The 106,696-nt window shown below is 36.1% G+C and overlaps 5 protein-coding genes and 1 long non-coding RNA gene across 7 annotated transcripts; 3 read left to right on the forward strand and 3 right to left on the reverse strand.

The window, feature by feature from the left end:
* The first annotated feature begins 4,196 nt into the window (after positions 1-4,196).
* LOC126824448 (uncharacterized) lies at positions 4,197-6,636 on the forward strand. 2 transcript variants are annotated; one of them, XM_050553680.2, is made up of 2 exons: positions 4,197-4,283; positions 5,406-6,634. In XM_050553680.2, exon 2 carries the CDS (start codon positions 5,412-5,414, stop codon positions 6,120-6,122), a length of 711 nt encoding a protein of 236 aa, XP_050409637.1. In that variant the 5' UTR covers positions 4,197-4,283; positions 5,406-5,411; the 3' UTR covers positions 6,123-6,634. The 2 variants fall into 2 exon arrangements, with proteins under 2 accessions (XP_050409637.1, XP_050409638.1); XM_050553681.2 differs by lacking the exon at positions 4,197-4,283 and adding an exon at positions 4,749-4,845 and having other exon boundaries at positions 5,406-6,636.
* A 5,410-nt stretch (positions 6,637-12,046) lies between these two features.
* On the forward strand, positions 12,047-30,981 carry LOC126824450 (uncharacterized). The gene is made up of 8 exons (XR_007681539.2): positions 12,047-12,206; positions 22,325-22,439; positions 23,403-23,536; positions 23,952-24,018; positions 24,290-24,408; positions 26,320-26,410; positions 27,500-27,609; positions 28,340-30,981. It is a non-coding gene; the product is annotated as an uncharacterized LOC126824450 (long non-coding RNA).
* A 3,248-nt stretch (positions 30,982-34,229) lies between these two features.
* LOC126824446 (procathepsin L) lies at positions 34,230-105,727 on the reverse strand. Its single transcript, XM_050553678.2, has 8 exons — positions 105,580-105,727; positions 38,849-38,982; positions 38,271-38,376; positions 37,338-37,487; positions 36,781-36,904; positions 36,417-36,517; positions 35,572-35,843; positions 34,230-34,364 (listed from the first exon to the last, which is right to left on the reverse strand). Exons 2-8 carry the CDS (start codon positions 38,980-38,982, stop codon positions 34,265-34,267), a joined length of 987 nt encoding a protein of 328 aa, XP_050409635.1. The 5' UTR covers positions 105,580-105,727; the 3' UTR covers positions 34,230-34,264.
* On the forward strand, positions 45,032-49,812 carry LOC126824445 (procathepsin L). The gene is made up of 7 exons (XM_050553677.1): positions 45,032-45,165; positions 45,590-45,695; positions 46,606-46,755; positions 47,198-47,321; positions 47,577-47,677; positions 48,735-49,006; positions 49,657-49,812. Exons 1-7 carry the CDS (start codon positions 45,032-45,034, stop codon positions 49,754-49,756), a joined length of 987 nt encoding a protein of 328 aa, XP_050409634.1. The 3' UTR covers positions 49,757-49,812.
* Positions 50,756-52,873, reverse strand: LOC126824444 (beta-1,3-galactosyltransferase 5). Its single transcript, XM_050553676.2, has 2 exons — positions 52,790-52,873; positions 50,756-52,249 (listed from the first exon to the last, which is right to left on the reverse strand). Exon 2 carries the CDS (start codon positions 52,236-52,238, stop codon positions 51,198-51,200), a length of 1,041 nt encoding a protein of 346 aa, XP_050409633.1. The 5' UTR covers positions 52,239-52,249; positions 52,790-52,873; the 3' UTR covers positions 50,756-51,197.
* LOC126824443 (beta-1,3-galactosyltransferase 5) lies at positions 69,907-101,037 on the reverse strand. Its single transcript, XM_050553673.2, has 2 exons — positions 100,869-101,037; positions 69,907-73,286 (listed from the first exon to the last, which is right to left on the reverse strand). Exons 1-2 carry the CDS (start codon positions 100,947-100,949, stop codon positions 72,198-72,200), a joined length of 1,170 nt encoding a protein of 389 aa, XP_050409630.1. The 5' UTR covers positions 100,950-101,037; the 3' UTR covers positions 69,907-72,197.
* Positions 105,728-106,696: the final 969 nt, after the last annotated feature.

Consider the following 106,696-nt stretch of genomic DNA (forward strand, 5'->3'; position numbering starts at 1 on the left):
TTCCAGAAGATCTTTATCATTTGATCAAGAGAGCTGTGGTCATCAGAAAACATTTAGAAAAATGCCGAAAGGTGAACTATTTAATTTATTAAACCTGGATTGATCACCTCAAGTTTTTGTGAATAAGGATTCAGGGGAAGATGGCATTGCTTAAATCTGTTTGATCTTTTAATGGCTTCAAACCCAAATGTGCTGTTAGTTCCGTTCATTATAAGTCATGCACAAAGCAGGTTGTGTTTAATCTTTCTAGAACAACTGATAATGCTTCTCATTTTAGGTAAATGGCTGGCAAATTGTATCAATCTTTGCTTCCAATAGTTGAGCCATTCAAAGTGTGATTTCTTGGAGAATCTGTTTTATATCTAGTTACATTGACCCATATGATTACACTGGGAGGTGATGTAGGACAGATTAGGTGTAAATCCAACATATGAGTGGGGGGTGGTGATTGTCCTAGATATTCTACTTAATTGCCACTGGGCACTTCAAAATATTTAAAAAGAAAATTATTAATTCAATTTTGCAGGACAAGAATGCTAAATTCAGGATGATCTTGATTGAAAGCAGAATTCACCGTCTGTCACGTTATTACAAATCCAAAAGAGTTTTACCACCAAATTGGAAATAGTAAGTTATTAATCTTGACTTTTAATATACACAATGACCTCTCTTGTAGGATTGTGCAAGTTTTGTGGTTCGTTAAGTTTTGACACGACTCACAAGCCAGACTCCACAAGGTTCGATGATGCCTGGCCTCGAGTTCACAAAGCATTCTCAGACTTAAGTTAAAAATTCACTCAACTTTCAATCACTGTTTATGAGAAATATCTTTGATTCAGAAATACAAAAATTTGCTCATAGTTTCTTAATGATGTATTTGATACATTAAACAAGAGTTATTAAGGGCTATATTTTAGTTAAAATAACCAAACAATTTTGGGTAAATTCGTAAGTCTGAGAATACTTTGTAAACTTGGGGCCTGGTTTGGCCTTGTCAGTGGTTAAGCTATTGTTTGCAAGGAAAAGCTTTTAGTCGTTCCTATCTGACAAAAAAGACGAGTTTAAGCATCTACTGTTGGCAGCATGTGAAAAATTCCCTGACTGATGGAATTCAGGGTAAGAGTAGGCAGGCTGTAGTGTTACTGTTTGAACGAAATAGCCCTTCCTAGCACAGTGCATAGCATATAACTGTTTTCGATAACTCCGTTGCTATATATTTGAGTGAATATATATACCATATATAATTGATGGTAAAATTTAATTAAACAATTCTTTTTCTTTTTCAGTGAATCTGCCACAGCTTCAGCCTTGGTTGCATAAATTTAAAAAATGTACCGGTAATAAATAAGCAAAAAAATTATTACGACAACTGTTTTTGTCTTCTGTTATTCACAATATTGAGAGGGTGATAGGGGTCATAAAATACTGGAGTGGGTGGGAAATTTAATTTTGCCATGAGCTAAATTTCACTCATCTTAAAGGGAATAAAGCTTGGTGCTTGTCAGTATGGTTCTATCTGAATATAGGTCCGGTGTACACATTAGCGTGCACGTAAAAGATCCTTTGCAGTTGGAATTCGATATCAGGGTAGGTTGTTGCACCACTGTCCGTGAAAAATTTCCCTCATAACTCACTGTATGGCGTATGCCCATCTTTATTAGCCAAGTCGGAACAGAATATTAGGACTTTAAATCCCATTTAATTTCTATCTGCAGATGTGATGCCCGTTTTCATTAGCCCAGGCAGTACAGAACAGTAGGACTTGAAAACCCCCATTTCATTTCACTATCTACACATTTATATACATTATTTTTTTAAAAAATCCTTCCGATGCCCATGAACTGATAATATAATTTGAGATCTTAATCCTTATGAAGTGGTTAGTTCCTTAGTTGCCAGCAGTTAAGGACAAGGATCTTCATTTTGACGGGTATGAAAAACTATTCAAGATCACTTGGCACTAGTAGAGTAGATAAAATTCTGTCTCCCCCTACCGAGACTGTCCATGTTTAAATTAAGACAGTGTATGAACGTTTGCTTTGGAATACCAATTAGAGTGGACAAACTGTTACTTTCCAGCAACACACATCCCTCTCTATTTGCGGATTCCACATTTATCCAAAGAAATAAAAGATTACCGTAAGTAAGTACTAAATTATATCCCTTTCCATTTCACTCACTGGGAATTTATTGTAAGACTTGTTAACAAGTAGCATGTAAAGGGTTTGTTCGATTGTTGCTCCAGTAATTCCGCTTTTATGTAATTGAACGAGAATTGTGATTTGTGGTGCATATCTGGACCTGAATATTAGTGCCTCAAGTACTTTAACTGCTGTGTATTTCGTTGCCTGACAACCTATCGCTTTCTAAGCGATCATTAGAAAATGAAATATATTCCGATTTCAGCTAAATAGATCTACATTACTGTTTGCCCTTATTACCTGCCACCAGTTGAAATTAATTATTGAGATTTAAGAAATTAGATCCGCCTGAACTAAAATAAAGAGCTGCATATGGTTGCTTATACATGTATATACGTCAGTATTATATTACTGTATATTGACTTACATCTATGAACACTATTTACATATATATTATATATCGGATTATATGCATGGGCGTCACACATGGGGGGTCCGACCCCTCCAATTGTATAATTTAAGATTCTATCTATATAAAACCTGTACATATCCCAATATGATTTATAGACAGCAAGGCCACACAGTGTTTGTTTATATTTTTTATGGGTTTTAAAAAATGGGTAAGGGTTAGGGTTGCGGACCCCCCCCCCCCCCCAATATATATTTCACGGCTACGCCTCTGATTATATGTAGTGGATCTCAACCAGTTTCAGCAAATATGGTTATAATATCGAAAGAAGAACTTTTATGCACCTAACCCTCGGCGCCATAATTCCCTGAGATAGGTAGATGGGGGGGGGGGGAATAAAGCCTAAAACCCGTTTTCCATGTAAGCTTTTCCTTGCGCGTTTTCGCTGGGTGAATGGAAACGGCCATTACATTTGCATTAGACCGACTTCTTTGTTGGTGAAAACGTGTACATGGAAGTCGAGAACATAATGTTTAAAGGAGCTAAGTCTCCAACTCAATATTTTCCGTACTATTCGAAATTAAAAATACGAATTAGAATTCAATATTGATCAATTTCAATCAATATTGATGTTGTTAACTTGCCGTGAAACTATAGGACCTAATACCCAATATTTAAGACAATTAACATTTTATAATCAGTACACGAGTCATGTACCCTATAGAGCAGGGATGGCCAAACGTGGCGCATTGGATGAGTTGAAGAGAAGCATTGCATCCCCGTGATAATTATAATGTATGGTAAAGCAGTAAGCCCACTCATTATTTTTTAGCGATTTTATTATTTAGTGCTCAGCCTTTTTACGGATTGTTATCTTCTTTCAAATTAGGATAGACTTTGGGTCATTGAAGTAGATGAGGTTACAAAAGTTGTATGGCGCATCTAAATTTTTGTGTGAACAAATTGGCGCATGATATGTAAAAGGTTCGCCATCCCTAGCCTAGAGCAAAGCCGTTTATATTTTCGATTGAAGTGGGGCGAAATCATTTGTACTAAATGGATTATATCTCTGGATATAAGTGCACTTTCAGATTAACATTTGGCTTGATAAGAATCGAAAGGAACCTGCTTTTGTAGAAAGTCAGCGATATAATGTAGAAGTCTTGGTTGAAAAATGGTATGAAAGTCCGGCACAATAGCCGACAGCCCACATCCCAAAAAATAAATATATTACCGTTTTTAAATTGGCATAGAACATGTTAGAGAACAATATCGAACCCATAAGAGTAGATGCTGGCCATGCGGTAAAATTCGCACCTCATAAGAAAATATAACAACCTATTAACAGCAGCTATTTTATGTAAAAAAAATATATATATTTCAGTGAAACTGCCCTTTTCTGTCTCTCTTCGCAAACTTTAACATAATTTTGGGGGACGGGGGTGTAAATAAGCACCATTTTTTTCATTCGGATGTGTGTTATGAAAAAGGATTCAACCATTTTAATATGTTGTATTGAATAGTTGTTCGAGGCACCGTATAAAATATTTTTTAACAGAAATTGAGCGGACGTTCTTTAAGCTATAGATTTTTGATATTTCGCAAAACTTGTTGTGAATTAATGCACCCGGATAAATGCACTTAGGGGCCATCATTATAGCGCACATCTAAGAGCATCGCCCAGAGACGACTGTTAAAAACCGAATTGCTGCCTGTGAAAAGGTTCCAACTAGGTAACCAGGCATTGGCATCCGTATATTGTTATTTTTAAAAATAGGCTTGTTTGTAAATATATTTATTTGATACCTAAAAATCGTATAGTTTGTTGAGTCATGCACCAGTTGTATAATGTAGTTAGCTTTTGCAGTCGAAATAACGTGACCTATTTTTTTCCAAATCTCGAGCTTAGGCGGTGTCATACTGTTTGTTAACCCATAATAAAATATACCGGCTATATATTGAACTTTTTAAGTGTTGAAATGTCTAAACGTTTGGAATGCAGAAACGGTAATGCGTAAAATCTTAATGCATTTAATATAATATAAAAATTGTACTAAGGGGGCAATTTTGCCCGAACAGCGGCGCTGCGGCCTACTCTTATTTCGAATTTCACTTTCAAGAATTATTTTATGTGCACGCCAACGCGTTGTCTTCAGTCCGGCGATAAGTGGTATAGGGGTGGGGGGGGATGCTCTTGATCAGGATTCGTTTATTTTCTAGCAATATAGTTTTCGGTGGTTATGATTTTTTACTGGGATGAATGGCGTCATTCTTTGGATGTGATTAAATCTTACGGTAAACAAATGTGTATTGAAGAATATTGACCTCCCATTACTGAATTTAAATTGGCTCTTGAAAAGAAGCAAAAGTATAATAAGAACCCTGAATGAATTCTGTCATACATGGGATATAATCAATGAATACAAGGACAGATAACTCGTCCCATACGTATTAAAGTGGTCAGTACATTTTATCATATCAACCCCGGTTCAGCAAACAGTTGTTTCCTTGTTAACAGCAGGACGTTAAACCCAAGTTCATTTCATTTCTTGCATTCTACCACAGAAAAGTCCCTCCCCCACCCGTATATCATTGGCCGAAAGTCCCCCTACAGTTTTAATATTGGAGTGGAGGTTTGAAATTTTAATGTCCAAGTCTAACGCATATTTCACTTTATTATCAGTTATATAAAATTAATATAAGATAGATTATTTCTGAATCCATTGTATTCTCTTCCAGAACAAAATGAGAAGTGAAATTTTAATGCCTAAGTCTAACCGTTCTTAACTTTATTATGAGTTATATCAAACTGATCTAAAAGAAATTTTTTCTGATTTCAATACATTCTCTTCCAGAACAAAATGAGCGCCAATGGTGCTCTTCAGCTGTATAGTTCCTGGTTTTGCCCATTCGCACAGCGTGCCTGGATTGCTCTGCTGGAAAAGGCGGTAAACTTTCAATATGTGGAGATAGATCCTTACAATAAATCTGCCGAATTCCTGGCCAAGAATCCACGGGGGCTGGTTCCCGTTATCATTAATAATAGCCAATGTGTTTACGAATCCCAGATTTGTATAGAGTATGCAGATGAAGAATGGAAGGGACAGGGTAACCCGTTAATGCCGCCTGACCCTTACAATCGCGCAGTCGCCCGCATCTGGGCAGATTTCATCACCAAGAGAATTGTACCACCCTTCTACCAACTGCTAATGCGCCAAACCAATGACGAACAAGAAGAAGCCCAGAAAACTTTACTGGACAACTTGGAGACTTTAAGTAAAGAGATCACAGGACCTTATTTCATGGGTTCTGCGTTTGGTATGGTGGATGTTATGTTAGTGCCGTTCACGTTAAGATTCGCGATGATGAAGCATTACCGCAACTTCGAACTACCCAAAGGTCCAGCCTTCTCCAACCTCAAAAAATGGATGGAGGTTGTTCATAACCGAGAAAGTGTTAAGTCAACGATGGCGGACCATGATCGGTTAATAACTAAGTACCAGAGATATGCGGATGATTCAGCCAAATCTGAAGTTGCTGATGCCATAAGAAAGGGTAAAACTCTTCCTTAGTTTAACCGGAACCAATGCATTAAGCCACGGCTCTTGAGGTATATATAATAAGCTGTCTTGGAACGATTAAATTTAATGTAAACTGGTCAAGGAATTGTCCTTGTATAGCAAGGTAATACAGAACAAACCAATTTGCTAAGTGATGATTAAATATTTCTGTGTAAAAAATAAAAGAATGATTTAATGTGTGAAAAATAAAAGAATGATTTAATGTGTGAAAAATAAAAGAATGATTTAATGTGTGAAAAATAAAAGAATAATTTATTTATGAAAAATAAAATAATGACCATATATTTTCAAAGAAAGGGATAATTTAATAATTGAAAGAATATTGTCATGAAATGTGAAAATAATGATTGATCAATTGGCATGTAAACAGTGAATGAATATTAGCAATGTAAACAGTAAAAGAAATATTAGTTTGGAGCAGCTTGAGTCAAACAAACAAAAGACAATAAAATCCTATCTGAAAAATAGGTCATTTAGTTCATATAAGAAATTATTTCGCAATTTAACCCCGGGAAAAATAAAAGATTTTTTAGTTAATATAAGAAATTATTTCACAATTTAACCCCAGGAAATCCACCAAAACAAATTCTAGTTATAGTTGGCCAAGAATCTGGAAATTTCACATGTCTTCATACAATCACGTGACTTGTGGTGATTGGCTAATGATTTCTAGATTCGGGAGGGGGGGGGGTGGCTTCGGCAAAGCGGACTCACTGGGCGAATATAATTCGGCCGAATACATCAAACATGTTTGATTCGGGCGAATCATTCGGCTGAATATATAGAAATTCGACCGAATGACACTGGACACACTCTAGGCGAAATTCGGCGCCGATGGATTCGGCCGCATCATTCGGCTAGTGTGTCCATCGCTTTAGACCAATCGGTCGCTGAACCGACGTGCCGAAAAGTACGAGAATACCTTTAATGTCTATTTTTCACGTCTTAATCCACGCCAAAATCTACTCAAATTGACCATTTAACATTTAATTACGGAAACAAAATCAAACCATCAACTTATAGATAATCTCCCGGCTTGGAGACCCATCACTTGAAGGTGGCGTTGGCTTGTTTATATCCTCTGAAGTGAATGCTGCGTGTCGTTAAGCTTTCAATTCATCACTTCTGTGTACATACTGAAAGAAACTGAACCATTTTTGATTGATATTCCTTTTGGATGTTTAATATTTAGATATTGTACTTGGTGGTGAGGAAATGAAATGGGGTTTAACTCCAACTGTTCTGCTACGAATTGGGCTAATGGAGACGGGCATACGCCGTACAGTGGCCTACTCTTATTTCGAATTCCAACTTTCAAGGGATATTTTACGTGCACGCCAATGTGCACACGGGACCTCGGTTTTTCGTCCCATCCGAACGACTAGACTGCTGTCCTTGCCAGGCCCCCCGTCCTGCATCACTGACATGGGGGAACTTTCTCGGCCAATGCAGGGATCAAACACCCGACATCCAGGCTAGTGAGCCAGCCAGTCAAATGACGTTCAGTGACTTTAAAGCTGAATTTCAACATGAATACAAAACTTCACAAAGAATCCCAGGGTCAAGTTGAATCACGTTTTATTGAAATGTGACAACAATGCTCCCGTCAAAAGGCAACACCTAGTAACTCACGTTTTTCTTATTTTGAGAAAACAAAGGAAATCGTAATGAATGAATATTAAACCCCAGCATATCCATTGATTTGGTAGGCAAACGAAGGAAGTTGCTATGTTGTATCATGGGTGTAACTGCTTACAAAACCAAAAGATTGGAATATCTAGTACAACAACAGGAAGCACATACCCTAGTAACTACAAATTTGGCCTTAAGTTAATTTTCATTAAAAAAAAAAAGTGAGTTACTAGTTTTGGCTTTTGACGGGAGAATGGGGTTTAATGTCCACTCGACACAAACCAGGTCATTTTGGGACTAACATATGTGTCAATTTTATTTCTATAATTGGGTGTTTAGCAGTAGGAGGAAATCAGAGGACCAGGAGAAAACCCGAAAGTGTGGAAAGGCGACCCTACACCTTGTCATGTACAAGCGGGGAACCGGAACCACGCCAATTCGGCCAGCCAACCCGCTATGTGTTATTGACAGAGTAGACATACCCCGATTAATGCATAATTATATAGAAAATTGATTGATCATGTCTAATTATTTTAGTAAATTATATATTTCACTATTTATAGAAATATAGTTAAAGCATAGCCTTGTTGTCATGGAGTTCACTATTTACAGAAACATGGGAAACTATGGATTGTTATGACCAACATAAGTTAATAGGTGGCAATTAGAGTTGGATCTCTTTACCGCATTCAATTCAAAATTCAGTTTCCTGCCAGCTGTCTTATTTGCCCAATGATATTGCATCCTCTAAAATATTATATTCAGTAACATTCCATCATCTATCCAGTGGCAATCTATCATCTATAGGAGAGTTGGATGGCCGAATGGTTAGCACGTGCGCGCTGCGCTGTATCATACGGTCTGTCATTGAGTCAACTGGTGGGGTTTCGATTCCCCGGTTGTACGTGACAAGGAGTAGGGTCGCCTGTCCAAGCTCGTGGGTTTTCCCCGGGTCCTCCGGTTTCCTCCCACTGCTAAAGACCCCTACGCGCAAGCTAATTATTGAAATAAAATTGAACCATGTGTTAGTCCCGAAATGACCTTGTTTGTGTCGAGTAGACGTTAAACCCCATTTCTCTTTTTCTCTCTGTATCATCTATAATCCACTAAGTAACATTACATTCGTCTATCTAGTAACATTCATTCCCTTTGTTACAACCTGTCCGTTAAACGTTTATGTCCGGTAGCATTTTCCGCTCTAAATATCTATTCAATAACATTCCATCGTGGATATTGTGATCAGTAATATCCCAATCTCTGTGCTATGTCAAGTAACATTTTATTAACTTAAGTAACATCACCTTCTTTAACCTGTCCAGTATTATTCCATGCATCCTCGATTTTTTACAATAGGGGTTGATATTACAATTGGGGTTACACGGTATGACCCCTATTGTAATTATAATGTCTCTTAACCCCTATTGTAATACTAACACCTATTGTAATAATTATAATATTTTATATGAATATAAGAGTACTGGTGTGCGTTTATATGAAACAACACTACCGAAAACATGATTAAAAGCCGTTAACGAGTTTGAAGAAACTGTTAAAATGGAATGTCAACCCCTATTGCAATCATTGATATCTAAATGTACGTGAATATAATACTGTTATCTTATCGTGGCTTATAGATTTTAATTCACCAGAGCTGACAAGAGTGAACTGACAGAATCCGAGTCTAATCCTACCCGCGTCATTGGGTATCTACAATTCAGAAAATCACCTGTTTTCTTTAAATTCACAATAAAGTAACAGTAGTAATGTTGTATTTTTTGTTCTATTAATTTATACCAAAAGGTGAATACTCTGGAATATTTGCCGCCATAATTGGATTGTTGAAAATAACTTTGAATGCAATAATCAGACCCACTATCATCACCAACCTGTAAAAAGACACTACGCAAGACACCTTTGGTGTATTTCTGGGGAATTTATGCCGAAAAACAGCACTTTGGGGCAAAATTATGAGTGGAAACTTTCAGGGGGGCACGTACAAGGGGGTTAGAGGTGTCAGATCCCAAAAAGATTTTCCACATATGAATAATACCTCATATTTTGAATAGTTCTTCCTGTACAAGTTTCGATTTACCCCAACCCCGCGCAAATACTGTATTGTTAGTAACGTACCTTTCTTTTGGGGGTTATTACAGATGTTCAGTTTGGTTCCACTAGACACTCTTGAAAAGAAATGGGTTTCAACATCCTACTGTTCTGCTCCGACAAGGCTAATGACGACGGGCATACAGTGTACTATAAGGGTAATTATGCCCGGACAACAGGGTTATGCTCAGGGTTCTTTTACGTGATAGCCAATATGTACAATGTGTACACGAAATCTCGGTTTTTCATCCCATTCAAACTACTACTAATACGTTGTCTCTTGTCAGGCCCTCTTTCCAGCACCATTGACAAGGCGGGGGGGGGGGGGTCACGCCGGAAAACTTTCGATGAACTTTCTCGGCCAATACCGGGATCGAACACGGAATACTCCGAGCCAACATTGAACTTCAATATGAATACTAATGTGGACGTCAATAAGGTCTCCATTTTGATTTTTCTATGCTCATATATTGTTCTATAAGATTGATAATATACTCACTACATCCGCTATCATATAAGTAAATAAGGTTTAACACACACTTAAAGTAGCTAAGTCTCTAACTCAATATCATCCAAAATATTCGACATTGAAAACGCGAATTATTTGTCAATTCAAATCAACATTGGTCTTGTGATCTCACAGGGAAAAGATGGGCTTCTGATATCCAATATTCAAGACAAAATATACATTTTACAATTGGTAGACGAATCGTGTACCATAATGCGTTTCAGCGCCATTTGGAACAAGGAACTATTTTGGGCACTGAAAAACATAAATGAATAGTTTATGTGCTAAAAAAAATTGTTTTTGACATCTAGGCTTGGCGTCTGATGGTCACGGTTTTTGTTTTTTCAATTGTTTGCTTGCTTGAAATTTCCTGTCAAAATCGTGTACATCTGATTATTATATTTTATATCAGTAAAATCAAAATGTAGTGCACGTATGTCATATTACGTTGTTGTGTTAAATCCCAGTTTCAGTAACCTCCAGTTACCCCAGATATATATGCCAAAATGCGTTCAAAATGACGTCAGAGATCATGTATCTTTCAATAATTTCCAGCCCCGAGGGGAGAGACTCACCTCCTCTTGCCGAGTTGCTTGTCCCAGGATCCGGGTGCCTTGTCGCGGGCCCTGGGCGGGACATGACAAGCAGACGGTCAACGCCAAAATATACCACGTTCATTTCCAAGAAATCTCTTTAGACCACAAACCTTAGTTTCTACTACACTTGTCAGCAGTCTAATCTACAAACTGCGTCTAGACGGTAAGCATTGGGAAATTGGGTTTAAAGTCCATTCAACACAAACTAGGTCGTTTCGGGACTAACATAATGGTACAATTTTATTTCAATAATACGCATGCGCACATGGGTTTTTGTAGTGGGCGGAAACCGGAGATAGACATGCCACCCCTTGTCAATTGTGGGGTCGAATCCACGCTACTAAATTCAGCTTCAGCGTATGCCAGCGTACGTATTGGATAATTATTTCATACGTCGGAATAAGTTGTCCTAAAACGTTATAGTGTGACAGGCCCATTAGCACTTGATTCGATACATACCTTATGATCTAAAGCACATGCTTTAGACCCCCACCTCACCCCACCCCCTGGTGTCTAGACAGTATTTTATAGATTAGTTTTATAATACTAAACGTTGTTGTAGTTCGTTAATAATCAAACACAGCTTCAAAATTATTATAAAGAACCCACCGCCCACGCCCCTGTGTGAGAAATGCAGATAGAAATACCTTCACAGATAGATTTAACACATTTTGACAGGGGACAAAATATGAGAAATATTTGGCATCTTATTAACATTATCATTTGATCATGATTGTCATATTTTGAATTTAAATGTGAAAATAAAATATGACACACCGCCCAAGTGACATATCGCTTATAGCCACATCGAATTTTATGATCGACTACACCCATGCATACAATATGTATGTATTCATTAGTCAGCGTTTATCGATGTAGTCTAATTCAATTTTATAATTTAGTTAATCATGCGAATTTAGGTATGCGTTATGCAGAAAAATAGGATGTAAAACCACATTCCATTTGGTATATTACGGAAATAGAAACCTATTCTCAACAACATCCCTTTAAATATTAACACGTCATGAAAATAATCAGGCTATAATATTGTTCGCGATAAACACGTTGAGTTAGAAAAATCGATGATAACACCACCAATACCTCTGTTAAAACGCAGATGTGACTATATTCCTTCAGTGACTAACGGAAACTTTCAGGTGTTGCATACAATATATTAACGAAGTATTTATAGAATTGTCGTCAAAATGAGATTTGTAATAAGTTGTACCATTGCTGGTAAGTAGAAATTGAAAAGCATCGATTATCCATATTTTTAAATGTTAAAATTAGTGGTTTTGTATAGCATTTCAACATTTCATTTGTTTTTGTACATAAGTAAGTAGTCACGTTATGTTTTCTTTCACAAAGCATTTTCAGACGTTACTCAACTGTCAATCACTATTTATGAGAAATATCTTTGATCGAGAAACACGAAACTTTGCACCCAGTTTCTTATTGATGTATTTGATACATTAAAACAACAAAAGTTTTATAATTTTCCTTAAAATAAGGCGAACAATTTTGAGTAGATTCTTAATTTAAATCTAAGAATGTTTTGTAAACTCGGGGCCGGGTGATCAACGTAATCATTATTTGACGAACAACGAATGGGCCGATGGAAAGTGCCGATAGCAATATTCGATCAAATTATAATAACGCTAACATCTTACAAATACTTTATTATTAGCTGTGTACATGTTGAAATATTTTTAAATTTAGTGATGCATGAGAATCAAATTTTATGGATTGAGAATTCTTTGATAAAAGAATCATAGATAACAGATATTTTATTATTAAATGTATTGCAAATTGAGATGGGTATTGATAAATTAATTGATAAATTAACATATAGTTTACTAGACAAATAAATGAGAGAAATGAAATGAAATGAAATGAAATGGGGTTTAACGTCCTACTGTTTTGCTCCTAACTGGGCTAATGAAGACGGGCATACGCCATACAGTGTGCTATGAGGGAAATTTTGCCCGGACAGCGGCACTACGGCCTACTCTTATATCGAATTCCAACTGTCAAGGGATCTTTTACGTGCACGCCATTGTGTACACGGGACCTCGGTTTTTCGTCTCATCCGAATGACTAGACAGCTGTCCTTGTCAGGCCCTCCGTCCTGCATCACTGACAAGGGGGAATCACGCCGGAAAATCGGGATGAACTTTCTCGGCCAATGCAGGGATCGAACACCCGACCTCCAGACTAGCGAGCCAGCGCCTTACCCACTTAGCCACCGTGATCCCCAATAAATGAGAGAGAGAGGGAAATGGGGTTTAACGTCCACTCGACACAAACTAGGTCATTTCCGGACTAACATATGGTTTAATTTTATTTCAACAATTCGCTTGCACATAGGGGTCTTTAGCAGTGGGAGGAAACCGGAGGACCCGGAGAAAACCCACGAGGTTGGACAGGCGACCCTACTCCTTGTCACGTACAACCGGGGATGACAAATAAATGGAGGCAATAAACTTATGATAGTTTACTATACAAATGGAGATAATCAATCTGGTTAAAATATTTCGTTCGGTTTTTTTTATACTTTCGATGGCTGATTGAAACACAGGCCCCAAGTTTACAAATCATTCTTAGACTAAAGTTAAGAATTTTCTCAAAATTGTTCGCCTTATTTTAACTAAAATATAGCCCTTTATAAAACTTTTGTCTTTTTAATTTATCAAATACAAGAATAAGAACCGTATGTGCAAAGTTGTGTTTTTCTGGGACAAAGATATTTCTTATAAACAGTGATTGAAAGTTGAGTAAATTCTTAAATTAAGTCTGAGAATGCTTTGTGAACTCGGAGCCAGATTTATATTTCGTTTCGTTTTTTGTTGTTTTTTTTATAATTTCGATGGCCGGTTGTAGAGGGGGGTTGCATACAAGCGGCTTTCGAACCAATGGCGTCAGACATCTGATTAACCAATCAGCGATGATGTTTCTCGTGAAAAACCCACATTTCCGTGCACAGCATTCCAAGAACTCGTCGTAACAGACCGTTTATTTGGCTAATACATCATATCGACGAGAATGTGGGTTACATAACAGCTCTTCCGGATTCCTTGAGTAGTAAAAACAAGGAAAACGAAATTTTGAACTAATATACTTATAATAGTTTACTACACAAATAAATAGAGATAATATACACTTATTTATATTGTATGTATCCGGTGAGGGGTGAATGAGACGGATAAGGGCTTGTCATTGATTGAAATGGCAAAGTTTCGATACTTATTTATATTGTATGTATCCGGTGAGGGGTGAATGAGACGGATAAGGGCTTGTCATTGATTGAAATGGCAAGGTTTCGATACCATACACCTGGTGGACTTTCTTCGGTTCCTCCGGTTTCCCCCAACTGGTAAAGAACCCTACGCACCAGCAAATTATTTAGACCAATAAAATGATACACCCCCCTCTCTCTCTCTCCCTCTCTCCCTCTCCCCCTCTCTTGCTCTCTCTCTCACCCACTCCCTCTCTCTCTCTCTCTCTCTCCCTCTCTCCCTCTCCCCCCTCTCTTGCTCTCTCTCTCACCCACTCCCTCTCTCTCTCTCTCTGCATTGTTAACTTTAATTTAGAGAATAATTATATTATTGATTTTTTCTTTGGTTATAATAATTATAATTAACACTGTATGTGTCTATTACATTCATAGCGACATAGACAGTTTTATCATATTTCGCTACATTAATTTGTATTAATATGAAAATATTAAAACGCTGAAAGAGCGTGATTATAGAAAATTAATATAAATAATATTAATATGAAATCCAATTTTAAAGAAACCACCTTATCGGTAACTTACATTACAATGCGAGTGTGTTAAACTAAATCTTTCTTTTAACTGGGTTCATAAAAGAGGCGAGGGGAAGGGAGGGGGCTATGACTGTGAATAGCTTTATTAACGTCTGTTTTCACCGGTGGGATAGTGCAGGCGAGGTTGGGGAGATGATAGGTGTTGACCCAGTAGTCGGGGATCAATTAAGTCTCAAAACTAGCTTAGCTCGTGCGCGCTGTATCATAAGGCCTGTCATTGAGTCAACTGGCGTGGTTTCGAATCCCCGGTTGTACGTGACAAGGAGTAGGGTCGCCTGTCCAACCTCGTGGGTTTTCTCCGGGTCCTCCCACTGCTAAAGACCCCTACACGCAAGCGAATTATTGAAATAAAATTAAACCGTGTGTTAGTCCCGAAATGACCTAGTTTGTGTCGAGTGGACGTTAAAGCACATCTCTCTCTCTCTCTCTCTCTGTCTCTCTCTCTCTCTCTCTTATTATCGTAACAACGGTACTAGGTATCGATTGTTCATTTTATCGTTAAACTTTTAAAACTCACAGGTGTTCAAATCCATTTAAATCTCAGTCATCCGACGATCTACAGGGTTGATTATAGGCTTGTCTAGATAATAATTTATATAACATTTGAAGCCCAAAGAAAGATCAGCAATAAACAGATTAATAACTTGCCTAATTCATCTTTAAATCATATATGAATAAACAGTGATGTCTCTTTAAGTTGAACATCTGTGTAACATTAGGAAAAGGTCGATATTTATGAGTAGGCTATTATTCGTATGGTACAGTTGGCGACAGATTTTTTTACTACATCAAGTGTATGAATCAGCCTATGATAGTCTATCACATATCGAACTTCTATATATTGTGCAGTATTAACTGGCTTAATGCGTCATATTGCGTAATATAGCATGACAAATAACATTTTATCATTATTTTGAAAAGTTGTTTAACGTTTGACTAGGCTAATACGGTGTGCGATGAGGGAAATATACCCGGATGGCGATACTATAGCCTACCCTAGTCTTATTTCTAATTCTGTCAAGGGTTCTTTTACGTGAACGGCAACGTGTACACGGCTTTTTAGTTCCACCGAACGCCTATACGTTATCCCTTGGTAGGACCCCGTCCTACACCACTGACAAGGGGGAACCACGCTGACGAACTTTCCCAGTAATATGTTGCGCACCAATAGGTCATCATTTTCTGTTTGAAGGCCATTTCAATACAGTATATATTTACTGTTAATAATGCAAATTCCTTTGATAGAACGTGTCATTATTTTTTTTATTATTAATATTATTATTATTATTTTTTTTTTTTTTTTTTTTTTTGCTCTGCTCCGATACAATAGAACCAAATGAATATTATCAGACCCCGCTCACATCAATAATGTTTTTAAATCAATATGCTAATTTGTTATAATATATATAGTCACATTGACAATAAATACAGAATATGTAGGTGTAACATATGTCTATCGGTAGTTAACATCTCCCCAAAAGTTAGCAAATGTTTTATAACAAAATGTTACCTATATGCCTAGATAAAACAGTTACTGACAACTGTTGTTTATATATAGATACACTCTGTAAGAGCTTAATCTGCCTATTGCAGGTGTTTATTGGCGCGGTTTCGATTCCCCGGTTGCACGTGCCAAGGAGTAGGGTCGCCTGTCCAGCCTCGTGGGTTTTCTCCGGGTCCTCCGGTTTCCTCCCACTGCTAAAGACCCCTACGGGCAAGCGAATTATTGAAATTCTCTTAGACATTTATTAACATGACACGTCCATATTCAAGTCTCTAGACTATCGGATGGGAGATATTTTAATGGATTAGAACGCCCATGAGTTAAAAATTGATAATCAAGACTTAGTCTTGTTTGGCCAGTACCGTTGCTACGATAATAAACTTCGCGCAGAATAAGATAATTTGAATGACATTTTCGATATATTCATTTTTCATCATCTTTTTTTGAACTATTATAACAATCTCTAATCCCAAAAATGATCAGAGCTTCGCTTAGTCTCCGATAGTTTGGTCTTAATCTTCTATGGGTGACACCTTAGCAATCCCCATTTTCATGTGGACGTATATTGTTGTCGCCCCTGTCCGTCCGTCCATCCATCCACAATTTGTTTGTGGATACTCTACAGGTCACAATTCCTATCAGATTTTGACAAAACTTGACAAAAATTTATCTTCAAAAGATCTCAGTTCCTTTCGATATTGGCATGTATCGGATCGAAACTTCATCGATTATGATCCCAGATTGAACGAACAATCACGTTTTTAGCTTGTGGACAGTCTAGAGGTCACAATTTTTATCCGATTTAGATGAAACTTGAAGTATATGTTAATAACCCAAATATCTCGGTTCCTTGCGATATTTGCCCTTGTCGAACCACAACTTCATGGATTATGGCCCCTGATTGTACGAAAATTGCGTTTTTAGCTTGTGGTTACTCTATAGATCACAATTTTTATCCTATTTAAAAAAATCGTTATAACGCAACCCCGTTACACCATAATGATGATTGAGTTCGAATTTCGTGAAAATCGAATCGAAACTGCCGGACAAAATGGCCGCTCCTTGTATGCAAATAGTGTTAAAGTATGTAATACCAAGCTCGTGGACCCTCTAGAAATCACAATTGTTATCCGATTTTGATTAAACTTAAAATATATGTTTATATCCCGAAGATCTCGGTTCCTGTAGATATTCGCGCATATCGGGCCGTAACTTCATGTATTATTGCTCCTGGTTGTACGAAAAATTACGTTTTTAGATTGAGGTCACAATTTTTATCTGATTTTACAAAACGTTTAAATATGTCACCGTTACACCCTAATGGCGGTTGAGTTCGAATTTCGTGAAAATCGGACCGAAACTGTCTGACAAAATGGCTGCCCCTTGTACGCAAATAGTGTAAAAGTATGTAATGCCAAGGTTGTGGGCCCTCTTAGAGGTCTCAATTGTTATCCGATTTTGATGAAACTTAAAATACATGTTTATATCCCACATATCTTGGTTCCTTTCGATATTCACGCATAACTTCCTGGATTATGGTCCGTTTTGGCTTGTGGGCCCTCTAGATTTCAAAAAACAAATCTCAATATTTAATAATAAAAATAATATTTTGTTCCATGTAAACAGACACCACAATCCGCGGGTCCAGGTTCACATTATAGGCTAGCAGCCAAAGCTCCAAAAGGGACTTAAATGGCAAGATACCCCTATCCGAGGTAGAACAAAATTTAAAACTGGTTCTTGGGTAAATTTTCAACATAGCCCAATACATGTATATTTATTTACACTTTTACCAATGGGCAGTTTTTTTTTTGTAAGATAATAGATTTGGGGGTAGGGATAGCCTTTTGGTTCTTGTTCTTTGATGCCGAAAAAACTTGAAAATAATTTACTACCATTTAAATGTGGAATAGGTGACCAATGCATATTTTTGGTCAGAACTTCTAAATTTGCATATATGACGTAATTGTGATGTAATAGAAACATCATTGATTTTATTTTGTCATAATTCTGGCCAAATCCGTGTGGGTCAAATCCGCCACATCGCCGACATTTATCTTCTCTGCAGCAGCCATAATGATTGTAATGTCACGTGATTATGTCGAATTTGGAATTTGGAATTTCACATTTCGAATTTAGTAATTTGGAACGGGTGTTTATCCGGCCCAGGCATCAGATAGGTAAACTAGCACTAATTAGTTGTGCAACATTACAATTTATTTAAATTCTAATTTGTTTAATTTATGGGGCGGTCAATTTGCTATTTTATTGGTAAGACATGAATTTGGAATTTTGAATTTCGCATTTGGAATTTGGAATTTGGATGAGCCTTCTGGGCTTTCGTACCAAATAGATTTTAAACAGTATCATTTGATATAATGTCCTTGCAGCACCCGGCGTAACTCTTACAGTGTCTGAAAACCGTTAAATAAAGCCTCAACGAGCGCGGTCTGGCACGTTAAGGACTTGTTCTTCTCGGAGTACAGGCTCGGTCGTGGGAAAGGGCTCGTCCCCGTCGGCTTATCTCCGCAATTGAATTCACTTGGATTAAGGTCTCCTTAAGAACAGTATACAAGGAAATTATTAACAATCCTTTATGAGATGTTAATCTTATTTGAGTAACCGTCATATAGATGTTTAAAAGTTTGTTGACAAGTAATCACTGAAACAGGAAGGAAGGAGGTCATTAATGTGTGTGTATTTATCATACGTGATAGGACACACGGACACAGCAGCACTTATTGAACAGCTTTCATACGGAAAAGGTCCGTATAACATTGCCGTCTTTTTAACGTCTTTTTTGCTACTTTAAGACCCTGAAATGTTGTGCTATAGCGTTTTTATGAATCTATTATTTTATGTGATTTTAACCATGATAAAGTCTGTAATCATTATTTTTGATGAGTTTTTTTCGGAATTTTCATAGTTTTCCTGTCTGTCTGCATGCCGGTTGATCTACGCACTAAATTTAGGGAGGTGGGACCTTGCAAATCTGTAAATGATGTGATTCTATGGTAAAAGGGTATAAACTTTCTGAAATGATACATTAGTGAAGCCAAATAGTCCAAGATTTTTAGTAAGATTAGACATTCATTTTTTTTAATAGCTCAGCGACTGTCGAGCGAGTTTACTCTCTCCAGTAATTTGTAGCTAGGTCTGGGTACTTGACTAGTACTGATGGTGATCTTGGTAGATAACTGCCATCATGCTGTAATAGAATTATGCTCAGCTACTCCTACGTACGCCGCGCGAAAAACTGCCAAAATACGTGATACGGACGGGAAAAATCCCCCTTGCCAAAAGTCTCTATCTTACATAACCCATATTTCATTTTAAGGCACGAATCAACGTGTAATTATATATAATGTCCATTTAGTTTGAATCGATAAGTGTTGAAGTTACCGTTCACAAGCAGAGTATGCTCTCCTCGGCTGTAGTCACGAGAGGCTAAGCTATTAACATATTTTTGTAAATTTTGTCCGTTTTCCAATTCGGCAGACTGGTAAACATAGACTGACGATTTCTCCCAGAATTATTTAAATTTCATGGACAAGATTAAATCTTTGTTTACTGGTTATTTCCCTTCATCGCAAGGATGTTGATACAGTTGGTGGTACAGTAGTAAACCGACATATCATCGCTTCTAATTATAAAACGAGAATGGTTATGCACAGCGTCAACTGCATGCATCAAAATCCTTGTGTACGCTTCCTCGTGCTTTCTGAAACGATAGGCGGTTCTTGGCGTTCAAGCGGGTTTTGAATCTCTCCAAATCATGATACATATTATTAATTCCCTCTGGTTTTGCTCAATTCGTTTTAGAGATGGCCAGTCCATTGTGTTGATAAAGAAAGACAGCCATGGAATGTATATTTATGACCCGGCATACTAACATTTCTCTGAAATATCATACAAGGAAGCTTCAAATATGCAAATCAGGACTAATTAGTTTATTTTTGTTGTAAATTGCAAACGAATAAAGAACTCATATCACAGTGGAATGCAGAATTGTTATTGTAATCTTGGTGTTGTTGCCTGTAGAATTGTAATTCACATGACTTTGTAGTAATATACCTTTATGAATAGGCTTGTTTGGGGATGTTACAAATACTTATATGTAGGGCCTATATTTGGTAGGCCAAATTATTACTGAACAATTAGTAGTCCCAAAATGTTTTCCTTCGTTCATTGTATTGCGATTTAACGCCCATGTAGCGGGGAAGGTGTAGCTATTAAGAAAATAATAATAATAGCATTTCTATAGGGCTAGCGGAATGAACTATAATTTTCTTGTTAAAGGTAAGTAGAGAATTAAAAAAAAACATGGCAATGTGCGGACATTTCTCTTAATATCTCATGACAGTACAATCACAGTCTCATATGGCACCTCTTTGTCTCCGACAGAAAATCGGTTGTGTTACTACTCTCTACAGCCAAGTAAGAATAATCTGCGCACAATACAGGTTTGTAGTTCTTAGAAAATGAAATGAAATGAAATGGGGTTTAACGTCCTACTGTTCTGCTCCTATACTGGGCTAATGAAGACGGGCATACGCCATACAGTGTGCTATGAGGGAAATTTTGCCCGGGCAGCGGCACTATCGCCTGCTCTTATATCGAATTCCAACTGCCAAGGGATCTTTTACGTGCATTCCAATGTATACACGGGACCTCGGTTTTTCGTCTCATCCGAAGGACTAGACAGCTGTCCTTGTCAGGCCCTCCGTCCTGCATCACTGACAAGGGGGAACCACGCCGGAAAATCGGGATGAACTTTCTCGGCCAATGCAGGGATCGAACACCCGACCTCCAGGCTAGCGAGCCAGCGCCTTACCCACTTAGCCACGTGGTCCCCCTTAGTTCTTAGAAGTTGAACTTTCCGCCATTTGCAAATTACGACAGACTGATCGCTAATTACAAGCCTGTTTGTTGTCAGGTGACGTCCGCCGCCATCTTAACGTTTTCGCGAAATCTAAATGATGATTCTGTTTATAATTCGATCGAATAGGCCTACAAGCCGGGAGATTAGCAAGCTTTGTTTTTTTTTTCATTTTCTAAATGAAATGTTCAATAATCAATTTTTAGTACACATTACTGTGGATTAGGCAATGAGAAATTTGATATTTTCCGAAAAATGCAAATCAAGCACGTTACTTGAAAAAAGAAATAACCTTGTAATTATTAAATGTTCTACTCTGTAGAGCATATTACGGAATAAATTCAACTCTGCTTTGAATCACAGATGAAATATATATACAACACACGTGAAATAGAAAGTATGCCTATGCCCCCCCCACCCCCGCTGTGTTTGTGCAACCATATAATATAACAAGCAGTATAGTATACTACAAAGCCCTGTGGAATTGTGACGTCAAAATTAAAAAATCATCCGTCAATCGAGACGCAATTGTCCAATGAACAACCATGACAAGTTGTATGTCAATCGTACATGAATTGACGGAGCCTTAGGCTTTTTTCGAAAAGCGCCAACCCCAAGAACAAGACCAGTAACGCTAAGAGGCTAATTCCTGGTCCAAAAATGATATAGTGTGTGCTATTTGCGATTTTTCTTATTCAATCACTGAGTGTACTGGAGAAAAACACAAAATATAGCTTATCTTATACTTCCTTATCGTTAAATAGTTAGATTTTACGCATACAGTCAAAATCTATGATTTTTTACAGTTGCCATGGAAACCATGAGAAATAACTTTTCTGTCCCATTTTGAAAATCGCACAAGAACTGATAACATAATGTCGATAAAATTACCTTTCAAACCATACCAAATAACCGTTGTTCTACTATAGGTTCTACTATAGGTATGGGTATCGGACAAATATGGACTTAATCCGCTAGCCTATTAGGGCCTATAATAACTGGGGGATGTCCAAGTCCTACAACAGCGCCCGCAACTAAATTTGATCAAAATTTGGAAAAGCAGTACGTTTAGTAGGTTACAGTGAGACTAGTTCATCTTTTATTTACAAATATATATTCTGATATATTAATCTTTTATTTTAGTTCTTGCTCTAGTGGCAACTATCCAAGCTTGTGACGACACAAAGTTGGAAGCATGCAAGACAGCGTTTGATGATAGTATAACCGCTGCAGGTGACAACGCAACCCTGAAATGCAGGTAGGTGTTAACAAACGAATAATTTTCAACGCATATTATCATAATTTGTATTAGAATAAATTAATGCTTGTATCACAAATAATGAATTATATGAACCAATAATAAAATCACCGGACAATTTTTCTTTGTGATAATGCGCTTTACATTTTCGACGCGACATTTTGTATGTACACTTGAGGCCATGACGTTATGTAAAAAAAATATTGAGCAGCCATTGGATTTTGAAAAATCATATAGAATTATGTGGTACCGTTCTACTTTTATGTCGTATTTACGGTAATAACGGGTTATATCAGGTTATACGTTATATTTCCCAGTAGTTCACTCAAATACAAAAACCTAAAATTAATGTTTTTGTTGGGTACTATAGAACAAAATGGGCGAAGGAAGACTGTTCCATTATTTAAATGCCTCTTCTGCCTCTCATGTGTCCTAGGATTAGTTCACCAATCCTCCACTGTATTCCAGAACAAGTTGAACTACCTTATCCTAGAACAATTACCTCATCTGTTCCTGGTATTAAAGGAATGATTCAACATTCTTTCCGTGTGACCTGGTTCAATGTACAAATTCGACGTCCCAAGAATAGCTCCTCATTCCTTCTATGTGTCCTAGGACCAGAACCTGTCTGCCCCACCCCCACGCCCTTTCCCCCTGTATCTCCAAGGGCCAACCCCTCCTCCAATTACCCCGTACCTGAGTATACTGTTTTCGTATTTCCTAGAACCAACCTCTCCACCCCACTCCCCACATCGACCCCCACCCTCCCTGTGTGTCCTGGGATTAGTCCGATCCCATATTATGCCCCTCTCCCTCTGTCTTAGGATTAGCCACAAGTCCTGATAATCTCCTCGTTTAATAATCATAAGTAATGGATGCGGTGCACGAGTCAGATATGCTTCGCTAACAAACTCTTATTGCACTCGTTTGTTAATAACAACATTTTTTTATCCACGAATATAGTGCCTCTGCGGTGTTAAACACGTGCCTTACCGGTGAAGTGGCCGACTGTCCAGATGGCTTCAATTTCACCAAATATCTCGAATTAAAAGCGGAAAATGATGCGTTTATGGTAGATAACAAGACGTGTAATGCAGGTAGGTACTCACCAATCCAATAATATTAATATATCGCTCATCCCAGAAATCGGGGACTATAAAAGATAATCAATTATGTTCGGTGAAATGCGTGAACAGTCCAAAGTGGCCATATTTGGTTAATTATTGACGTCATTGGGCATATTTAACCAATCCAATAATTAACAAATAGCTCATCCCAAAAATCGGGGAATATAAAAGAGCAAAATTTGGATTAGAAAATCCTCCTGCAAAATTTCATGGATCCGCCCCTGGTTATATATACTTGAGAAATGTGCAGTATTGTAATATTCAATAGATGACCATAATATAGCAATAGACATGGTTGGTATTTATAAATTATTAATGTAAATAGTTTATACTTTGATGTCGCTCATTTAATACAGATATGTTTATATTTCTTCTTTTAATACAGATATGACAATGTGTCAAAAGATGATACATAGCTGTCAAGATAAACTTCTGGTTGCCAAAACTTGCGAGTAAGAAAATCTTTTATTTAATCACCGTAATCTTGACTGAAAGATATATTATAACTCTAGCGATCTTCGCCGATCGTTCAAGATTAATGCTCGAGTTGCCACGATTTCACTATAAATGAAATATTATTATTCTCACCCGTCCCATATTATATTAAGGAATTTGAGTCATATTTAGAATGGTTGAAAGATTCCGGATAACCTAGCACTGGCTCAATTCAACGGCCTAACAAGACTTTTGAAATATAATGCAGAATTTGATTTATTTTGACAGGACCAAGACAGCGTTTATGAATTGTTACGTGGGTGCTTATATTATGTGTCCCGGCACGGAAGCATCGATCAATATTACTGACAAGTTTAATCTAACAGCTTATGCAAGTTGTATTGCAGGTATGATATTTTCATTATTGTATCCAATAATTAAAGTTTCAAGCACAAAAATGAGAAACGAATCGCAAAAATGTTTCTTTTTCTTTGACGAAACAAAAATAAATATTTCCGTTTTTATGAATGGTGTTGATGCATTATGTAAGATTTAGATAAAGAGATGACCGTTCTTGCTATAATAGTTAAAAAAAATGGATAATGCAAAATGAATATATTGAACATTTCTTTCAAATTATTTTTTTCTGAGCCAAGTTATGATTGTTGGAAGATGTAGGGTTGATTGTTTATTAATTGTAGCAACGGTATTCGACAAACGAGACGAAGGACGATGAACCTGAGCCACTCGGGGGGATCACGTGGCTAAGTGGGTAAGACGTTGGCTCGCTAGCCTGGAGGTCGGGTGTTCGATCCCTGCATTGGCCGAGAAAGTTCATCGAGATTTTCCGGCGTGGTTCCCCCTTGTCAGTGATGCAGGACGGAGGGCCTGACAAGGACAGCTGTCTAGTCCTTCGGATGAGACGAAAAACCGAGGTCCCGTGTATACATTAGAATGCACATAAAAGATCCCTTGGCAGTTGGAATTCGATATAAGAGTAGGCGATAGTGCCGCTGCCCGGGCAAAATTTCCCTCATAGCACACTGTATGGCGTATGCCCGTCTTCATTAGCAGCATAGGAGCAGAACAGTAGGACGTTAAACCCCATTTCATTTCATTTCATTTCTGAGCAACTCGAGCACCACGCTATGGACATCTCGGCTAGTCAAATAAATTAGCAGTTAGAACGAATGAATGAAATGGGGGATTAAAGTCATACGTTTCTGTAACAGTTAGGCCCAACACAAATTGCAAAAGAAATGATTCCAACGTCATTCATTCGGCCATGACCTTTCAGAATCTTAATGAATCTCATTAGGTGAATGGAGTAAAATTTGTTAATTTATGCAAATTAGTAGCCGAATAACGGGAAACTTGCAAACTAATAGGAATTTCAATCCAAAGTGCCCCAATTCCGTTCAGTTTTTACACAGATATAATTATGGAATTGAAATTCCAACGAAATATACTGCTTCGCTATGTAATAAACCCGCCGCCATTTTGCGAAAGTTTATTGTTGGGGCCACCTAAGGAAGACCATCAGCGCCACCAGCACCAAAAAAACCCAGCGAAACCAACTTTGTATATAAATTTGATGTATTTTATGTATTTTTATAAAAACTAGGAAATATCCAAAACTAAATTTTTATCATCCTCTTAAATTTAACCCTTTTTAGAAGACTGAACTTGGATTCAATTTACATACTCCTCTTAAAGACTCCTGAAATTCCCGAACCTCCCCAATCGACCTACAGTTAACATCTCCTTTTATGGTGGGGGGGGTTGGATGGCTGAATGGTTAGCGTACGCGCGCTGTATCATAAAGTCTGTCATTGAGACGACTGGCGTGGTTTCGAATCCCCGGTTGTACGTGGCAAGGAGTAGGGTCGCCTGTCCAACCTCGTGGGTTTTCTCCGGGTCCTCCGGTTTCCTCCCACCGCTAAAGACCCCTACGCGCAAGCGAATTATGTAAATAAAATTAAACCATATGTTAGTCCCGAAATGACCTAGTTTGTTTCGAGTGGACGTTAAACCCCATTTCTCTCTCTCTCTCTCTCTCTCTCTCCTTTTATGGTTATGCCTGTTTTAAATCCGTTTTAATCCAAGCCGGGACATTATCTAGTGTTAATATTTTGATTTTGATTATTTAAATATTAAATAATCAACCCAAGTAAATATTAGCGTGTATTAAACTGTGCGAAATTTGATATTTTAAAGAAAAATGAAAATTAAGCATCGTTACTTTAACTGCACTTTTCGACATATACAAATTGTTTTACTGTACGTTCTGACGAATAGGCCTTTCCTTTTACTTACAGATGGTAAATGCTATGTGGATTATTACAATTGTTTGATGGGCAAAACTAACGTTACATGTGAGGCAGGGACGGGATCTGCCAGTTGCTGCAGGTTTGTCATTCTTATAGATATTCACAAAGAAAACTGTTATCTCAGCAACCCTATAAGAATCTAGTGGTAGTTTGATCAGACATGTCAGCCATTTTATAATCTGGAAGGTATTAAATCTTCCCGAACTGCCCCGTCAAGTAGACATTGAACTAGCAAAGAAACCGAAGATTAAGTAGGGAATTTAATGTTAACTGTCGAGTTGGAAAATTGAGGCAGAAAAATCGGTAAAACCAAGTCCATACAACCAACTATGGATGCAGGCTTTAGGCCAATAGGAAACCCCAGAGTCCAGTTCAGCTCATTTCAGGTGTAACCCTCGTCAACATAGATCGCCTGTTGACTGTCTCTCCTCAATGATTGGATGAAATGTTGGATCTGATCTGAGTCTGCGTTAGTCGGTTCCATTTCTGGTGTAGTGCCTGATCCAAATCGTCAAGATTCTGCGCTGATGGATCTCTCTGACAGATATTACGCACAAGAATGCCCTATAGATATGCCTATGCCTAATTGGATTTAGGTCACAGAAAATCAACGCCACACCTACGGTTTGATCTAGTGTTGTCGTCAATAAAGAGTGGTTTGTGAGAAGCGGACGATAGTCGAAGTGGGGCACTACAACCCAGTCCAGGATCTCTCTTTGGTACCGTTGGCCACTGGGATTACGTTTAACTACTACTAGTTCATGCTTAGTTACAAGATTTGCAAGGCAACCCCATATTATAATAGAGCCGCCGCCGAATGGAACCTGCTCTGTGATGTTCCTCTATATGCCACGTTCCCACGTCGCCATACCCTAGCTCTACCATAGCTCATTTCCGAAATATCTTTTTCATGACGCGGGAGGTTCATACCAGCTTTAACTGGTATATATGGCGGGCAGAATACGACAAAAATTTCAATTCAATTTTTATTTGGTTTTACACTCATACTCCTGCAAGTGAAAGTTATAGAATGTGACGTAATGTCGAAATAGAGACTATTTTTAAGTGGAGTTACTTCCCTTGATAAATTTGTGGACCTTATAATACAAGGTCCATGGTTTAACAAACTACATTTAACATAAAAATGTTTTTCTAATTTACTTTTTAGCTCTACGTCAGCTGTAATGGAGTGTGCTATGGAAACAGACTCATGTAAAACAACACTGGGTTACGCCACTTTAAAAGCTGAATACGATGATAAATGCAGTGGTGCTAACGGTTAGTGCTTTTTACCACCTTTAGGATAGAAATTGAAATGCGTTGAATATACCGCCTCGTGAACCCAGCGCTTCGGCCATTTTGATTTTGAAACTAGCATAAAATAAAATAATTTCCATTTTCTTTCTTCCCGTGTGCAACAATGCGAGGAGCTAATTTTGTCGGGGTAGTGGATCGTTTAGTGAATATCAGTTTCTTCGTAACACCTCGGCTCGACGTTCTATCTGCCATGCCGAATGTGTTCAATGGTCAAACGACTTCTAATTGTGTTTGCAAGGTGGCGACGTTAAATCATGTTGCGCAGTGAGTCGTCTATGGCGCTGGCTCAATAATCACAGGCAGACCAAGGTTCCGGTGGGATATGTAGGCAGCATTTTTGCTTGGATTTTAGCTAGGCAGCTACCTATAGGGTAATCCGTCCGGGTTCAATCTGGGGTTCGATCCGGGTGATGGCCGAGAATGAGTTCATCGGAATATTCCTCCGTCAGTAGTGCAGGACGAGTGGTCTGGAAAGGTAAGAAAGCCAGGTCGTTAAGATGGAACGAATAACCGAGACACTGTCTTCACGTTGGCCTACACACACACTCAACATGGTGTATACCTTTCTAAATTAACCCGGTCGGTGCACCCCATTCCATTTTACTATCCTCTAATGAGAGATCAAACACACATATATAAATAATTTCATAATAAAACTGCATTATTAATTGATTGAAACAATATTTTACAGGTTTAACAGTTGCGTGGTTGCTGATTGCTGTAGCTATGTTCCTAACTAGACAATTCTAGAAATACAATCTTAAATTTAACTCTTTCAATCTCATACACGAGTTTTGTTCATTTCTATACAAAATCGCATTAATTCGCCATTGGATAACCTGCTCTAAATGATATCAGACTTGTTCCTACGCCAAGATGCTATTGAAGCAGAAGTTAAGATTCTATAGTTACACATCGATTTCAGGACGATCTCGAGTAAAGTTTAAAAGGATATCCCTTTTATATAAATAGTAAGTTTACGTCAAGAGAAACTTAGTCAGAAAACGGCTGACGTAGGAACTAGTCTTACGTATAATTTTTTAAGAGTCGGTTATCCAGTCTCGTCTTTTAGTATAATAATCATAGAAATATATAAATAGACATAATAATACTAATAAGCACAAAAGGGGGAAGTTTTGTGTTTAACATATCAAACTTTCTACATGACCGAGACTTGTTATATTTATTTGTACGGTCTTGCGATGACGAAAGGTTTGATTAATGGAACATGACAAGAACAAATTTTGATTTTTGAAAATATATTTTTTTGTTTCTTTGTTTTTGCCATTATTAGAGGAAAACTTCTGGTCATATGACATGGGGATTTCCCTTAGACTCCCATATTAAAATGCGCTTTGGATGTAATTATAAGAGGCGTGCCACAGCTCGCGTCATCATTAACTTAACAAGAAAAACTGCACTTCCTCAGTAAGTCTCAATATGTATTATACTTATAAATTCATTTTCCCCTTTCATAAGAAACATTATGTTCACATGAATATGTTTATTAACCCAGAACAAAAAATGTTGGATTAAGTTGATATTGAAAGAGTTACATTTATACGTGTTCCAACATTATAATGATGATAATATGACGGCTTTGCCTGATGTACACTTATCGGAGTTAACTTGAAGAATAGTAGTCTAGTTTTATATATTTATGTTGCCATGACGATTAACAGTATTATTGTTTCGTTCTTTTAAAGAGGAATCTACCGGAGAATGGACATGATTGACATTTTCAAGTATTTGACATGTTTCGAACTACTTCAATATGACTTTAACATTTAATGTCCTTCTTCTCGCGTTTAATTCAAATGATTAGACTGTGTCTTTTAGAATGTGAGGACGGTTGGCGCAGGGTATGAATATCCGCCGTCTAATTAAAATGATACCAATTTCATTGGACAGTTTACCCCGATTCGGCTATGCATTCATGCTTTTCATTATGGTGCGTGTTAAGTAATACCCAGACCCAAGATCACCCTACCAATCAGAACCGCTAACACATGAACTTTAGTGTTGGTAGTAGTCTGTGGTTTATCGTCTGCTTCCATAGTAGTGATATCGCAGACAAGATGACCGTCAGGCGGCCATTCCTTTAACTCACCAACCCTTATTTTGCTTTTCAGTCGAAAGCAAAATCGTCTGAAACATTTGATGAACGAAACATTTGATCTGTTGTCTAATCAAGGTCACGGCTTTAGATGTGATGTAAACCATCGATTTCAATAGGATTAGAATCTCCCAGTGGATTGATTTAAAAAATATTTTCCATGGTTTGGAAATACACAACGAGTACCTTGGTGCAAACGAAATGGACCAAATAAATTTATAAATAACCCAATGATTCCTGGCAATGTTTATTAATTTTCTGCATTTGTCAAAAGATTTATTAACGACATTATAATAATGAAATTCGTCTGGCTACTGAGTATATAACAATTCTACCAGTTCTTTTAATTTGTTAATATATGTTTTTGCTTTGTTTTATATTTCTATGCACTAGTATCATAAATATTGTATAGATTCACACCACACATCGGTTCAGTACCACCCACTTTATTTGAAATAAAACGTTTTGTGCATCCGGTGGTGGGCGGCCATTATGACCATACTCCAGGACAGCGTGCTTCTTGGTTATGGCCTGCGATTTTAGAATATAACCTATTTAAAATGAATTTTGATCTGCCAAGGAAAGAGAATGGAAACAGCGTTATTAAATGTGCTGATTATACGTATGTTATTTATGCATTACTTCGCCCGGCCGCATATTTTACAAAGAATAACACCATTTTCAGTGGTTTTCTTTTCATTCTTCCGTTTCTAAAATTATCTGTCCATCATACGAAATAATAGAAAAATATACGAGATCAATAAATATACATTCAATCATGGCGGGTGCTATTTTCCATACTATGACTTCCGATTAAGACATTTTGGTACTGACCCCCCCCCCCCCCTCATTTATGCACCAAACATTTATTGTTAATGTAACGAGTCACCTGAATTTAATAATATTAGTTAGCACGAATGGTTAAAGTTTTAAAATACGTTATAGGTATTAGAACTAGTTTATTATTTTTAATTGACATTATATGTATTCATACGCCTACAAACAATTTTGGTGCCTTCTATATAGAAATGATTATGTGTTTTGTCGACATGGATCGGTGGATGTTTTTGATTTTGCCTTTGTGTAATATATTTTATAAATATATTTTAAGTTTTTTATTTTTTGGCGTGTTTATCTCTCGTGTTATTTATCAACTGTTTTGGTTGTAAACTGCTTATATTGTTGTCTATTTTCTGATAATAAACTGTAGTATTCAGCGTGTTTACATATGAGTAGTGGTGTAGGAGGGTCTGGCAAAGGCAGAGTCTAGTCGTTCGAACGGGACGAAAAACCAAGAGATTTAACGTCCACTCGACACAAACTAGGTCAATTCGGGACTTACACATGGTTCAATTATATTTCAATACTTCGCTTGCGCGTATGGGTCTTTAGCAGTGGGAAGAAACCGGAGGACCCGGAGAAAACCCACGAGGTTGGACAGGCGACACAGCATTGCATAAGCCCGTCTTCATTAGCCAAACCGATGTAGAAAAGTAAGAATTTTAACCCCATTTCATTTCGTTCCGTTAAAATACAAAGTAAAATGAAATGAAATGAAATCAATGAAAAGAAATGGGGTTTAACGTCCTACTGTTCTGCTCCTATGCTGGGCTAATGAAGACGGGCATACGCCATACAGTGTGCTATGAGGGAAATTTTGCCCGGGCAGCGGCACTATCGCCTACTCTTATATCGAATTCCAACTGCCAAGGGATCTTTTACGTGCATTCCAATGTATACACGGGACCTCGGTTTTTCGTCCCATCCGAAGGTCTAGACAGCTGTCCTTGTCAGGCCCTCCGCCCTGCATCACTGACAAGGGGTAATCACGCCGGAAAATCTGGATGAACTTTTTCGGCCAATGCAGGGATCGAACACCCGACCTCCAGGCTAGCGAGCCAGCGTCTTACCAACTTAGCAATGTTAGCTACGCGAGCTCCTTAGATGGATGTGAATTAAGTTTAACGTCTCCTCAGTACAATACTTCGGCTATATTGAGACTAACATCAGGTTATATTTATATCGTAATGTATACGATTTTACCTGGACAGTGCCTGTTCTGTCTACTTTTTATCGAATACCAACTGTCCCCAGTATTTGTACCATCCGAACGACAAAACAGCACTTTCCTTGTCAGCCCTGAAGGTACAATCCTCCATTCGGTAAGGACGATTCAGCTGAAATCCATTATTGATTTTAGACAAGTCAGTAGAGTCTAAATCTAAAGTTGCCCTTTCATAGAGGACTTAGTCATCCTGTCGTTTGGATGAGACAAAAAAAATGGAATTTTCATCCAAAGCACGCGTATTCATTGGCATGAAGGCAATTAAGACGTAAAAGCTCATTCCTTCCGGTTCATTCATCTTGACGCTCGGTCATCGTATATCTACAAACCATATTTGAAATTCATCAACGATTAAAGATGCATTATGTAAGCGCTATTGGAGGTCTTTTTACTGGCTTCTTAGATAAAGTATTATTTAAACATTCATTCACATGACAAGCCCATAACCAACTCTCTAGAATATCGGATGACCGGGATTTAAATGGATTTAAACACCCACGAGATATTTAACGTTAAAATGGATAATCGAGAAAGGTTACAAGACTTTACCTAAACCAATCAATGAACTGCAACCAACATTGGTAACGTGTTTTGCTTTTGTGGCATTTATTCAATTGGTTCAAACAAAGATGCTTGGCCCTATGGTCGTGGTTTGGCAAATATAATATGTATGTTTGACTCCTTTTCTTTAAAGGTGCATTATGTAAGATTTAGATCAGTGGTTCTCAGCCTTTTTTGCCAACAGCACACCTTGGAACACATGAAAAAATAGCGGCACACCTGGCTTAATATATATGTGAAAAATATTCGAATTTTGCAAAATATAAACATGTTAAGTCAGACGGAATACAACCGTAGACAGACACTAGTCATAGACACATAGAGAGACTCAGGGTAAATAAAGAAAAATACCAGTAGACACCAGTGAATATTCAATTGGGATCACATGGTTTTTCACATTTTCTTAGTGTGCCGTTCAAAATTTCGCGACACACTTTAGGAAGATCTCGCGGCACACCTGTGTGCCGCGCCACACTGGTTGAGAATCACTGATTTAGATACAGAGCTGGCTGTTTTTTGCTTTAATTGTTCAAAAATAAATAACGAAAAATGAATATATTGAAAATTTCATTCAAATCCGAGATGAAATTATGACTGTTTGAAGATGTAGCAGCGATCGTTTATTATCGCCCTCCACAGTAGAACCAGTACAGGAATTTGGCAACACGCGATCATTCCGTTTTGTTGCCCGGGGACTGGCTAGCCTCTCAATGGCTGCTTGTGGTATCCTCCTCAACTCTCATTGCAATGCATCTTCCAACGATTCTAATACTCAAGTCACTTGGGTGATGGGATCACGTGGCTAAGTGGGTAAGACGCTGGCTCGCTAGCCTGGAGGTCAGGTGTTCGATCCCTGCATTGGCCGAGAAAGTTCATCCAGATTTTCCAGCGGGGTTTCCCCTTGTCAGTGATGCAGGACGGAGGGCCTGACAAGGACAGCTGTCTAGTCGTTCGGATGGGAGGAAAACCCGATGTCCCGTGTACACATTGGCGTGCACGTAAAATATCCCTTGGCAGTTGGAATTCGATATAAGAGTAGGCCGTAGTGCCGCTGCCCGGGCAAAATTTGCCTCATAGCACACTGTATGGCGTTCTCGGTGTTCAGGTGTCGCATATCGCTGCGTCTTCCACAGAACTGTACTGACCCTAGCTTTTTAAAAGCCACATTTTATTCACCACTAAAAAATCTTGATTTTCTATATTTCCATTATGTCGAATTAATTGTCTGTTTTGTTTGAGCGAACTGTATCCGTGATTATCGACGTGATCTGATTGGCCACTACAATCACTGATAAGGATGACATCGATGCGACTTAATGAGTCCCAAATATTAACTTTTTTCATCCGTCAAATTAAATTCTAAAACATTTTTTTTTTCATTTATTAGAAAAATAAATAAAGACGTTTGAATTATTTGTAGGTAAAAATCATTTCCTATTTAATGTAAATAGATATTAAAATAAGTAAAATTCACCATTTAGCCCGAATCAGTAACGTCTTGTGTAAACAATGCACGCGCTATTGAGCCAATGATTGACGCCGCGTGATGTGACGTTATGTGTCGAAACAGTCATCTGTTACAGAGATATTAGAAGATCTCTGTGAAATAGATTCGATCTGATGTTATATTCTGCTGCGTTTTCATCGCGTCTCAGTATGTATTATTACATTGTTTATGCAGAAGAACGGAGAATAAGGAAAGATTAATACGTCATTTTGCGTTTCTTGTTTTGCTTGACGTCTTTTCAAATTTAACCCAATTGTAGGGTTTGTGTCGTATATATGGACTGAGTTATAAAATAAACTTTAAAAAAATGTTTTTCTTTATAAAACTATTTTATTGCTTTGTAATTGCCATCGCTATATATAACAACCTAAACCATTGGATAACTAGCTTGTGTAGCTATACCGCATTGGTTACTCTTGTTTCTTGACATCATGATGTAACCTTGCATACCCCACACGGTACCCCAGCTGAAAATAAACGATAAATATGTTATTTTATATGTATATCAGTTGATAATTAGCAATAAATATATTATTACTAGCATGATACCCGGCTTCGCTCGGGGGTCATAACTCCGAAACCGGAAGTCGTAGACTAACGCCACCTGGCCTATGTTACTCCCCGGTCCGAGATACCCCTATACCCCAAATTTCAGACTCGGGGCAGACCTAGTGTAGCCGCCAACCCCGAACAGACTGGCTTCGCCCGGGGGTCATAACTCCGAAACCGGAAGTGGTAGACTAACGCCACCTGGCCTATGTTACTCCCCGGTCCGAGCTACCCCTATACCCCAAATTTCAGACTCGGGGCAGACCTAGTGTAGCCGCCAACCCCGAACAGACAGATTTCGCTCGGGGGTCATAACTCCGAAACCGGAAGTGGTAGACTAACGCCACCTGGCCTGTGTTACTCCCCGGTCCGAGCTACCCCTATACCCCAAATTGCAGACTCGGGGCAGACCTAGTGTAGCCGCCAACCCCGAACAGACCGGCTTCGCTCGGGGGTCATAACTCCAAAACCGGAAGTGGTAGACTAACGCCACCTGGCCTATGTTACTCCCCGGTCCTAGCTACCCCTATACCCAAATTTCAGACTCGGGGCAGATGAAAATAACAATAAATATATTATATGTATACCAGTTGGGGTCTATTGACTGTACCGAGTCCTCATTTTGGAAGTTCACGCAATTACCCCTCATTACATTCTGCGCCAATATTGATTGTACTGTATTCCCATTTAGGAAGTTTGCGAAACTCACTTTTGTCCTTCGTGTATTTGATTTTTGGGGAATTTGGTTACCGTTTATAACATTTGGTGGTATTGTAGAATGTCAGTCAATATTTAATAATTAACATCCTCACAATAAATAAATCCAGTCTTTTATTATTTGCCTTTTACGTAATGCCAACCCACACAACGTTAGAGGAACCCAAAATCAGTTGTATCTGAACACTTGCTTTATCATACACCCACTTTACAACGGAATGAGATAGCCTAACCTCGTTTTATATGACAATTACCAGCAGAACGATCTCATTTCTTAACCTGAAACTTTCAACTAAGATAAATAATACACTCTGGCATTTAATTTGCATACTTGTATCAACCGATAGCCTTACATATTGAATGCTCTTAAAGTTCCAGTTTTAGTTCATAATTAATAATTATAAATACCTGTTTTTAACAAGCCAATAATCTGAACCAGCATCAGTACCGTAACCGACAGCAAGGACACCATGATCGAGTCTGACAGAGCTGCACTCTACGTCACTGTAGACACCAGTCTTGTAGAAATGGAAGGTGGATCGACTGGCATCAATGGCGACTGAAATGGGACCTACAGTTGCTACGGCTTGTTGAAGACCTGACTCACTATCTCGTGGAATATCAGTAAAACCAACATCAGTGGCACCAACGTTAGCGGCCTGATATCGGCATCGACCATCCTGTTCAATACAAATTATACAGAAATAATGCAGGGTCTTCAGCAAAGCAGCTATTGATTCGTCTTGAGAAACATCGCCACAAATCTTCAGTAAAAAGTTTGTTTAAAAATCCGAAACAGAATAATATTTTCGTAGGCATTGCAATTCAGGGGACGTAGATAGTGACATGTAGCTGTTGTTTCAGGGTATCTTTGAATATTTATTCTTTAAATGTTATCTTGATTTTTGTTCCATTCTTCACCTTCGTTTTCATGGACGGATCGTATGATGGCAAGGGTGCCTAACAGTGAGTTATATGGCCAGTCAGTATGGTCAGACGAATTATGCTAGAATATTTGCTGTTATTAAAGAATTGAAGAAAAGTACCAAGTTTGTGGAATATCCGTAGTTTTGCGCTACTAAATTCATTTCCACCAATCTTAGGCAAGATTCGATTTACTGTACGGGCTGGGCAATCCTTAAAGGGTGACAATAAACATATCGATTTTGCAACACGTTAAGGTGGTCAGCAATCGGATATACTTATAATACGCCTCGTGTTATTTTGGATAGATTTGATAGTCAAAAACTTACTCGGGCTGTGTATGGATAGCTAGCTTCGGTATCAATACCACCATTAGATTTAATATACTCAAAAGCGAAGTCCATCAAACCACCACCACATCCATGGTTACCTAGAAAAGATAGTTTTTCATATTAAACCACCATAAAAAAATTGTGCTTCCAATAGAGAGATGAGATACTTTAGTACCATACGTTACGTCCTGCGTGATTCTAGGTCCCTACTACATACTACGTTACACTGAGGGGAACTGAAAATGCTATGTTTATCCCCGCCATCTTGCTGCTCCAATAGAGAGATGTGAGGCTTTAGTACCTTACGTTATGTCCTGTGTGACCGTATTACCATTGATTTATCTAGCGAAAAGTAATTTACCTTCTGGTTTAGAACAATCCATTAAGTTTTGTTCAGATAAAGACACGAGCTTTCCTGTTCTCTTGAAATGTTGTCCTTCTAATGAACCAGTTGACGAGAAAGCCCAACATGAACCACATTCTTTCTGTGATAATAAAAGACAGCCATAAAAACAACAAAATGACAAAATATTGGTTAAGTTACACATTCTTCCAACGTAATGAACCAGATGATGAAAAAACAATATGAACCACATTCGTTCAGTTATAATAAAAGGCAATTATGAAAAATATAACAGAATATTGGTTGAGTTAAAGATCTATCGCCCGTATCATTTTACTGAATGATAGAGGTATGGTGGCCCTAGCTACCTTTTCCATAGTTCAGTAGGATATCTATAGCTATACCCGAACGTATAGAGACGAATACGTATACCGACGAGCATGTATTCAGCGACCGAATACATCACATTCCGGAAAAATGGTCTGATTCCAACCATAGCAATGGTACTAATCTGATCATTGATAGGTGTGACGTAACATTGGTAGCCGTCACGTGACTTGGATAATAATACTAACCTGATCTTTGATTGGTGTGACGTAACCTTGGCTTCTCCAATCAACTGTTGTTGGCAGAACTTCAACATGGGATGGTGCCATGAAGGTGGCTCCACGGGTTCTGTTGGCCATTCTGTAACCATTCATCTTCTGTACGATTTCCACTCGTGTCTGTGAACAAAACATAGAAATATCGCAATGATGACGATGAAAGTGTGACGAAGACTGTTAGTTATATATAAAAGAAGGAATAGAATGACACGGGGTTTCAAATCTCTCATTCGATACAATTTTGTAGGACAATAACTTTTCTCCCTACTCTTCTTCAAATTGCATTATTTGTCTGTACACGGGACCTCGGACTTTCTCCCATTTGAACGACTAGACACACGTTCCTGACACCGCTACGTACAGTTAAACAAAGCAATGTTTTCGCCCTGGATTATTTCAGAATTAGGAGCTTCTTGTTTCCGTGTGCAGTAGGTACCAGCAGAATCACCATCCTAGTTTGTACAGTTAGCTTGATTAAATGTGAATACTGGATACTTAACCCAATGGCCACTTATCTTAGAGTTAGCTTGATGAAATTTGAATTCTAGGTACTTAACTCTATAGCCACATATCTTAGAGGTAGCAAAAAGAAATGTGAATTCTGGGTACTTAACCCAGTAGTCACTTATCTTAGAGTTAACTACAAGGCATGTGAATACTGGGCTCTAAACTCAGTAACCACTTATCTCAAAGTTGGCTAGAAGAAATATAAATACTGGGTACTTAACTCAATAACAATTTAACCCAGTAAGTTATCTAGAAGAGACATGAATACTGGATTCTAAACTCAATTACGACTTATCTTAGTAGAGTTACCTATAAGAAATGTGAACTCTTGGTACTTAGAAGAATTGTGAATACCTGGTTGTTAACACAATCAGTAGAAATGAAACAAGAACTCACCATGTCACCGAAGGCGTTCATACCCAATCTGTAACTGTGAAGACCACGATCAGCTCTTAAGTTATGGAGTTGAATAAAGTTGATATTGTCTTCCCAGATGAGTCGTCTACAACATTACATAGATGTGAATATCGTAAAGAAATGGATTTTAGGGGTGGGGAGGAGGGTTTGGCTGAAACTATTGATACGGGAATGGGGTGTTTACCCAGGAAACGCGGCTGTGCACTATATACGAACAATTAACATGTAAATATCCGGCGTCAATACATAAAACGGGGCCATATGATTTAAACATTTATAAATGATCGTGTATTGAATTCTAAAAACAATGGGTAACCAGTTAAATTGGATTAAAACTTGTTTGATATGATCCTGATGTTTACTACTGGTAATGAGTCGAGCTCGAGCAGTCGCGTTCTGAACGTTTTGCAATTTATCAATTATACGAAATGGTAAACCACTGAGTATAGAATTCAATTGATCGTATCGTGATTTGACAACAGCTTTGATGGACTCAACGAACATTTACAATGCAAAAACCCGAATCCAGTATCCGTACAGATATAATATAATTTCACCTCTTTTGGGAATCAGCCTCACTAGCGTATTCCTTGGAATAGGTTTGAGTGAAGATCTCCCATTCTCCATTGAGATCTTCGTTGATGGCAGCCACAATGGCAACGCCGACTAATAAAATGGCAAGTTTCAGCATCTGAAAATACAACAGTTTATAAAATTATTATTTATATAAATCGAAAAACAGCTATAATTTGTAAACCCTGAATTTGCTCATGCTCATTAAGATTTTCAAGGCTATTAGGGTAACCCCTTGGGTGGAACTGGCTAGAAAATGGGCACACAATATGCACGCAGGCGCAACTGAAACTGATTTAGAGCTATGGATCATCAATAAGAAAGCGAATTCAAATACCAAAACATCCGATATTTAAAAAGTGTTTAATAAGCATAATCAAAATTTCGTTCCGCTTCATTTTCTGGACATCAATATAACGGAACGAACATAACATCCATTGTGGCAGCAGGCATTAGATCATCAGCTACGACGACATCCAGATTTAATAATTTTTCACATTCCCAATTACTTTTGTCTAGAAATAAACATTTGCATAAATCCATATATTGACACACCAGAGCGGGAAAGGCACACGGCTTTTAGGATACACAAAGATTTTTGCCCATTGAAAGACATACAACTGAAATAAAGTTAATCATCTTACCTTTAGTAAGTATAGCAAGGTATAGACTAGATACCAAACTATCGCTACTTTTATAGGCGTTATTGATAAGAACACATCACATGACTGTCACATGGCACATGATTGTCAGGATGGTATCACAAGAAATATCAAAAGGCAATTTCTTTTTTTTTTAAATTTATTTAACCAAACCAAAACCCAACTATATTGCGCGTGAAACGCGCAGTAAATATTTATGGCAAAGGTACAACAAAATTGTTTGACAAATCGAGGTATAAGAGATTTTTTCCGGTGTTATAGAAAGTGTAACGAGACGCATACATCGCCTCGTGCAAGAGACGCGTCAGTTAGAGTTGAAAGATAAAGTCTGATATTGACCGCGTGTCACGTGGTCGAATATGCCCACCAATGCTATCCAAACCTGACCTCTACTAAACCAGATGTTTACTGACGATTTTTACTTGTTTACTAATTATAGTTTTATTTTTGTTGACACAGGTAGGATACCATCCCACAAGACAAGTCAACATAATCCAAGTTATAATTGACCCCTAATATTGTATAATTATCTGTTATCACTCATCACTTCAGTCAGTTATATAGAAGGATAACTCGTGTTTTCCTGTTGCGTTCGTCTCTCCACTTTCTTGAAATCTCCATAAGGCATCTATCGTTGCAGTGATCTCTGTGTTAAAATTATATTATAAGGTCCATGGTTTAACCAGTTCTATCACATATGTGATAATGACTGACACCAATATTGTCCTTTAAGACACTATGAACATCTTAAAATCAGTACACGAATCGTGTACTCTGTGGTTTCTGGTACCAGTTGTAATCAACAAATCCAAACATATCCTATAAGACAATGCGGAAGTAATTAGTAACGGCTGATTCACAAACCACAAAATAATAATGGAAAAAAAAACGTGTAGAATGGATTAAGCAGACGTAAACTACTTTCGTTCAAATTGGACTGTTATTTATTTTTCGAACCTAAATGATTAGAAATTACAATAAATATTTTAAAAATTGAATATAAATCACTTTATGTACGTTCATATTACATTAATATGTGCTTTTAGACGCATTTTAAGGTTCCAAGAATAGAGTCATACACCCTTTAAACTAAAGAAAAAAGACACAAATTGCTTTTTAGAAAAGGTAAACGAAGTCATAGTGATTAACAAAAACGGCTTGTTAAAAAATTGTAATCTATAAGGATGGGATAAGAGAGGCGTTGGCGTAATTATAAAATAATTATATTGACCACACGAACACTTTACTTCATGAAGTGAACAAAACAAGTGTTGTGTGGTATTTTAATAAATAAAACAAAGTTTACGTTATTTAATTAGGTGTTGGGTGCATTTACAAACCAAACCCACTGTTTTTAAGTACTTATTGACTGGATTGGCACGCCACAGCACACTGTTTTTAAGTACTAGTACTTATTGACTGGATTGGCACGCCACAGCACACTGTTTTTAAGTACATTTATAGTACATTTACAAACCAAACACACTATTTAAAGTACAATATGTTTGTTAAGTACATTTACAAACTATGCACACTTTTTAAGTCTTTATTGAATGCATTTACAAACTAAGCACACTGTTTAAATCCTTCTTGAGTGCATTTACAATCAACGCAAACTGTTTTAAGTCCTTGTTGAATACATTTACAATTAACGCACATTGTTTTAAGTACTTATTGGGTGCATTTGCAATAACGCACACTGTTTTAAGTACTTGCTCTATGCATTTACAATACAGTGCCCACACACAGTTTTAATTCTGTACTATACAAGTTGCAGTACTTCTTTCGGGCTGTACGGGGACACGACCCATTCCTACCATCCTGTTTGACTACCAGTGTTAACTTTATCTGGTTAGTCTGTCCAAAACAACGGATACCCCAGTGAATAATGAAATAAATTATACCATATGTTAGTCCTGAAATAACTTAGTTTGTGTAGACTGGGCGTTAAACCCCATTTTACTCTCTCTCTCACCAGTCACCTGGAGGGTCCCTTGTTCTTCCCCGGTGTTGGCCGAGAAAGATCGTGGTTTCCATTTGTCGTTGCAGCAGGGCGGAGCGCCTGGTAAGGGACAATGTCTGGGACGAAACACCAAGGTCCCGTTGACAGCCTGCATTCGAAATAAGAGGAGGCCGTAGCACCGCTTTCGGTGCAAAATTTCCCTGGTAGCACACGCCACGTATATCTATCTTCATTAGCTATGCTAGAGCAGAAAAGTAGGACGTTAAACCCCATTTTATTTCATTGACCACTCACGCTGGTAGTTTTGCAGGTACAGTGAACATCCGGGTTACCAGTAGGTAAAGTGAAGCGGTAGACAGATACTGAATTATACCGTTATCTCTCAAAATTTGCTTATCAACAAATAGTTGACCTTTGATTTGTGTTTTATCTGCATTTATTCTATTTACCTATATACATCTACACCTATACCTATTCTTAGTATCATGTCAAAATTTAAACAATAAAAATATATTTGGGTTATATAATCTGGGCATGACCTGCATGAAACCCATCACTCAAGAATAAAATTTGGTTTTCTCTATGTGGTTTCTTTATACCCACCGAAAACTTAAAAACTGCACTAAAAGCCATTACTTGTCTTAAAGGCTCAATACCACCCTTGTTGTAACTGAATATTATGTCCCAATCTTTATTCTGGTCAACAAATTGTACAATTTTACAGTATTCCAATTAATTGGTGATACAAATTTCATCTTAACATACCTAATTTAAACAATTGGAAAAATTCAACTCAATGATTTAAAAAGCCTAACGTAAACCTTTTCAAATGTGACTTGGATTTAAAAATATTATCGAACCCTCTGGACAAGTAAAATATGATGTAATGGATAATTTACACAACAGGTAGGACACTTAAACATCTAGTACTTAGAATAAGGCTATTATTTATTTTCTGGAGCTGTCAAGCCAGCAAGAGTGTTATTGTCCCTTTAAGTCCAGGGCCGTTTTTTGGCACATTTGACCAATTACCCCAAACTGGACCCCGCACTAGAAAGGGTCAACACAGCTCAACAACTTAAACATTTTGCAAGCAATATAGGCCTAGCTAAAGTAATTCATGTCCTGCGATGTATTCATGTCCTGTAACTTCGGGCTTCCCAAATTAGACCCCGCAAAGCCCGAAAGAAGTACTGCAACTTGTATAGTACAGAATTAAAACTGTGTGTGGGCATTGTATTGTAAATGCATAGAGCAAGTACTTAAAACAGTGTGCGTTATTTGCAAATGCACCCAATAAGTACTTAAAACAATGTGCGTTAATTGTAAATGTATTCAACAAGGACTTAAAACAGTTTGGGTTGATTGTAAATGCACTCAAGAAGGATTTAAACAGTGTGCTTAGTTTGTAAATGCATTCAATAAAGATTTAAAAAGTGTGCATGGTTTGTAAATGCACTTAACAAACATATTGTACTTTAAATAGTGTGTTTGGTTTTGTAAATGTACTATAAATGTACTTAAAAACAGAGTGGTGTCACTGCTGTGGCGTGCCAATCCAGTCAATAAGTACTTAAAAACAATGGGTTTGGTTTGTAAATGCACTCAACACCTAATTAAATAAAGTAAACTTTGTTTATTAAAATACCACACAACATTTGTTTTGTTCACTTCATGAAGTAAAGTGTTCGTGTGGTCAATATAATTATTTTATAATTACACCAACGCCTCTCTTATCCCATCCTTATAGATTACGAACTTTTAACAAGTCCTTTTTGTTAATCACTATGACTTCGTTCACCTTTTCTAAAAAGCAATTTGTGTCTTTTTTTCTTTAGTTTAAAGGGTGTATGACTCTATTCTTGGAACCTTAAAATGCGTCTAAAAGCAGATATTAATGTAATATAATAATGTGATAATAATGTGATGGGGGTAGGGTATGGTCAGGCGGTCACTGAATACTCTTTCAATTTTAGGGGTCCAATTCAAATAAGAATATCCCAGTCTAGTATTTAAATTGATAGTATAAAGCATCTCACTAATATTACCAATATCTCTACCCTTCAAAACAAAAACCAATACATGTGAATGTCACAAAACAATAACCAAGAACTGTGAATGCCACAAAACAATTACCATCAGCTGTGAATGTCGAATGACACAAAACAAAAACGAACAACTGTGAATGTCACACACAAAAAAAAACGACTGTGAATGTCACAAAACAAAACCGTTTTGGTATATTCGGTTAAATCAGTATCTGTTAATATTACGGCAAAATTAGAGAAATTTGGACACCCGAATCTGCCCCCGCCCCCCGATTTACGTACATACCCATACATGCACACCGGCACATATACAATAATAACTTGGATTATGTTGATTTTGTTTTGTGGGATGGTATCCTACCTGTGTCAATAAAAATAAAGCTATAATTAGTAAACACGTAAAAATCGTCAGTAAACATCCGGGTTAGTAGAGATCAGGTTTGGATAGCATTGGTGGGCAGATTGGACCACGTGACACGCGGTCAATATCAGACTTAATCTCCCAACTCTAACTGACCTGTGTCTTGCACGAGGCGATGTATGCGTACCGTTACACTTTCTATAACACCAGTAAAAATCGCTTATACCTCGGTTTATCGAGTGCTCATGTCAAATAATTTTGTTGTACCTTTGTCATAAATATTTACTGCGCGTTTTACATGCAATATAGTTGGGTTTTTGTTAAATAAATTTTAAAAAAATGAAATTGTTTGTGAGCAGACCGACTCACGCCATTACACATATCTAATCTTTTTGATGGACATTCAGATAATACATGTAGATAGACAGTAGATAAAACTGCCTTATGATATTTCTTGTGATACCATCCTGACAATCATGTGCCATGTGACAGTCATGTGATGTGTTCTTATTATCAATAACGCCTATAAAAGTAGCGATAGTTTGGTATCTAGTCTACACCTTGCTATACTTACTAAAGGTAAGATGATTAACTTTATTTCAGTTGTATGTCTTTCAACGGGAAAACATCTTTGTGTATCGTAAAAGCCGTGTGCCTTTACCGCTCTGGTGTCAGTCAATATATGGATTTATGCAAATGTTTATTTCTAGACAAAAATAAGCCGGAATGTGAAAAATTATTAAATCTGGATGTCGTCGTAGCTGATGATCTAATGCCTGCTGCCACAATGGATGTTACGTTCGTTCCGTTATATTGATGTCCAGAAAATGAAGCGGAACGAAATTTTGATTATGCTTATTTAACACTTTTTGAATATCGGATGTTTTGGTATTTGAATTAGCTTTCGGATGGAATGTGTATCCTGTTCTTATTGATGATCCATAGCTCTAAATCAGTTTCAGTTGCGCCTGCGTGCATATAGTGTGCTCATTTGCTAGCCCTTTCCACCCAAGGAGTTACCTTAATAGCCTTGAAAATCTTAATGAGCATGGGCAAATCCAGGGTTTACAAATTATAGCTGTTTTTTCGATTTATATAAATAATAATTTTATGAACTGTTGTTGTATTTTCAGATGCTGAAACTTGCCATTTTACTAGTCGGCGTTGCCATTGTGGCTGCCATCAACGAAGATCTCAATGGAGAATGGGAGATCTTCACTCAAACCTATTCCAAGGAATACGCTAGTGAGGCTGATGCCCAAATGAGGTAAAATTGTGTTATTTCTGTTGGGATACTGATGTCGGGTTTTTGCATTGTAATTGTTCGTTGAGTCCATCAAAACTGTTGTCAAATCACGATACGATCAATTTAATTCTATACTCAGTGGTTTACCATTTCATATAATTGATAAATTGCAAAACGTTCAGAACGCGACTGCTCGAGCTCGACTCATTACCAGTAGTAAACATCAGGATCATATCAAACAAGTTTTAATCCAATTTAACTGGTTATCCATTGTTTTTAGAATTCAATACAAGATCATTTTTAAGTGTTTAAATGCCTAAATCATATGATGCCGTTATATTTATTGACGCCGGATATTTAGATTGTATTTAGCTTTAGCCAAACCCACCTTCACTACCCCCAAAAACTATTTCTTTGCGATATTCACATCCATATATTGTTGTAGACGACTCATCTGGGAAGACAATATCAACTTCATTCAACTCCATAACTTACGAGCTGATCGTGGTCTTCACAGTTACAGATTGGGTATGAACGCCTTCGGTGATATGGTGAGTTCTTGTGTTATTTCTACTGATTTTGTTAGCTAACTTCGAGATAAGTGGTTATTGTGTTAACAACCAGGTATTCACAATTCTTCTAAGTACCAAGAGTTCACATTTGTTATAGGTAACTCTACTAAGATAAGTCGTAATTGAGTTTAGAATCCAGTATTCATGTCTCTTCTAGATAACTTACTGAATTAAATGGTTATTGAGTTAAGTACCCAGTAATTACAGTTCTTCTAGCCAACTTTGAGATAAGTGGTTACTGAGTTTAGAGCCCAGTATTCACATGTCTTGTAGTTAACTCTAAGATAAGTGACTATTGGGGTTAAGTACCCAGAATTCACATTTCTTCTAGTTAACTATAAGAAATGTGGCTATAGAGTTAAGTATCCAGTATTCAAATTTCTTCTTGCTAACTCTAAGATAAGTGGCTATTGGGTTAAGTATCCAGTATTCACATTTAATCGAAACGTCGCTCAGTAAAAAGCAGTAATTGTATTCCATAGAATTGTGACCTGTATACATTTAATCAAGCTAACTGTACAATAAGTGGCTATTGGGTTAAGTATCCAGTGACAAACTAGGATGGTGACTCTACTGGTATCTATTGCACAGGTTACAAGAAACTGCTACTTCTGAAATAATCCAGGGCGAAAACATTGCTTTGTTTAACTGTACGTAGCGGTGTCAGGAACGTGTGTCTAGTCGTTCAAATGGGAGAAAATCCGAGGTCCCGTGTACAGACTAATAATGCAATTTGAAGAAGAGTAGGGAGAAAAGTAATTGTTCCACAAGTGTCGGAATGAGGGATTTTAAACCCCGTTCCATTCTATTCCTTTTTTATATATATAACTAACAACCTTTGTCACACTTTCGTCATCATCAGTGCGATATTTCTATGTTTTGTTCATAGACAAGAGTGGAAATCGTACAGAAGATGAATGGTTACAGAATGGCCAACAGAACCCGTGGAGCCACCTTCATGGCACCTTCCCATGTTTATGCTCTACCAACAACAGTTGATTGGAGAAGCCAAGGTTACGTCACACCAATCAAAGATCAGGTTAGTATCATTATCCAAGTCACGTGACGGTTACCAATGTTACGTCACACCTATCAAAGATCAGATTAGTACCATTGCCCATACCATCAAAATAATGCTATGGTTGGAATCAGTCCATTCTTCCAGAATGTGATGTATTCGGTCGATGGATACATGCTCGTCGGTATACGTGTTCGTCTTTATACGTTCGCGTATAGCTCTATATTTCCTACTGAACTATGGAAAAGGTAGCTATGATCACCATACCTCTATCGTTCAGTAAAATGATACGGGCGATAGATCTGTAACCCAACCAATATTCTGTTATATTTTTCATAATTGCCTTTTATTATAACTGAATGAATGTGGATCATATTGGGGGTTTTCATCATCTGGTTTATTACGTTTGAAGAATGTGTAACCTAATCAATATTTTGTCATTTTGTTATTTTTATTATCACAGAAAGAATGTGGTTCATGTTGGGCTTTCTCATCAACTGGTTCATTAGAAGGACAACATTTCAAGAGAACTGGAAAACTCGTTTCTTTATCTGAACAAAACTTAATGGATTGTTCTAAACCAGAAGGTAAATAACTTTTCACAAGATAATCAATGGTAGCAATGGTAATACGGTCACACAGGATGTAACTTAAAAAACTAAATAAAGCCTCACATCTTTCTATTGGAGCAGCAAGATGGCGGGGGATAAACATAGCATTTTCAGTTCCCCTCAGTGTAGCGTAGTATGTAGTAGGGACCTATGATACTAAAGTATCTCATCTTTCTATTGGAACCACATTTTTTTTTATGGTGGTTGAATATGAAAAACTATCTTTTCTAGGTAATCATGGATGTGGTGGTGGTTTGATGGACTTTGCTTTTGAGTATATTAAATCTAATGGTGGTATTGATACTGAAGCTAGCTATCCATACACAGCCCGAGTAAGTTTTTTGACTATCAAATCTATCCAAAAAAAACGAGGAGTATTATACGTATATCCGATTGCTGACCATCTTAACGTCTTAAGTGACTTCGAAATGCAAAATCGGTATGTTTATTGTAACCCTTGTTTAAAGTAGCTAAGTCTCTAACCCAATATCATCCAAAGTCCTCGACATTGAAAACACGAATTGTGGTCTTACCGGGGAAAAGATGGGCTTCTGATATCGAATATTTAAGAGAAAATAAGCATTTTACCATTGGTACACAAATCGCGTACCATGCGCTTCAGCGCCATTTGCAACAACTGACTCGAAGAACGAGGCTAGACATATTCCATGTCAAACGGTACGCCATATACTTACCTGGAGAACATGCACACTAAATACTATTGGTGTAGACTGGAATAACCAGACGCTAGAGATTATCATTCGATAGTGACTTCTGGCGTATTTCGCCGAACATAACTGATTAGAAATTACAGTAAAAACAGAAACGATTGAATGTAATCAGTTTATATACATTCATATTACATCAGTATATGCGTTGCGACCCATTTGTGTCAATTTCTAGGTCCCAAATATTAGCGATTTAGCTCCTTTAAGGTTGTCCTGCCTGTACAGTAAATCGAATCTTGTCTAAGATTGGTGGAAATGAATTTTAGTAGCGCAAAACTACGAATTTTTCACAAACTTGGTACTTTTCTTCAATACTTTAATAACAGCAAATATTCTAGCATAATTCGTCTTACCATAATAATTGGCCATATAACCCACTGTTAGCCACCCTTGTCATGATACGATCCGTCCATGTAAACGAAGGTGAAGAATGGAACAAAAATCAAGATAACATTTAAAGAATAAATTTCCAAGATACCCTCAAACAATAGCTGTCGACATGTCACTATCTACGTCCCCTGAATTGCAATGCCTACGAAAATACTATTCCGTTCGGATTCTTAAACAAAATATTTACTGAAGAGTTGTGACGATGTTTCTCAAGATGAATCAATTGTTGCTTTGTTGAAGACCCTGCATTATTTCTATTTGTATTTAACAGGATGGTCGATGCCGATATAAGGCCGCTAACGTTGGTGCCACCGATGTTGGTTTTACTGATATTCCACGAGATAGTGAGTCAGGTCTTCAACAAGCCGTAGCAACTGTAGGTCCCATTTCAGTCGCCATTGATGCCAGTCGATCCACCTTCCATTTCTACAAGACTGGTGTCTACAGTGACGTAGAGTGCAGCTCTGTCAGACTCGATCATGGTGTCCTTGCTGTTGGTTACGGTACTGATGCTGGTTCAGATTATTGGCTTGTTAAAAACAGGTATTTACAATTATTAATTATGAACTTGAACTAAAACAGTCAATATGTAAGGGTATCGGTTGATACAAGTATGCAAATTAAATGCCAAAGCGTATTATTTATCTTGGTTGAAAGTTTCAGGTTAAGAAATGGGATCATTCTGCTGGTAATTGTCATATAAAACGAGGTTAGGCTATTCCATTCCGTTGTAAAGTGGGTATATGATTTTGTGTTCCTCTAACGTTGTGTGAGTTGGCATTACGTAGAAAGCAAATAACAAAAGACTGGATTTAGTTATTGTGTTAATGTTAATTATTAAATATTGACTAAAATTCTACAATACCACCAAATGTTATAAACTGTAACCAAATTCCCCCAAAATCAAAATACACGAAGGACAAAAATGAGTTTCGCAAACTTCCTAAATGGGAACACAGTACAATCAACATTGGCGCAGAATGTAATGAGGGGTTATTGCTTGAACTTCCAAAATGGGGACTCTATAGACCCCAACTGATATACATATAATATATTTATTGTTATTTTCAACTGATATACATATAATATATGTATTATTATTTTCAACTGATATACATATATATAATAATATATTTATCGTTAATTATCGGCTGATATACATATAAAATAACATATGTATCGTTTATTTTCAGCTGGGGTACCGTGTGGGGTATGCAAGGTTACATCATGATGTCAAGAAACAAGAGTAACCAATGCGGTATAGCTACACAAGCTAGTTATCCAATGGTTTAGGTTGTTTTATATAGCGATGGCAATTACAAAGCAATAAAATAGTTTTATAAAGAAAACATTTTTATTACTCAATCCATATATACGACACAAACCCTGCAATTGGGTTAAATTTAAAAATCGACATATTCGAATTTATTTTAACTTAAACTTTTACGAAAGTTTATAAATGGGGTCTAACGTCCTACTTTTCTGCACCAACCCGGATAATGAAGACGTACATACAGTGTGCTATGAGTGAAATTTTACCCGGACAGCAAGAGAATTCCCACTGTCAAGGGTTTAACACTGGGCGTCCCTTCTTCTTGTCGCACCCCCCTGATACAGTTTATCAATTAGTTGTCGCCTAGTTGGTATTAGTTGTTTATAAGGTAATAATGAAATGTTCTAAAATATACAACCGGCATATACCAGAAGTTCCCTCACATTTTTCTGCGTAGATTACAATGGTTACCTCCCCTGTCATGCAATGTCATTCGAAATCAGAAATCCAAAACAAAGGGTCTGTACTAATAATAATAATACGGTTCTATTCTTTCTTAAATGACGCTCCAGGCTGTTGGGCTCTTCAAATTATTTTATTTCCTCTAGGTTGTGGGTTACCGTCCGTTTCCAACTAGGATGATATTGCAATCGTAGATCAGGGCCTCGCCTAGCGTTAGTTGGAAATAGAAATGGTTTATTTTTTCAATACCCAAAATCACGTTGAACTGGATTCCAATGGAACTTTTGGCGCACAGTTGGAAGCTCACCATCACTGTAGCGTTCCACAGGCCAGGATTAGGCCCTGCTTACGTGACTTACAGATTTTTTTTCAACATTTTGACTTAAATGGTAAACATTCAAAATCCGATTCTAATCCTACCTATACCACTAGGTGCCCACATTGTGACAAGTTATCAGTTTTCTACTACTGTAAACATACAAAATCCGATTCTAATCCTACCCAAAGCCCAACTTCCACATGGGGCCCAGGCCCAGGGCCCCGCGGTTTAGGGGTCCGGCGCGGGCCCGTAGCCAGCTCATAAAATTTGGTGGGGCTACGGAATTTTTTGGAGGGGGTGAGGATGTGACCGGCTAAGAACGCTCCAAAGAAATCATTATTGTTGGCGAAATATTTGGGGTGGCTATCCCCCCACCCCCGTGACTTCGGTCCTGGTCCCGCGGATCAATAATGACCTTGTGTGGGTAGACACGTTTCCTTATAAGACATAAAAGGTATATATAACCATAAGTTTGCTGAGAGTTAGACTAAGAGACTAACATTGTTGATGTTCCGGATGTAGCTAAGTTCCCGTTTAATTCATGTCCCTGTTTTATCTATGTTTCCGTTTTATATTCTTGTTCTGGATGTACAAAACTGGTATTCTGTTATCACTAATAGTGTTACACTATGACGGAAAGTTTGCCAAAACAGTTCTTAGTCACAGCGGCTTCCAGTTTATTATGAACACAAAATTTTATTTTGAAAAGTGTGCCATATTTGATACTGTCGTATAGCATCGATCTGTTGCGATAATATTTCAGGTCCGGTTAACAATTCACATGCACTAGCCACTTTAAATTTATGATATTCTGAGTCTTCTAAGTTGATGTGTCTCACGTCAAGCGCCTTAGCTAATATTCCTGTTATAAAAACATCTTCTATTCGAAAGTATTTAAAATGGTTGGCAACTAAACGGATTTTTGTTGCTACGTTTGAGGACATTACGTACATATTGCCTTTACAGTGAGGGGGATAAAATGAAAGCGGGTACTCCTCTTTTTCAATTTTGTGTTTTCCCCTGGGGGCAACTCGTTCGTCGAAGACATATGGTCCTAAAATAGAATTATCCATTGATATTGATTCCAACTTTCGCACTAACTTTGGTAGAACTATAAACGAATCCTCATCCGTTTTCATCACAAATTTTGTTTTGGGACAATATGATGTCATCCACTTAAATCCCATTAATACTTTTAAAGTCAGGTTAGAATAAGCATCCACAAAATCTGCTTGTACGATATCATTATGAATTTTGCTTTCTTTACGTACGATCTCGTTGAGAATATCAATAGGATGTACACCAAACAAAAACACAATCTTGATGATAGGAGTGAACGTGGTGCCTGGCCAACGGTTGCTCGTGGCAACACTACCCCACGTTTGACGAATAGCTGCTCTCTGTGCTGTTTTGTCGTGGAGAGAGAGAACAAAAATTACCATATACGGATCTTCATCCTTGCAAATATGAGATCCATCCAAAGAGAAACTATAGTCAAGAGAAAAGGTTGTATTTTTGCCAGGAACGAAGAAATCCTCGTATGGCATCAGGGAAGGGTGGCCATAGAAAGGTTTCATGGTTGTGGTTGGGTCTGTGTTTTCTGTGGACGCATCTGTAGTTTCTGGAATCCGACCCGTGTAATACGTCGTCATTTTAAGCATAAATATAACTGCGGTTACGGGAAGAAGCGCCAGTGCCAAAAGACGCGGACGGAACCTCATCTTAATTTATCCTGCATATAAAAATAAACACGAAGCTAAATTATAAATAGAATACAGGAATACAAAGAAAGTCAAATAACATTGTCAACATCTTCATATCGCTAAATAAAACAGTGTTTTGATTGGGATCTGACTGTAGGGTAGAAGGTACTTCAATTCTTTTAACTGTGGCTATGTCCAAAGAACAAAGAACGCTAAGCCCCCCCCCCCGAAAAAAAAACTATATTGCTTACGAAAACTTGCTATTACCCCGACAGTATGCCATTTCGAAGTACCCCCCCCCCCCCACACACACACACACACACACGCGCGCGCGGGCGCCGCCTGTTTTGCTTGTTGACGACCCCGATGCCCTAACTTTTTTTTTAATGATACATGAAAACAGTGAATTTCGTGTATATTTCAAACGCATATTACAATGTATGTTTCAATCCCGATCGATTTATCAAAAGGTCCATATTTTGGAACTGCAATTGAAATTTCTGTATTTACAAGAGTTCGAATCGGCATTATCTTCTTTTATCTCGCTCAGTAATTAATAAACATCTTACCGTATTTAAAATGGCATGATAAACGTTTAGTGGGAGCAAGTTTGCAATATCCGTCCCAATAAAAACCGTTCAGGGTGTTTCATCTGTTAACTGATAAAATGTGACGTGGTTGGCTACAAATATGTGTACACTTATAATAGATAACAGGTGGCCTTGAATAATCGGGTCAAAATAAAAATGATAGCACCTAGCGGGGAGGCGATGGAGGCAGCTGCACCCCCTGGAAAAATCGGCGAAGGCGCCCTTTCCATTGGACGCAATACGAAGTCAACGATCAACGTGTCCATATCAGTATGGGTGCCCATAAAGCCGAGTGACATTGGTTGGGCGCCTCAAAACGGTGGTGATATGTGGGGTGCCTTATCCCGGAGGGGGGCTCACAATAATGTGATGCGCCTTATAATGACAATGTATGATTGTCGGGCCGCACATAATGGCGAGTGAGATAGTTTGGTTGGACGGCCACGACTTGATTAATGGGGCGCCCAAACGGCATGATTGGTGAGGTGCCTCATCCAGGAGGGGCGCCCATAATGCCGAGATTGGTGGGCCGCCCACGACGAAATCTGCCATATGAAAGCCAGCTGAATATCGTAGAAAATTTTCCAGGTCAAATTAACGATCGAAGGGAATGAGATTGATTCAAGCCTGCGCCAGGCGTGATAATTTTTGGGCTAGCTACGGGTCTAGATAGTTTATCACTGGGAGGTTTTCGCATTATTAGCAATCGAGGCCCTAGACAGTAGACATGTTTCTTTATAGGCCCATATGTAAATCAAACATAATACCCAGCCTTTCTTCTGAAAGACCAGGATTGTTTACAGTCAATTCCAAAAGAACAGAGGAATTCGTCCTTGCAGTGACCGTTTCGAAATGAACGATGGGTAGGTAAACCAGACCTTATTAATAGACGACCATATTTTCAACGGGTGTGTTATAAATCCCAGACAGTTCTTACCTTCTTCTAGTTGTGCTCTTTATATTCAGTCCGAATTGCGACATCGGCTGATCCTTCCATGGTGAAAACTACTATTATATATGCACAAAAAATTAGTATTGACATTGACACCTGAATGTAGGAAGTCCAATAGCTTCAACCAATAGATTATCTTCATCGGCTGTATTGATGGGGTCGGATAATAGCGGTGGGTGTGACTCGTTGTTTAGTGGCATTATGGGAGGTAGGCCTAAACATGTTTATCATACATTTTTGCGAGATAAAACATGTTTTAAGCGGTGGGAGTGAGTCATGGTTAGTTATATGATGGGAGATAAACATATTTCCTAATCTACTGAAAACTGGACCTAGACTAGCAATTATTTGCCCATTGACTTCAATGTTAATGAGGGAAAATTCTAAGGGTTCATACCCTCACTTTTATAAGTTCGACGTTAAACCCCATTTCATTTCATTTATAAGTTCAAGTATGCCTTCTACAGGTTACGTCACATCGAGAGGTGTAAATCATTGGTTAGAACTAAATATTATGGCCACCTGCAGCTTTGGTCAGCGCTAGCGCAAACCCTAACCATATCCCGACCCTTATTCTAACCCTACACCACAACAATCACGTGCCCTAGCCCAGTTTACGTCTCGTGACCGTAACGAAATCTGGATGTGGCCTAAATATTTAGAACAAAACTATACAGTTATATGGGACAACAATCACTGGTTTATTATACACAGGCACGACGTTTCGATAAGTATTCTTATTACTAATCATTAGAAGAGTTCAAACAATTAACAGACATATTTAACATCAAAGACCTGAAAGGCGCCATGTGATGACAAGGATATAGTTGTACATGAACCTTAAAACCACTCTGATATTGAAAAAGAAAAATGATTAGGGGGAAACCATACATTAAACAAACAGTATATTAACAGATATGAGCTTATAAACACACTAAATGCCACTAAAGGATTATAAATATTTAGATATGACCGTAGATATTGGCTGTGTAGTGCGTGCATTGTTTACATACCACATTTTTGCGTTAACTGGTACGGGCAGAATCGTGTCTTTTATTCATTTTATATACTCGTTTATCATAAATAGGAAATATTTTTATCTAGATATACTCAAATATTTTTATTTATACTTCAGAAAAATGTTCTAGAGGTTAATATTGCGAGCTCATTAACCAACATCTATGTCATCCCTATCAGCGACTGCTGCGGCCTAGCAAATATTCACTGCTGATCAGTGTTATTTCACTTACGTACTGGTGTTTTACCTCTTTCATCAAGACGTCTCATTAGAAATATTTTTGTTGGACACCAAGGGGGCGATATATTAATGGCTGGGGCTAATTGTCACACATGGTAATACTATTTGCCACATGTGGCAAGTCTCCTTACTGCAATTATCAACCGATTTCAATGAAACTTACAGATAACGATACCATTAATTTATAATAAAATCTCAGAGTAGCCAAAATTTCAACCAATTCCGGCCAGCGGTCTCCGAGACATCGGATTACCACATATTTCACCTGGCACGGCTGCAGACCGCAATTACCAACCGATTTCAATAAAACTTGCAGATTATGATTACATTAATAATATCTCAGAGTAGGCAAAGTTTCAGCCACTTCCAGTTGGCAGTTTATCGAGATATCAGGTTACCTCACATTTCATGTGGCACGACTGCAGACCGCAATTATCAACCGATATCCATAAAACTTACAAAATATAATAACATTAATAATATCTCAGAGTAGCCAAAATTCGACCACTTCCAGTCAGCAGTTTCCGAGATATCGGGTTACCACATATTTGATCTGTAAGTTTTATGGGCATCGGTTGAGAATTGCGATCTGCCGTCGTGCCACGTGAAATGTGTGGTAACCTTATATTTCGAAAACAGCTGACCGGAAGTGGTCGAAATTGTGACTACTCTGAGATATAATTATTATCTGTGAGTTCCATTGAAATCGGTTGATTATCGCAGTCTGCAGTCGTGCCACGTTAAATATGTGGTAACCCGATATCTCGGAAACTTACAGAATGTGATAACATTATAAATAATATCTCAGAGTAGCCAAAATTTCGACGACTTCCGGTTAGCGTTTTCCGAGTTATCAGGTTACCATACTTTTCATGTGGCACGAATACAGACCGCAATTATGAACCGATATAGGAATTAACTTTGTTATAAATAATCCATATATCTCAGTGCTTACTTTGTTTTGTTTGTTTTTTCACTTTAAATTGATATTTTTTTTTATTTCAGGATGGGGTGGGTGTTTTTTCATTGTATAACACAATTTTATTAGTATTGGAATTGACTTTGTTTATTAAATTAATTTTTGATATCGTTTAATGAATGAATAATAATTTAACAAACAAATTTATTGTTGTGTCATTTATCAAACATTACAGTTTAAACAGAACAAAGGGGGGGGGGGGAGCTGCACAGGAAAGGTTGCTATGCTGGATATAAATTGGTAAAATACAACATAATATGCTTTTGTTGGTGGTAATACACAAGTTTGTATGAAACAACACAAGTTTTAGAAATTTCAAGACAAGTTTCAGAAATTTTAACACAAGTAATGTTTAGATTTTCAACACAAGTTTGTGTTTTAACACTTAACACAAGTTTATGTTGTTTTAACACAAGTTTGTGTTAAATAGAGACAAATTGCTTGTGTTGAAATTAACACAAGTTTGTGTTGTTTCAACACAAGTTGTTTGTCAGTGTTCATGCATGTCATATTCCTTATTTGTCTTAAATGAGCTAAATCGCTAATATTTGGGACCTACAAATTGTTTGTCAGTGTTCATGCATGTCATATTCCTTATTTGTCTTAAATGAGCTAAATCGCTAATATTTGGGACCTACAAATTGACACAGTCATATCCAATAATAAATAATTATAAATTAATTATTAATCGTTTTCTATAGCGCTGAACATTCAGTAAGTCTGACTGCTCTGTGGCGCTTTAATGTAATATGAATGTATATAAACTGATTTACATTCACTCGTTTCTGTTTTTACTCTGATTTCAAATCAGTCGTGTTCGGCGAAATATATCTCAATCGAATGGAAATCTCATTATTCCAGTCTACATAGTATCCATTGAGCATGCTCTCCAGAGCAACCTTTGACATGACTCGTGGAATATGTCTAGCCACGTTTTTCAAGTCCCTTGTCACAAATAGCACCGAAACGCATTATGGTACACGATTCGTGTACCAATGGTAAAATGTTTCTTTTGTTTTAAATATTGGATATCAGAAACCCATCTTTTTCCGGTAAGATAACAACATCAAGGTTAATTGAAATTGACAAATAATTCGCGTTTTCAATGTCGAAGACTTTAGATGATAATGAGTTAAAGACTTAGCTACTTTAATAATTCTTCTTTTTTAATCAGACTTATACCATTATAACATTGACTCGGTTCAGTGAAATAAAGGGGTTGCCGGGTTATTAACGCACTGGTATCTGGAACTCATATCTTTCCTGTGGACATAATTTAATATTGGTGATATACGAGATGTTTGGAGAGCACAATATACAATCCCGAGCCGTATAATTCAAATAGAAAATATGACGCGGTTTTCGACGCCGCTATAGTCAGCTCAGATATGCTGCCTGCAAATCAACTTCAATATACCCCCCCCCCCCAACACACACACACCCACACACACACACATTCGCCCTTTCAACGATAAACATCGCATGGGTTAGGTAATCTTTATGCGACTGGTATTTTCAGGTAAAAGTAACATTTCCTGGTTAGGGTTAGATCTATTTCTTAAGGCCACCTCTAGATTTGGTCAAAGACCACGGGATGTAATCAGGGCTACCGCTCACACCAATAACCCTTACACAAACCCTAACCCACAATCTCGTCAACAATCACGTACCCTAACCTTATTTACATCTAAGCAACCTTGGCCAAATCTGGATGTGGCCTTAAGAAATAGATCTAACCGTTCTGGACCTACCAGCCCAATGAAAGCGTGTATACGCAATGCAGTGTGCTCTGATGGAATGTCGCCCAGACAGCGGAATTCACGCCTATTCCTTGTTGAATTCCAACAAGACAACGGTTTTTTTTACGTGCACGCCAACACGTTTTTCATTGCATCTAAAATGACTAGGCGCAGTTCTTTGCCTCTGATTTGTACATGGACAATGTATACAGATTTGTTGAGGAACACCACGTTCCACGTTACAATAATAAAGCCCCCCTTGGGAAGGAATCGTGAACTGAAACAACCCGTTTGCTGCCAGTGAGATACCAAGCAATCAACAATAACAAACAATCATTCAATCCAAAAAATCTCCACAGACAGTCTAGAAGAGATAGGTCTATAGTTTTTGAAAACATGTTTCATCGAGCTAAGTTTTCTTTATCAATAGTTTTATGGATGCAACTTGAAAGGTGCCAGGAACAACAGCAGATTAAAGCAATAATTGAATTCCGTAGAATTGTGACCTGTGTATAGCAGATTGAAGGTTTGATTTGAATGATTTAGTTACGATAATTTTTTTTTTGATTTATTAAATTACATTACACTAGTCCATATATTTGACTTAAAACAATTTTTTGATCAGAATCAACATAGGTCAGGCTATATGAATAGTTTATCTCTGAGAAAATGTCTCCAGTTTCCAGATTTTGGGACAAAAGAACGGCATTTCCTACACATTTTAATCCAAGGGACCCCAAAAATGTCCTCAGGTGGCTATACAAAATCATTTGAGCGAATGAGAATCATCAACACCCATGGCTACCACAATGGACCGTCTATACGGTCCATGATACGAGTTAGAAGAAGTTGAAAAGGTCCATGATACGAGTTAGAAGAAGTTGAAAAAGTCTAAATGTGTTTAAGTGGGGCCTATCAAATCAACAATGAACAAATCTGAAAAAGTACCACCAATTCTTGGTATCGTAACCACGACTATCCTGAATCTAGTATTTGTACAGACAGATTCTAGAATATAAGTTTACATTTACAGATCCGGTCATCTTTAATAAAAGGCTTAATATCCCTTTAAATAGAAAATCTCTTTTCATAATTTTCAATTCTTATATAGTATCTTTGAAAGGCATTTATTAATAATAGTTTCATAGGTATTAGGTTTAACTTTGAATGGCTTCTGATTTAACTCTTAATTAGTTTATTGTTATCCAATTGTATATTGTATATAAGGGTTTCTTATTGATTAATAATAGTTTTCATAGGTATGAGGTTTAACTTTAATGGCTTCTGATTTAAACTCTTAATTAGTTTATTGTTATCCACTTGTATATAACCTTCTTTAACATGTTTGATTGTATCATTGCTTGATACCGGTGAGAGTATCCTCATTAAAACGTTGCAGTTTATAAATCTAGTGAATGTTATCCATAAAGTTGTAGTTTATTATAATTCTTATATACTACCGCATTTCGACTAAGTCTCGCGCTTTCCAGCTAAAATGTCTACCTGTGATAATCGAGTTGCAAAGTCCAAGGTTCGTTTAATGTCAAGGTTTCTGTGAAAGTCGCAATTTGAGTGTGTTAGTGTCACAACTTCTGATTGGACGCCCCCTGTTTACGTGTCTGCAGTAAAGGGGGAAAACGTTGCTATATGTTCGGGAATTACAAAGTAATCTAGCAACATGGAGTCCTGTGGGCTGATGGCAATTGCTGTTTTAGTGCTCGTAAACTCGTAAAGTATGTTTTATGACGTCAAATCGCATTTGGCATTGCACATGCAGGGGGCTGGTTATTGTAATTATGCCCAAGATACACTTACAACGTAGTTTTCCTGTGTTTGTATTTCATACAATAAACCCAGAAGCCTAAATCGTGTAGAGTTGTCTCTGTATTTATTTATTAACATTTTTACGTGATGTATATCCTATTTATGCTTCTTGCATTCCTATATGTTTAGGCCAATATCTTGTTTGTATTGTCTGCCCCCAATGGGCATAGTTGGTACGATAACTATTATCACTTTTTATGGTGTCTTTTTTTATGTATATATATGGGTGTGTGTTAGCCGTGGGCAGAAACCAGAGAGAGAGAGAACTCACATAAAATCAACGAGGTTAAGCTTGGTGACACTACTGCTTGTCACGTCACCCAAACAATGACATGCCATATGAACTAAGCAGAACGTGAAGTGAAATGAAATGGGATTTAAAGTTCTACTGTTCTGTGGGCTAATGAAGACATACCATATGAACTAAGCAGAATGTGAAGTGAAATGAAATGGGATTTAAAGTTCAACTGTTCTGTGGGCTAATGAAGACGGGCATGCACACGCCAGGCGGTGTACTATGAGGGCAATTTTGCCAGGACAGCGGCGCTACGGCCTACTTTAAGGATTCTTTAATATGCACACCAATGTGTACACAGGACCTCGGTTTTCGGTCCCATCCAAACGACTATACCTTGTCCATTGCCAGGCATTCAGTCCTACATCACTGAAACTATACACTAAGTTTCATCACTCTCTATCATAGGCGTATGAGCCAGGGGGGCAGGGGGGGGGGGCAGCTGGCCCCCTAACTTTCGGGCAAGCTGACTTTTCGGGCAGACAGGAAAAGTGAAAAAAAAAATGTATTTCATCTACTTGGCAAAATAAAGTGCCCGAAATCTAATAAAACACTAATTTTACGGGCTGAAATAGCAGTAAAACGCGTTTGCAGCCGTCAAATATTCCAAAAATTTTCTTGGGGGGGGGGGGGGGGGGGTTGCTTACAAGGCCAGCTCCGCTTCTTCGTCTCTCGAAGAAAACCGGCACCGCTGTCTGTAAACCTGAAATTTTTTCGGGCATTTTGCTTCCCTGTCACCGAGCCCTAATAAAACACTAATTTTACTTATCTTTTAATTGAATACCACGAATTTGTACTGAGTTGGCTATGGATTAAAATATTTTGTCTGGAGCCACTCTACTTTGTGCGACATTTTTCGGGCATCGATTATTATTTGTGAATGCAGCTGCAACAGTCTGATTGAATGGTTGGAATTCAAAATGGGATTTAGGTTACAAAACCATTGGATACTGTTGGAGTTGCTTACACGGGCTAGAATAGCAGAAAACGCATATGCGGTGGTTAAATTTTCAAAATTTTCTCCGGGAGGGTGAGGCCTCCATACTCCGCGACGATTGATTGGTTGCTTGGAATTCGGGTCAGCCAGGTGGGCTATATTGGACCAAATTGAAGTTGCTGTATTCACAGGCTGGAATAGCAGGAAAACGCGTTTGCTGCAGTTAAATTTTCAAAATTTTCTGCTAACAGTCCCGTCTTCGTGGACTGTAAACGATTGATCTTTTGATTGGAATTCGAGTCAACCATCTTAATTTGGCTATAATAGACCACTTTGTTCAAGGACTGAAATAGCAGGAAAACGTGTTTGCAGCCGTCAAATATTCCAAAATTTTCTGGGGGGGGGGGGCATGCAAGGTAAGCTCTGCTTCTTTGCCTCTTGAGGAAGACTGCCGCCGCTGTCTGTAAACCCGAAATTTTTTCGGGCATTTAAGGTTCTGCCCCCCTAACTGTCATCGAGCCTGTACGCCTATGCTCTCTATCAGATAGAATCAAAGTTACCTTGTCCAAAAGTCTCGACCAATCAAATTGCTTATCGCTCTGCTTACCCTGAGCAGCAAAAAATGTTCATTATCAAACTTAGTCAAGGTATTGATGTGATAGAACTATACGCCGAGTGTTATCACTCTCATTTAATTAGAACTAAAATTATCGTGTTTCAAAGATTCAACCAATCAAATTGTTTATCTCTGCTTACCCTAAGCAGAAAATTCTCACCTTCAAACTCCATTAAGGCACTGACCTAATAAACAAGTTTGAACATTCTAGCTCAATTATAAAGAGTTATTGTGTCCCAAAAAGTGTTACGGACAGACAGTCAGATGGCCGAACTTATTTTAATAGCCCCCTGCTTTCTTCGAAAGGCGGGGGACATTAATATCTTTCCTCACTAAATAACAGAATGTTCCCAATGTAAGGTCAAGCGGCAGCCTTCTAAATAGCCAATATAAGGTCATGGGAGAGTGTCCTAACAGTAACAGTAAATGTAAAATCAAGGGAGAGTGTTATAATTAGCCAGTCTAAGTCTATGGTCACGGGGGGGGGGGGGGAGTCTTCTTAATAACAAATGTAAGGTCAAGAAGGGCTGGGGGCCTAAATAGCCACTGGAAGGTCACGAGGGAGTGTCCGAAATACCTAATGTAAGGTCAAGGGAGAGTGTCCTAGATACCAAATGTCAGGTAAAGGGAACGTGTTCTAAATAACAAAGGTAAGGCCATGGGAGAGTGTCCTAAATACATTATTTCAGGTAAAGGGTCATGGGAGAGTTTCCGAAATAATAAAGGTAAGGTCGTGGGAGAGTGTTCTAAATAACAAAGGTAAGGTCATGGGAGAGTGTTCTAAATAACAAAGGTAAGGTCATGGGAGAGTGTTCTAAATAACAAAGGTAAGGTCATGGGAGAGTGTTCTAAATACCAAAGGTAAAGTCATGAATGGCTGTCCTAATTAGCCAATGTATGGTAAAAGGAATGTCCTAGATAACCAATATAACTTAATAATGTAAGCTGCCAGTAGTCAATTATTCAGGTAGTTTCCTAGATGGAGATGTGTATTCTGATGCAGGTCAATATTTGTCAAGACTATATGTAATTAACTTGATCACAATCTGTATTACCATACTATACCAGTGGTTCTCAACCTTTTTTTGCTAACGGCACACCTGGCTAAATATATATATGAAAACTATTTAAATTTTGCAAAATAAAAACATGGGAAGTCAAACTGAATACAACCGTAGACAGAGACTAGTCATAAGCACATACATGTAGAATAACTCAAATGAAAGAAAAACACATCTATGAATGTGTACACAAATAATATGGACAAATCCTGGTTAGAAATGGTTCCACTACTGATGTCATCCGCCTTACTCCAGCACAAGCAGTGGCTCTGGAAATGGTTCCACTACTGAAGTCTTCCGCCTTTGTCCACCTTTGGGCAAGTTTTTTTTCGTCAAATATAACTGTGCATATTTTAACATATAATAAAACAATCCCCATTGAAATAAAGGTGAAGCCTTATTGTATAATTATATGATTTGATGAAATCCAACTGCTATGCGAAATTTCTCTCCTATCCAACTTAAAAGGTTCTCCCAGTCAGAAATAGCATGTCCACTCCATCTTACATGATCATACATCACTTTCCATATATGGCTTTAATGTCCATAATTATATGCTAATGACTTTAGCACAGGAAACCAGCGGCTGCCAGCCAGGCTATGCCCACATTTTGCAAGAGATGGATAGAAAACAAGCCACACATAAAGCTATTTTTCGTACAATCAAGGGTCATAATCTAGGAAGCTAAGATAGGATATGTGTGAATATCGACAGGAACCAAGATCTTTAGGTTATAAATATGTATTTCAAGTTTCATCAAAATCGGATCTAAATTGTGTCCTTTCGAGGGTCTACAACCTTGATATATCATATATTTACACTATTTGTGTACAAGGGGCAGCCATTTTGTACTTTGTACGGCAGTATTGGTCCAATTTTCACGAAACTCAAACCAAACCATCTTTAGGGTGTAACGGTGATAAATATTCAAACGTTTTTTAAAATCGGATAAAGGGAGGGACCACAAGCTAAAAACACGATTTTGTGTACAATCAAGGGCCATAATTCAGAAAGTTATGATCTGATATGTGCGAATATCAAAAGGAACCAAGATCTTTTGGTTATAAACATGCATTTCAAGTTTCATCAAAATCAGATGAAAATTGTGACCTGTAGAGTGTCCGTACTCCGTCCACAACCAGGGGTCATAATCCATGAAGTTATGGTCCAATATATGCCAATATCGAAAAGAACCAAGATCTTTAGGCGATAGACCTATATTTTAAGTTTCGTCAAAATCGAATAAAAATTGTGACCTGTAGAGTGTCCACAGACAAATTGTGGACGTCCTGACAGACAGGGGTGACGACAATATACCTCCACATGAAAATGTGGTTGTATAAAAAACAAAATAACTAAAAGTAATATCTTTATATATATATCAGTATAAACAATACATGACTTAGAATTAGTATAGTTTGTGAAAATTCCGTTGAAATATAGAACACAAGTAATTCAGTAGTGAGATTCATCACACTCGAACCAATATTTGCTTTGTGTTGATTTTACATAGATCAGATTTTTGTGGCATTTGAAGGAAATACTCAGAACTTTGTGGAATTTTTGTGGAATTTAAAAGAAATACTAAGATTTCTGTGAGATTTGATTGAAATACTCAGATTACTGTGGAATTTGAACATATACAATTTCTGAAATTTCTCTGATGTTTTTGCCATCAAGATCAAATACATTATTAACACTGTGAAAAATTTAGTGGCCAAATTCTGAAACCACTAATGTTTTTGAAATCAACAACTAATCAATGATAGTAATGAAGATTTAGCATCCGCTTTCTGAGGTATCTCAGATGTATTTGCCATCATTAACAAATCAACAATGGCAATACATTTTGAAAATTTGGCAGACAAATTCTGAATATCTCTGATCTTTTTTTCGCCATCAACAACAAATCAATGCTGGTAACATGTTTTGAAAATATAGTGGCCAAATTCTGAATCTCTGATGTTTTTTGCCATCAACAACAAATCAACGATGGTTAAGAGGTTTTGAATCTATCAACCACTTATTATACTATATGTATACCACATCTTCAACATCAACATTTTCATGGCATAAATACAAAATAATACAATTAATAACAATACAATAAGTAAACACAGTGTACATTTCATATAAATAATAATTTAGTGCTCTTAAGAGTAACATAAATTATGTTAATATTGATACGGGTTAATATTTTAAAGGGTTATTAAAACAATCAGTCTTCCCTCTCTTTCTACTAACACACAAGCTACCATGGTGCCAAAAATATAGAGGACTTTCTAAAATTGCTAAAAATTAAATATTTCATTGATATGTGTAAAAACAATCTGATTAAAACACAGATCCTATTTCGTTTTGTTTTTATTGTTCAAAAATTCGTTTTACTTGTCTTTACAACACTAGGATCTGGAAGAGTTATTATCATTGACGTGTTCTGAATGGTGTGAGGTATTAACCAATGAAACGGTCTGTTATGGCGAGCTTTAGGCGTGTTTTGCACAGAACTGTGGGTAATTCATTAGTAACATCAATGCTGATTGGTTAATCAAATGTCTGACATCATTGGGTCAAAAGTCGCTTGTATGACCTCTGATGTGACCTATTGCAACAACCGGTCAGATCTTCATGTAGTGTAGACCATCGAAAGTATAAAAAAACAAAACGAAATATAGATCTGTATTTTAATCAGATTGGTGTAAAAACAAAAATAGATAAAAAGAAGCGGACAGGACATACATAAGTATATGTTAACTGGTGCAGTCCTCAGTACGAAAACCAAAAAGATAGGTTGCCAGGCAACGAAACATACGCCCACAGCAGCTAAATCGTCCGGGCAGTCAACAAGAGTTGTCGCATATTTTTACTTTTTTCGGTAATGAAACATTTATAATACACTCGAATCTGATTAAGAGCAACAACTCAGAAAACCATTAGAATTTGTTTGGTTTTTATAAAGTTCTGCCCCATGCTAACGTTTTGTATACAAAACTTTTAATACTGTATCATGGATTTAGCTGTTCCAAGTCATAAAAATTCATTGAAAATCAATATACTTGTTCGTCTAAAGATCTTAAACTCTGTGTATCAATCTGAAGTCAATCGGATATTAACTTTGGCCTCTAGAGCGTCCACAAGATTTTTCAAAGTGATCAAGGGCCATAACTTTGGAAGTAATTATCAGAAATCTTTGAAAATCAATAGGATTATTCGCCTCGTGACCTCAAACACTGTGTATAAATTTAAAGTCAATCTGATATTAACTTTAGCCTTTAGAGCATCCACAAGGTTTTTTGAAGTGATCAAGGGCCATAACTCTGGCAGTAATTATCGAAAATCACTGAAAATAAATAGACTTCTTCGTCTCATGACCTTAAACACTGTGTATAAAATTTAAAGTCAATCCGATATTAACTTTAGACTCTAGAGCGTCCACAAGATTTTTCAAAATGATCAAGGGCCATAACTCTGGCAGTAATTATCGTAAATTGCTGAAAATCAATAGGATTCTTCGTCTCATGACCTTAAGCACTGTGTATAAATTTAAAGTCAATAGGATATAATAACTTTGGCCTCTAGAGAGTCCACAAGATTTTTTTGAAGTGATCAATAGCCATAACTCTTGCAGTAATTATCAGAAATCGATGAAAATCAAAAGGCTTCTTCGTCTTATGACCTTAAACACTGTGTATAAATTTAAAGTCAATAGGATATAATAACTTTGGCCTCTAGAGAGTCCACAAGATTTTTTTGAAGTGATCAAGAGCCATAACTCTGGCAGTAATTATCAGAAATCGCTGAAATTCAATAGGCTTCTTCGTCTTATGACCTTAAACACTGTGTATAAATTTAAAGTCAATCAGATATTAACTTTGACCTCTAGAGCGTCCACAAGATTTTTTGAAGTGATCAAGGGCCATAACTCTGGCAGTAATTATCGGAAATCGCTTAAAATCAATAGGCTTCTTCGTCTCATGACCTTAAACACTGTGTATAAATTTAAAGTCAATCGGATATTAAGTTTGGCTTCTAGAGCGTCCACAAGATTTTTTGAAGTGATCAAGGGCCATAACTCTGGCAGTAATATCGGAAATCGCCGAAAATTAATAGAATTCTTTGTCTCATGACCTTAAACACTGTGTATAAATTTAAAGTCAATCGGATATTAACTTTGGCCTGTAGAGCGTCCACAAGATTTTTTGAAGTGATAAAGGGCCATAACTCTGGCAGTAATTATCGTTTGGCTGAAAATCAATAGGCTTCTTCGTCCCATGACCTTAAACACTGTGTATAAATTTAAAGTCAATCGGATATCAACTTTGTCCTCTAGAGCGTCCACAAGATTTTTTGAAGTGATCAAGGGCCATAACTCTGGCAGTAATTATCGGAAATCGCTGAAAATCAATAGGCTTCTTCGTCTCATGACCTTAAACACTGTATATAAATTTAAAGTCAATCGGACATTAACTTTAGCCTCTAGAGCGTCCACAATTGCTTGTGGACGCCGGACCGACGGACGGACGGGGGCGACGACAATATACGACCACATTTCAATGAGGGCGTATAAAAATCCAACAGAATTTTAACCAATAAGTACAACTTTTATGTGAAACCATGACATCTAGTTATACTTATAAACTTAACATTCTAAATAGTTTTCATTTAATTTAGTGTGCACAGGTATCATACACTCGTTCCTATTATGGGTAGAAGTGACTACTTTTTATTTATCGAAGTTGTTAAATATGTCTGTAAGGTAATAAAACATATGCCCACACCAGTTTAGTTATCCAGACAATCCATAATGGATGTCACATTGTGAATCAGTTGGCAAATAAAAAGCAATGGATATAAATGCAGTAAAGAGTCTACAAAAAAAATCAAGGGTAATACCTCTAGATTAGAGGTTATTATTATCAGATACTGTAATTGTTATTCATCACAATAATCAAAAACAAAATAAATTTAAATTAGATCAGACTTGATTTTCATAGGATTCTTCATTTTACTAATCGGAATAATTAATATAAATTTTACAATATTTTACTAGCCGTATTTAGTGGAAATTAGAGGTTATTATTATCAGATACTGTAATTGTTATTCATCACAATAATCAAAAACAAAATAAATTTAAATTAGATCAGACTTGATTTTCATAGGATTCTTCATTTTACTAATCGGAATAATTAATATAAATTTTACAATATTTTACTAGCCGTATTTAGTGGAAATTGTTGAATTTCTTCATTTCACTAATTTGAACTAATGCATATAAATGCCAATTTAAATGACGAATTTGGATTTTATACTGTAAAGTCTTTGGTGTTTGTGATAAAACAAATAAAACATACTGTAAATTCTTTGTGATAAAATAAAGAAAACTATGTATCAAAACCAATTACATACAGGTGTGCAGAAATTTAGAGATACTCGTAAAATTTTTTAGCATTGATTTCTATTTCAAATTTCTCTATTTCTTTATTTTGTGGAGCCTAATTAGTTGAGATATTAAGGTATATGGGCATGTCTGGTCAATATAGGATATTTCGTGACATGCATGTGTGGTGACACATTTAATACTGTAAAGTCTTTGGTGTTTGTGATAAAACAAAGAAAAACATGTTGTAAATTCTTTGTGATAAAATAAAGAAAACTGTATCAAAATCAATTACATACAGGTGTGCACAAATTTCGAGTTACTCGTAAAATTTCGTGACATGCATGTGTGGTGACACATTTAATACTGTAAAGTCTTTGGTGTTTGTGATAAAACAAAGAAAAACATATTGTAAATTTTTGTGATAAAATAAAGAAAACTGTATCAAAATCAATTACATACAGGTGTGCACAAATTTCGAGTTACTCGTAAAAATTTTTAGCATCGATTATCAATTTCAAATTTCTCTATTTCTGAATTTTGAGGAGCCTAATTGGTTGAGATATTGAGGTATACGGGCATGTCTGGTCAATATAGGATATTTCGTGACATGCATGTGTGGTGACACATTTCATTTTATTATCTATTATCCATATTTTGAAAGTGAGCCAGCAAGCAGGATATATAACACTATGCTTGCGAAATCGAAAAGCCATTTGGTGGAAGTTTCATAAAATATTTTGCCCAAGTGCCTAAAAGTTATTTGTACTGACTTGAAATATGATGTATATCTCCTTCAATTATAATCATTTAAAGATATGTATACAATAGTCCTACATGTAGTTTAACTAGTTTCATTAATGTGTTATTTGTCTCATATGATATGTTGATAATGAATAAATAATAATTAATGATATATTAATTCAGGATACTAATATAGATCACCATCCAATGCTCAGCATCAAACATAAACTGGGCAAGTTGTAAGAAAGATTCTTTAATGGATTGTGATTTCATAACAGTTCCACTTGACAAGAAAATTTAAAATAAATTTTTGTATCACAAATACAATATTTTAAATGCTCATAATACCTGTAATGGTAGACTTACTGTGGAAGTGTTTTAGGTCAATTATTTTGGATTTATCTCCCTTTAATGCTGTCCTGCATTTTATACGGTAATATCTTTAATTCGAAAAAGAGATATGGCCTGCTTATGGGTTCAAAGTTCAAGAATAGTAAACATTGAAAGACATTCCTTGAAAAGCACTAACTTTTGTGATTTACAAGTACCTAAAAATTTGATTTAATGCATTTTTAAGCTCTACAGGGCATATCTAAAGCTAATTTGATCATTTATAAAGGGGCATTATGTACATGTAAGATTAGATAAAGAGCTGACAGTCCTCACTATACATGTAATAGTTTAAAAAAAAGATAATGAAAAGGGAATATGTGGAAAATTTCAGTCAAATTTCAGCCTAAATATCTTCGTTACAATAACACTGTAGCCTTGATTATCCATTTTAACGGTGACCGCATCAAATGCAAAACGTATTTAAATCTACATAATATCGGAGCCTAATAATATTAAAAGTTGAGTATTGTGTAATTAATAATTTATACAACACTTAAGGCCTAAAGAAAGACCTGCAATAGGCCAATTTAGCTCTTGCATATTATTTGTCCACCAAATTGTATTGATAGACATAATTCCAATTCAATCATTAAATCATTAAGTAAAATAACTAAGTTTTGTAACAACAAAAAGGTCTATATTGCCAGAATACATTTGGTAGTTAACAAACAAATATACGTTAGTCCAGTGAACAATTTGCCTTAGATACAATATGGCTCTCTCCTTAAAACCGGTCTTTGAATAATTAAAAAATGGAATGATTAATTTGAATGAATTAAATATAAATAATAAAGCAATGAGCAATACATAAATGTAATTTTAAAAATAAAACAAATCTTTTCCATGCACATCTTTGAGCCAAAATACGGCCACTTTCTAAATGTCTCATATCTCGCCAGCGAGAATCTAATCCAAATGATTTAAAATTAAATCTTTATTAAGTCTTCATCTTTCTAACATACATCATACATGTAGAGTCAAAACGGCTGCTGTGTTTATAAATAGATCAGTGAACAATGACTTGGAGTGATTGGAAGAGTTGTGTTGTCATAATTGGCTGTTTACAGTACACAAGTAAGAACATGACACCATCATAATACCTGTCAAATGCTAAATCCAGTAAAATATAATAAAATGTGGAATATTAAAAGAAGAAAATGAATTAAAAATTTTTTTTGCTTAATATGATTGGGAAGAATGATCATGATAATAATGTTAAACATTCTGAATTTAGAAAGGAAACATAACCAAGGTACAAACTAATCTACAATGTAAATGTGCTATATTTATAGAAATATAGAAATTGTTATCCATAGAACTGTTGTGTTTATTTTAATGTGTTCAATTACTAAATGCCATTCAAACAGTGCTATACGGTACATAAGTTACTTTTATTTTGCTCTAGATGTATACAGACTCTTGGATTAGACTGTCTGACCATGAATTAATAATCGGTAGATGTTCAGCCAATCATACATAGAATTGAGATCATGTGACGTGTAGAAGGTTGCCGTACTCTATATGCTGCAAATAAATGATTTGATATGCAAAATAAAAATCAACAAAGCAAACTATATTAAAGATGCATTATGTAAGTGCTAAATCTGCCTTTTTTTCTGGGTTCAAATGTTATGCAAATTACACAATGGTCATAATCAACTCTCTAGGGCATTGGATGGCCAAGATATTAAACGGATTAGAACACACGAACCATTTTATAATTGTTAAAATGGTACTCAATAACCAAGACTATCTTGTCAAAACTTCAAACTTTCATTACTTCACTCAGAGAATAAAACAATTTGAATGAAATATTCAATATCTTTTTTTTTTTTTTACACAATTATGGCAAAAACGGCAATCTATTTATCTAAATCTTACAAAATCACAATGCATCTTTAAAATGGAACTTAATTATTGCAATATAAAAATAATCATAACCTCACATTTATATTTCAACAGAGCCTATTCTTTAAAATTGTGAATTACTTAAAAAAAAAAGAAGACACATTTGACATACATGTACAGCAATTTTGTGTTTTTTATTTCACCAATACATTAATACCAAAATTGATCGAGCTTTGGTCTTGGCAATGGAAATGTGCATATTTCTACTGCAATTATATAAGGTTGTTTGACATGTGTAGAGAAGTTTAGTAAATAATATGTACATGTATAGTACATGCAAGGGACCTCACCATATTACTTAAAGATGCATTATGTAATATCAAAATCTGCCAATTGCAGGTCTTTATTTTGGCTTTAAAATTCAAATATTATAAGACATTTATTCACATGAACTGCCTTTAATGAGCTCTCTAGGAGATTGACATATGATCAATGATCACCATTTAATGATTTTATTAAAAAAGGAGCAGCAAGGCTGTATGTCAATTAACAAGTAACGTTGCTACGATAATAAACAATATATGCCACTTCTTGTCATAACTTCAAACAGTGATAACTTAACTCAGAATAAAGTACAAATGTAATCTGAATGAAACTTTCAGTATATTAATTTTGAATTATCTATTTTTGAACTATTATACATTTAGCAAAAATGGTCAGCTCTTTATCTTACATAATGCATCTTTAAAAGATTCAATACCAGTTATATTGCTTTTTAATTTCAAGTTAAACATCCTATCACAGACTGTAACTTCTTAACCAATAAAAAGCAGGTATGATTAAAATACACAATGTAACTATTTGAGTAAAAATTGCCCCTTCGGGCACATTTCTAAAAATATTAGTTCATAAAACGAGAAAAACCAGATTACAGCACTAACATTTATATTCAATTATAAATTATGATAAAATAATAATAAAAACATATGACTTATTATATAATGCATGTGCCACTCAGGAAGACATATCTTTCTTTACATTTATTAACATAAATACTATTTCATGTCAATCAAATTATTCATTCTGATAACTTCTAAAAATCACCAAATATTCATCCTCTATTTTCACCTTGATCAGCATCTTTGATTTTTCATTTTAATTTTTCCACATTGCCACATGCAGCATCTTTGACCTTTTGGAAAATTTTCATTTTTAATTTTCACAATAATAAATGCACCTCTTTCACACGCATCGGACATAACACCATCGGACATAACACAACCTTCCCTGTTTTATTATTAATAATAAATAAAATTGGTTTAAGTTTAAAATGTCACACACAGCTAAAACAAATTATCACTATCACGACGACGACAAGTCTTCTTTCGTTTTTTCTTTTTCGCATAGTTCCACATTTTCAATTCTATTCCAAATCTGGAAAGCGAAGGTATGGTTAACTTGTTGAGCGGCTATTTTCCTCTTCAGGGCAAAATCACAGATTTCGGGACCCCCATTGGGATTATACTGCGATTTGGGAATGTTAATATGTCTGGACTCTAATAGTTTAGGGAGAGTTCCAGTAATATGAGCATCTTCTATATTTACATAGGGAAAATATTCCGATAAATGTAATATTTTCATCGCCAAATCTTTACGCATAAAGTACAAATTACCTTTCACATGAGGTGGATAATATTTTAAAGGGTACGCCTTCATTGAAACTTTTGATTTGATTGGTTTTCGTTCTACAGGGTCTGAATAATGAAAATGACCATATATGGTATTGTCTAAATCAGCCGACACCATAATATTTGTTATTCTAGGAATGTCTAAGAATGTATCTTCGTCTATTTTCATGATATTAACTGCATTCGGACAATCGTACTTTGCCCACTTAAATCCCATCAGAACTTTATATGTTAAATTATAATACGATTCTACAAAATCGGCTTGAACTATATCACCTTTTGCATCTGCTTCTTTTTGCAGTAACATTTGTTTAGCTGTAGTATTACTTTTGCCGAATAAGAACACAATTTGGACACTTCCAAAAATGGTTTGACCTGGCCAGGGCTCCCTTCTGACAACACGGCCATAAGTTTGACGAATAGCTTCCCTTTGTAGAAAATGTTCCGGTAACGATAAAATGAATATTAATAATAAAGGATTTTTATCTTTTGCACAAACGTTACTTTTAATTAAAAATTTGAAATCTAAGGGAGTTATTTTTGTTGTCCGACCTTGAAAATATGAACTATTTTTCATCAGTATAGGATTTCCATAATAGCCGTGAAATTCTAGACTTTTCGAAAGTGTGTTGTATAATTCCCGCGTCTGTATAACTTCCTCTGATTCATTATTTCCGATAAGATACGACATCAGTATCCACATCCATGTCATGATCACAGTTGCTAGTACAAACCTTTTTGTGACTTTCATTCTGCCTCCTGCCTAAAAATATATATAAAATAAAACACTCAATTTAATAAATATCATTTAATTGATAAACAGACATTCAAGTTTGACACTGAATTTTGATTCTCAAACTTATATAATTTCTCCAAATTTCCCACAATAATTTCGCCCATACTTAAACATACATTATGCAAGAGCTACACATAAATCTGTCTATTGTAGGTCTTTCTTTAGGACTGAAATGTAATCTAAATTATTAATTAAACATTAATTAACTTAGCCAGACCATAATTAACTCACAATGCCATCGCTAGCCAGCAATATTTAGCGGATTAGAATACATTTTGTGATAGATGATTAAACGTAAAAATGGATAATCAAGACTTTGTTTTTTATCATACCGACTTTAGTAATGATGATCGAGGCTAGCCTAAAATTCAAAAGCTAATACATCTAAGCTAATACATGTTATCTATGTTTTAACTATTATAGCGAGAACTGTCAACTCTTTATCTAATCTCCCATAATGCCCCTTTAACCGAGAATCTATTCTAAAAGTAGCCCCACTCCCCAAAATGAAATTAGAGGACACCAAATACTATAAAGATATGGGATAATTAGCTGGATGGATAGTAAAACTTGCATATATACAGTAGGACCCGAGTACCATTTACATCTGTCAAGAAACTCACTGCACTTGCTGCATGTATCTAGAATCCAATACACATACTAATAATAGATAAGAAAGTCTTAAAAGCGGTCACAATTCATAATAATAAAAAAAAACTTCTGGTTTGTGCTATCCTGTAGTTTATGAAAGACTGTTTAGTTTTAAGACTAAGCCTTTATTTTCCAACACTTTGTCCAGAAATGAACCAAGTACCGGTAATCAGTTACTTAGTTCACTTACACACCTGAATTTTCAGGAATAATATATACATAGAATCCATTTTATATGGAAACCTTGAATGAAGACAAACCACTTATTTCAATAACTTCATTGTGTCGTGTGGAACCACAAGTAGAAATCTTCCAGAATGATAATATTAATGATTCTGAGCATGTCAACTTGCTAAAATGAGCTATATCTTTTCCTACCTTATAATGAAAAAGAACCACGGTGATACAAAATATCCTATTGCAATAAATCATAGAGGAAAGATGTCGACTGAATATCCTGATTCAATAGTTTTGTTATTGATCATACTTTCAACAGCTGCGGTCACTAATTAATTATCCTAACAGAGATTTTGCACGACAAAAAAATTACAATAAATGTATGTTTTACATTCTAGTGTTCAGAAAAATTTTATATTCATTTGCATTTTTCACTTGTAATGGCTTAAAGCATTATGTAACAACTAAATCTGCCAATTACATATCTTTAATTTGGTTTCAAATGTTAAATAAACTATTATTTAGACATTTATTTACATAAGCCTATAATCAACTCTCTAGAGCATCGGATGGCAGAGATTTAAATGGATTGAAACATAATCGGTATTTAAAGACTTAATTTAATCAGCAGTTGCCAGGCAAGATACGCCCACATTTTGCAAGAGATGGATAGAGAACAAGCTAAAAAAACAAAGCAATTTTTCGTACAATCGTGGGCCATAATCCAGGAAGTTATGGTCTGAAATGGGCCAACATCGAATTGGACGGAGATATTTGGGATATAGAGATATATTTTAAGTTTCATCAGGGTCCACAACTTTCGTATTACATACTTTTACACTATTTGCATATTCGACCGTCATTAGGGTTTAACGGTGAAATATTTAAAAGTTTTTTAAAATCGAATAAAAAAATTGTGACCGCTAGAGTGTCCACAAGCTAAACACAAGAATTTTCATACAATCAGGGGTCATAATCTATGAAGTTTTGATCCGTCACATGCCAATATCGAAAGGAAGCAAGATCTTTTGGAGATAAACCTATACAGTAGAATCTGCATTAAGCAGCCACCCAAGGGAATTTTCACAACTGATCGCTTAACGGGAGTGGCCTTTTAATAAAATTTCAGTGCTTTTTGTGCTGACATAAATTAAATATTACGCTTGGATGCATCGGAAGCGATAATCAATACTTGCATCGGTAAATTTTACCGTTGCTGAATCTTGCGCCGAACGAAAATTCTTTACTCAAATCTCAGACATAACTTCTGTAAACTTGTCATTTTGTAGCAACCTTCGATACTACTGTCTACCACTGTGTGATGCATTCGATAATATTTATCCATTTTTGTAAAGAAAATCGATGAATTAATTTTATTTTATTAAAAAAGCACATGAACAAAAAACCATCGCTGATTTAATCACCTATTTACAGGGGGTGTAAGGGGGGGCTTATGTCGACCTTGCAACTGAAAGCAACTGGCGTTTCGGCAACTGGGAGCGCAACTGAAAGCAACTGAATGAAACTGAAACAAGCCAACTTAGCTTTAGCTCGATATGTTAATCATTGAATTCGGTCAAGACGAACATCAACATCAAGTTAGAAGCAGAGTTGTTATGTTCCAAAGTCTTGACCAATCAAAATGCTTATTGCTCCTTAGCCTAAGCAGATAATTCTCATCATCGAACTTAGGCAAGGTATTATGTAATGAAACTATACACCAAGTTTCATCACTCTCACTTAATTAGAACTAAAGTTATCATGTCCTAAAGCATCAACCAATCAAATTGCTTATCTTTACTTACCATAAGCAGAAAATGCTCATCTTCGCACTCTATCAAGGCATTGACCTCATATAAACACCTACACCAAGTTTGAACATTCTAGCTCAATTAGAAGGAGAGTTATTGTGTTCCAAATTGCTTATCGTTCTGCTTACACTCAGCAGAAAATGCTCAATATCAAACTTAGTCAAGGTATTGATGTAATGAAACTATACACTTTCACTTAATTGGAACTAAAGTTATCGTGTCCCAAAGCATCAACCAATCAAATTGCTTATCTCTACTTACCCTAAGCAGAAAATGCTCATCTTCATACTTCATCAAGGCATTGACCTAATAAACACCTACGCCAAGTTTGAACATTTTACCTCAATTAGAAGGAGAGTTATTGTGTTCCAAAAAGTGTGACGGACAGACAGACAGACAGACGAACCCATTTTAATAGTCCCCTGCTTTCTTCGAAAGGCGGGGGACAAAAAGTCGACCTGAGTGCCTCTTACAACTCAAAGCAACTAGTTGCAGTCAGTTGCAGTTAGTTGCACATGTTCAACTTTCTGCAACTGGCTGCAACTGGCTGCAACTAGAAGCAACTAGTTGCAGTCGACATGAGCGTTCTTGCAACTGGAGTCAACTTGTTTCCATGGAAATAACATCACGTGATAAGAGACATGTGTCATATGTGACTTTATAAATAAGCAAATGAAAGTGAACAAGACACCCACTTTTCAAGTTTTGATGATGTCGACAATAATATACTAATAGAATTGTAGCAAGACCGACCATGCCTTTGGGTTGCTTCTTCTAAGAGATTCGCCATTTTGTTGATTACGTGATAAATAAAATAACAGTCACGTGTTCAGTATCAAATAATGTGTGATCGTTACACGTGAAAACAATGATCAGGTTAGTCGTTTAATAAAACAAAAGATTAATTAACAGATAATCCCGGGTTGATTGTTATTTTTACATTTCTTTTTACCTGATCAGTGGGGGTCCAAAGAACAACAAGATGGTATCATTCAACAATGGCCGTTGAATGGGCGATGTTTTGTTGAATTTATTAGTAAAATAATGACCGCTGGCCGCGTTATAGGAGTGACCGTTGAATAAAGAGATGAAACAAAAGAATTTTTACGGGGGGAATTTATCGTGACCGCTTACAAGGAGATGTCGCTGAATAGGAGTGGCTGCTCATACAGATTCTATTGTATTTCAAGTTTTGTCTAAATCGGATAAGAATTGTGACCACAAACAAATTACGGACGGACGGACCGGGGCGGCAACAATATATGTCCACATGAAAATGGTGAATCAAGGGTTTGTCTCCATTAACAAGTAAAGTTACTGTGATAATAAACAATCTATGCCATAGCTTGTCAAAACTTCGCTCAGAATAAAGTAATTTGAATGAAATTTTCAATATATTCATTTTACATCAATTATCTATATTTGAACTATTATAGCAAGAATGACCAGCTCTTTATCTAAACCTTACATAATGCATCTATAAGCCACGGTACAATGTACTCAAGACTGATTGTTTAACAAAACAAAACCGTAATATCAACAGTAGATAATCTTCCAGCTTGGATTCAATCAGATTAAAAAAAGAGAGAGAGAGAGAGAGAGAGAGAGAGAGAGAGAGAGAGAGAGATGGGGTTTAGTTTAACTCCACTTGACACAAACTAGGTCATTTCGGGACTAACACATGGTTCAATTTTATTTCAATCATTCGCTTGCGCGTAGGGGTCTTTAACATTTAGAGGAAACCGGAGGACCCGGAGAAAACCCGGGAGGTTGGACAGGCGAACATACTCCTTGTCTGTCACGTACAACCGGGGATTCGAAACCCTGCCAGTTGACTCAATGACAGACCGTATGATACAGCGCGCGTGTTAACCATTCGGCCATCCAACCCCCCTAATCAGATTTAAAAAAAAAGAGACAGATCAAAAGATTTTAACCAACACTGTCTCGATTTTAATTCATCATACCAGTTTGTAAATACTGGACCATTAAAAATTAAAATGTTGATTTTCTACTGGGACAGCAAAAGGGTATAAATAACTTTACACAATTTAATTTTTCCATGAAAACCCCTTGTTATGTCTAGGAGTTTTATTTAAGTAAGTTCTTTTTTGCGTATTGCCGGCAATGGCAAAAACAAGAACCGACTCAGTTTATTCTGTTTATCATAGACTTTTCTCAGCCATCATAAACCATAAATTTAACATAATATAATGGATTATCAGTAATAAATATTCAGGGCAAACAACAATTCAGTAGAAGGTGTAAAGGTGTATTTATAGTCGAATTGAATTTTTTATCTTGTTGTTATTAGGTGGCATGTCCAGACAGTGGTTGGTCAACACATGGTTACATAAATCATTTAAGGAATTTCAATATTCACTTGTATGAATGACTATAACTATAAAGTATACAACATATACATGTATCTGACATGGTTATCCAAGCTTACATGTACATTATATGCACAGTCATTGCATCAAGTGGCATTGTTTTGAGCTATAGCTAGTACACGGCAAGATGTAGGGTCACCTGTTCAACGTTTTGGGTTTTCTTCGGCTCTCTTTCCACCCACTGCTAAAAAACCCTACGTACAAGCCATTTATTGAAACAAAATTGAACCATGTTAGTCCTAAAATTACCTAGTTTCTGTAGAGCAGATGTTAAACCCCATTTCTCTCTTATCGTACAATAATACAATTTGGAGATTAATAGCTAACTCCTCTTTGAAAAGGGAAGTATGAATTTCTTTTACAAAATATCCCAGAGCTTATATATATTAATTACCATAACTTCCCACTGATAAAGGTTTTCAGGTGTTTTTAAGTTTCAACCCAAATTAAAACGTTTTATTCACTAAAATACATCTGGGACTGCTACTTTAATTTCACACAAGGAACTGATATTATAAGTTGGCAAACCCAAGTTTTATGTATATGTATGGTAAATAAATTACACAAAAAAATTGTATGCACATGGGTGAATTAAAGTAAGGTAAAGTCAATTTTTTGCTTAATATCTAGGCGTAAAATATATCCCAATCATTCTGTATTAGGACACCCTAGTCATAAATCACTGCCCTACAGTAACATTCCATAAATTCTGTAATACTTGTAGTGTACAAAAAATACTTTGATATCAAAATATGATAATAAAACTTGTGGGTATAAAAACAAATTATGGTATAAAGTTTATATTTAATCTCCTTAATTAAACACTCAAAAATTCTTACTAGAAAGACATTCAATGAAATCAAAGAACAATCTATATTTCATGATTCACACTTATCTTTTTAAGCCAAACAGTAACTACTTGACATTTTATAACATTATCAACCCAATTTTTTTTTTTTTTTTTGATAAACGAACACAGCTCTTAATTTTAGACAATTTTACTTACTTCACAAGAATATTACATTCAAATTCTAACTACAGTGACAGTATCAACTTCACTATAAGTATGTAGGTCTACATGGTTACTCATCAGTATTGTGAAACTGTCTTAGTTAATCTAGTCTTAGGGATGGGTCAATTCAGTCATCACTTGATAATACCTGTTTTACTTAGGTCTAGTTGACTGAATTGTGTTCTTTTTAGTAAAATAGAGCATTAATAGGTCTGAGAGTTAATAAATATATCTTATGATTCTAAACCCAAAATATCACAATTAAAGAATCAATCATTTTTCAAAATATCATACTCATTTCATTTGCCAAAAAACAACAAATGAGATTGAGAGTTAATAAGAAATGATCAATTTTCAAAATATCTGCTCTGACTGAAAATCATACTCATTTCAGTTGACAAAAAACAACAAATGAGAGTTAATAAAAATATATCATAATTTCAAATATTAAGTTTCAATTAAAGAATCGATCATTTTCCAAAATATCTACTCGGACAGAAAATCACTCATTTCGATTGCCGAATAACGACAAACAAAAGAAGATTAATAAAACCAAGTACAATACCTTTCCAATGGAATTTAAAACACGTCAAATATTACCAGATGTAAAATATAAGCTCCACAAAGTACACTACACTATATCTATTAAAATATACATTCACTGTTATAAACAACCTTCATTAGGTGTGAGGGACACCATACATTTACCTGCTTGTAACCTAGCAACAGTAATCAACAGGATATAGATGGTCGGTTTCCAAATGGCAAGTCCTGCTGGTAAAATTAGTAAAAATGATGTCAATTACCAGTTAACTTCCTGGTGAGCAAATTAATCATTAAGAACAGAAAACTTGACAGTATTCAAATGTCATTAGATTAGTAAAACAGTTAATCCTCAATCCAATCTGAAGGTTTATCTATTATAATAAATCAAGATATCTATAGACAAGGTTACTTATCTCCTTAAGTGTAATCCATGCATAACATTCATTTTTAATCTTAGAAGTACAGAATCTTATTAAAACCATACTTTGAACCCGATTAATAATTTTGTCAGACACACCAATCAACTGATATCAGCCATGATTGATCTTGTAAGCGGTCTCCAATCTGATCAAATAGAGAACTTTATGATGATATCATAAATTTGAATATCAGGTCAAGACAATGGGTGTACAATGAAAAGATATGATATTTTAAATAGTCAGGTATAATCAAATTCAACAAATACCAGATGTCACAAAACGAACTGAAATGGGGTTTAACGTCCTACTGTTCTGCTCCTAAACTGGGCTAATGAAGACGGGCATACGCCATACAGTGTGCTATGAGGGAAATTTTGCCCGGGCAGCGGCACTACAGCCTACTCTTATATCGAATTCTAACTGCCAAGGGATCTTTTACGTGCACACCAATATGTACACGGGACCTCTGTTTTTTGTACCATCCGAATGACTAGACAACTGTCCTTGTCAGGCCCTCCGTCCTGCATCACTGGCAAGGGGAAACCACGCCAAAAAATCTGGATGAACTTTCTCGGCCAATGCATGTCACAATACAAACTCTAACCACATTTCAACAAGTTTTCAATCTAATTAAAATATAGATCTATATTTCGTTTCGTTTTTTATACTTTCGATGGTCTATACTACATGTAGATCTAACAAGTTATAGTGGGAGTTCACGTTCTATGACGTCCGGTAACAAGCAAGGGGCATTTGAGCCGATTACGTCAGTCATTCGATTAACCAATTAGCGACCGCCATGTATTTTTCATCTACTTTTGCTATGTTTTGATTCTATTGCCGCTAATGTCTACCCACAGTTCCGCCCAAAAAAGGTCAAACGCTCGATTCGACAGACCATTTGATTGGCTGACCTCTCGTTTCAAGCAGAACACGAGTTAAATAACAACGCTTCCAGATCCAAGTGTAGTAAAGACAAGTAAAATCGAAATTTTGAACTATAAAAACGAAACGAAATTGGATCTGTGTTTTAATCAGATTGACAAGTTTTAAATGAAATTGGGTTTCAGCCCACTATTCTGAACTAACTGGGATAATGAAGACGGTCATGCCACGCGCTAAGGAGGAAAGTTTTTCCTGAACTGCAGAGCTATAGCCTACTCTTACTTCACATTCCAATTGTCAAGGGTTCTATTACGGATACACCAACATGTACACAGAATCTCATTTGTTTGTCCCATCACAATGATTACATGCTGTTCCCCCAGGCCCTCCCTCATGTAACCACTGACAAGGGGAAACGACTTACATATCTTAACATCAACACAGAATTGGCAGTTCTTTTATGAAGAATCTCACTGGTAATGAGAAAAACGGTCTGAATCATGTAATGTTTAATGTACTCTATGTAGAAACCTTATTACGATGGTGGAAAATGTTTTGATTTTGTTGTGGATATAGCTTTTTTTCATTACAATTCCTACTAAAGACTGTGTATCCTCTCCATATATGTATGTGGCATGACCTATCTTGCATAATTGTTGAGTTACATATCTCTCTTGTTAGTCCAATTTTAGCTCACGTATCGGTACATGTAATTTAGCTGCAATTATTCAGACACTGTCCATTTCAAATAGGCCACATGTAACTCCATTTGCAATCAAAGAAATCAGTTCTATCTCAGTGCCTTTTCATTTCAAGCCCAAACACAACCAGTATCACAATATATAATAGATCCACAGAAGTCAGTGACTGAACAATAAAGGTGCTGAACTGTAACTGATCAATGACAAATTATAGATATGCTAAAACTTGCCCTTCACTTGCTATTTATTAATTTAGTGGCATATTGCTTCAAAAAACAAAAACAACTAATAACTTACAATGCTCCTAATCTAGAATGAGCTTAAAGATGCATTATGTCTTATTTAGATAAAGAGCTGGATGATCTTGCTTTAATAGTTAAGAAATTGAAAATTCCGGTCAAATTACATTATTCTGAGAAAAATATAGTTTCGAGTGTTTGCTGTTTTCAGAAGATAGTCCAAATTATCCAGTACCACTAAGTACCATAATAAACAAAGTCTCAATGATCCATTATTTTGTCATGTCATTAATTAAATGGAGAATACACAGATTTAGCTCTTACATAATGCTTCTTTAAGTCTGAATAAAGAATTCCACTCTTGACTTTTACATGTACTTGTATGTGAAAGCTACATGTATCTAAAAACATCAGTGCCAAAATATAATCAACATAGATAAATATATACAAACACTGGAAATAAATTACAAATAAACAGAAAGTCATCCATCCCAATCTCTTGACAAGAACAGTAGTGCTGTGTTTGTGGATATGACAGCACAGCAGAAACTCTGATAATTAATAAACCAATTTCGTTGACAATACCATAATATTATAAGCGCTTCTGTCTCAATTAGAAGATTTTCTCGTCTGTTCACCACTGTTCATTGATCAAACAAGCAATATTCTTTTCATTAAAATCTATTCATAAAATATTCATTTATAACTTGGTCGGATAGTAATTACATCATTAATTAAATATTGTGCATGGTAATAATGGAAGAGAGGCAGGTGTTCAACCACATAAAAAGTTATTCCATGGCTAATAAATGACAGGTATGTGGAAGGATTTAACCAGGTTCGGTTTAAAGGAGCTAAATCTCTATTCTTTGGCAACTAGAAATAGACACAAATGTAACATGAATGTACATAAACTGATTGATTTACATTCAATCGTTTCTGTTTTTACTGTAAATTCTAATCAGTTATGTTAGGCAAAATACACAAAGAGTCCAAATTGAATGGCAGTCTTTGGCATCCAGATATTCCAGTCTACACTTGTGGAATATGTTTAGCACCGTTCATCGAGTCGCTTTATTACACATGGAGGCTCGAAAACATTCTGGCACGCGATTCGGGTGCCAACTCTAATATTTTCCTTTTGACTTAAATATTGGAAAACAGAAGCCCATCTTTTCGCAGTAAGACTGTGGATGATATTCAGTTAGAGACTTGCCTCATTTAACTTCGTCATTGTGAATCTAGACTAACACTCAATATTTCACATTGGCTGTTTAGCTGTTGGGAGGTAACTGCAGAATCTGGAGAAAACCTATAAGGTAAGATAGGCGATACGACACGGATCAGACTGAAATTGTATTAGATGACAAACCTGAACTCTGCCGCATCTGCTCATGATCATGTGAAGAGTGATTTGGGTGATTCAAATGTTTGAGGCTCATATTCAAATACATGCACAGTAGTTACATGTACCCGGTACCTAATAATAAGCGTAGAAACTGTTAGACCTATGCCTATATGTTAAATTTTTGAATACTATATGTGAAATTTTTGAATTGAAAATACAAACGACACATATACCATAAATTAAATATAATAAATACCAGTACGTTTCTACAAAGTGAGCAGGGCCAATAACTCTAGAAGTTATTGACATTAATTGTTGAAGTAAGATTAGATTCTTCAACTACTAATCTGAATGAACACAAATAAATTTTTAGCAGACCAGTTCAGTATTCACAGGTTCACACTAACTGTGCAAAGGGCAATGAGTGGTCATTAACAGAAATGGTTAAAATTTGCAAAGAGATGTAACTCAAAGTATTATATAACTTTATGAGATTTTTGTAAATTGCATGCATGTTTTTAGGGTTTTTGAACTTGAAACATAAACAAACCATTTTTATTATTTAATACATGTTTAAGCCACTTTAAGGGTAACATGTTTGTACAATCCAACCAATTGTAACATATTTCTACAATCCAACCAATGGTTCATGACTCTTTAAGAGATTACCTGTACATATGAATGATATGATTGACTCTCGATCAATATTTGATCTCACTCTAGGACACCGTAGTAAATCCATTTTAGTATTTGATAATAAAATCACCAATAAAACAATGTTTATTGTGTAGTAATCTGTATTTTAATCAAAATAATGTTGATCTTTTTCTTCAGATACATTCATGTTTATAGTCTCTAAATTAATTTTGTTTGTACATCACTTATTTCTCAGTGAGTTTGCTTTATACAGAACGCTGCAAGGGTTTGGGACTGAAATAGCCAAATACGAAAAAATATTGCGATTCGCGGGAGATTTTTTGCGAATAAGTAGCGTGCCAAATCACTGGTATTTTATGTATTTATGTAAATCTATTACTGATTATAAAATATTCAAACATTCGTTCAATGGAATTGTTTTACGTTGCTCCCTTTACATAAGAAAATAGAACTCAGAAATGCCGTAAAAAGACCTTCACGTCCATCAAATGAAATGAAATGGGTTCAACGTCCTACTGTTCTGCTCCTAAACTGGGCTAATGAAGACGGGCCTACGCCATACAGTGTGCTATGAAGGAAATTTTGCCCGGTCAGCGGCACTACGGCCTACTCTTATATCGAATTCCAACTGCCAAGGGATCTTTTACGTGCACGCCAATGTGTACACGGGACCTCAGTTTTTCGTCCCATCCGGACGACTAGATGGCTGTCCTTGTCAGGCCCTCCGTCCTGCATCACTGACAAGGGGAAACCACGCTGGAAAATCTGAATGAACTTTCTCGGCCAATGCAGGGATCGAACACCTGATCTCCAGGCTAGCGAGTCAGCATCTTACCCACTTAGCCACGTGATCCCCTTCACGTCCATCAAAAGATACTAGTAAGTGAAATGCCTTGAGAAACTTAATGAAGCATTAGCTATTTTCTAGCGTGAATAATTTTTAGCATGAAAATTTTGGGCAATTGATAAATATGAAAATTTTGTAATACTTTGAGAAATAATAACACTAATGCTACCGGGGAAAAGCCAATGAAAAGCTTGCGAATTCCTTGCGGGAAAGCATGGCAAAACACAGTGGATTCTTAGCTAAACACGGTAGATTCTTTGGGAAAAACAGTGGATTCCAAACTAATCTTAGCAAACTGTATAATTAGAAAAGTGGCCTCTTCCCTCCAACCCTCCCTGTGTCTTGTAAAGAGACTTTTGGAGCTACATAGTTCTACCTAGCAATCGCTGTCACAAAACAACCTGACATTACTGGAGCAAAAAGATCCTAATTTTCTTCAAAACAAAGAATAATTATTTTTATTTATTTATCATTTATGCAATTCTTCCATTTACGGCTAATAGTAAATATATATAACAGCGACACTTTGATCGAAAAGAAATGATTTTTATAGATAGAAGCACTACTACATGTATTATAAATATGCTTATGATCGGAGCTTGAGTACAAATACATGTTATACTGTATACACAAACTGTCAAGGCCAGTCAATTCAATGAAAATTGCAGGTCGATTAACAGGACCAATAATTTGCCATTTGCCATACTACGAAAGTTGAGTAGCTATATCAACCTGGCTATGTTAATGTGATATTAGTACAAAATTATTTTATTTTTAAGATGTTTATGCATTAATAACAAAATGAGTTGGCATGGTGAAACTAAGCTTAAATCGTAGCTAATAGCAAACATCCGCGTTAAGTGACATTCTTGTCTATTCCTTCGTGAGGAAATAAATAAATGGCATCCGGTTATTGCAGAAATTAGTTACAATGTCGACTTTATGCCAAAAATTTGTAACAAAAACACTGATCTGTAGCCTAATAATTATAAGGTTTCAAAGACAGGGGCAATAACTCTTCTAAATATTTGAGAATAGAAAATTTAAAAAAATCTGTAGAATGAATGAATACAAGGCAGAAATCATAAATGAAATAAAATAAATTTTTAACCTCAACTTTTATCTTCGACAATGTTTATACCTTGTATGATTTTTAAAAAATCTGACCTGTAAATTGATTACTAAGATATCAATATCAGGGGCAATAACTTCTAGAATACACTTAAGTTCAACCTTATGACAAAACTGACTCAGAATGTTTTCAATACGGCTTTTAGACTGGCCACAGACACCCTATAAATTATATAGCGGGTACTGTACATCTACTTGTATTGATTTGTCATCGCTAAGGGCACAACTAATTAGTAGAATTATCAATGGTTTATCCTACTGTTCATTTAGTAAAACCTCTGGGAGGACCAATCAATGGTCATAATGAATAAATGAAAATAGTTCTATTGTCAACTTTGTTACTGATCGAACACTTATAACGATATAAGAAGCCAGATCATTGATATATCAATTTAATGTGAAGACTGCTGTTATTACATAACTAAGCACATCCATGTATAGACAAACTTTCATGAATAATATTCTGGCTTGTACGTGTATGAAATGAACAGAAACTGATGTTTGTGCTTCATTCTCTGGAGAACAGAACCCGAAACAAATAAGCAAACACAAGATGATTGGTGTGACAGTAATTAAATATAATTAGATCGCATTAAAGATATCGCTCATTAGAACTATCAATTACCCAAAGAACCTCATGCTTCTGAGACTGAGGATCAAATAATCGTAGGGTAATATAAACTTTGAATGAGTCTAACTTGTGTTAGAATTAATTGATCTGAATACTTTTTGGACCAAAATGTTTTTAAAATAAATCTTCTTATATATCTATATTTAACTTTTTATTCTGGCACGCGGGGCTTTAACTACAAACTAATCTACAATAAAATTATAGACTGATAAAATTTTATTATGACACAGCACACATTGGAACCAGAATATGATTTCTTGAGTGATAATCACAAAATGTCCATTCTTCGTAATTTTGCCAATGACCGTAAAGTTCTTAAATCATACCAATACCTTCTTCAACCCAACAAGAAAACTCAATCATCAACATCCTGCGCATTTTATACAAAAACTACGTCAAATTTCCTTAAACCTGAGAAACTACTAATTAGAAATTAAAACATTGACCTGTCTTGGTTAGCCCAGTCAGTGCAGAAAAGTAGGAGGTTAAAACTCCATTTCATTTCATATATATTGATGTGTGTACAAACTGTAAGATAGATATCTTGAATGGTTTATGTGACAATGCTCAAAAACCTGAATGCAGTTTATTGACAACAGAGTATCTCTATATTGTGACTTTGGTTAATCAATGAACCATTAATCTGTGTCACAATATGTACATTGTTAAAATGAAAGAGAGAGAGAGAAATGGGATTTAACGTCCACTCGACACAAACTAGGTCATTTCGGGACTAACATATGGATGGTTTAATTTTATTTCAATAATAGTACACTTGCGCGTAGGGGTCTTTAAACAGTGGGAGTAAACCAGAGGACCCGGTGAAAACCCACGAGGTTGGACAGGCGACCCTACTCCTTGTCACGTACAACCGGGGAAACGAAACCACGCCAGTTGACTCAATGACAGACTTTATGATACAGCGCGCACGTGCTAACCATTCGGCCATCTAACCCCACACCTGTTTAAATGAAGCTTTCTTTCTATGCTTAATGATCTATCTAGTTGGTCATCAAACCACTAAATACTTTAATCATGAAACATTAAAATATCTGATTATCATCATAGTGTATACATTCATATTCCCCCGATCCACTCCTTTGAAAATCTCCACTCAACTGAATATCCAGAAATAACATAATTAAATCAACATTAACCTACATCATGAACATTAAAAGTACATGCATCTATAGGTTTTACAAGGTAAATATTTCTAAAAGATAGGTTGCCTTTCACCTGAAATTCAATATCCTCATCAAGGCATCAAGTTTAACCATTCAAACTCCATTAAAAGCAGAGTTATTGTGTCTCAAAACCTATGACGGACATACAGAAAAACACATTTTTTTTTTAATAGTCCTCTACTTTAATTTCGGTTTAACTTAAATATGGGATAAGTCCAGAATTGACATGAATTATCTTGTTCCCTGGAACCAAATGTTCTAACAGACAATTAAATGTGTTAATCAAGACTACATATAGTTAACAAGTACTATTATAGTGCTAATAGCCCCCACCAAATCCTAAAATAAACAGATGACATATTAATTATTTGCACAGTTATCTTTTTCAAAAGTATATTGAGTAATCAATCTGATTATCTTTGCTTAGTATAGTTCGTCTAAGCATAAAATGTTCATGATCAAACTCAGGTTTTGAAGTACCTGACAGTGAAACTATACACTAAGTTTCATCCCTCTCTATCAGTTAGAACTAAAGTTATCGTGTTCCAAAGCATCAACTAAATTGCTTATCTGTGCTTACCCTAAGTAGAAAATTCTCATCTTCGAACTCCATCAAGGCATTCACTTAATAAACTCCTACACCAAGTTTGAACTCAATCAGAAGGAAAGTTATTGTGTCCCAAAGAGTGTGACAGACAGATGGACAGGCCCATTTTAATAGTCCCCTGCTTTCTTAGAAAGGCAAAGGACAATAAAGGCCATATACAGACATTTTTTCTCATTATTCTAAAGCTAGCATGAAGAATGAAGATGGCTTCTACATGTATCTTGTCTCAAGAAAATTATCAAACCATTTAGCCATTGAGTGGAAACATGTAAAAAAAGACAATTAATCAGAGCATTCAAGACAAATAATATAGCTACGGATCATGAGTGATGTGATGTAAATGATAAATACGACAAATATGACAACATAACATAGATCTGGATTCTTTCTACAAGAAAATTGCCAAACCATTTCGTTGGGCATTTAAGGTTAAAGAATTATAATGTTTTAGCAATTTTGTCACTGAGTAAATGCTCAAACTGGTCTAGTCTACAACTGTTATATCCCAAGTTTATATACATGTATTAGATGCCAGCCTGATTCAATGTAATTTCATCAGTGAACCCATTTTTACAAGATAAACACAAACTGATCTCATGTCTCTTTTATCATTCCGGGTCATTTACATTTAATCAGCCTCATATACCACCATTTACAAAACATTAATTGAATTTAATCTTCTCATTCGGTGCCAACACAATCGCAGCTAAAACAAGCCTCTTCTACTATCATGCTGAACTTGATGGCAGTAAAAATCAATCTGGTAAAATCTTAACCCTACAATGACAGGATTTTATTGAACCAAGTCGAATATCCCAGTTATCCACTCATGAAAAGTCCAGACATTTAGTGCATGGTTTGTACACACACTTGAGGATGATATAGCACCCTATTTGTGACAGTTCATGGTATATGTAGTATGTATAATGATTATTTAAGTCGATATGTCAACAATAAATCATCTGATACTCTAGTATTTAGTTTCACTGGTCTCTATAAAATCTAAGATAGCATAATGTTTCACTGTGAACAGTAAAAGAATTAAAATCTGACAATGGGATCAGCTCCATATTGTTGGCGATATCAGTTAAGTTCGGGGAGAAACATATGTTTAAATAAAGCTATTTCACACACACACAGGCCCATCAGAATTTGGAATGACTCCTGTGATAAACTATTTATTATTTTATGAAACAACAAAGATTCACATTGCAGTTCATGTAACTTATAGTTGAATAAGAATTGTTTTCTTTTTTGATGAAAAAAATGGAATAGATCATGGGTCAGGTCCTTAAATAGTTGAGCACAACCGATTGCTTCTGGTTGATGGTAAGCCGTTATTTTCTTTCAGTGGCTATGGACATATCTAGTTGAAAAGACAATAAGAAAGATAGTTAATGTAAATATACCTGGGGTTTAACTTTCACAAAACACAAACTAGATCATTTCAGGACAAACATGGTAAATTTTCACTTGGCAGGCGTCTCTATTCCTTGTCACATGCAAGCCTAGCCACTTGACTCTATGACTCACTTTAGACCACTCAACTCACTCTCTGTGTAAAGACAATAAAAATATATTGGAGAAAAGTAAAAATAAAATCAAGACTACAATATTAAGAATGCACATCCTTGTAAAGCTTGTGTTAGAAATTCCAGATTGATCAAATATTATCTTAAGATTTGGTTAGAAATCACAAATTATCAGTTGACACAATAATTGAGTTAATTTACACATACTTGTAGCATCATATTATTACCTCTCTGTTATTACAGAACAAAGCCTTTTACCACTGATCATTAAATGTTTATACAGTGGACTCTGTCACATCCGATCTCTGATCACTCCGGATTGCTGTGACATCCGGTATGATTTTCATGTCCCGATTTATTTCCTTATTACTTCAGCCAAAAAATCGCTGGTAAATCTGAATTCTATATGTTCCGGATTCCGAAATCAATCAGCCGTCCCATCACATAATTTCCATTGAATCGACACCGTATAATCCGTACTTCAAACGGTGGGTGTGAAGCATCCAATTATCGGTGAGATTAAAACTCAATGGGTGTGAAGCCAGAACAGATTAACAAGTAAGATTATCGGTGTGTTGATTACTTTGATCGGTAAAGCAGTTAACCCGAGATGTTTTAAGGGAGTGGACAAGATCAACCTGCCAGTCAGTTGGTCGGCCAATCGCAAAGCTTGGATGACAGGTGCCGTTTACTTTGATTGGCTTGAAAAACTGGACATAGAACGACAGATTATAAATGAACACGTAACAGAGTGGACAATTGGCTGAAGACAGGGACGATGAAGAATATACATTAACGACAGACTTGACCTATTCAAAATTACTACGCATGCTCAACGACATTAAACACTTCGCACAGATTAAGGACGAAAAGATGATCGCAACAATTCATTTGTTAGAAGATGTTGCCCAGGACTCCTCCTTACGATATGCTTCCGGTAATCTTAAGCAAACTACTTTAAACAATTACATGCATTGATATTTATAAATATATTGTACGCATGCATTGATATTACATGTAAACAATTCTATGAATATATTGTACGCATGCATTGTTATTGTTAATTATTTAATATAATAAAATTTTGAAAGTACAGAAAAGTTTATCATTTATAAAGGGAATATCATTCTGGTGATTCGAAGCTACAATATAAAAAAACTTCCGGTTTTCGAAGTTACAGTATTTCCGGTTTTGGAGAAAGCTCGGTATTCCGAAACACTGTGTGATCCGAATTATTGTAACGATCCCGTACGATGTCGGATGTGACAGAGTCCACTGTATTATCATCCAGATTGTAATCTTGACCTAATTTACCAGTAGATGTAATATGGTTGATAACACAACTAACCAGTGTTTAATATCATCCTCACAAGCTAGTGTTTTGTTATTTAATTTTTATGTCGCTTACAACTTTTAGAAACCATCAACATAATTTGTATCATCCTCACAAGCCAGGACTATTAATATGTAACAGGTATTGTCAGAGTAGAGCAAAGCTGATTGTTGTCAAAGATAAAACCTTCTCAAGTGATGCAAAATTTTTAAATAATTCTGTTTTTCCAAATTGAGTTTAATTTAGATCTACATTGTATGAGTACTGGATAAAATACTGATTAATTTTGTTTATAAAAAAAAATCAACAAAAAAAGGGTTCGGATTATTTTCATTGATGTTATATGTTATGTCATTGATTAGACACGTAATCTTACTTGGATGAGATTTGATAGAGGGGGAGATAACTCTATGTTGACATGTGTATTGTGCCCGTTCTGAATTTTTATTTAACTAACAGTTTTGCTCAAGAGGGATGCTTAAGGGCTATGCTCTATATTAAGTTTTTTTTCAAATAGTTTACACCTTGAGAAGAAACTTTCAGCATAATATGCATCATCTTCACATAATCTGTATCATCATCACAATCCTGGACTGTTAACGTTTTCAAGTCCTTTACGACTATAGAAAAAATTATCAACATAATCTGCATCATCCTCACAAACTAGTCTTTTACACCTTTAGTAGAAGAAACTATCAACAAAATCTGCAGGTTTCAGAATAAGTCGATTATTTTTCCCAACCAAAGATAAAAGCTATGTTTCCAGACAAAGAAACATACGCACACAGCAGCTAAGTAATTCAAGAACTACATAAGGTTAATGGCAGCATAACAAGACATAAACTAATTATCAGAAATAATTAATATTTGATACAGTTCTCATTATTCTTTGTGCCAACATAATAAAAACATGTATAAGGGTAATCTGATGCTAACTTTCAGTGTTTGTGGCAAAAATCAATAGACTTTTCCTTCTCTAAAACACAAACACTCCAAGTAAATTTTAAATCAGTTGGATGACAACTTTCTGCCTCTAGAGGGGCCACAAGATATTTCTAAATTAAATAATCAAGGGCCACAACTCTAACAGAAATTATTGGAAATCGTTGAAAATACACTTAGGACTCTTCATCTCATAAACATAGTACTGTGGGTTACATACAGCGTCCACAATTGGATGGACAATAAGATTGTCAGCCAGGGTGATGACAATTACAACTAAACTTCAATTATTGGACATTTAGACATGTAAAATTGATTAACGACTAAACAAGAAATTCTGTACAGTAGATAAATGAATCAGATCACTTTAATAGTGCCCAGGCACTGGGCATGGAAACATGGATGGGCAAATAAAAACAGTCCTGACCAATTTAGCTGGAATTTGCTGTTAATTTTTTATAACTACAGGTATACAACATTGATCAGTATCAGTCTAAATTTTCATGTCATCATTAATTGTCAAAAATTTCGCATTTCAGACCGAGAAAAATGGTGTTTAATGGCCACTCGACACAGACTTGGTCATTTTGGGACTAATATGTTTCTATTTCAATAAATCGCTTGTGCATAGGAATCTTTAGCAGTGGGAGGAAACCAGAGGACCGAAAAATAAAACATGGGGTTGGACAGGCGAACCTACCCCTTGTAACATACAAGCAGGGATTTGAAAGGGTGAGATAGAGAGATCTACTCACCAGAATGAATGAAGTCTATATAAATAATGTTCTATGTCACATTTATGTCTACTAACCTCAAGATGTGATTCACAATAAAATTGTTGTGTCAAGTTGTCATCATCAAGTCTGCATGTATCATTAAAGGACAATATTGGTGTCAGTGATTATCACATATGTGATAGAACTGGTTAAACACGTTTCAAATATAATTTTAACACAGAGATCATCCTACGATAGATGCATGAAGATTTCAAGGAATGGAAGTGATGAAAGCAGGAGTCATCCTTCTATATAACAGACTGAAGTGACGAGTGATAACAGATACAGAAGGTATTTCTGCTCGCTATTAATTCCTTCTTAAACTTTGACCTCTATTAGAGCATTTCATATTAAAATTGAAAACTGATCTAATCATAATTTAGGCAACATAATGTAGTCATTATCAAATAGTTAATAAAAACTTGGCGACACCACCCAAAAATAAAAACGAGAAGTTTTACCAGTTGACTGTCCCCAAATGTTCCGTATTCTTATTAGGAATGTCCATGATATATATATTTTAACGTGAAATTCAAAAGAAAATGAAGTAACGTCGGGCATGTCGTGTCACTTGTTGGGGACGCCATCTTGGGAATCGAATCGTCATTCCGGCAGGCGAGCAAGTTGGAAAATTTTCATAATCGATTTGGCAAATTGTTGTGGTAAATTAGGTGAAACCGATTAGGCAAATTTTTGCTGTAAATGTGTTTGAAAAGGAATTGCAAATTGATTAGCCATAATCAGTTTCTCGTAAAAACGTCTCAATAGTTCAGTGCTATAGCAACGGCAGTGGCTCAGTGAGAACAGCGCTGGCTCACTGACCAAGAGATCTGGGGTTCAATCCCAGTGTTGTTCGATAAAGTTCCCCAGAATTTTCCAGAGTGGTTTCCCCTTGTCAGTGGATACAGGACGGAAGGCCTGATAAGCCAGTGTCTAGTCAATCAGATGGCACGAAAAACTGAGGTACAGTGTACATTTGGGAGAACACGTAAAGAACCCTAGCAGTGGGAGGAAACCAGAGCACCCAGAGAAACCACAAGGTTGGACAGGCGACCTTACTCCTTGTCACATACAAGCGGGGAATCATAACCATGCCACTTAACTCAATGTCATAACCATGCCACTTAACTCAATGACAGACCTTATGGTCTAAAGGGCATGCATTGAGCCATTCAGTCACCTAACCCAACTATCTCACTAACAACTCTTACTTTTCAATTCAATGTTTTATGTACGGCCCTTTAATTTTAATATTCATTTTTTTCAGCCATCCATAACAAATGTATAATAAGCAGTGTCTCCATTCTTAATGGCAATACAGTCTACAGAACTCATAATTGATGTTATCTACTTGGTCATCCAGACTTTATTGTTGACATTGTCTGGTTTTATTAGATATATGTACTTATTTCTATCATATACATAATACATGTATGTCTGGGCGACCCAGTATACACTCTTAAGACTAACTAGAAATCAGCCCGATTTCTTCAAGTTTAGGAATTTGACCTCAAAGATAATGGAAGTTTGTTGAAGAGAATCCTGTCATCAACTTCTCAAAGATAATAGTAAAATCACTTCAGCCTATAATCAAGCTCAATATCACACTTCTATAATAAATTTTTATATCACTTTTCTTCCAAGAAGCCAGGGTGGCGCCGATTGTAAGGCACCGGTTCACTAATCAGGAGGTCCCCTGTTGGCCAAGATAGATCTCTAGAATTTTCCAACATCCTTTCTTCTTGTCAGTGGTAGAGCCCCATAGAGGACGGAGGGCCTGTGATGAAAAAACTAAGCCTCCAAGGACCCGTGTACACATTGGAGTGCATGTACATTAAAAGAACCCTTGAGAGTTGAAATTCGAAATAAGAGTAGGCCGTAGCGCCACTATCTGGGCAAAATTACCCTCATAGCACACTGTATGCCTACACTTGTCTTCATTAGCCCTGTCAATGCAGAATAGTAGGACATTAAACTATTTCATTTCCATGAATCTAAAAAATTTTTTGTTATACTGTACCTCTGTACATGTAAGTGGAACATTATTTTAATCTTTAGATAAATGTACTAAATGTGAATTCCATTTCTGCATACAAACTTTGTCATTTGATGATATATTTGGACTAAAAACATATTCAAAGTAACCAATCTATCAAAAATTTGCTTGAATTCCCTCTCAAAACTTTGTATTCGCTGGGGACACCTATAGCTATAAGTAAGCTGTTCTTAGATGCAATGTCTGTCAACTTAGCTTCATTGTGGTAGGGTCCATTTTTATACGCCCACATTGAAATGTGGTCGTATATTGTCGTCGCCCCTGTCGGTCCGTTTACGGGCGTCCACAATTGCTTGTGGACGCTCTAGAGGCTAAAGTTAATATCCGATTGACTTTAAATTTATATACAGTGTTTAAGGCCATGAGACGAAGAAGCCTATTGATTTTCAGCGATTTCCGATAATTACTGCCAGAGTTATGGCCCTTGATCACTTCAAAAAATCTTTTGGCTATCTAGAGTCCAAAGTTAATATCCGATTGACTTTAAATTTATACAAAGTGTTTAAGGTCATGAGACGAAGAAGCCTATTGATTTTCAGCGATTTCTGATAATAACTGCCAGAGTTATGGCTCTTGATCACTTCAAAAAAATCTTGTGGACTCTCTATAGAGGCCAAAGTTATTATATCCTATTGACTTTAAATTTATACACAGTGCTTAAGGTCATGAGACGAAGAATCCTATTGATTTTCAGCAATTTACGATAATTACTGCCAGAGTTATGGCCCTTGATCATTTTTAAAAAACTTGTGGACGCTCTAGAGTCTAAAGTTAATATCCGATTGACTTTAAATTTTATACACAGTGTTTAAGGTCATGAGACGAAGAAGTCTATTCATTTTCAGTGATTTTCGATAATTACTGCCAGAGTTATGGTCCTTGATCACTTCAAAAAACTTTGTGGATGCTCTAAAGGCTAAAGTTAATATCTGATTGACTTTAAATTTATACACAGTGTTTGAGGTCACAAGGCGAATAATCCTATTGATTTTCAAAGATTTCTGATAATTACTGCCAAAGTTATGGCCCTTGATCACTTTGAAAAATCTTGTGGACGCTCTAGAGGCCAAAGTTAATATCCGATTGACTTCAGATTGATACACAGAGTTTAAGATCTTGAGACGAACAAATATATTGATTTTCAATGAATTTTTATGACTTGGAACAGCTAAATCCATGATACAGTATTAAAAGTTTTGTATACAAAACGTTAGCATGGGGCAGAACTTTATAAAAACCAAACAAATTCTAATGGTTTTCTGATTTTAATCAGATTTTAGTGTATTATAAATGTTTCATTACCGAAAAAAGTAAAAATATGCGACAACTCTTGTTGACTGCCCGGACGATTTAGCTGCTGTGGGCGTATGTTTCGTTGCCTGGCAACCTATCTTTCTGAATGTATTTATCATTACTTACTGTACATTTACCATACATATTGAGGCCTAAGTAAATTCTTAATTATTTCTGTCAACTTCTTTTTTCACCGTTTAATTGCAGTCTTTTGTACCTTGACATCCCTCAATGTTCAAAAAAACGTCTAACCATTTGATCAAGAAATAACAACCGCTCCCTCACTTAAGCTGGCACACAATAAGCTGGCAGACAATAGTCGGGTTGCCAGTTGGTGATATTTAACAGCCAAGTGCCTCAAGGTAAAAACAGTATTCCTGGTCTTAACCCTTGACCAGAACATTAGCTGTAAACACTGCACTAAGTACAATGGTAATTGATTTTATATAATTACGATCTAATCAGTGAAAGATAAACGTAACAGATTGGTATCAGTCCGCATATCTAAACTAAGTGTCTTGTTTTTACATAATATAATTAGGTCATTTAACACACTGATACCAAATGATGGCAAGTCCTGTTATATAGTACACTACATTGTATGTTGGCAAGACTTGGGAAATAAATTTAGTACATTGTTTTTCCAATCTTCATTGGCGTACTGTTTATTGAATACCGTGAATTTGTATTGTATTGACTACAGATTAAAATATTTTGTCTGCTTGGCAAAATAGCATCTAATTGGCAAAATAAAATGCCCGAAATCTAATAAAACACTAATTTTACTTTTCTGTTAATTGAATACCGCGATTTTGTAAAGATTTGACTATAGATTAAAACATTTCGTCTGCAGCTACACTGCTTTGTGCAACATTTTTCGGACATTGATTATTATTTGTGAATGCTATTGTCTTATTGGATGATAGGATGAGTGGAAGTCAGGTCGGCATAGAGTGGGATTTTGGTTGCAAACCATTAAAAAACTTTAAAGTTGCTTGACTCACAGGGTAAAATAGCAGAAAAAATGGCAAATCAGGGCTGGAATAACAGGAAATCGCATTTGCGGCTGTCAAGTTGTCCAAACTTTCTTGGGGAAGCTCATAGAGCGTCCACAAGATTTTTTGAAGTGATCAAGGGCCATAACTCTAGAAGTAATTATCGGAAATCGCTGAAAATCGATAGGCTTCTACGTCTCATGACTTTAAACACTGTGTATAAATTTAAAGTCAATCGGATATTAACTTTGACCTCTAGAACGTCCACAAGATTTTTTGAAGCGATCAAGGGCCATAACTCTGGTAGTAATTATTGGAAATCGCTGAAAATCAATAGGCTTCTTTGTCTCATGACCTTAAACACTGTGTATAAATTTAAAGTCAATCAGATATTAACTTTAGCCTCTAGAGCGTCCACAAGCATTGGACGCCGGACCGCGGCGACGATCATATATGACCACATTTCAATGTGGGCGTATAAAAACTAGATTTCAATTTCGTTTTTGATTTTGTTTTCTTAATGAACTGTTAAATAATCAATCTGAATACAGGATTAAGCCAGTTGATATTTTCCCAAAAAATGCAAATCACACACCAACCTTCTTTCAGCTTGATACAATACTAAATTTAGCTATGTATATTTACATCTGATAAGTGACAACTATATTACAAATGGAACTCTAAAAATACTAAGAATCATGCCCATGTTACATACATTCTCACAATTCAACACAATTGGTCCTGGACACCAATATAAAGAAATTCATTAAGTGGTACAGAACAGAGGTCCTGACAAGGGACAACCTATAGTCGTTCGGATGGGATGAAAAAAACGAGGTCCCGTGTACAATTGGCATGCACCTTTGAAGGACCTTTTTTAAAATCCAATATTGCGGCCAAACGGTTGAAAATGTTATGGAACAAGGTCTCTGGAAATGAAAGATAATATTTGGGGCTAACACCACTATATGTCATTTTTGGTCTATTTTTAAAACAGAGAGAACTATTTATGTTCAGGAAAAACTGGAAGGCCTCTGTAATTGCAGGAAGTTTCCAGAAGCTGTCACAAAAAAAATGTCAAAAATAACCCAATTAATATTTAATAATACATTCAAAGATGCGAACAACATCTACGTTGGCAGAATGTTGGCACCATGTACAGTTTTGGCTGTAAACTCTGCCTAAACTCCACAAAAAAAAAAATTAAATAATAAAAACACTTACGAAAACAATACCCTTTTGACCGAAGGTCCGAAACACGTAAAAAAAACGAAACAAAATTAACATCCGTTTTTTAACCAGATTGAATGATATGTCGTTAAGTACATGATGTAGAGACAACTTGAAATTAAAATAATTTATCATTGAAACATATAAGTACATAGTTTAAAGTCAAGTGCAGTGTAATACTGGTAATACTATAATATACACATTCTACTCAAGTAATCTTTGCTTCAAGTATGATAAAGGACATCAGGATATTTTCAATGATATCTATCACAATTTAATCCACAACATTCATATGATATTAAATAAATCAATACTAGACAAAAATGTATCAACATTTGCGATATTAAACACTTTTAAATCAATCGAAATCTATAGCCACTTGGTACATGTAAAATATATTTGTGCTTATTTGGCTGATTTGGTCTATAATTTGATTTTTTTTTCTGGTTACATGTATATCATACTTTCAAATAAATGAAATGATATGGGGTTTAGCATTCTACTTTTCTGCTCAGGTTGGGCTAATCAGATACAAATAAATTTGAAAGAGTCAAACAGATGACCTTATAAATCTCATTATACTAAGTCATACATATATACATGTTGTGTTATATTAATAATCAATATAAGCAACCAAGGAACTTACCATATCAAATAATATCACAATAACAGAAATACATGTATCAGAATCACATAGGATGGCAAACACTACCTCTAACTCCAAATTACAACCTCATTTTCTACCATTTTGTTTATTAACCATTTAAACTCTACTCTCTTGATAAGAGACCACAATATCATGATATCAACTACTATCTCACTACATGTTAATTTGATATATCTATGAATTGATAGTGTTGATCAACTCACTTTCTCATAATGCCTATTGTTTGTCAGTGTTCCTATGAGATACATGTACATACAAAGAAAGCTAAAAATATTGCAATACTGTGTCTTCCACAAACCAAATAGCAATTGATAACGCCCATCAAATCCACCTCTAATAAATTTTATCGTTTGTTTAAAGTGGGCGTCCAAGCATTGTTTTCTTATTGTGTGGACATAAGATACATATACTTACACATTAATGAATTGGGTTGTAATGAAAAAATCCAAATATTGCAATATTGGGTCTTCCGCAATCTATATCTGAAAGACTGTTTGAAACTGGGCATATCAATATTTTAATTCTATTTTGATTTTAAAAAGACAGCTTATGGACGGTTGTCTTTATTTATATTATAGTACATGAAAACATACTAGTTTATTTTTTACTGTACTTAGATTTTAAATTGGGAGTTCAACCAAACTCAATCAATGTCTACAAAGAAATGAAAATCATTGAAGTCTGTACACCAAATTTGATATTTTCGCCAAAATGGGGGATGGATAACTCTGGAACTGAAAGTCGTAGAATGATGAATACTAACGCCAAATTTGAAAAGATTCAATTAAAAACTATAGTCTTTATCAAGTTCCCCAACTGACAGAGTGACGACATACATGTAATACAGCCACAGTGGAAAGTGGCCATATGAAAAACACTGTTTGTAGAAAAGGCAGTTTACATGATGGGCTTGTATAAAGGTTGCAGGTTCGATTCCGGTGTTGGCTAGGATTTTCCGGCGTGGTTTCTCCTTGTCAGTGGTGCAGGACTGAGGACCTGACCAGGACAGCTGTCTAGTCATTCGGATGGTACAAAAAATCAAAGTCCTGTGTACACATTGGCATGCATGTAAAAGATCCCTTGGCGTACACCCGTCTTCATTAACCCAGTAGTATGTTCAACCCCATTTCATTTCATTTCTATTGCATAAAAATGTGACCCCCTAAGATCAGTAGTGTGTTCTTCTGAGACTTGTGCCTTAGGTCGAGATTTCAGGAATCTACATTATGTAGGTCTACTTGGCCTAATGGTAGCACTGGCCCAGGGTGAACACATAGAACAACTCTTATCAGTGTAATCTGAACAAATATTCATATATAAGCACACCTAATCCGTATAATTATGATGTTATGTTGTCCAGAGATCATAATGATTGTTTAGCATTCACTGCAGAACCTGTTTGTGTTATTAAATGTATCCTCAACCAACTGTACACATTAATTCTACAATACAACTTTACTAAAATGATAAGTCTGTAAAGGAATACCACGTGGCTAAGTGGGTAAGGCGCTGGCTCGCTAGCCTGGAGGTCGGGTGTTTGATCCCTGCATTGGCCGAGAAAGTTCATCCAGATTTTCCGGCGTGGTTCCCCCTTGTCGGTGATGCAGGACGGAGGGCCTGACAAGAACAGCTGTCTAGTCCTTCGGATGAGACGAAAAACCGAGGTCCCGTGTATACATTGGAATGCACGTAAAAGATCCCTTGGCAGTTGGAATTCGATATAAGAGTAGGCAATAGTGCCGCTGCCCGGGCAAAATTTCCCTCATAGCACACTGTACGGCGTATGCCCGTCTTCATTAGCCCAGGTTAGGAGCAGAACAGTAGGACATTAAACCCCATTTCATTTCATTTCATTTCTGTTGAAGAATAAAACCTACATGTATGTTATTATTTACAGCACAAAAAAAATCAGATTAATCTCTGCCTTGGATTATGAAAAAATCTGTACTAGTTTAACCATGGTTTAACCAAAAAATAAATTATACAAGAAGTGATTACCGGCAATCTTTATCTCTGACAACAAAGTCACATTTAACATTTATAAGTGACATCATATACAGGGGATACGGTCAAAAACCCCTCCGGTCAAAAACCTCATAAGTCAGAACCCCCTCTGGTTAAAACACACTATTTTTATATTATATAAAATTAATCATTTCAAAATTATGATTTTGTGGTTTTTGAAGTGAAGTACACAACAAAATAATTATTTTTATATTTCATTTGCAATTATATGGGTGAAATTATTTCCATCAGATGGTGTGCCCAATAGTCTACCTTTTAGGGTTTGCACACAAGTTGTAAAGTCTTTCTTGTAGATCTTTTGTTGTTTTACGAACTCGCATTTTTGGTGGTTGTCCGTGTGAATATTGCAGGACTGCAGTCTTGACATTGCTGTGATCCAGACAGAGACGTTTGCGAGCCAGCCAGATTGTGGGGTGTGATATTCCCAGCAGGGATCTGAACGCCCTGTTCCAAGACTCGCATAGATTGTTAGTGCGAGACCCACCACCAAGTGTCTTCAGATGAACGTTTTAGAGTTCTGTAGGGAATAGGGGTGGTATAGGAGATTTTAAATTGTAGTGCCATGACTTCAGTTGAGATTGATCAGATAATTGCATTTCACTTGAATGATTACAATAATTGAGGCTATGTTATTCCTAGTAAAAAGCAGCTTATGTTATGTTAATTGTTTGGTCAATTGTTTTAGTTGGTCATCATATTTTTTTAAATATTTTATTTTTCAAATATTTTTTTAAAAATAAAAATAAATAAATGAAATAAATTAATAAAAAAAAATAAATAAAAAGGGGGGTTTTGTCCCTTTTAATTTAAGTCCAAGGGGGTTATGACCTAGGGGGGTTTTGACCAAGGGGGTTTTGACACGGACCCCATATACAGGCAGTAGATATAATAAAATAATGCTTAAAATTTAAGGTGGTCTTCTACACTGGGTTCCATATCACCATAGATCAAATAAGTGACCATTTCAAGGGCTCAAATAATTGATCATTTCAAGGACTCAAGTCAAAACGAAAGGTGATTGAAAGCTTTTGTCCACCTCCAACCACTTGAATCATTTCTGAACAATTTGAATCTTGATATGAGGGAATAGCCTACAATGTACAAAACTACAAACTATGTCATATTCAATTTATAAAATTGGCTCATGTGGACAAACAGGCTCTGTACAAGGACAAAATTAGCAGAGAATGACATACTGATTAATTTTTTTTATGAAAACTCTCCTGAATAATCATAAATTTGGTTTTAAAGGCTCAAAACCACTCTTATTGTAACTGAATAATATGTCCCAATCTTTATTCTGGTCAACAAATTGTACTATTTTAGAATATTTCAATTAATTGATGATACTAATTTCATCTTAACACACCTTATTTAAAATTTTTGAAAAATTCAACATAATGGTTTGAAACGTCTAACGTAAACCATTTCAAATGAAACTTCGATTTAAAAATATTTTCGAACCCTCTGGACAAGTAAAATAGGATGTAATGGATAATTTACACAACAGGTAGGACACTTAAACATCCAGTACATAGATAGAGATATTATTTATTTTCTGGAGCTTTCAAGCCAGCAAGAGTGTTATTGTCCCTTTAAGAGATTATAAGAAGAGTAATTTCATATATTTGCTATCTAAGGGGCACTTTTTTTTTCCTGGGCTGTCCATGAGCTGAAAGTGAACGGTGGAGGGGGTTGTTAAGGACAATAGATAATGCACAGTTTTACATGACACGAGAAGTTAAATTGTGCTGAGTGGCATTTTATCCAATTTTATGTCATCCACAACATTTTTCTAAGTAATCAAGGGCCATAACTCTGGTCGTAATTATTAGAAATCGTTGAAAATCAATAGGCGTCTTTGTCTCATGACCATAATCTTCTAAAGTCAATCGGATATTAATTTCAAAGTGATCAAGTGACATAACTTGGGTAGTAATTATTGAATATCGTTGAAAATCGACAAGCTTCTTCGTCTCATGACCATAAAACATTGTGTATAAATTTAAAGTCAACTGGATATCAACCTAAGCCTCTAAAGCGTCCATAAGTGTTTGTGGGTGCCAGGCGGACTGGGGTGACAACAATACAGACTACAAAATAAAATTAGTACACAAGCCGAATTCCGCTTAGCCTCTCGAAACATATTTAATCCATCACTCAATGAAACACCACATCAACCCAATTTAACACTGTATTTTTTACCAAAATAAAATAAGTTTAACTCCTTTAAGGTTTCAAGAACAGGAGACACAAGCATGAGGTAGTTATCACTCAATCAACACAAACTGGAACTAAAGTATGGCATATTTTAATATCAACAGTTTGCTTGGGTCCTGTAATTCAAGTACTATTCTACATACTCATTTACACTAAATAGGAAATATTCTTATCCAGGTATACCTACTTCCAGCACTTGTCCTACTTTTCTTAATAATTTAAAAAAACCTAATTAACTTGCCCTGATGTCATCACGCTCATTGATCGTAGAGATCAAGCGAATAGTTACAGCTATCAATTTGAGGATCCTACTCCTTATCAGTAAAGAATATCATAAGTTACAACTTTCCACAGACTATATGATATTGTGATCTAAGCATAGTCAATAGTCACTACCAGCAACATTAATAAAAGGCCGTCTCTGACTGAAGTGTTGTTGACAAAGTTGTAACATTGACAGCAGTTACTCAATTATTAACGACAGAGCGTCTTTTCCCCACAGCACATACATGAACTTAAAGAGCATCCTGACATAATAATAGAAAAAATTGGTGGACAGATTCTATAAATGAGAAAACACAATAAACATTCTATCGGGTTGTAATTAAAAAAAAATAAAAAAAATGTTATCACAAAAAGATACAACACTGATTTGACGTAGAAAAAAATAGGCTAGTCTATTAGTATTACATTTATAACCTTACTGAAAGTAGTGAAAGGATTATTCTTTTTCTGTTTCAGATTACCACTTCTTAAATAATTAACACTTATGTCTAGTAAATCTATTGATAATGTAAAAAGTGAGCCACTTTTAGGCTACTATTAGTATTTCATTCAACTGGCTTGAATTTAACTGCCATTGATAGGGTGACCCACCATAAATAAATATCTCCATATATCTCGACAATTTCGCCACAATATTTATATATATGCCAAGCCTCAAATCAGTTTTACACAATTATAGTCACTAAATAAACGATCATGTTGTACTTAATAAGCTATGACCATTAATCATCTATAAATAATAGACTGAAAACTGGTTCCATGTGTGGTCCATAACATCCAGACACTTTTGAGTAAAAGATAGGTTACGTGCCCTTGTTTTGAAATTAGTCTCGCTTAACCAGTCTATCGACCATTCTAAGGCTGATTGACAGGTCGGGATAATCAAGACTACTTTTTTACGAAACATAACAGAAAGCTAGAACAAGAAATTGAATTTAGAAATGAGCACGTTAGCTAGCTCAACAATTGTTTTAAGAAGCTTGTAAAAGTAAAATGAAACTACTGTTAGTATCATGTTCCTGTCTAACCCGAGTGTTTCAGAGATATTATTTGTACTAAACCAAAAGATGCCGCTCTTAACGGTACAGTTAATGATAAAGCGATTTAAAAAATGAAACGAACGTAATTTCTAAATCTGCTGTAATAACCAAGAAGCTTAATTTTACTGCTATTCAAAATCGTCAACAATAAATTTTTTACGGCTGTAATAGTTGATAGATTTGTAGAGAATTGCACGTGCCATGGCTATTTATATTATCATACTGTCAGAAAGTTGGCCTCGACACGGCGAATGTGCACGCTTCAGTGGTAGTCTCGAACTATCAGCGGTTGACTGTATTTCTGTAGGTGCATGGGTCACCCTACCATTGATCTTATGATGACATGTGTGTGTGTCATGTGACAAGAATTGACTCAAATTTTATTTATGGTTTAAACTACAACTTGGCTTAGATCTAAACTAGGTGATTTTACAATTACATCATCAGATAAGTATGTCGTTCAGATAATATGTTTTCCTATACATAAAAAAATTACAAGGTATATCTAATCAGTCTTTAGAAGCAAAAGATAATTCCAAAAGAGTGGAAAAAAGTCAGAGTGGAAAAGTGCCGGTCTCAGTTACTTCACAATTATAGTTAATTATTTTCTATTTTCTGCATACTTACGGTGGATTCGAAACGTTGGGTCTTTGGTGGAGTAATTTACATAGTAGATGTAGCTCGTTTTAAAGCTCCTGGGACATTTTTTTGATTGGTTTTATTGGCTTTTCTTCTGCACATAATGTCCCTAAAAAAGTAATTTTCTCTCAGAAAACTGCGCATGCGCAGTATGTTAAATCGATTCACAGGGGTATTCTAATATGAAGCCAGGTAAACCAGACCCAATTTTAACCTTTCTTTAAAACATTTGACCAAAAGCATAGTAGATGACCTAATTATTTTAACACCCATACATTTGAGCAATTATTTCGTACGCATGAATTTAATTCGTTTTATTAATAAAAAATGAAAGATTACCACGCCAAAAAGTATTTATAAAGTGTTACGTACCCATGTGTTCTTTGACATCCCCCGTTGAATTGCGATTGTGCAATGGTTTGAAAACAGATTTATTACCAACAGGATCTGAATGGTTGGGTGGTTTAACATCCTACTGTTTAAAGGATTTGTTTACTTGATCTGATCACATATTGTATAGTTCTGTAATTTGATATACTTGTGGTACTTAATTATTCATAAAATACATTAATACAATAGCCATGCATGGCTGCCCGTGTTGAGTTGTGCCTCCGGTTTTCTGTTCGGTTTTTATGTGCGGTGCGGTCCTCCTGCACTTGAAATACTCATTTAATACTAACATGATACTTATTAATGAATGAGCTCCTCACACTGATCCGCAGTGAATATTTGCTTGGCCGCGACAATCACTGATAAGGATGACATTGATGCGACTTAATGAGCTAGAAATATTAACTTTTTTCCTGCGACAAATTAAATTCTAAAACATTTTTTGTATATATTGGAAAAATAAATAAAGGCGTTTGACGTATTTGTAGGTAAAAATTATTTCCGATTTTGTGTAAATGGGTATTAAAATGACTAAAATGCAGCATTCTCTCCGAAGCAGTTATGTCTTATGTAAACAATGCACGCGCCACTCAGCCAATGATTCACACCGCGTGCTGTGACAGCACGTGTTAAGGCAGTCATCTATGACAGAGATATTATACGAGACTCGTAATTCTGTGAAACAGATTGTGAGTTCCTATCATTTTCTTTCATT

This window comes from Patella vulgata, chromosome 6, assembly GCF_932274485.2.
Source record: "Patella vulgata chromosome 6, xgPatVulg1.2, whole genome shotgun sequence".
NCBI lineage: Eukaryota > Metazoa > Mollusca > Gastropoda > Patellidae > Patella > Patella vulgata.

Excerpts from the sequence above, each read along its gene's own strand:
- LOC126824448 (XM_050553680.2), top strand. The coding sequence starts at position 5,412 with ATGAGCGCCAATGGTGCTCTTCAGCTGTATAGTTCCTGGTTTTGCCCA.
- LOC126824446 (XM_050553678.2), bottom strand. The coding sequence starts at position 38,982 with ATGCTGAAACTTGCCATTTTATTAGTCGGCGTTGCCATTGTGGCTGCC. Across the intron at positions 36,518-36,780 it reads GGATTGTTCTAAACCAGAAG|GTAACCATGGATGTGGTGGT; the intron begins GTAAATTACTTT and ends TATCTTTTCTAG. Across the intron at positions 35,844-36,416 it reads GCTATCCATACACAGCCCGA|GATGGTCGATGCCGATATCA; the intron begins GTAAGTTTTTGA and ends TGTATTGAACAG.
- LOC126824445 (XM_050553677.1), top strand. The coding sequence starts at position 45,032 with ATGCTGAAACTTGCCATTTTACTAGTCGGCGTTGCCATTGTGGCTGCC. Across the intron at positions 45,696-46,605 it reads TGAACGCCTTCGGTGATATG|ACAAGAGTGGAAATCGTACA; the intron begins GTGAGTTCTTGT and ends TTTTGTTCATAG. Across the intron at positions 47,678-48,734 it reads GCTATCCATACACAGCCCGA|GATGGTCGATGCCGATATAA; the intron begins GTAAGTTTTTTG and ends TGTATTTAACAG.
- LOC126824444 (XM_050553676.2), bottom strand. The coding sequence starts at position 52,238 with ATGAGGTTCCGTCCGCGTCTTTTGGCACTGGCGCTTCTTCCCGTAACC.
- LOC126824443 (XM_050553673.2), bottom strand. The coding sequence starts at position 100,949 with ATGAACTTTCTCGGCCAATGCAGGGATCAAACACCCGACCTCCAGGCT. Across the intron at positions 73,287-100,868 it reads CTTACCCACTTAGCCACGTG|GCAGGAGGCAGAATGAAAGT; the intron begins GTATTCCTTTAC and ends ATATATTTTTAG.